Raw genomic sequence first — 142,107 nt, 5'->3', positions numbered from 1 at the left:
AGAATCAGAAGCAGGCTCCAGTCTCCAAGTACTGACACAGGGCTCAAACTCACAAACCACAATATTGTGACCTGGGCCAAAGTCGGATGCTGAACTGACTGAGCCACCCAGGCACCACCGCCCCCCCACGGTGTTTGTTTTTGTAATATTTGCTTATTTATTAAAAAAACATTTTAATGTTTATTTTTGAGAGATAGGTCAGGGGAGAGGCAGAGAGATAGGGAGACACAGAATCCAAAGCAGGCTCCAGGCTCTGAGCTGCCAGCACAGAGCCTGACACACAGGGCTCAAACCCATGAACCGTGAGATCATGACCAGGCACCCCAATGTTTATGTTGAGAGAAAGAGTGCACACATGCTGGTGAGGAAAGGGCAGAGAGAGGGAGACAGAGGATCCGAAGCAGGCTCCATGCTTACAGCAGAGCTTCCGGTGTGGGGTTCGAACCCACGAACCATGAGATCATGACCTGAGCCAAAGTCAGACCCTTAAACCGACTGAGCCACCCAGGCGCCTTGAGGCCCCACAGCGTTTTGAACAAATTTGACGGTGAATGAATTTGCCTGTGTCCCCACCTTGGCCCCACCCTTCTTACTGTACAGGGTTGAGTTCTGCCACAGCCCTGGGGTTTTGAGTTTGCAGCCCCTGCTCGTAGGACCCAAAGCTTCCGAATGTGGAAAGGCCTCCTGGCACCAGTCGTCAACTTTACTATCGTCCTTGGTACACAGACGGAGCCTCTTGGCCTTCATGGCTCTTCTCTCTTGAGTGGACATCGTCGCCCACAACACAGGCCCCAACACAGACGTCTGAGCTCTTTGTGGTTGTAGTTTTATGTTCTTCTCTGACTTTGCTCTCCATTGAATTCCCCCACTTCCCTGTTGGCTGTCCGGCTCTGTCTCGGTAGGCCTTCTTCTTCACCCCTTCCCCAGTGTTCTTGGAACCCCCAGCACTCCGGGGCTCTGAGTGAGGCAGCTTCGGTGAGTGTCCAGGGCAGAGGAAAGGACAGTGTCCAGAGCAGAGGCCCTGCTGCCCTTCCTGGCCAGCCCATGGGGCTTGAGGCGCATCATTGGCTGCTTTCTACTCTGGCTTCAGTGTCTCTCTCTGTTTTTGTGTGTTTTGATCGCACTCAGGGTACCAGCTCGCCCAGCCTGATGACACCTGCAGGGTGGAGACAGAGGAGCTTCGGTTGGTTGAAGCTGAACCACCGGAAGGCAGCTTCTCAGGTGAGGCCCGAGAACCGTGGTGAGGCTGGGGTAGAGGGGCACCTTTCCAAGGCTGGTGGAAGCTCTCCACAGCTCCTCAACTTTGACCTCGCTCTTCTCTCACCACCTGTCCTGTACCTTGGCCGCCCCCCACCCCAGTGTCAGAGCAGGAGGCAGGAATCCAGCTGTTCTAACAATCTTTCACTGTGTCACAAACGGCCCCCAAACTCAGTCTCCTAAACAGCAGCAGTGTTGGTGGTTATGATCCTGTGGATTGACTGGGATGGGATGGGCGTCTGTTATGCTCCCTTTGCTGGTTGCTGGGCCGCATACACAGCCACAGTCATCAGGAAGCTTGGCTGGGCTGGAATGTCCCTGGCGGTCTCACTCACACCAGCGGCGGTTAGTGCTGGCTCTTGCCAGGCAGCTCAGCTGAGGCTGTCAACCTGCGTTCTCCATGTTGCCCCTCCAAGTAGTTAGTTTGAGCTTCCTCATGGCATGGCATTTGAGTTCTGGAGCATTCCAGGAGGGGAGGCACCATTGTGCAGGTTCTTTTTAAATTTTTGCTTCTGTCATGCATGCTTAATGTCCTGTAGACCATAGTAGGTCATGTGGCCAAGCCAGTGTGCATGGTTTGTATGTCTGTGCATGTGGGGGAGGGGGTACTCCCCAAGGGCCCAAATCCCAGGAGACTGGCTTCATTTTGGGGGCTGCCATTGTAACACGTTAGTTACCACATAGGGGATTATTTGGCCCTTCCTGGTGAGGGATGCAGGCTCCCTCCAGCTCACAGCTGCATTGCCAGTGTCTGCTCTCGTGCGGTTTGGGATGGCTGCTGTGGCTCCCATATCCACAGCTGCAGGAAGGAGGAAGCCCCTCCACAAACCTTACACTTGTGCATCCATCCCATTGACCATAGCTTGCTCACGTGGCTGCTTCGGCTGCAAGACAGGCCGGGAGTGCCAGCAGGTGGGCAGTCGTGAGCTCAGGGAGTGCCAGAAAAGGGAAGGCACATGGGGACACATGGCAGTCTTCTGAGTGATTTTGTTTCAGCCCGTTGCCCCTGGGTTTGTGGAGGGTATTGACTGATGGTGTGCATGCAAAGCCCTCTCACATCCTCACCCGCTTCCCCCTTGCTCCGGCTTTCCATCCTGTCCACCTTCACAGCCCCCAGCCCACGCCTTTTGTTAGGTTTCCTGCTCACATGGCAGCTTGCTTCTCTGAGCCCTGGGAGGTGGGACTGCTCACACCGTGACCTTGTTTTAGGGGATAGGAGGTGGCAGGAAAGTAAAGAGAGCATGTGCGAGACGCTGATGGAGAGGATCACAAGGGAAATTCTCGTTTGCCCCTTGACGGGTGCTGCTCCGGAGGAGGAAGAGCAGCCGCAGAAGGTTCTGGAACCTCAGGAGAGGGAACCAAGCCCTGTCCCCAGAGCCCAGAGGCAGTCAGTCATCCGGGAGCCAGCCCAGGACAGGGGCACAGCAGGGGAGAGCCCTACTGTGCCTGTAGCTCCAGCTGCCCCACGCCAAGGCCTTGGAAGAAAAAGGCCCCACTCGAAGGATGTGGGTGGGCAGGGCCCTGAGCCTGTCTCCAGCATGAGCCACCCCCAGCAGCGCCATGTGAAGGAGCCCGCTGCATCTGGCCTCGGCGCAGGGTCCCTGGGCGCGAGTTGCTCTGCTGCCGATGAGCCTGGGCTGTCCCGAGGGAAGCCCTACGCGTGCAGCGAGTGTGGGGAGACCTTTGCGTGGATCTCACATTTCATTGACCATCTCCGAAGCCACAGCGGCAGGAAGCTGTACGCGTGCCAGGGCTGCTGGAAGACCTTCCACTTCAGCCTGGCCCTGGCCGAGCATCAGAAGACCCATGAGAAGGAGAAAGGCTACGCGCTGGGGTGGGCCCTGGGACCCCACCCTGCTGCGTGTGGTGCCCACGCTGGCGGGAGGCTCCGTGGGCTCCCGGGGTGTGTGGCAGGTGACATTTTCCCTGTGCAGCCTGAGGCTCAGCGATGAGCTGCTTTGCTGTAGGGTCCCTAGAGGCCAGCCTTGCCTCCCAGGTTTGTGTCCCTAGAGACCGCCTTGCCTGCCCAGGTTTATGTCCCTAGAGGGCAATCTTGCCTGCCAGATTTCCCTAGCAATGTATCTGCTGCTTTGAAACCCTTGCGTGGCTTCCTGCAGTATCTGTGTGGATGTAAGTCTGTCTGTCCTCTAAATGAGCTAACGTGGCTAAAGCACTTAGAACCCAGAAGGGCCCACGGGAAGCCCTTGTCTCCTTGTAAACACACCCATGCAGATGCCCATGTGCAAGCACGAGCTATCTGGTGTGAAAGAATATTCCCCTTTCTTCCGTAGCCATTTTAGCACCACCCACACATTGGAACATTTGTCATTGTGCAAAGTGTAGAGTTGCCTTAAAGTGTGTGATCCTCCGGCTCTTGCTGAAGTCAGCTTTGTCTCTGTTCCCCTTGTTCAAGCTCCCCAGGGCTTCTGCTCAAGCTGTTTGGTCTTTTCGTAAACACCTGATATCAAGTTCACTTCTGAATCCTCAATAGCAAATTGTTTCCTAGTTAAGCACGTGTCTACATGTGTGGAGTGGCTTTACAAAGATCACAAAAATGCGTGGAGCCTGGTAACGCTGTGCTTTCAAACCATGCGTCTCAGCCTACTAGTGAATTGTGAAACCAAATTAGTGGACGGTCGCCAAGCATTGCAAATCAGTAGAATTAAGTAAAAATTCGTCGTGTAGTAAAGGCAAATATTGTTTTGTGAAACTTTTCAGCTATATATCTAAATATGAGACCCGGTTGAATTGTGAAATCAAATTAGTGGACGGTCACCAGCATTGCAAATCAGTAGAATTAAGTAAAAATTCATCATCCGGCTGTAAAGGCAAATACTGTTCTGTGAAAATTTTCAGCTATATATCTAAATATGAGACCCGGTTGAATTGTAAGATGTATTTCTTACTCAGGGTAGAGGGTCATGATCAAAGCAGGTTGAAAACACTAATAAGGGTTGATGAGGTGTGTCTGCCTGGGCAAGTGGAAACTTAATTCTTTGGGCTACATAAGGTGATCTTTTGATTTTTGCATTTGATCTCAGATTAGAGCATTGCTTCTGTTGCCTGAGCATAAACTTAACTGCTTCTTGTAGGTAAACTGGTGCCTCTTTCTGTCATGGTGTTTGAGCAGGCAGTCTGTTGTAATGATGCCCGAATCATAGATGCTTAAACTAATAAAGGATTTATTTCTTCACTCACATGACAGTCTTGTGTTTGTTGCTGTTGCTTGTGTGTGGAAGCGAGGGGGACTGTGCTCTGTGTGGTGATTTGGGGATCCAGGCTCTGTCCCTGTAGTGGCTCTGTTCTCCACTGGCCCCTTGGAGCATGTGGGGAAGGCCATACTTGCTCAGTTGGGAGATGACACACATCACTTCCACTCGTGTGTACTTGGAGAGACATGATCTCATGGCCTCAGTCACGTGAAAGGGTCTGGGACTGTGTATGAGGGGCCTGTCTCTGTTACAGTCACCGAGCTCAGTTACCCTCTTCGCCTGTCTCCCTCTCACCCCCATCCTGAATGGAGTGTGGCTCTGGTAATAATTAAATACATACATACACACACACACACACACACACACATGTATACATATATACATATATATACATATGTATACATAAATACATATATATATACACACACATGCACACATATATGTATATATTTGCTCTCTGAACTCTTGTTCCCAGCCTAACCCATGAGCATGCCTCTCCTGCCACAGAGCGATAACTCCTGGGGGTGCATCTTGCATCAGCTTCAGGGCCACTGATGGGTCCTTCATTATCAGAAAGCCCAGCTCTCTATCCTGTTTGTTTCCTATCTGAGGTTTCCTTTAGTGCACAGCTAGATGTCGATGCCTTTTTTGTTTATATTTTCATATTTCTATTTGGAAATAATTTCAAACTTGTAGAAGAGACACGAAAATAATAAAAGTCGTCCAACCCCTACCTATGTGAACATCTTCCCTTGCTTGCCTGTGATCGTGGGCCCCTGCCCCCCATACACACACCTGGGACACACCTGGGAGTGCCTGAGGTCCACATTCCTACTGTTGGTGGTGATGATTTTGCTCAAAGTGCTGTCCAGTTTCTCCACCTTAGAGTTACTTTTCCCCCTTAATTTGTGGGGAGATGCTTTAAGATAACGCAAATACCCTGCTTCTCACCAAAATGCCACCCTCCCCCCCCCAGCCCCAGGGGCATCCTCCATTGATGATTTTTGCCAGATGGTTGCAAAATACTGGTTATCTGACACCAGCCCTCCTTCTGTGGCATTACCAGCCAGCCCTGGGCATTCTGCTGCATAGCCAACACCCTCCTTTCTCTCCCATTTATTTGTCTTTACTATCAGGATGGACTTAGGGATTCCTGTTTTTTCAGTGTTTTTTCAAGTTTTATTACGTATTGCTGTCCTTGGTAATTTTCGTGCTCAGGTTGTCCCAGATGTGGCCAGGGAGAGTCCCTTCAAGAAGGCTCCTACATCCCTGTAACATGCCTTCATGATTAAAAAATTTTTTTTATTTAAATGTTTATTTTTTTTTGAGAGAGCGAGAGACAGAGTGTGAGCGGGGGAGAGGCAGAGAGATAGGGAGTCCCAGAATGTGAAGTAGGCTCCAGGCTGCGAGCTGTCAGCACAGAGCCCAATGCGGGGCTCAAACTCTTGTACTGAGAGATCATGACCTGATCTGAAGTCGGACTCAACCAGCAGAGCCACCCAGGTGCCCCTCCATCATTGTTTGAACAATTCCTTTTTCTTTAGTATAGTAAGATGTTCCAAGCCCAAATTGTTTCTACCCTGAGATCAGCCATTCCTCTAGTTCCAAAGAACTGGCTCTTTTTAGTGTGGCTTCTTTGAGACCAAATCTGAGTGGCAGGTGTATTCATTGCTAGTAGGGTATTTTCTGCTGAGCTAGGAACCATAGGCACATAAAATAGACACACAGCTACACACAAAAAGGTATGTGTGCCCGTATGCATGCATATACACATACATATACAGCAATACCTCCATTTTCAATCTACTACTCCCCTATATTTTTATGTCAATAGTGCGAATCCTAAAATCAACACATTTGTTAATATGCTAAGACCTGGGACACCTGAGTGGTTCAGTGGGTTGGGTGTCCAAGTTTGGCTCAGGTCATGATTTTGTGGTTCGTGGGTTCAAACCCCATGTCAGGCTCTATGCTGACAGCTTGGAGCCTGCAGCCTGCTTCAGATTCTCTGTCTCCCTCTTTCTGCCCTTCCCCCACTTGCACGCTGTCTCTCTCTGTCTCAAAACTAAATAAGCATTAAAAAAAAAAATTTTTTTTTAACGTTTATTCATTTTTGAGACAGAGAGAGACAGAGCATGAATGGGGGAAGGTCAGAGAGAGAGGGAGACACAGAATCTGAAACAGGCTCCAGGCTCTGAGCTGTCAGCACAGAGCCTGACGCGGGGCTCGAACTCACGGACTGCGAGATCATGACCTGAGCCGAAGTCGGACGCCCAACTGACTGAGCCACTCAGGTGCCCCAAGCATTAAAAAATTTTTAAAAATTTTTTGATGTTTATTTATTTTTGAGACAGAGACAGCATGAGCAGAGGAGGGGTAGAGAGAGAGACACACACAGAATCCGAAGCAGGCTCCAGGCTCTGAGCTGTCAGCACAGAGCCCGACATAGGGCTCAAACTCACGAGCTGTGAGATCATGACCTGAGCCGAAGTCGGACGCCTAACCGACTGAGCCACCCAGGCACCCCAACATTAAAATTTCTTTTAATTTTTTTTTTAAAGTTTATTTATTTTTGGGACAGAGAGAGACAGAGCATGAACGGGGGAGGGGCAGAGAGAGGCAGACACAGAATCGGAAACAGGCTCCAGGCTCCGAGCCATCAGCCCAGAGCCTGACGCGGGGCTCGAACTCACGGACCACGAGATCGTGACCTGGCTGAAGTCGGACGCTTAACCGACTGCGCCACCCAGGTGCCCCATTCAACTTTTGTGTCAATAATTGAGACAGATCAGCAACTATCCAAGTAAGTTGGGCCCTCTAGTCAGGAGCGCACTCACCCCCGAAGTTTTTTCTGACACTCTGGGTGTAACTTCTGCAACTTCTGTCACTGCTGTGGCACTGCTAGGGAGGGAGCCTTTTCGTTCCTGGAGGTAGGGCAGAAGTGACACTGTGTGAGCACCTCCTATGGTTCCTACTGCTGTGCTGTATTTCCTTTTGTATCCTTGTGGGGGCAGGTGAGCAGGAGCTGAGCGCGATGGCAGGAGCTCGCATGACTCAGTTTGTCAGTGACCTGGCATTTTCAGAGGGCTGCTGAAGAGCGTGTGGTTGGGGTCCATTTTTACTGAACTGCGTTGGAATAGAGGAGCCTTAACATGTTTCCAAATGTAATGAATGTTCTCTTAAGAATTATATTCCTAGAGAGTCTGAACTATGCGCAATTGGCATGACGTATTTTCTACACTGGATTCAGGGGTAGGAACCTGGTTTCCTTGAGAACAAGAAGCTACCTACCCAAGGATAGAAGCACAGGGAAAGGAGGATATGTGTAATAATGGGAGGGGGACAAAATAGCTGCCCAGGGACCGAAGCTGAGCTGTCCTGTCCAGGATAGCCACTGGCCAGCTACGTGTGGCAAATGAGCATGTGAAAGGAGGCCACAGCCAAATGAGATGTCCTGCAGATGTAAAAGAAACTGGATTTGGAAGTTATAGTTAGTATACAGAAAGCAAACAAAACATCTCATTAGTGGTTTTTCATACTGATGTGTTGAAATGGTAACATTTGGGATATATAAGGACAGATATTAATTTCACCTGTTGCTTGCTTTTTATTTTTTAAATGTATTTATTTATTTTGAGAGAAAGAGGGCATGCGTGGGGGAGGGACAGAGAGAGAGAGAATCCTAAGCAGGCTCTGTGCTGTCAGCCCAGAGCCCGATGTGGGGCTTGATCCCACCAACTGTGAGACCATGAACTGAGCCGAAACCAGAGTCAGACACTCAACCAACTGAGCCACCCAGGCACCCTTCTTCTTGCTTTTTAAATAGGACTATTACAATATTTAAATTTACCAATGTGGCTTGCATTTTTACTGGAGACTGCTGTTTTTTTTAAGTGGCTTTTAAGTGACTATGACATTCCAAAACAAAAACAAAAAACTTTAAAAGAGAAGAGGCATTCCACAAGCATAGTGAGGACTATTGGAAGACTATTTAAAATACGCTCCCCCAAGGGAGAAATTTCAAGTTAACTGGAAGCTTATATCCCAGCATTGTGATTGGAAAATCAAGCCAACTGATATAACCTTGATGGCTGGTGACCAAATCCAGCCAATGTAACTTAAATATGGGCTCTAATGAGGATGGCAAGTCACCATTCCAAGTGTCATGGTGGTTAGAGAGACTGCTGTTAGTGAATTCAGGACACAGTTTAATACCATGGACCTTCAAGATATATTATACAAAAAACAAAAGCTTTTTAAAAAACACTGGGAAAGGGACTCAATGAAAAACAGTCAAGAGAAGATTAACTTGTACATTTCTCAAGAGAGAGAAACCTTGCAAAACATAAGGTTCCAATGTGGAGGTGCTGTTGTTCAGAAGATGGTGGCTTAACAAAGGTAAAAAAAATCTTCCTTTTTGTGAATCCTCAACATGTGTTTCTAATGCCTGTGAGTCACCTGTAGAGAAATTCATAGTCGCCTTGCACCATTCATAAGCACCCCAAAGAACGTAATGTGCAATAATGATAAATTCTGCGCGTGGTTCCTGCATATGAAAAGCATTTGTCGGGTTTCTCACCACTTTGCAAACCTCTGGTTTGGAATAGTGTGAATCCTTGGACAGAAGCCATCCCCAGATCCACTACATTCCCCCACGCCCCCCCATTTTTCTCTTTTGTAGGTTCTCTGATGTAGCATTAGCGGTCACTCATGACTGAAGGTCCTCAACTCCACACTTGCTACCACTGTTTGGACGGGCTGATATCCGGGGACGGATGACCTAGAGCTCGGTATTCCCACAATCATTTCTGTCATTCCTCTCTAAGGGTGCGGGAAGGCTTGCATATGCGTATATTTGTATTGTTTCCATTAGGAATGGTGGGGTCAAGTCTGGTAAGGGATGAGCTATGACTTAAGGCTTTTCCAGGTCCGAGCAAATGTGAGGCGGGCCTACCCAGTATGAGTTCTCTGGTGCTTGGTGAGGGATGAGCTGTGTGTGAAGGCCTTCCCGCAGTCCCTGCACTCATATGGCTTCTCTCCCGTGTGGATCCGCCGGTGCTGCGTGAGGTGGGTGCTCTGCCTGAACGATTTCCCACAGTCCTGACACTCGTAGGGCTTCTCCCCAGTGTGCGTGCGCTCGTGCTGGCTGAGCGATGAGCTGTGACTGAAGGATTTTCCGCACTCATTGCAGCCGTAGGGCTTTTCCTTGGTGTGGATCCTCTGGTGTTCCACGAGAAGGGAGCTCTGGCTGAAGGCCCTGCCGCACGCGTTACACTCGTACGGCTTCTCGCCCGTGTGCGTCCTCTGGTGCTGGACGAGCGGGGCCAGCTGGCTGAAGGCCCGGCCGCACTCGCGGCACTCGTAGGGCTTCTCGCCCGTGTGGATGCGCTGGTGCTTGGTCAGGGACGAGCTGTGGCCGAAGGCCTTGCCGCAGTCGCCGCACTCGTACGGCCTCTCCCCAGTGTGGACCCTCTGGTGCTGGGTGAGGTGCGTGCTCTGGCGGAAGGCCTTGCCGCACTGGCCGCACTCGTATGGCTTCTCCCCGGTGTGCGTGCGCTCGTGCTGGCTGAGGGACGAGCTGTGGCTGAAGGTCTTCCCGCACTCGTTGCAGCCGTAGGGCCGCTCGCCCGTGTGGATCCTGCGGTGCTCGGTGAGCAGCGTGCTCTGGCTGAAGGCCTTGCCGCAGTCGCCACACTCGTACGGCCGCTCGCCCGTGTGCGTCCTCTGGTGCTGCACGAGCGGCGTGATCTGCGTGAAGGCCTTGCCGCACTCCAGGCACTCGTAGGGCTTCTCGCCCGTGTGGATGCGCTGGTGCTTGGTCAGGGACGAGCTGTGGCCAAAGGCCTTGCCGCAGTCCCCGCAGCGGTACGGCCTCTCCCCGGTGTGGACCCGCACGTGCTGGCTGAGGTGGATGCTCTGGCGGAAGGCCTTGCCGCACTCGCCGCACTCGTACGGCTTCTCCCCGGTGTGTGTGCGCTCGTGCTGGCTGAAGGACGAGCGGAAGCTGAAGGCCTTGCCGCACTCGCTGCACTCGTATGGCTTCTCGCCCGTGTGGGTCCTCTGGTGCTGGACCAGCGGGGCGATCTGGTTGAAGGTCTTCCCACACTGGGGGCACCGGTAAGGTTTCTCGCCGGTGTGGATCCTCTGGTGTTTGGTGAGCGCCGAGCTGTTTCGGAAGCCTTTCCCGCATTCGGGACACTCGTAAGGCCTCTCTCCCGTGTGCGTTCGGTGGTGCTCGAGGAGTGCCGAGCTGTGACCGAAGGCCTTGCCGCATGCCTGACATTCGTAGCGCTTCGCTTTTGCGTGTGTTTTCTGCTCGGCGTGGAGCCCTGGGTCTGGCTTCCCCCTCCCCCCGCGCGTCCCCGGCATGTGGAGGCCTTGCCTTTCTGGAGTCATTGGCTGAGTTGGGAAGCGGGGGATCAGACTGAAGTTTCCCCCAAACCCATCCCCCTGCTGCTGCATGGGTGTCTTCACCACATGGCTCTCCCGACTCTGTCCGTGGCAGCCCTCTGCATCGTCACCCTCTGAGTACCACAGACTATCCCACAGGAACCTTTCTGCCAGGGCACTGGTACGTATTCCTTCAGTGATGTCTTGAGTTGGGGTGGACACTTTGGTTTGGGGTCTGGTTTCCAAATCTGGAAGAAAAAAAACCCCGGAAATGTTCCTTAATTTCTGTTTGGGGGGAAGGGTTTGGGTTGGGTGGGTGGACGGACGGAAGGATAAAACTGATGGTTTTGGGGGCGCCTCAGTCAGTTGTGTCCGACTTCGGCTCAGGTCATGATCTCACGGCTGGTGAGTTTGAGCCTGCGTGGGGCTCTGTGCTGACAGCTCAGAGCCTGGAGCCTGCTTCAGATTCTGTGTCTCTCTCTCTCTCTGCCCCTACCCCGCTCATGCTCTGTCTCTCTCTCTCAAAAAAAAAAAAACAAAACAAAAAAACAAAAAACCCACATTAAAAAAAAACTGATGGTTTTGAAAGGCTCAAGGCACAAGTGACTTTAACCATTTAAAAATACAGTTTTGCAAATCAGGGAAGGAATGCAAGCAGGAGAGGAAGCTCTGAGAGTGGTCAGGGATGGGGTAGCTGGCGCAGGGGCCTGAGTGGGGCTTGCAAGGGGAACACAGAGAACGAGACAGGGAGGCAATGCGAGGCAGACAGAGGGTATCCAGGGAAGCTGTGGACAGACGCCCCAGGCTGGAAGGAGCAGAGCGACGGCCAGGCCCCAGTGAAAGCAGCCTCCATGGCACCAGGTGGCAACGGAGGAAGAGCCGTCTCACAGGTGAAGGACCACCCGGCCCAGCTCTCCCTCTGCCCCAGCTCTCCCACTGACAAGGTCCGCTTTCTGCTTGGCGGTCTCTGGCTGCTGTTCCACCTGCCCCTGATGTGAAGAAACGCATCAGCTCCCCCAGACTGGAGGCCGCTGAGAGGCGCATCGCCGGAGGATGGATAAATGACCTGAGCTGTCTGGGAGGACTTGGATCTGGTCTGCTGGGTCCATCTCACCATCTGAGAGTTCCCGGAGGGCAGGGCTTCTATCCACCTGGGTCACCCCTGCACCCACGCCTTCAGCTGAGGCCAGCAGACATGGGGGACGAACAAACAAACGTACCCCGCCCCGCTCCTTCCTGGCAGGACTTCCTGCCCCGGTACCCAGCCCCTTCTGCACAGCCGAGCCCTTGCGCATGCCGCCCCCACCCCAACACCGGACTGGCCCTAAGGTGTGATATGGGCACTGTGCCCATTTAGGTTATGCTCTAGTGAGGTGTTAAGGGGGAAAAAAAAAAAAAGAGGGGTCAAGCCAGGTGTGGCTGGCAAAATAGCAGCTCCCAAAGATGTCTGTGTTCTAATTCCTGGAACCGGTGAGGAATAGAGGCTGCTAACCCTTGCACATTAGCTAGTCCTCTGAGATTACCCCGGGTGGTCCCAAGGCAACCACAAGGGTTCTGGAATGTGCGAGAGAGGCAGGAGGGCCAGGGCCAGAGGGATGTAAGACCTGAGGGCCGTGCTCAGTTGGGAGACGGACGGGCAAGGAATGCGAGCACCTCTGGAAGCTGGAAAGTGAAAGGAGCTGGGTTCTCTGCAGGCCCCACGGGAGGAGCGCTGCCCTGCTCACACATGGAATGTAGCACAGAGATGCCCACTTCGGACTTCTGACCTCTGGACTGTAAGATAATGTGCGTTGCTTTAAGCCATGAGGTTTGTGGCAATTTGTTAGAGGAGCCATAGGAAGCTAATATTCTAGGTAAGGGCTGGTTACCCCTTTTGCTGGGGAGACTCTGTCCTGACCCCCTCCCACATGCCGGCCATTCTTTCTGGGCCCTGGCGATGGGCCGTTGCTTAAACAGGGTCAGGGCCTGACACCAGGGGAGACTGCCTGCCAGTGGGCAGGATGGCCTCACTGCCCAAAGAGTCGGTATTGGTCTCAGGAGCTGGATAAGGTGTATGAAGAGCAGAGCCCCACAGGCACATGGAAAAGCCCAGACTGGATCCACGGGCCCACAGATACATGAGTCATAAATGCTTCTGTGGTTTAAACTGCTGAGGCCGCCGAGTTTGTTACGCATTAAGAGTAGACTGCTGCCCACCCTGGTGCCTTTGCACTTGCTGTTCCTGCTGCCCAGAACCCTGTCCTCCCAGCTTGTTTCATGGCTGCACTGTTCTCATGACTCAGACTTTAGCCACATGTTGCCTCATCTATGCTCAGGTCCTCCCCACAACCCTGGTCTCTGCCTCATGACCTGCTTCACTCCCTCAGCACTCATCATGTGCCGTGAGCATCTTGTGCAGTTATTGCTTTACGTATCGTGTGCCCCTTCCCTCACCAAGAACGTAAATTCAGTGAAGATGAGGGCTTGGTCTCAGCCACAGCAGAACAGGTGCTTGGTGCACATTTCCTAAAAGACTGAGTAGTGGGGCGCCTGGGTGGTTCAGTCAGTTAAGCGTCCGACTTTGGCTCAGGTCATGATCTAGTAGTCCGTGAGTTCAGGCCCTGTGTCGGGCTCTGTGAGGACTGCTCAGAGCCTGGAGCGTGCTTTGGAGTCTGTGTCTCCCTCTCTCTCTGCCCCCTTCCCCACTCACACTCTGTCTGTTTCTCTCTCAAAAATAAACATAAAAAAAATTTAAAACAACAACTGAACAGTCAATTTGCTCTGAAGAATGTGAGAGCAGACATGGAGAGTGCCCGGGGTGTGACTGGGGCCCTCCCAGCCCTGCAAGGCTCTCCCCTCACTGTGCACACGCCTCTGGAAACCCCATCGTCTACCGCTCATGGTTCCTCCTGCTCCAGCAGGGAGACAACATCCGGCTTCGGGAGCCAGCATCTGGCCCAAGGGGAGACGCGCAGAGTACACATTTGTGTTCCTCGCCCCTTCCCGCCCCTCCATCTGCTCCACCTTCAGTCTTCCTAGACTCAATCGGATGCAGGTCCCAGAGGCCACAGTTGTAGCCCCCTTAGGACCCCCACCCCTGGCTGTGGGAGGATGTGTGACCCAGCCCGGGCCAATCAGGCTCTGCTGCTTCTCCTGCCCGCCCTGGCAACAGTGACCAGTGTGGAGGGGACCTGGCCACCACACCAAGACAACCCAGGGGCCTTCCATGGGTGCCCAGGACACAGGCCCGGTCTTTTCCGCTGGTCTCAGACATGGAAGAGGCACCTGGGCAGCTCTCCTCTTACCATCAGAGGCCCACCTGCAAATGGAGGCAGAGTGAGGTAGAGGGAGGAGGTGGGGAGGGAGGGGGCTCCTGACAGCACCACAGGAAGACTCAGGTAGGTCTACCTTGGCACCCACTCTTCCCCTCTTACCTCATGATTTTCTGCTTCTAGCATTTTCAGTGGGATCTGCAACATGCAACCAAACATTGGGTCTCTAAAGCCCAAAACTCATTCTAGGTGTCTGCTTTTATGGCCTAGACCTATCCCAACTTTTGACCCAGAAGAACTAGAATCTGTGCTGGGGGCAGACCAGCGGGGGCTCGAGTGTAGCCTTACCCACGGAGACCAGGAGCCTGAAGGTCTCCAGCATCACATCGCGGTACAGTGTCCTCTGGGCGGGCTCCAGCTGCCCCCACTCCTCCTGGGTGAAGTCCACAACCACGTCCTCAAAGGTCACTTGCTCCTGAAACATCACACGCAAATGTCCTCACCCAGGCCAAGCCCGGTGATAGCTGCTAACGTGAGCAGCTGGTGAACAGGGACATGAGCCAGGCTGATTTTTCTCAGGTCTGAGGATTTGGGCCAGGTTTTCCCGTGGGACTGGGGGGTTCTGCTGGAGGAAAGGGGGTCTGAGGAGAGAAGAGGACATAACCCAGTCATGCAGACACAGGATCCCCGAGATGCCATAATGGTGGTGACTGAGGGAGGGGTATGAAGGAGCCCTGGGGGGGGGGGGGCTGAAAGCCTCCCATGCATCAACCAGAATGTCCACTAGTGTCCATACCTGTAGTCACCAAGCTGCACACTCCTGTAAATCTACACTGTGCATTAACCATAGCTGAATACAAAGTGGAGCTGGGGAGACAGAAAACGGCCAATGCGGTGATGGGAACAAGCAAATGAACCGGATGTGGGGTCTCCAGTGACAGGACCCTTGGAGATTGTTTCCTACTCTTTAATTTTGGACCTTTGAACACTGGGGTAAAAACACGATCCTCAAGGAGAAAGGCTGATGGGTTCTGGGGGTGTGGGGCGGTTCTCGGGGCATTTCCCATCATGATCACACCTGCACGGGTTTTCTGGAATTCCCACACAAGGCCAGTTTCTTCCACGACTGGATGGAGAATTGATGATTTTCTTGAAGGGACGTGAGGGTCAGGGGCAGACATCCTCCACAAAGGTAGCTTTCATCTCACCAAATCACGTGCTATGGATGGCCGGGGAGCAGAGGAAAAGCCCAGGGTCTTTGCGTGTCACTGCCCCATGTGAGGGGGGTGAGGGACACAGGCTGCCCAAATACTGGATCCTGGCCCACCTGGCAGCATCTGTCTCTGCTAAAGCTTCTCTTCCCAAAGGAAGGGAGCTGTGAGGCATGAACTAGGCAACTGGGGTGGGGGGTGGCACTGTCAAAACCCGGCCCTGCACCCAGACGATAGGGCTTCAAACTCTAACCCCAGGTACATCCTTTAATGTTTACTTATTTTTGAGACAGAGCGCGAGAGACAGAGTGTGAGCGGGGGAGGGGCAGAGAGAGAGGGAGACACAGAATCCGAAGCAGGCTCCAGGCTCCGAGCTGTTAGCACAGAGCCTGACACAGGGCTTGAAACCACGAACCGCGAGATCATGACCTGAGGCAAAGTTGGACACTCAATCGACTGAGCTACCCAGGCGCCCCTCAGGTATATCTTTTAAAGTGCTCAGTGCCTTCCTCCCCTCATCCGTAAGTTGTTGAGGACTTCCTGAGAGGGCTGTTGGAAGGAGTGAAGGAATTGACGTGATGCATTTACCCCAGGCCTGGCACACAGTGTATGAGCCACCATTCAGATAGGCATGCCGGAAGACTTGGAAGTTTTAACTTTCTTTTGCCAATTTCCCTATTTCCCCCACATTTTCCAGACTCAGTAGGTCTCAGTGGTTATCTGCAGAGACTTACTGAATACAGGGTCACTGTTCTGGGCACCACAGATGCCATGGAAACGAGACACGCGCCTGGCCTCGTGGTGCCTGTGTGCTAGCTGCAGGGTCAGGGAGCTGGCCAAAACTCAAATCCCAGGAGGGGTCAGTGCTCCAGTGAAAATGGGAGGGGCGCTTCTGGGGCAGCCGTGCAGACGTCTGCAAGGGCCACGAAGGCAGCAAGACATGTGCTGAGCACTGGAGACCCCACTGGGGGCAGGGGGTCTGAGGCCGGGCTCAGCCACTCCCAGCAGCGGGGCCTCAGGGTTGTGACTTGTGTCCATGCCTGTTTCCTCACTGCCACCTCATGGGGCTGATGTGGGGGTAGAATAGGGTGAAATGTGTCCAGCGCTGACCACAGGGTTTGGCACCTTTACTGTTCCACCTGTTCACTGAGTGCCTACTGTGCGCTGGGCCTTTGCGTGTGACAAAAATGGTCAGAACTGCTTCCCAAGGCCCTAGGCCCCATACAGGTGGCCTAGGAGACTCTGTTCGCCGTCTTCCCATTACCTATGTGTGCCTGCCCTTCATGGAAATGCTTGGTGTGGTTCCACCTCTAGGCCTTTGCTCACGCTGTTCCCCTGCCTGGAACATGATTCCTGTGGGCCTTGACCTCACTGCCCCTTCCCCTGCAGGTCTCTGTTTGGGGGCCACTTCACAGGGAGGCCCTCTGGGCTATGCTGGTTAATGCCTGGTGCCCAGCCCATCTTCTTCTGGACCTCATTTCTCTGCACATCACTTGGCACATTTATGTTCCTCACAGGGACTGTGACCCCATGGGGATGGTGAAGATTTGCTCCTCTTGTCTGTTCTTGCACCTGCAATTTCTAGAACAGGGCCTGGGAGGCACCTAGTCCATGGCAGGTGCTAAATAACTGTCGCCTAAGGGACTGGATGGAGATAGTGAGTTGAGAAAGTGCCAGACACATCAGTGGGATGGATGCTGTCTGCCAGAGTAGAACGGGGCAGTTGAGGGACTCAGGGAGATCCCCTCTGAGGCAGTGAGGTGTGAGAACCTCAAGAGAATGACTCTGGACAAAGCACATTCCTGGCAGGGGGCAGAGTAAGGGCGAAGGCCCTGAGAGCAGAATGAGTCTGGCGGGACCCGAGGCTAGGGCCTGGGAAGCCTGAGTGTGAGGGTGGTGGTGTACTCACCGGGGCCCCGGCAGTGAGGAGCCCAGCAGTCATTCCCTCCTCCTCTGGCCTCTTCCAGGAACAGCCAGCTCCTCTGCAGGTGGTTCTGGGGGGAGAAGGGAGGCAAGAGACGGGGCAAGTGCCTGTGGTGGCCAGAAACCCCACACCCTGGCATCTGTGTGTGGGAAGGAGGGGCTGTGGCTGTGGGAGCCTGGAGCCCTGCACCTGGGCCAAACCCAACAGTAGTGAAACCTCAGCTCGGCATTTTCCCGGCACCTACTGTGTGCCCAGGGCTATTCCAGGTGTTGTTGACAGATGACCTCGAATTTTCCTACTCCACTTCACAAATAGGAAAAGTGAGGGCCACGGTGGGCAAGGAGCACACCCCCAGTTGCCCAATAGGGTGATGACTATTCCTGTTACCATGACAGAAAGCTAGACAGTTATGGGGTCTTTGGGTATTGTGTACCTCAGTTTTCCTCTCCCATAAAATGGGAGTGGTGACCTAACAGGAATTCCTAATTCCTATAGGAATTAATGTGTGGAAAGGGCTGAACATGGAGCCTGGCAGGCAGCAGGATGCACAAGTGAACACAAGAAGTATACACCACTGGTGCTGGAAAGAAAGCCTCTTGCTTCAGTGAGCATCTACTTTGCTCGACATGCAGGCCCTGTTGATGGTGGTTCATAAACTCCTCTCTGGCTCAGTGCCCCAAATGAAACTCAGGCCAAAGGCAGTATGCATTTCCCTGGTCTCTCTGAACCTTTCCTTCATGACTCGGATTCTGTCTCATCCCACTTGTGCCCTGTGGTCTTCACAGCAGTTTCCAAGATGGCAGTTATCTTGTTCAGTGATGTGTTGATGGGGTTCTTATCATCTCCCTGACGCCCTGACTCCCCTGGAGACTCTGGGGGCCGAGACAATGTTGCGGGCTCTTGGATATAGGCTAGGACCTCGCCCTTAGAGCATCTAAACATGTGCTCGCTGAATTAATGAAGGAGACTGGATGGTCCCTACCTTGAAGTCAGTGCTCAATAAGACTTTAATATAAGGAGTCTGTTTTCTGGGTCCCAGGCGGCTGGGATTAAAGTCTTATGCTTTTGGTCTCCCTCGTCATCATCATCCTGAGAAGCCCCTCAGCAAGGTGAAGCTCCAGAGGTGACAGTGGGGCCTCGGCCTTCCCCACCCTCCGAACCCCGAACATCCCACCCAAGCAAGGGAGGGATGCAGGCCAGGTTGGCTCCAGTCTCTGAAGGGTCGGGCCCGCTAGGATCTCTGATTGTTACCCCGAAGCCGGAGGGTCCCACCTCTTTTGCCAAAGCCAGGTCCCCACCCTGGCCCCAACTCCTCCTCTCGGACCCGGAGACACCCCCACCCCCACCCCCAAACCGGGCCCCGCCCACTCGGTCCCGCCCCCACCGCCCCCGAAGCGACCCGCCCCGGGTCCAAAGCAGGAAAAGGGACTCTACGCAGACGCACGCGGTAAGACCCCTGGATGCCCTCCCGTCTCGGCCTCCTCCGTTCCAGCGACCCCAGTCCCACTTACCAGCCGGACCGCGAGACAAAGGCCGCAGCCGCTACCAGCAGGGTCTGCGCCTGCGCAGGCGGACGCCCAACTACATCTCCCAGAGGGCGGCGCGCGCACTTCCGGTCGTTTCCTTGCTCGGCCGGCCTCCTCCCTGGGCCTTGGCTGCTGAGCTCGGAGTCCGAGTTCGGCCGCGCGGACCCCGCCGGCCTTAGTCTCGCCTCCCTGACCCAAAGCTCTCCTACGCCGTATTCCCTTGTCTGATGGCCGGACAAATGCCACGGCCGCCGTTGGCCGGGACTGCGCCTGCGCAGGCGGGCGCTGAACTACAACTCCCGGAGGGCCACGGGCAGGTTCCGTGCGCTTCTGCCCCACCCGTCGTCGCGCGGGACCGGACCCGAGTTCTAGTTTCGACGCCCGTACTTATGGCGCCCTCACGAGTGTCCACTCCGTGCGGGCTGTGTCGTGAGCCCCGCGAACGTCGCCCCCGCACTCTTAACAGCGGGGACTGGCCCGGGACTAGTTTAGACAGAGTGGTCAGGGGGGTCGGGGATGCTGAGCAAAGGCTGCGGGAAGAGCCTGGGGAGCAGTCTCCGGACCGGGGGCACAGCCGCGCTAAGGCCGCGGCGGAGAGGCCAGTGAGGAGGCATTGTGAGCGTCCAGGTGAGTCCCCTCGGAGTAGCGACACACTGCTTTCATATTGGAAATTGTGCCGTAAACTTTATTGTTGTAAAACCAACCAGCCAGTGAGGAGGCATTGTGAGCGTCCAGGTGAGTCCCCTCGGAGTAGCGACACACTGCTTTCATATTGGAAATTGTGCCGTAAACTTTATTGTTGTAAAACCAACCGGTGTTTCCAAAAATCAAACAAAATGCAAGACAACAATGATACACACACACAAAACGGAAACATTCACTAAGATGCCAAACACAGGAGCCGTTTACATTTTGCCACACCGACTCAGCTTTGCAGTACTTAGTACAGGGTTCTAGGAAACATCACGTGGTGGACATGTTTTTAAATTGCTTCACGTCATTGTCAAATGTGTGCATTTGAACAGCAGCATAATATTCAAAGCCCATGTGCCCTCGCTGACCGAATTTGTCATTTGCTGAACATTGACCAAGGCCTGCCAGGCGCTGAGCCCCGGGTACAGCAGCGCACAGTGGACTAGGTGCCAGTGGACAAGATGTGCACACTCGCCATTCCCCACTCAAGCCAGACTTACTTTCACTGATGAACATTGACTGTCCCTGGAGCAGTGAGTGGAAAGAATCTAACCAAGGCTGAGCCATGTGCACTTGCCCTTTTAAGAAAGACTGATTTATTCAAGTCAGGGTTTGCATGCTGAATTTGAAGCGAAGAACAAGTTTTAAGGGCATTTTTTTCTTTGAAAGAACTCTGACTCTGAAAACAGCAGAGAAGACAGTAAGAATTCTCATGTTAGGGAAGAACCTAGCTGGGTACATTTTTTACACACAAAGACACTTGAAAAGATTAGGCTGATTCTCAACATGAATGAAAGACCTTAAATTTCATAAGCCCTAAAACTGGTTGTTACAAAAAAAAATATAATGGATGGCTCAAAATCAGAATGCATTGATGTAAACAAGGCAAAGACAAGCTTATTGGCTTTTCTTTAAAGTGTCTTGTACATTCAAAGACTATAAAAGGCCCACATTTGTGATTGTCATACTGAAAGCCCACCTGCTCTTCTCTCTACTACAGTTTGAAGGCTTTAAAATATACATAAGATGTCAATTATCAGTTCCCTCACCTGCAAACCCAAATTCAAAGAGATACTTATTTTTTTTTCTTTTTTCTTCCACAAAATATGTACTCTACTCCCCCCCTCCCCCCCCCCCCCCCCGCCTTCCTTTTACTGGCTCAAAAGGTATGTATGTGTACACACTCCCATTATGAAATCTTTTTCTCAAAAAGGTCTGGGCAGAGTCCTGGTGATGAGCTGTTGATGCTGCCACACAGACTTGCCTGCTCACGGGGACATACCCCAGCCCTAATACCGAGCCGCGTTGCGCTACATACCTCCCTTGGGACTTGACCCTGTTACCTTCCTCTAGCCTTCTAATCCTTGTTTTTTTCCAACCAACTTTCACAAACTCAAATGCCTGATGGGCTGGGCTCTGTTTGAAGGGATGGATGCTGATGGTCTCAGCCAAGTGGTGCCACGTGGACAGGTAAGCCGAGTGTCGCAGGTCTGAACTTCTCAAAAGAAGCCAAAAATTTGGATCTCTGTGTGAAATCTCTTGATTCACAGGGTATTCAAAGAGTTTTAAAACACTGTCCATTAAACAGGATGATCTGAAGGCTAGCTCTGTGATGCTCTCACCACTCCAGACCGTGTTGGTAACCAGTGGCTGGGTACCACTCAGGCCAGTCTCGACTTCCTCTAACCTCAGGGTCGCCTTCACCTGGCTGTGACAGGACCCTACCAGAAGCAGGTGCATTAGAAATCAGTGTGGCTTTCAAGGAATTCTATAATCATTATGGATAGCACAACTTCATTACACTCTAATTTTGTTAAATTGTTTGACATATACATTTAAATATATTACAGCATTTATCCTTGTGGATATATTTCATCCTTTAAACAAAAAATCATTTTGGGAGCCTCAGAACCTAGCAGTGCCCAGGCCTCTTCTCCTCCCAGAGGTCCTGGCTTCAGTGGGAAGGAGGGTGGTCTGTTTTCCTCTGGTTCCCTGGAGCGTGAGATGATGAGGATTTGCGCTGCATCACAGCACCCAGTGCCTGGCCCAGCAGATGCTCTGTGACAAGAGCTGGAGGACAGACGAGCCTGGGAAGTGTCCTAGTGGGCAGGTGTTGGGGTCTTGCAGGGGACGCTGGCAGAGGAAGGCACAGGGTGAGCCAAGCATGCAAGGAGTGAGGAGAAAGAGAAGAGAGGGGCTGGTGCTCTATCTCACTACAGCTTGAGCAGCATCTTGGGACTAGGCAGGCCGGGCAATTAACTCAGTTTGGCGGCTTTGGTGAATCGGGATTCGGAGGAGCGACTCTCCAGGCCCAGGGCCCTGGGCCACATCCTTGCCCCTGTCAGCCAAGGCAGAGGGTGTTGAGGGGAGCCTTCCATGGTGCTGCCAGCTCCCCTCCTCAGAGGTCCAGGTAAGGCTTCCTTGGCTGATTACTGCAGCCCTGCGGTGGGGTCTTGGCAGCGGCTGCAGCTCACATACTCATTTGGTTACCATTCACCCATTCTCACTCACGAAGGGCTGCTCTGGGCCAGGTGCTGGTAAAATGCTGCAGTGAAGACTTTTCTAAGCAGAGGAGGCATCCCTCGAGGAGGTGAGGAGGCCCAGCATACGAGTCATTGTGGAGACAAGCAGGAACTGAGTGGGCACAGGAGGCCAGCCTCCACCACCCCAGTGCCAAGAGCTACTGACGTGGGAAGAGATTCGAGGGAACTGGTCTGCTGGGCTTTATGTCATCTCAGCGTGTCTGTTTCAGAAGGATCTTGCTGGCTGTGGGTATTGGATGGGATGGAGGGGAGTGGACTGGAGGCAGAGTTCGCCTAGACACAGCTGCAGTCATCCAAAGATGGAGAAAAGACGATAGAAGAGAGGGAGGCGGGCACAGTTCAGTGCAGAGGAGAAACTGGAACAGGGCAAGCTTGGGGCCTTGGAGGGTGGAGAGACGGCATAGGGGAGGCTGTTGGTTTTCTTTCGCACTAGGGTTCTTTGGACAAGCTCAGGTGGAGGACTGAGGGACACCAGGCAGATGTCACTGGAGGGCAGTTGGTCCGTGGGATGCCGAGGCAGACATCTTCGGAGAATTCACGCAAGGATGGCTGGGGGCGGGGGGGGGGGGGCATGGCAGTTAGGGATCTGACTGATGCCTTGCTGGCAGCAGCCCCCACTCTCTCCTGCAATCCTGCTCCATCCCAGGGAGCTATGAACATGCCTCTGACTTAGGGGGATCGGAATGGAAACTGCATTGGAATAAACTCCTGGTCACCAACCAGTGGGGACACTGGATAATCCTGTCCATCGTGTGTGCTGTACCTGAACACTCAGGCTGACTGTGGGGTCAAGACCCTCTCCCCCACCTTGCCACCTGAGCTTCGAAGAAGAAACTCCGCCTCAGCAGGATGAGAAAGAAGGTGCTTGGGAAGGGAGCTGAAGCTCACAAGAAATTAAGGCATGGAGTAGAGCCGGAAGCCCTCAGTGAGGATAAGCCAGGATGCTGTAGCGAGGCAAGAACAAGGTCCGGAGGCCCAGCTAGAGAGAGCTCCAAGAAGGCAAGTGCAGCAAATAGCGCGAAGGCAGCAGAGGGACCTGCATGGCCCGGGAAGGTGCCAGGGGACACAGGCTACGGATGGGTGCAGGAAGGAGGCAGCTTGGTCGAGAAGCAGCAGTGGGCTGGGCGGGGCAGGTCCAGAAGAGTTTTCCAGTTGAAAGGCGACTTATGGATGATTTAAAGGAGAAGGTCTCTGCTTATGTGGGGTCAGAGTCAATCCAACACTATCCAAGTTCAAAAAAAAAAAAAAAAAGACACTTGTAAGGCTTTTGTTGGCATGGGGGCAAGTGGTGCCCAGCGATGAAGGGGTAGGGATGGATGTCAAGCTGAATCCAGATGCACTTGGGCCATCCCCAGCAGTGGTGGGGTGAACTGAGGCACCTGGGTGATCCAACACCTGCTCTGGGGAGATCCAGGGTGACCATAATGCCAGATTTTTATGTGACATCTATGGTTTGAAAAATGTTTGCATTTATCTTTAAAAAAAACAAAAACAAAGGTCATTCTGTGAGTCAAACGGAAACGTGTGCAGGTCAGTTTTGGTCAGTCCTAAAAATCCTGCCTAAAATCTTCCAGAAAGCAGGCAGATTAGTAGGTGTCAAGGGCTGAGAGAGGGGAGGTGGGAAGTGACTGCTAGTGGGTACGGGGAACCCATTTTGGGAGTGATGAAAATGTACCAGAATACATGGGTTGCACGACCCTATGCATGTACTTAATGCCATCGAATTGTGCATTATGAGTAGTTAAAATGGCACGTTTTAAGTTGTGTGTACTTTATCATAAAAAAAGAGTGAAAAAGGAAAAGGTGGGCTGGGACAAAAAAAAAGAAGAAGAAGAAGAAGAAGAGGAAAGGGAAAGACCACATAGAAGAGCCCTGCGTTTGTGCCAGGCTCCCAGGGTCTGTGAGGGCAGGAGGTGGCCTTCCCGGGAGTGCAGGAGGGCCGGCAGGTGAAGGGCGCCCCCCGGAAAAGCTCCTGGAACTGGCGCTGGCGAAGCTCCTCTTCTGTCGCCTGCGGAACACAGACGGCGGACTGCCCAGCTGAGCGCGGCGCTGGGGGTCGCTGTCGCCCAAGGAACGCGGCAGGCGTGGCGACACCCAGACAAGCGGCGGGTCCCGGGTCGCCTGCAGGATGAGTCCGCCAGGGGTCGCTGTCGCCCGGGGAACGCGGTGGCGGGGGTGGCTGGTCCCAGGTTGTTCAGCTAGACGAGCCCTTCGGTGGTCGCTGTCATTCGGTTAGGTAAGCGGTAGGCGCGGCGACACCCAGGAGATAAGGTGGGTGTCCTGTCGTCCCACAGGACGAGCCCCCCGGGGGGGGGTCACTGTCACCTGGGGTAAGCGGCAGGCGCGGCAACACCCAGAGACGCGGCGGGTCCCGGGTGACCTGTAGGACGAGTCCACCGGAGGTCGCTGTTACCCGAGGGATGCGGCGGCGGGGGTGGCAGGTCCTGGGTCGCTCCGCTGGACTAGTTCGCAGAGGGTCGTTGTCACCCGGGGTAAGCGGCAGGCGCGGCGACACCTGGGAGACGCGGTGGGTCGCGGGTCGCCCCACAGGACGAGCCCTTCGTAGGTCGCTGTCACCCGGGTTAAGCGGCAGGTGCGGGGACGCCCGGGGGATGCGGTGGGTCCCGGGTCGTCCCGCAGGACGAACACCCGGGGGCCACTATCACCTGGGGAACGGGGCAGGCGCGGCGACACCCAGAGACGCAGCGGGTCCTGGGTTGCCTGCTGGACGCGTCCGCCAGGGGTCGCTGTCACCCGGGGGACGCGGCGGGGGGGATGGCGGGTCCCAGGTCCCTCCGCTGGACGAGTTCGCAGAGGGTCGCTGTCATCCGGGGTAAGCGGTAGGCGCGGCGACACCCGGGAGACGCGGTGGGTCCCAGGCCACCCCGCAGGACGAACACCCGGGGTCGCTGTCACCCGGGGAACGGGGCAGGCGCGGCGACACCCAGACACGCGGTGGTTCCTGGGTTGCCTGCAGGACGAGTCCGCCAGGGGTCGCTGTCACCCGGGGGACGCGGCGGCGGGGATGGCCGGTCCCAGGTCACTCCGCTGGACGAGTTCGCAGAGGTTCGTTGTCACCCGGGGTAAGCGGCAGGCGCGGCGACACCCGGGAGACGCGGTAGGTTCCGGGTCGCCCCGCAGGACGAGCCCTTCGTGGGTCGCTGTTACTCGGGGTAAGCGGCAGGCGCGGCGACACCCAGAGACGTGGCGTGTCCCGAGTCGCCTGCAGGACGAGTCCGCCAGGGGTCGCTGTCACCCGGGGAACGCGGCGGCGGGGGTGGCGGGTCCCGGGTCGCTCCGCAGGACTAGCCCTTCGGTGATTGCTGTCACTCGGGGTAAGCGGCAGGCGCGCCCGGTTCTGGGGTCGCCCCGCAGTATGTGTCCGCCGAAGGTCGCTGTTACCTGGAGAACGGGGCGGCGGCTCCCGGGTCGCCCCGCAGGACGAGTCCGCCGAAGGTCGCTGTCACTCGGGGTAAGAGGCAGGCGCGGCGACACCCAGAGACGCGGCGGGTCCGGGTCGCCCCGCAGGACGAGTCCGCGAGGGTCGCTGTCATCCGGGGGACACGGCGGCAGAGAAGCGGGTCCCGGGTCGCCCCGCAGGATGAGCCCACCGAGGGTCGCTGTCACCGGGGAGGGGGGGGACGCGGTGGGTCCCGGGTCGCCCCGCGGGACGAGCCGGCCGGGGGGTCGCTGTCACCCGGGACGCACGTCCGCTCACTGCGTGGCGTGCAGCTTCTGGTGGTCGAGGAGGTGGACCATCCAGGGGAAGGCCTTCCCGCAGACGCCGCACTCGAAGGGCCGCTCGCGACCGGAGGGCTCGCGGCGGCCCGAGGGCTCGCGGCGGCCTGAGGTCTCGCGGCGGCCCGAAGGCTCCCGGCGGCCGGAAGGCTCCCCGCGGGCGGAGGGCTCCCCGAGACCGGAGGGCTCCTCGAGACCGGAGGGCTCCCCGCGGCCGGAGGGCTCCCCGAGACCCGAGGGCTCCCCGCGGCCGGAGGGCTCACCGCGCCGGCCTCCATCCGAGTCCTGGGCCTGCCCTGCCGCTTCCTGGGGGTCGGCCTCTCCTGGCTCCTCGCCCCCGCTCCGGCGGGGCCTCTTGGGCAGCGGCTCCAGCAGGTGGATCTTCCGATGCTCCCCCAGGACAGAGGCGTGCAGGAAGGTTTTGCCGCACTCAGGACACGAGAAGGGCCCCTCTTCCAGGTGGCGCTTTTGGTGCTCCATGAAGTGGGTGACCCAGGTGAAGACCTCCCCGCATTCGGCGCACGCGAAGGGCCGCGTCCCTGGGGGGACTGGCGGCGCCGCTGAGCTCCCGGAGGAGGGGGCAACAGCCGGTCGCCCTGACTCTTCGGGGGAGGCTTTGGTGTCTTTGAGTAAGGGCAGGTGGGTGCTGCTGGCATCACGGTCCCCAAGTCCCTTTTGGGGACTACTGCTCTGAGCACTTGGGAGGGTGAGGTCTGCAACCAGGCTGGGCTGAGGGCGTGGGTGCAGGGGCTTCTCTGGAGCAGGCCCTTGGCCCGCAGTGCCCTGAAGCACAGTGTCCCTGGGGGCAGCCCCTGACTGCCAGGCACTCCCTTCGGCCTGGGGAGTGTCCTGGGCCAGCCTGGGGAGACAGTGCCTGTTTTCGAGGGCTCTGTCCCGGACCTGCCCACAGGGAGGCTCATCCCAGACACTAGGCTTCACAGGCAAGCAGCCCAGGCCTGGGGAGGGTAAGGGAAAAGGGTTGTTAGTGAAGGGACAGAGGCTGGAGGCCACACTGCCTCCCCGCCCCTGCTCCCCAAGGGCTGCAGAGAAGGGCAGGCAGCCAGCTGCTGGTACTCAGTAGAGCCTTCTTGTTCTCCATCTTTCCCTCTCTTAAGATAAAGGGGCACGTGGGGTTGGGGGCAGATCCCACAGCCCCGGGGCCCCCTTGTCCTCACCTGGGCAGGCTGCTGAAGGGACCCCATGCTGCAGCATCCTCAGTCTGTCTGCCTTCATGCTGGGAGGCTGAAGCCCTGGTCAAGGGGTGGAAACGTTTGAGTAGCTGTTGGGGCAGGGGGTGCCAATATCAGTCCCCACTGTTGGTGTGCACAATCTGGAGGAGGTATAGAGTTAATCACCAAAGCTCCCCCCCCCCCCCCAACACTGCCATCAGCAAAGTCTAACCCTTGCCAGGCCCCAGTCCTCAGGATTGCTGTAGGACCCAAACACTCACCGAGTGAGCCCAGGGTGCAGGATGCCTCGGCCCCCGCCCTGGTGTGGGGACTCCGCTGGGGCTGGGCAGGCTGCAGCCACTCGCCCTCCTGGGGGAGCCCCAGCTCCGATGCCTGGAATGGCAAACACAGTCCCATTCAGCAACTGCCCCATGCCACCCACAGCTTGGAGCAGCCACCAGAGAGCCATCCACCCAGTGCCACCACAGCAGAGGGACAGACACCATTGCCTCCTTTCAAAAATCCAGGAATAGCGAAACTAAAGCCACTGCCTCCCCCCCAAAAAAGGTGCCAAAAAAAAAAAAAGCCACCAAACCAATAAATAGTAGTTAGTAACAGTTTATTGTGCATATAGGAATAGTCTGTGAACTGAGAGCTTTCAAATCCAAGATTGATAGGAAGTTTGGAGGCTTATACAGTGAAAGTGAGGAAGGCATTTTAACTTTTTTGGTGACAGTTATTACCTTTGTAATAGGTAATACTGGGGTTTTCCAGTGGCAGGGGTTGACTCAAAGTGATTATTCTTACACTGCGTTTAGGAAGATGACCTAAGTTTCTTTAATAACCGCCAGAGGCATTTGCACAAGGTGGCCCAGATTATAATTCACTTGTTTTGCAGAACACACTAAATTAAGTTTCACTTACTGTGGCTTTAAGTGGCTTTGTCTGCTCAGAAAATGTTCAGATCTGGTTTCCTTTTTTATTTAATTTTAACATCCCAAATGCACATTCCCAGAGGGCTGTTACTAGGACATAATTTGAGACACCCCCCCCCCTTGCAAAATGGAAATACAAGGCTCCTTTGTGATGTGTTTTATGTGTCCAGTTCTGTGTCAATGTGACTAGGCTAAGGGATGACCTGATCGCTGGTAAAACATCATTCCTGGTATCTGTGGGGATGTCTCCAGGGAAGACCAGCATTTATACTAGTAGTCTGAGTAAAGGTCATCCTCACCAATGTGGGTGAACATCACCCAATCCTTTGAGGGCCCAAGTTGAACATGAAGGCAGAAGGGTGCCTTTATGCTCTCTGCTTGAGCTGGGACAGCCACCTTCTGCCCTCAGATATTGGACCCCACCTTGATTATTGGCCTTTGGACTCAGACTGGGACTCCTCTGGTCCTCAGACCTTTGGACTTGAGATGGAATCCCCACCAGAAGATCAGGGACTTCTTGGCCTTCATAATCATGTGAGCCAGTTCCTTATAGTAAATCTCTCTGCACTTGATCTTCGCCAAAAGGCCAAGAAGCAACAGTAAATCTCTCTGTATGTCTATATAAATCCTTCTGGTTTTGTTTCTGTGGAAAACCCTAACTAATACACCCTCACTTGAAAACCATTGACAATTTCATGGCAACAAGGTGGCATTAAGAAGAGTCCTATGTATGGAGTCAGGTCAATATCACTTATGGGGTTCTGAACTGTTCCTCACAGCTGCACTGTCCCTGAGAACAAGCGCGCCCCCCCCCCCCCCCCCCCGCCGAGGGTGGTGAGCAGCAGTGGGGCTCTAGGTCTCATCTGTCACCAAAGCACTCCTGTCACCCATCCCGCCAATGGGTACACAGATCCCACACAAAGTGATATCAGTGCTTGCCACTGAATAGTGAGAATCTGAAACTTTCATCCAGGCTCTGGCTCCACTTGCTGTATGGCCCTGGGAGCTTTTTCTCTCTGGGTCTCAAAGGGGATATCTGCATGACTTGCTCAGAGCTAGGCACCTGGCAAAGGCTTCGCAAACTTCCACTGTAGTGGCTGGGTCATTCAGGCTTTGTGGCTAGAGAAAGAGCACAGTGATATCCCTCAATACAAATGAACAATATTCGAGAAAGTGCATTGGGACCAACAAGAAGTGAGAAGCAGGCAGGAGGTCAAGCCCATGTTGGAAAGGCCTGTCTTTGGTTGGTCTCTGCTTTCTGCTTCTCTCAACCTACCCTCCCAGGGTGCTGGAGTGCAGGTGCAGGGTTCTAAGGCTTCCCAGAGGCCCAGACAGGACTGATAGGTGCTGGAGACTCACGGAGGGAGGGAGCTGAGGACAGGGTGCAGTGGGAGGGAATTAAGGTATAAGATTCTTCACTTTCAGGCTGAGAATATATGGATAATGTGTTTGGCTGATTTATTGATTTTCTGTCTCGTGCTAAATACTAGTTTTGATTATAAAACAACATTTATTGAATTCTATAACAGTCACCAGAGAGGCTACCATCTGCAAGGGAGTAGGCAGGAATTCCTCTCCCTCTTCTTCCTGGTACCCCAACCACCTGAGACCTTCAGCTGCTGCCAGTCCTGCCTCCTCAGTGGCCGAGACCATGACCATGGATGGCGGAGGGGTTAAGTGAGAGAGAAAGCCCAGGATGCGTGTGCGCGCACGCGCTGGTGGGGGCGTGCTAGGGCATATTAGTCCGCCTGGCTTGGAAGCTTAGGTTGCCATGCAGAGATGTCTGCAGATATACAGACCTGGGCCAGGCACAAAAAACGGGATATTTCTGGGCCTTCTCTATATCTCCAAACACAAAAATGTCCCCAAAGTCCTGTTGGCCCTGGGGTCTGGTCATTCCAGGGACAGTGTTGGGCAATGAGTGAGATGTGAGGGCCCACATCTGTCATCTAACCAGCCAAGAAAAAGAAAATAAGAACAATGGGATATGTGAATGCCAACCAGCCTTTTACTGCTGTTGACGGATTATTGTTAATGGCGTTAGTTGAGGAAGCAGAGCTGGGTTTATGTCTAAAAAAGACTTGCCAGGGGTGGGGGTGGGACAAAATAGATGAAGGGGTCAAAAGGTACAAACTTCCAGTTATAAAAAAGGTAATTCCTGGGGCTGTAACATACGGATTGGAGATTATAGTTGATAATATATTGTAGATTTAAAAGTTGCTAAGAGTAAATCTTAAAAGTCCTCATCACAAGAAAAAAAATTGTAACTGTGTGGTGATGGATGTTAACTGGACTTATTGTAGTTGATCATTTTGCAATATATACATATATTGAATCATTATGTTGTACACCTGATACATATTAATTGATGTTACACATCAGTTATATCAATTAAAAATTAAAAAGAAAAAGATGTTATAGATACAGTTGGGGGAAAAAAAAAGTCCTTGAAGCCCAGACCCTAATTGCAGTGCATGGAGATGGAGTGTGAGCATGTGTGTGATTTCCAAGGGGAGAATTCAGGATAGAAAAGGGATTTTCATCAACACATCTGGCTATGTGTCAGGCACTTGTGGCCCATCTGGGGCTGACTTATCCATCATGTGCCAGAAATATAATGCCCAGAGCCCATGAAACTTTTTGGAGAAAGGGGTTTCTCATGATAATGTTTTAATTTCTTTTAAAAGCTGACACATACACAAAATGAACATAGCAACTATTCCAGCCTGGAACATATTCATCTTTATACCAAATGGTCATAAAATACAACTTTTACTATTTTGTGGAAGCTCATGAATATAACTTTGATATGATTTTTATGGGGCAAAAATTCTTAGGACCCACGAAATTCCTAACACAACCCTGGGTTCATTGTCCTCTCTACTTTGGTGTATGCAGTGTGTATTGATTTCCTATGGCTGCTGTAACAAATCATGACAAACTTAGCGGCTGAAAACAACACAGATTTCTCTCACAGCTCTGGAGGCCAGAAATCAGTTTCTCTGGGCTAAAGTTAGAGTTGGCCAAGGCTCATTCCTTCTGAAGGCTCTCCAGGGATGGTCTGTTCCCTGGACTTTTCTCAGCTTCTAGACACATCCACATTCTTTGTTTTATGGCCGTTCCTCCATTTTCACTACCTCTGTGCACAGGCCACTGCCCTGTCTCCTGTTGTTAAACCTCCTTCTGCCTCCCTCTTTTAAGTACACTTGTGATTACATTTAGAATCCACTCAGATAGTCCAGGATAATCTCCTCTGCTCACATTCCATACTTAATCACCTGCAAAGTCCCTTTTGCCACCTATGGTAACATTCCCAGGTCCCAAGGATGAGGACATGGACATTTGGTGGGGCCAAGGGGGTTGGTGGAGTCATTATTCATCCTGCCACACGGTGTGTGTTTGAAGTTTTCCACGATAAAAAGTTTTACAAAAAGATACTTGAAAATATATTTCTAGGGTGCCTGGGTGGCTCAGTCGGTTAAGTGTCTGACTCTTGGTTTCGGCTCAGGTCGTGATCTCCTGGTCGTGAGATTGAGCCCTAAGTAGGGCTCCACGTGCTGAGCATGGAGCCTGCTTGGGATTTACTCTCTCCCTTTCTCTCAGTCTCTCCTCTCCCCTCTCAAATAAAGAAATAAACAAAAAAGATATTTCCTCCTGCAAGCCTAAAACAAGACAACTAATAACTCTTTTTTCCCTCTCAGCCATAGCAGGTCAGAGATAGAAACTCACACAGGTGAGTTCAAGGGCGGGGATGATCTGCCGGTGATGTCTACAAAGGTACACATGTTTCTTTGGTGGGATGGGCTCTTCTGCTGAGGGTGGGTGGATTATTCATCTTTTGTCTCATGTTTTCGTTTAGATGTCTTTCTTTTATTGTTGTTAATTAACTAAAGATGAAAACGGTCTCCAGGCAGAAGAACATAGTGGCCAGAGAAGAAACAAAATACAGACTGGTGGGTCCTTCAAAAAACCAGCCATGCAAATCAAACCTCAAAATGATGCTAGACCCCAGTAGCATGAGTGGGGTGGTCTCTGGGGATACACAAGGGACTGGACTTTGGCTTGATGGGAAATATTCTCATTTTTAATGGTTCTTTCATTTAACTTATCTTAATTTTACTTAATTGTATAAAATTGTTGTGTGTATGTGTGTGTGTGTGTGCGTGTATGTATGTATGCGTGTGTATGCACACGTTCATATGCAGGTGTGAATTTTAACGCATATATAGATTCATGAAACTACTACCACAGTCAGGACCAGAATGGTCCCACCACCTGGGGAAAACTCCCTCGTGCTGGCCCCATATAGTCACATGTTTCATCAACCCAGAACTCCTGCCTGGTGTCCACTGATCTGTTCTCTGTGGCTATCATTTTGTCTTTTCAAGATTGTCATATAAATGGGATTTCATAGTATGTACCTATTGAGATTAACTGTTTTGATAGCATAGTGGCCTTCAGATCCATCCAAGTTGTGTGTGAATCAAGACTTTCTTCCATTATGTTGCTGAGTAGTATTCCATGGTGTGCAGGATAAGTGAGTGTTTATCCAATCACAGGGACATGTAGGTTGTTTCCAGTTTGGGGCTATTACAAACAAATGCTATGAATATTTGTGTACAGGTTTTTGTAGGAACATGAGTTTTTGTTTCATTTGGGTAAACACCCAGTCCCAGGAGGGGGATTGCTGGGTCATATGTCATGTATATACTTAACTTTATAAGAAACAATCAAACCATTTTTCCATTTTCCATTCCTACCAGCAATGAAACAGTTCCAGTTTTTCCACATCCTTGCCAGCACTTGGTGCTGTCCCTCTTTCTACTTTTAACCATTCCAGCAGGTGTGTAATGATGTCTCACCGTGGTTTTAATTTGCATTTCCCTGATGGCTAGTGATCTTCCATCTTCCAAATGTGCTCATTGTGATATTCCCATTTTTAAAAGGTAAGCACATGACTCCTGTCCTTTTTCTCTCTGAGCACGGACATAGAAAACACAAGGAAGCCAAAGATGCTTCCAGGTTGCTTGTGAATGGTGTAGAGGGGCTTGGGAGGGGAAGATGGCAGTATGGATCATGAATGAGGCGGACCACATGACCCTGTATGAAAGGCAGGATGCCTCATGGACACCCAGGCTGACAGCCACCTGCAGGGGATGAAGATCCTGACAGGGGTTTCGCACGGAGGGTTAACATTTCAGAGAGGGGCAGATTAGTGAGAGACAGAGGGGCCTGTGGTCTCGGAAAGGGTGAGGTCACAGAGGTGACAGGAGGTGAGAGCAAGGTGCTGTGAATCTGGTGCCAGGGGGAAGGAAATGTGGTTTGGCTTTTGTTTCTTTTGTGATTTACCTGTTAACAAACCTACATGGTCTTCCCTGCTCCCCCATGCCCCCCCCACCCGGTTTTAATCACTCCGGTCCCTGCTGGAGGCCTGTCCCCATCACTCGGTGAGTGCCAGCCACACCAAGTTTCCCTGGGTCCCTGACACACACTTGATCCCAGGTCCCCTCTCACTTGGGGCCTTTGCAGGAACAGATCTTGCTGCCAGGGACACCCTCTCAGAGTCTTTCCTGGCTCCTCCAAGAATCCACAGGGCTTTCTGGTATAAGACTACTACAGAGAGTAACACAGATGGGACCCAGGCCAGGGCCCCCAGGCACCTATGTGCCGGCACTTGGGAGTGGTAGCACCAGAAATCTTTCGACTGCCCAGCATGTAGTCGTGGGCTACAGCATCTGGCTTGTGTCTGGGAAAGGACTGGATGAGGGCCCAAGTGGAGGGGGATGAAGATGGTGTCTGTGATGTTTGCAGCAAAGCACAGCCCTATTTTACTGTATTTGGCCCGGCATTGAGCCCCAGCAGGTTTTGGGATTTGTGGGACCACTTAGAGGTGTGGAGTTCAGGCTTCTTGGGAGTGTTGGGGACAGCCTTGCACAGAGCTTGGGTGGGATGTCCTTGAGCCTGTCACAGCACTGATGCCCGTGGTGCCCTGGGAATGTAGGAGCATGGAGCCAGGGGCCCTGGGCTCACCTGGCATGGGTCTTTCTGGTTCTTCCCGTCTTCCTCCTCGCTGATGCTCCCGTCCTGGTGGTCGGTGAGAGATACCAGAACTGGGTGGGAGAAAGGGATGGTGAGAGGCTTGTGGGCCCAGAGCCCCCAAATCCCCCAGGTTTCCTGCACCAGGAGGGCAACACATCCCAGGAACATCTCTGAAGACCCCCAGTGAGGCCAAGGTAAGAGCAATAGTGTGTCACTGCCTCCATCCTTCCAACAAGCTTCTAAATGCAGCGCCACCCCACCTCCTGCTCCAGACCTTTCCACGGCTGCCAGGCATGCCATGGTGATCCCAGAGGCAGCCGAGGACAGGTCTTCTCACCCAACACTCCATGCCCATGTGTGGTCCTGAGAGGCCCATGAAGAGGACATATCCTGTAGCACTAACATGAAAAGCCTGGACAGAAGTCTTTATGAGGTGGAATGTGGTCAGGTAGCAAAGACGGTTGAAGCAGAGCCCCCTTGGATCTACCACAAAACACATTGTAGAGGGACAAAAGCCAGGGCAGAATAACAGTTAACAGAAGGGACACCATTTATAGAAGGTTTAGGACTTGGGAAACAGAGCCATACACTGTTATGGATACAAAATAAGAGGAAAAAGTACAAACATGCACATGCAATGAGAGATTCAAGGCTTTGCCTCTGGAGCAACAGGGAGAGTAGGGTTGAGAGGAATGTGAGGGGACATGAGGATCCAGTGAACCCCACAGTGTGTCATTTCTTCAAATCAAGCTGCCTTTCAGGAGGTTAGGCTCTGAGATGGCTTCATGGCAGTTACACAGGTGTTCATTATAATACTTTCCATAGTTTTATAGGCTCAAAATGTGTCACATAAAAAGCAAACTGTAGTTTCGGAAAGCAATTTGGCAGTTCCTCAAAAAGTTATACATAGAGTTACCATAGGACCTAGGACTTCTCCTCCTCAGGTGTGTTCCCAAGGGAGATGAAAATATGTCCACACAAGTATCTGTATGTGAATGCTCATAGCAGGATTGTTCATCATAGCCCCAAAGTGGAAACAACCCAAATGTCCATCAGCTGATAAATGGAGAAACAAACTGTGGTATATCCATACAATGGGGTATTATTCAGCCATAAAAAAAAAAATGAAGTACTGATATATTTTACAACACGGATGAATCTTGAAAACCTTATGCTAAGTGAAAGAAGCCAGACACAAAAGGCCACATATTGTGTGATTTCATTTATATGAAATGTACAGAACAGACAAATCCATAAAGACAAAAAGTAGATTAGATTAGGGCGGAGAAGAGAATGGGGAGTGACTGCTAATGGTCTGAGGTTTACTTTTGGAGGGAGTAAAATGTTTTGGAATTAGATGGTGATAATGGTTGCACAACTCTGTGAATATATGAAAAATCACTGAATTGTGTATTTTTAAGTGGGTGAATTATATGGTATGGAAATTATGTTTCAATAACATTATTATTTTTAAAAAGCAAACAGGAAGGTAACATTACCAAAAAACGGCAGAGTAGGGAGCTCCCAAAGTCAATCCCTCCACAATTAAGCATCCACAATTAAGCAACAATTAAGCTGGCAAAAACTTCCAGACTTAACTTTTTGGGAACTTGAATTTGATTAAAAAAAAAAAAACACAAGGATGAGGGAATGCTTAATGAAGAAAGAAGCTATTGAATTTCAACTAGAAGCTTTTGTGGCATTTTTACTTACCTGCCTACCAACCCCACTCCCCAGCTAAAAGGGGCTGTGGGGATGGCAATCCATATTATTGGTGTGGCTTGCTGAAGCCACAGGGGGCAGGACATATCTTGTTCCCAAAGAATTGCATTTGTGTGTTTTGACCTGTCTGGTGACTCTCTGAAGGATTGGGTCAGGAGGTTGCCTTCCTTATGCCCTCTCAGAACCCTCAGGACTGGAGTGGCCTCCTGAACAGCATTTGCCAAAAGCATTTAAAGGCACATACTAGTCACAACCTGACATACTAGTCACCTGAAACAAGGGATAAGTGGAGCAAGCAGCAGTGAGACCAAAATGCCTAGGAAAGAAGAGTCTGGAGAAAGAAGTACATGTAGGAATAAGGACTTTACTAGAGAGTCTAGCAGGCCATGCATATGCTCAGGGCTAAACACATGGTAGGAAACATGAGAAGATCCCAAGCTTTCATCTCTGGTTGATCTTTAGGCCCCATTAACTGGGAAGTGAAGACTTAAAGATAGTTGTAAATGGAGTGGCTAAGCATTGAAGGAGGACCTCAACTCAGAGCCAACCAACAAAAACCAGGAGAGTTTTGTTTTGTTGGCTCCAGGCATTTAAGGAAATCTCTGTCACATCACTAGCTAACCACTAAATTCGTGAAACAGAAACTTTAGTAAGCACACACAACAAAGAATGTAGTTTTTACAAAATAGTTCAAAAATAGTTTAAAGAAGTTATCAAAATAAACAATTAAATCCACAATAAGCATAAACAGGCCCTGGAGAGGGAAGAGAATCTGATATCCAGAGTTATCACGTTATATTATCAAATACTAAAAATGCCCAGTTTCCAACAACAAATTAAGAAACATACAAAGAACCAAGAAAGTATATCTCATTCACAAGAATAAAAGAAACTAATGGAAACTATCCTTGAGGAAGCCCAGACATTGGACTTAACTAGACAAAGATTTGAAATCAACTGTCTTAAATACCTTCAAAGAGCTAAAGGAATACATAAACAAAGAGCTATCAAAAATCAGGGTAATTGTGTTCTCAACAAATAAAGGATATCAATAAGGAGAAACTATAAAAAGGAACCAAATAGAAATTCTGGAGCAGAGTATAAGAACTAAAATGAAAAATTTGCTAGAGAGGTTCAACAGCAGATTTAAGCTGGCAGAGAAAAGGATCAGTAAACTTGAAGATAGGTCAATTAAAATTGTACAGTCTGAGGAGAAGAAAAATGAACAGGGCCTAAGGGACTTGTGGGAACGCCATAAAACATACCAACAGACATATAGTGGGAATCCCAGAAGGAGAAGATCAAAAGAGAGTGAAAATATTTTTAAAAATAATGGCTGGAAACTTCCTAAAATAGATACAATACATGAATCTACACATTCAAGAAGCTGAACAAACTCCAGTAGGATGAACTCAAAGAGACCCACACTGAGACATGCTATAATCAAACTCTCATGTGGTTCCACATATCAAAATCAAGCTTCGTACTGCACCATATTAATAGATCACATGATCATCTCAATTGACGAGGAGAAAGCATTTGATGTAAGCCAGCACCCTTTCATGATACAGCATCATAATTTTGAGGGACTGAAAGCTTACCCCCAATCAAGAATGAGGCAAGTATGTTTGCTTTTACCACTTCTATTGAACACTGTACTGGAAGTTCTAGCCAAAGCAATTAGGCAACAAAAAGAAAAAAAAAAAAGCATCTAAATTGGAGAGGAAGGGGTGCCTGGCTGGCTCAGTGGGTGGAGTGTGTGACTCTTGATCTGGGGGTTGTGAGTTTGAGCCCTGCGTTCGATGCAGAGACTTCTTAAAAATAAAATCTTAAAAAAAAAATAAATTGGAAAGGAAGAAGAAAAACTATCTGTATTCACAGATGGCATGAGCTAATTAGTGAATTCAGCAAAGTTACAGGACACAATATCAACACATAAAAATTAGTGTGTTTTTATAAACACCAGTGAACAACCCCAAAAGGAAACTAAGGAAATTTCATTTATAATAAGAATCAGTTCCACTTATAGACTCAAAAAGAATAAAATACTAGGAATAAATTTAGCCTGGGAGATACAAGGCTTGTATATTGAAATCCGGAAAACTGCTGAAAGGAATTAAAGAAAAATAACATGATTATTTATTATTATTATTAAACACATTCTGTGTTCATGGATTAGAAAATTTAATATTATTAAGACAGCAAAATTATTTAGTGATCTACAGGTCCAATGTAATCCCTATAAATACCCCAACAGCCTTTTTTCCTTCTTTGCAGAAATAAAAAGCTGGTCCTAAAATTTATATAAAATTGCCAGGGACCCAGAATAGCCAAAACAGCCCTAAAATAGGACAAAGTTGGAAGACACATACCTCTTGATTTCAAAATTTACTACAATTTTCAAAACTTGCTACAAGACAAATTTGGCATAAAGACAGACTTGTAGAATGGAAAGGAATTGAGAGTCCAGAACTAAGAGAGTCCAGAACTAAGAATCTACGGCCAATTGATTTGTCACAAATGTACCAGGACCATTCAGTGGGGAAAAGGAGTCTTTTTAACAGTGGTGCTGGGACTACTGGTAATCCACGTGCAAAAGAATAAAGTTGGACCCTTACTTCATACAATATACCCAACAGTGCCTGGTGGTTGCCAAAGGCCCATCCTTGGATCTTCCTGCTGTTTCTGTTCACCTGCCTTTTCCTCTCCTGGATTGGCTGTGCACCCGCTAGGTGTCTGGTATTTCCCACTGTCCAGGAACCACCTGATGGTGGATGCAGAGCTCTTGCTCTCATAAAGCTCACATAAAGTAGGACAGAGAACTAGGACACATGCAGGGAAAGGATAAACCCTAAAAACATCGCAGAGGGGTAAGAACCCCGAAGAACATGAGTAGCATCTTGCAGGGCAGCCTCTCAGAGGGATGGATGTCTGAGTCAGGCCTTGAAGATGAGCTGGCTACCCCTGGATCCAGTGAGGGTCAAGGCTGCAGACTGTAGGGAGGGAAGGCCCTGGAGGCAGGTGATCAGAGCACCCAGCCAGGACAGGATCTGGGGTCAGAACTGCTGCAGGGTTGGCATAGGAGCTGACAGCTCCCTCTGCTTCTGTGTGAACAGAAGGTAGGATGATGGTTGTGGGGAGTCATTAAACTTTTGATTGCTGAGGCAACCATTTCAAATACATCCATCTGGAATAAACATATTTGCAGCTGTATGACACAGCTTCCAGCAAAAACGGAGATAAGGAATTGGGCAGCCCCCAGTCATGGAGGTCCCTCTTTCGGAAAGCCCTGGGTAGTCCAGATAACTGACAGTTTGGGTGACCTAGTTCTCCTTTCTCACACTCTAATTACCACCCTTCTGCTTTAAATTAGCCAATAAAGAGTATATTTCTAAGACCCTAGACAGCCTCCCTCCAATAAAAGCAGAGCCCCAGGCGTGTGCTCTCTCTCCCAGTGCTCTCCCTCTTGTGCCTGAGAGCATCACTGTCAATAAACAGGCTGCAGTGGGCGCAACACTCCTGGGTACCCAGGTTCCTGGCTGGGCCAGAGGGAGGGACACACTATGGACTAAAATGAGAAGAGACCTGTTCTGTTCAGATATTTTTCCATACACCAGCCATCAGGAACTTTGAATGGAAATATTGGCTCTGTCTTCACCCTGCGGGCCACAGCGACTGGAGAGGACCACTCACAGGAAAGAGAGTCAGGCTCCCACTGGATTTCATCTGGGCTTTAGGCACCCTGTCCACAGCCCTGCCCCAGCCAGCCCCTGGGCACATCTCATCCTCAGTGTGCATCTCTTCCTGTTCCTTCCCACTCACTACCCTCCAGGAGGTTCCCCACCCAAGGAATGAAGCCTAATCTTGAGACAGCAGCATGCAGATGCCACCTGCCCATGTCCCTGACTTCCAGGCATTCACGCAGCAGGTAGAAACGCCTTCTTATGCCCAGCCACCTGCTGCTCCAACTACCTCACTGTCCACAGGACCACAACTTGTGCAAAACATGTACACAATCCCCCTGCTGAAAAATGATACAGAATCTCAAGATGGCAACAGCAGAGTATTAATGCTAGCCTGGGCCTCCTAAGTGTGGCAGGCTGTGTGGGTCCACCAGGGGCCAGATGCAAAAGCTTTTTGGCCTCTTTGTCCCTGGAACAGTGAATTCCAAGGGCTACTTTATCTGCCTTGCACGTCTTCATGATGCCACAGGAACCCAGGAACAAGAGTCCATGATGGCATTCAGTGCCTTCTAACTTGGACTAGGCTCTTGCCTCTGCAAAACGGGACATGCAGCTTTCCTGAGCACGTCAGCCAGCTTCCTGCAGGCAGTGTGGAGACCTGAGACCCCTGTTTTCTGTAGATTTCAAGGCTTTTCTGAACCGAAGGCCTGAAGACACCCTGATCACAGCACCTGTGCCAGGCCCTGAGTTGACCTCCTCCAGATGTTGTGATGGGGTCTGCACTTTTGTTGACATTACTAGGAAAGAGGGAACCCATTTCATGGGCCTGGGAGGCTGGGAGTTCTACAGAGTCACAGGGGCAAGAAAGCATGAGGACAAAACACCTGTGGGGGAGAGGGGAGCCCAGGTAGCATCAGATCCGCCTGTGGACCTTGCAGCTATCGGAGTCCCCTCCATCTGTTGAGCTCCCCCTAACACCCGTTCTGTGACAACTGTGGCCCCAGGTGTCTGTCTCCACAACCAGCCTGTGGACCTCTGAGATGGGTCTGTGTCCCATGGACTGGAAGCAGGGGAGGGACTAGCTACCTCCAGGATCCCTGGACAGGGCCTGAGGTGGGAGGCACGTGGTCCACAGCATCTCGTGTGGGCTGAGGGACCCGGGGTCCTTCTGACGGAGAGCAGACAAATGCAAAGCCACAGGCCAGATGGATACATGGTAAAATGGAGGAATCCTCAATTACCGACTGAGAGAAGTGAGGCAGACAGAGGTGTGCAGCACAATGACATTTATGTAAAAAAAAAAACAAAACAAAATCAAAAACACAGGTGTGTGATACGACAATGTGCACTGGGTAGGACATGTACAGGCAGGGGTTCTGCTCAGATGGTCTGGGGCGCTGCTGGTCGGGAGGGGGAACGGGACAGGAGCGGGTGGGGGGTGGGTGGGAGCAGTGCTGGGTGGATGCGACACTGTGAGTCCGAAAGGAAAAAGCAGCGCGATCCTTGGGCACCGGGCCACAGAGACACTGGCCAGAACCCAAACCCGGCACCTGCTCCTCCCCTGCAGCCACTCGCTCTCAGGGGTGAGGCCCGTCCCCTCACCTTCCTGCTGCGACATCTGTGTGAGGTCCTCCACCAGGCTAGCGGCCTCCCTGCAGGTGCGAGGGCCCTGCGACTGCACCCAGGTCCTCATCTTGCTGGGCAGCGCACCCAGGAACTGCTCCAGCACCAGCAGCTCCAGCATCTGCTCCTTGGAGTGCGCCTCGGGCCGCAGCCACTGGCGGCACAGCATCCAGAGCTGGCCCAGCGCGCGGTGTGGCCCTCCTGCCACGCGGTACTGGAACTGTCGGAAACGCAGGCGCCAGGCCTCAGTATCCCCAGGGCCGGCCAGCTGAGGGGCCCTGTCCTGCTCCCTCAGGGCTGGGGTCTGGGGGCTCCTGGGGGAGGCGAGGGCTCTGGCCAGCGGGAGCATCTCTCCGGCCTCAGGGGGCAAGCGGACTGGATCCCAGGACAGTTCCAGCAGCTCCAGACAAACCCAGGTGGCGGCAGGCAGATGCAGTCAGCAGTCAGGGCCTGCAGAGAGGGGCAGGCGCAAAGTGGCCACATCAGATGGTAGCCATCACCTTGCTCAGGACTCCCCTTGGCTCCCCACCTCCTTGCCCTGACCTCCAGTTCCCAAGGAATTGACCTTAGCCCTCCCCATCTCATTCTGACCTGATCTTACACATGGCCCTCAAAGGCTACATTGTGAAGACAACACACTGGTCACCCCAGGGCCTTTGCACCTACTGTTCCACCCACACTCCTCTCTGATGCTCATCCCAGCTCAGCTGTCACCACACCAGGGTGTCACCAAGCTCTGGTTCAGAATGTCACCCTTGTCTCCTCAAGCTCACTGTGCTGTCTTCACAACCCTTATCTCATCATGAACATATCTCATTTCCCTACTTAGCTTAGTATCCATTTCCATCCTTCATTCATTTAGTCATTCAATACACGGTTTACAGAGCATCTAGGGGAACAGGATTCCTGCCCTGGTGGAGTAGCCAGCACTGCCCAGCAGAACTTCCTATGGGGTTAGAAATGCTCTCCACCTGTACTGTCCAACGTGGTAGCATCAGCTACATAGGGCTCCTGAGCACTTAAAATAAGGAACTGGAGTTTAAATCCCCCTTAAATGGAAACAGCTGGATATGCTATGCAATAGCACAGTAGAGGCCTTCTGCCTTGCCTGTAGCTTTCTGGCCTTTTCTACTTGCCTATGCTGTCTACTTCTGGCCAAGTTAGAGCTGAAGGAGGAGGTAGTAAGGAGGACAAGGGAGGGATAGAGACTTTAAAAGCAGAGGGAAAGTGGAAAGGGCAGGGAGAAAATAGCATTTTGTGCATCTTCCAAGCTTCCTATAGTGAACATATAACTGAAATGTTAGTCATAAAAATAAAAACGAGCAGGTTTTTTTTTCTTTTTTTTCTTTTTTTTAACACTTGTGCTCTGTGCTGATCCGACGATGAAAGTAAAAGCTGGCACGACCTTTCTGGAAAGCACTGTGGCAGCTTGTATATCAAGACGATTCTGGAAGTTCGCATGCTGTGGAATTTATCTGAAATTGGGACAAAGATTTAGGCACCAAGATTCACAACAAAAGTGCCCAAAAGTCAAGCCTGGCGGGATCAACTGCCCTCCCATCACCTGGCAAAGAATTTAGGACTGCAAAATACATGGTAACATTACATGCTCAAGGGAAGCACAGACATGACATATAGATGGCATGAGGTACAGGGGAGAGTGGGATGCAAAATGATGTATGAGGGTCCCAAAAAGGGCCACTGGGAAAGAGGCCCAAGGGTGGCCAGCCATATACTCCGTGTTCTTCCTAGTCTCTGAATCTCCCCCAAATGGTATTGTGATCATGTGGGGGGAGGGGAGGAAAGAACAAAACCACTGAGGAAGGATTTTTAATGACATGGGAAATGCTTATGACAAGTGAAAAGCGGAGGAACATTCCATGTGATTTTTTTCCTTCTGGATCCTCTGGAGAACTTTTCATGTGCACGTGTGTGGGTTTTACAATCAGGAAGAAAGGAGAGGTGTGCCAAGGCAGGGAGGGCAACTCACGAGGGCTGTGCCCTGCCAGTAAGCTTCAAGCCTGCTTTCTGACGCCAGCACCCTGACTGGGAGTTTACAAGCTCTGTCACCCCTGCTGAGACCACAGGCAAAAACACTCTTATGCTGTAGGAACACTTTCCTATGTGTCGTTTGTAGAAAGTAAAAGGGCCCGTTCGCAGCTCCACAAGGTTCAAGCAGCCATTCTGCTCTGGGATCTCAGACCTTACCCTTCTCGCCGGTGAGCAGGGAAGTGCGCCCCGGGCAGATTCCGGGTGGTGAACTGCAGCCCCTCAGCACCCTCCGGGGTCCTGGGATGGAGTCTACGTGGGGAGAAGCTGAGTTTACGGAGGACCCAGAGGGGATCAAGTGGGACCCCTAGCTGAAAGCACCCGAGGCCTATGGGCACGTGTCTGGGGTCCACAGTGGGGGGATGATGTTGTCATGTGGGGGTGTGGACCGCATGGGAAGCCCAGGCTGATGAGGGGTCCTGAGAGATGTAGGGGTCTTAGGCTGACGGGGCGGGGACTTAACGTCTATGTAGCAAGGAGGCTCTGGGGCCTACGTAGGGAGAGCTGTGGTCCTGAGGTCCTGGAGATCCACTCTGGGGGTAACCTGGATTGATGTGGGGAGGGGGTCTCTGAGTGTCACTTGTGGGGCTCCAAGCCACGTGGACAGGCCAGGCTTACCTGGGGTGGGCACTGACATCTGTTGCTGACACTGTGTCAGGTTCGGGGCTGCTGGCTGGTGGGGGGGAGGGAGGGCTTGGGCTGGGCGGAGGGGGGTCCGGAGCGGACGAACGAGGGTGGAGGGGCTTTCTGCCCCGGCTTCTGGGGAGGGGAGATGCCAACCGGGGCCAGGGCTGGGCGGAAGGGCGCGCCGCGGCCCCCTGCCCCCTCCACCTCAGCCCCCCGCGTGGCCTGCGAGGCTCGCCCGTCTCCCTCATCCCGGGGCACCTCGGGGCCCCCCGACGGCTTCCCCGACCCGGCTCGGCCCCGCCGCCTGCCCCGGGCTGTGCCTCCCGCCCGAGCCCGGACTCGTCTCCACCCGCGCTTCCTCTAACGCGATCCCGGCCAGCGCCCGCCGACTCCGGAGCCCTCGGCCCGCGCCGCGGCCCCTTCCCGCGGCCGGCCAGCCCGGCGGGCGCACTGATGGACGAGGGACGGGCGGCGGGAGGGCCGGACGGGCCGCGGCGGACTCACCGCGCGCGGGCTCCGCTCCGGCCAGGGCCGCTCCGTCATGGCGGCGCCTCGGCTTGCGAGCGAGCCCTGCCGCCGCCGCGCGGACTACAACTCCCAGAACCCCGCGCGCCGCGGACGACCGCCATTGGCTCGGAGGGGCGCACAGACTCGTCCCCGAGCGTCACGCGCCACGGGCCCCCTGGCGGGGAAGGAGGGGTAGTAACGCACGGGACTTCGCCGACCAATCGGAAGCCGCCCGGAATAGGTCCTTCGCCCCCACGGTGCCCCAGAGTTACCCTGGAGGGATTCGGTCGCCACGGCAACGGGGCACGCCGCGGCGCAGCTACGTGAGGATGGTGCGGAGTGACTGGTAAGAGGATGGGGAGGGCTGCCCGAGCGCTCTCCTTTTGCTATGCGCTTGCCAAACGAAAGGCAGAAATTCTATTTAAACAACGTGGTTTCTTGTTTGTTTACTATAAGAGTGTCTCACATTTCGTATGTTAAAAATATTTTTAAGTATAAGTCTGTGTTAATATAATATGTCCCAGAATAGGATTGCCAGATTTAGCATATCAATAACACAGGAGGCACAGAATTGCAGATAACAGCGATTTTTAAAAAAGTATTAATGTGTTTCACATTTAGTGTATCTTTTAAAAATTATAAAATATATGTAGATTAGTAGAAGTAATTTTCAGTGTAGCTATGTCCCACAGTAGACTTGCCACATTTAGTAAATAAAAATACAGGATGCCCACCTAAATTTGAATTCCAGGTAAACAATAAGTACTTTTTTAGTGTAACTATTACCTATATTTATTATATTTTTAAAACTTTTTAATATAAATATATTTAGTATAACTTGTTTAATATATGTATATGTCCTAGTAGGGTTGCCAAATTTCTCATATAAAAATATAGGACAACTCCTAGTAAAATCTGAATTTCAGGTGAATTTTTTTTAGTATAAATATGTTCCAATAGTATAGTTGGGATATAAATAATAATAAATACTATGTTAATTACGAATAGTATATCTTATTATTAATTATCCGAATGGTATATTCGGGACATATTTAAACAAATTCTGATACCAAATAGTCTTTTAAATACTAATGATATATTTTAGTATAAGCACATCCCAATAGTATGTTTAGAATATATTAAAAAGTTATTATTTGAAATTCAGGTTGGGAGGAAGATAATGATTCAAGAGGGTTTCACAGCTCTGGGACTGGGCTCAGGGTGGCTATAGCGACTGCTGAGATGGAGTAGCAGGAGGACGTGAGTGGGATTGGGGACCTAACAAAGGAGATGGGGACCCCACTTCCCGAAGCCTAGGACCGAATGCCATTTATCTGTTGGACAGCAGCGCCTACCAGGTGCTATTCTGGGCCCGGACAGGGTGTGAGGGGGACACATCAGTGAGCAAGACTGATGTGGCTTTGGTCTCCAAGAGCCCACAGTTTACATACCAGTAAACAGAGAAAGCAGATGCTTGCTGGAAGTGTAAGTGCCTTAGAGAAAATAAAAGGAGGCACAGAAATATAAAGTCTCAGGAGGGGCAAGAAGGGCTACTTACCTGGGTGGTCAGAGCTGCACCTCTCTCATCTCCCGCTGGCTGCTGGTCCCTGGAGTGTTGAATTCAAGCAGGTGCTTACTGCATGCAGAAGCCACAGATGGAAAAATAAAATCCAAGTGCTGAGGGTTTATTATTTCCTTCTTGTAAATTATACACTCATAGTGACCTGAGTTCCCTGACTCATTTTCTTGGTAGGTGAAATTGGCCTGATCTTTTGGCCTTATTTATGTGTTTATAACTCTGCAAGACACCTCAGGAAATTGCCCTGGAGAGAGCATTCACTTTGTTTCTAGAGTCAGGGTGAAAGACCCTGTCATCATTAGGCAACTTGAATGCTAGATCCACGGGGCGGCAGTCTGGTGCCAGACCAAGGCTTCCAAACAATTTGTAAGCAACAGAAACTTTTGTTCCAAATGACACTGAGGTGAATCTCAATTTAAAAGTAAGTCTGCTGGAAGCCGAACCATTGTGATCTCCATGGGCTAGAAGAGGAGAGATGGGAAGTTGCTTCATAGTTTGGCGATGTGACCCTGAGCAGACTTGCTGCTCCAGTGTTTTTGAATGTGGTCTTGGAAAGTTTGGTCCTTCCCTCCTGGAGAGCAGTGGTCTGCAGATCCCAAGGAAGGTAGACTCATTCTGCTACAGACCGAGGGACTTAGGTCAACAGGTAAGGGGTGCATAAGCTTGAAGCAAGTTAACCCTTAAGACCAGGTGGAGTGCCATTACAAGATGACCGTGTCCCAGGCTCTGTTAAATACAGTGACTGCCCCCTACCGCTAGCCCAGGACTGAGGGTGTCCATGGGATGTGGTGGAACTCGGGTGGGTGGGTCCCCCAGCTCTGTCCTGGCTCATGTACACCCGAGAAGCAGCCTGTGCCCGAGTCCCCGCTCCATGCTTCCTTGTCCTCACCCCTTGCCTCCCTGCCCAGGTCAGTTACTTACCCACCCCTGCCAGCCTTGGCAACAAGACCTGAGTTCCCGTCCTTCCTTCGGACCCTGGCCAGACGTCTCACGTGCTTCCTGGACCCAGCCGGCTGTCCACTTCGGGTGGCACTGGGTGAACATCTTGGCCCAAGATGAGGACCGTGGGAAGCAGGGCGGCTCTCTGGCCAGCTGGGGCTAAGCCAGACCAGCACCTGTGCTGAGCCCCCTCCAACATCACTCTCAGTGGGCACTAGAGAAGACAGAAGCCATCCTCTGGTAGACAGAGTGCCAAACACCCACGGACATAATAGCCCTCCTGAGCAACCTAGGTCTCTGGTACCATGAAAGTCTTGCTAGGCCTAGCGATTGGGGCAGGTTGTGGTCAGCCACACGCACCCGCACCGCGAGGCCCTGGCCACCCCCAGAGAATGCCAGCCCCCGCCCCTCCGCTCATAGTTTACTGCAGCCTGCCGCCCAGGGTGGTTCTGGATAAGGTACCATACAACCTGCCTTCCCAGGTCCTGGCCTGCTAGTCATCTCACACTCACACTACAGGCTCAGGAGCAGGTCAGGTGGGTCAGGTGGTCCTGGTCACCTTGGTGTCTCCCTGTCCCTGCAGGGCTTGCTGGAGCTGGTGGCCCGGGGAAGGTCCAGGGGTGGTCTGGGTCGGGCCCCACATACCCCACACCATGCCAGACCAGGCAACCCCAGGAGTATTGCGAACCTTACAGGGTTTTCTGGGCCGAGGGGCCCAGAGTTGGTCCGGGACAGGTCTGAGTCAAGACCCAGACACCCCAATGCTGCAGGCCTATGTCAGGCCTGACATCTCCCAGACCCTGCAGGGATGCTGGGCCAAGTGGCTGGGGCAGATCCAGGTCAGGCCCCACAACCCAGCACATGCCTGCTCTGGATACCCATGGCATCTCCCAAACCCAGCTGGGCTTGCTGGATCCGAGGGCCCAAGGCAGGTCAGGGTCAGGCACCACAACCCAGCACCAGGCTGGCCATGGCCACCACTGGATCATGCAGGGCTGGGTGGACCCAGAGGCTGGGGACTGGTCCAGGTGAGGTCCCCCACACCAGCACTAGGCCAGGCCTTAGCACCCTGGTGTCTTCTGGGACCCGCAAGACTGGTTGGGCCCAGAAAATGGGGGTGGGTCCAGGTCGGCCCCACAACACAGCACCACACTGGCCCTGGCCCTCCAGTTTCTCCTGGACACGGCAGGGCTTGCTGGAGCTTAAAGCCCAGGGCAGCTCTGGGTCAGGCCCCACATACCCAGAACCATACTGGTTTTGGCCACTGTGGGCATCTTTCAGAACCTGCACGCTGGCTGGGCCTGGAGGATGGATACAGGTTTGGTTCAGGCCCCACAAGCCAGCCCACGCTGGCCCTGGCCCTCCTGGGTTTTCTGGACCCTGCAGGGCTTGTTGGAGCTTACGGACTGAGGTAAGTCCGGGTCAGGCCCCACACACCCAGCCAGCACCACGCTGGCCCGGGCCCTCAGACATCTCCTGGAGCCTTCAGGGCTGGCTGGGTGTGAAAGCGCAGGGCTGGTCTGGGTGAGGACCTAAATGTCCTGCACCTGCAGGCCCTAATCAGGCCTGGAGTCTCCCAGAACCTGCAGGTCTACCAGGCGCCTGAGGCCAGGGGTAGGTCTAGGTCAGGTCCAACAAGCCAGCACCATGCCGGTCCTGGCCCTCCAGTGTCTCCCAAACCTGCATGGCTTGCCTAAGTCCATGGCCCGGGGCAGGTCTGGGGCAGGCCCTACAACCAAGCACCATGCCAGCCCTGACCACCCCCAGTGTCCTCTGGACCCTGCAGGGCTTGCGGGAGCTTATGAACTGAGATAAGTCCAGGTCAGGCCCCACACACCCAGCACCACATCTGCCCTGGGCTGTCTGGGTCTCGAGGCTCGGGGCTGGTCTATCTAAGGTCCCACACCCATATATATAAGGCCCCACCAGCCAGGCCTGGTGTATCCCAGAATGTGCAGGGCTTTGGTGCCCCATGGCCCAGGACAGGTCCAGCTGAGGCTTCGCACACCAGTACCCCACACTGGCCCTGGCCATGCCCAGAGTCTCTGGGCACCTCCCAGACCCTGCAGGGCTTGCTGGGCCCAGTGGCCCAGGGCAGGTCGGGGCAGCTGCAGTTGCTTGGCCCATCCTGAGCACCCCTGCATCTTCTGCTTGCCCTGCAGGCCTCCTGCTTCCACAGCGCAGCAGCCAAGCCCTGGTGTTCCTGAGTTCTCCGTTCGCCTGCACCCCACCTGTACCCTGGAAGGCAAGTTCGTGGAGCAGTCTGGGATGCCACCTTAGGGCATGTGTGGGCTTGCAGGAGCCAGGGCCAGTGGAGAACAGCAGGGTGGTGGGGTAGTGGGGTTCTGCTCAGGGAACAGGAGTCTGAGGGGCCGGGAGCACCCTTTCTGGGAAGCGAGTAGCAGGGACATTGCCCCTGCCTTGAAGGGCACAGGGATGGGATGCGGTACTTAAGCTTTGGAAGGTGACAGAGAATGTGTAGAAGACTCGGGGAGGGGCTGGTGGCAGGAGGCTGCTCGCTCTGCTCGAGCCGGGAAGGCAGGACAGAGACAGGGCTCTTCAGCCAGGATGGGCAAGAGCAGTCACACAGCCGGGGTAGAGGAGGCATGGGAGACCCGCTCAGAGGGATCAGGATCGCAAGCTGGCAGACACCAGGCTGGGTAGGCCCAGTGGGGTTTGGACTCTACTGGGGGTAGTGGGGAAGCTGAGGAAGGGAGTGCAGGGCCAGACAGAGTTCCTGATGCCACAGCTGCCCTATGACTTTTGTCGGTCCCTTCCTCATTTTTTTTTTTTTTAGGTTTGTTTATTTATTTTGAGAGAGAGAGAGAGAGCATGCGGGAGGGGTAGAGAGAGAAGGAGAGAGAGAATCCCAAGCTGGCTCTGCACTGTCAGCACAGAGACTGGTGAGGGATGCGAACTCACAACCATGAGATCATGACCAAGCCAAAATCAAGAGTCAGACACTAACCAACTGAGCCACGCAGGCGCCCCAGTCCTTTCCTCCCTTAAAAAAAATATCAAAAATCATATTTTACTACTGCCTTGCTATCTAGGCAAACATAAATCCAGGTTCCATTCATTATTACCTATTCATTATAACTTTATCGATGTTTTAATTAATTTGTTTATGTTTATTCATTTTGAGAGAGAGAGAGAGAGAGAGAGAGAGAGAGGCAGAGAGAGAGAGAGAGGGAGACACAGAATCTGAAACAGGCTCCAGGCTCTGAATTGTCAGCACAGACCCCAATGCAAGGCTGCAGCCCACGAAACTGAGATCATGACCTGAGCTGAAGTCAGATGCTTAACCAACTGAGCCATCCACGCACCCCTCGATTTTTTCCTTCTGATTTTACAAGTGGGTGAAATTCAAATATTTTCATGGGTCTTGTGAATAAGTTGGCCCTGCCTGGAGTGTCACCTGCTCATCACAGGGTCATTGGCTTGTGACATTTAGGACAGACCCCCAGGGACGGGCCCTGCCCTATCTATGACATCATTCTTCCTTCCTCTAGCTTCTGTGTCCTCTCAGGAAGGTGCATTTAAAGATCACCAATGGGGCAGAGATTGTCTTTGATGCTAATGGAGACAGAGTTACAGGATTTGACATTTTCCAAGGGCATAAAACTGTAAAAGGCCTGTTCTACTCTGTCCACGTAGATGTATGTGACCCACAAACCTCCTCGGGGGGTGGAATGATGGTCCAGTTGATGGAGGGGCTCCGGGTGAGTTGTACACAGATCACCTCAGTCCTGGCGAACTAAAGCCAGTGAGGAACTCAGAGGCCAGTGGTCCAAGTGGCTGTCTGATGTAGAATGTGGGGTGTGGGGTCTAAATTGGGCCAGTTGTAACTCATCTATGTTTTTTGGCCATAACCAGACCCTTCTGTGAGGGGAGAAGAGGCATTTACTTATCATCCAAAATGAAAATATTGGAGCCACCAATGTTGAATTAGAGTTTGCATCAGGGATTTACCCTAGAGTAATTTTTAAAGATTTTAAAATGTTTATTTATTTTGGAGAGAGAGAAAAACATGCAAGCCAGGGAGGGGCAGAAAGAGGGGAACAGAGGATCCTAGATGAGGAGCCTGATGCTGGGCTTGAACTCCCGAACCATGAGACCATGACCCGAGCTGAAGTCAGACACTCAACCAACTGAGCCACCCAGGCGCCCTTACCCTAGAGTATTTTTCTTGTCTGTATTCAGGGACCTGCTTGGCGAAGAAGTGGGGAATTTACTGGGAAGATGGAAAAACACTCCACCTCACACATTCCCATAGAGCATCTGGGAGGCGCGGCGGGACAGGTGTCCTTGTTTTGTTTATTAACAGTCAGTTGCCAGCTTTGGGTAGGTATGTCCAGGTGTCCTCTGTGGCTCATGGAGACACCCTGGCCCCCTGGTGCCAGCATTGGGTGTGTGACTCCTTCCATTGCAACCCCCTTCTTCCATTGATGGCCTTCAGGTTTTCCAATTGAGAGTCAGACGCCCATCCTTGGACCACATTCAGAGGGTTCTCTTGAAGTCCTTTTCAACTGGCCTGACAGGAAAGAACATGGTGCTCCCCTTTGGGGGTTGGGGACCCAACACCCCAACACTTCCCTCAAAGGTATTCTCACCCCCAGCCTCCTTCCCCATGACTCTTGCCCTCAGGTGGGAGGTGGGCTCAGGGAGTCAGACCATCCCTTTGCAAGTCCTGAGCAGATCCACTGGCTGTCCAAGGGAAGGCTGTGGAGGGGGGAGATCAGTACCTGTGTCCTTCATGCCCCAGAGGCTGGAATGGCACCATTGCACACAGTGTTCCCAGGCTCGCCACCATCAGACCCACCTGAAGGTTTATTTCATTTGCTGCGTCTGTGGGTGCCTCTCCAGTCTGACTTCGGTATAACTATGGTGTTTTTCTGCTGAAAGGAGCCTTGCCTTCTTGTGTGGGAAGGACACTGGAATGCTCCCCTGGGATGTTCCCACAGGAACCCAGCCCCCTGCCCTTGGACTGGTCACTGACAGCACCTTCTGCTCATCCTTCCTCTGCTTGCAGCCTGAGTTCCAGGATCCAGCCAGATCCACCAGCAGGGAGATCATCACGATGTACCCTTTAAATACCTCACAAATTTGTCAGTTATACATCAGCAAAGTTAGAAGAAAGAAGAAGAAATGAATGAATCAATACATGGAATATGTGGAATGCTCATGGGATCCTCCCTCCCTGTAGCTGGCCTCCTTACCATCACATGGCAGGCAGGACTCTATGTCTCCCACAGACATGAAGAAATGTCTTCTGTGTCCCAAGGAGCAGTACCCAAGCCAGGCCAGAGTCCACTGCCTGCCCAGGATGGACACCTTCCTGGTCTTTGACGAGCCCCTGGGGTTGATGCTGACCTCAGTGATGCTCACGTTGGCCAGCCTGACCATGTTATTCCCAGTGATGTCCCTGAGGCATCGGGACATGCCTATGATCCGGGCCAACGACAGGGCTCTCAGCTGCATGCTTCTCACCTCCCTAACTCTGCCCCTCTGCCCCTTGCTCTTCCTCAGCCGTCCCACCCCTGCCACCTTCCTTCTCCACCAGACAACCTTTGCTGTCATGTTCACCATGGCCATTTCTCCATCTTGGCCAGACTGTGGTCCTGGCCTTCAGAGTCACCAGGCCTGGCAACAGGGCTTCAGGTATACTGTGCCTCCACCCGGGTTGTCCTCATCACCTGATGATGCGAGTATTTCTCTGTGGGGTCCGGCTGGGCAGCTTCCTACCGTTCCCTGACAGGGACAGCCTCAGAGTCCAGCCACGTTGCCAGGGGGCACTGTGCTGACAGCTCAGAGCCTGGAGCCTGCTTCGGATCTGTGTCTCCCATTCCCTCTGCCCCTCCCCCCCTCTCAAAAATAAATAAACATTAAAAAAAAGAAGATGCTGGACATATGGATAGTCATTGACTATTCTCTTTGTAGGTATTGTTGAAAATCTTCACAAATGAAAAGGTTTGAGGGGCGCCTGGCTGGCTCAGTCAGAAAAGCATGTAATTCTTGATCTTGGGGTCATGTGTTCAAGTCCCACATTAGCTGTAGAGTTTACTTTAAACAAACAAACTTAAAAAAATAAAAATAAAGTTTGAAAAAGGCCCATGATACAATAACAACAACAATATTAAAGGTGGTAACATGTTGGTGAGGAAGTTAAAATCCACATCCACTATTGGTGGATATGTGAAATGGTGCAGCTACTTTGGAAAACAGTCTTGCATTTCTCCAGGAAGTTAAATGTAGAATGACCATATGACCTGCTAAATTCCACTCTTAGATAGATAGACAAGGGAAGTGAAAATGTATGTCCACGTGAAAACTTGTGCACAAATGTTAAGAGCAACGAAAAAGTGGAGACAACTCAAATTTCCTTCAACTGATGAATGGATAAACAAAATGTGCCATATCTATGCAGTGGAATGTTATTTGGCCATAAAAGGAATGAACTACTGAAAGTACAACATGGATGAGCTTTGAAATGTCCAAAATAGGGAAATTCATAGAGACAGATAGTGGTTGCTAGGGCTGGGCTAAAAAGGCTAAAAAGGGCAGTGTTTCTTTTTGGGGTGAAGATATAGTCTAACATCAGTTTTGATGGTTGCACAAATATGTGGATAAACTGAAAACCACTGAATTCTACACTGCAAATGGTGAATTTTATCATTTGTGAATGAAAGCTCAATAAAGTTGTTACCCAAAAACAAAAAAAGAGAATACGTTACAAAATGTGGCCCTTCATTATATCCTGATCTTTAAAAAAAATATCAAATTATTTTAAAAAGTGGAGGGGTGTCTGTGTGGCTCAGTTGCTTAAGCGTCTGACTTCAGCTCCGGTCATGAAGCCTGCTCTGGATTCTGTGTCTCCCTCTCTCTCTCTGCCCCTCTCCCACTCGTGCTCTCTCGCTCTCTCAAAAATAAACACTTTTTTTAAGTGGAGATAATTTTAAGTTGTAATGCTTAATATTCAGTAGACCTTTTTAGAAAGGTAAACCTTTTTTGAAAGTTTTTTTTAGTGTTTATTTTTGAGAGAGTGAGTGAGACAGCGCCGGTGGGTGGGGGGGAGAGGCAGAGAGAGACAAGGAGACGGAGCACCAGAAGCAGGCACTGCGCTGACAGCAGAGAGGCTGATGTGAGGCTGGACTCACCAACCATGACATCATGACTTGAGCCGAAGTCAGAGGCTTAACTGAGCCACCCGGCCGCCCCCCAAATTATTTTTTTTCTAAAAAATTGATAATGGAATTACGGTTATGTTAGAAAATTGTCCTTGATTTTGCAATTACATATTGTAGTTAAAATAGGATACCAAAACACTGGGATTCCTTTTCAAATGACACAATGGCAGAGTGGCTGGGGTTAGTGGGTGGGGACTACCCCTGGGTTGATGGTCACTGAGGCCACATAATGGTTGTCTGCTTTTCTGTATGTCCAAAATTCTCCATAAAGTAGAGGTTTTGAAAATTCCTTAAAGAACCAGCAAGAATTGAATAGAGAACGTGGGTTTGTGAATCGGTCCTGTGCGGAAAATTGGCTGCTATGTGAAAAGTATGTGGAAAACATCTTCCACCAAGCACTAGGCCGGGACTCAGAGCTCCTCGAGATGCCCACATTTGGAGTGCAAGAAATGCTCACCTCAACCTCACACGCACCCGAGGGAGCTGAGGGCAGCTGTACAAAGGAAGGTGACTCAGGGCTATGTCTGCAACTGCCTTCCTAAACCCAGGTTTCGCTCTCAGAATTTTGACAATTCCGGTTGTCGGTATAGGAGAGTTTCTCCACATCTTAGTTCTCCAAACGGAGAACAAAACGACCCACTCAAAGTTTTCTAATGTTGCGCTATTGTCAAGAAAATATAAACGTTGTGAAAATCTCGATTATGACACCAGAGGGATTTAGCGGAGACTACACCTCACATTGGATGGAGGAATGAGAGATGCCTACCTTCACCCGATGAACAGAAACATCGAGACATGGACATAACATTGGAATGCGTGTCTCTGTCTCACACAAAAAGCACATCGAAACACTGATTTTGACTTCGTGCCTACGTAGGTGTGTTCGTGAAGCCTGCACCCTCGACAGCTGGTGCTGAGATCGAGCTGCTGCGGTGCCTCCAGAACTCGCGCCGCCGCAGGGCCTTCTGGGAGGTGTAGTACGAGACCCTGGGTGTCCACCACTGCCACCTGGTGGGCGAAGCTGGAGTACCTACAATTCCCTATAACTTAGAACTCTTCCCGAGGCTTCCCAGACTCTCAGGAGCCGCCGACTGCGCGCTTCTGGAGATCAGGAGCCTGGACAACGGTAGCTTCTGGAAATTATAGTGAGAGAAACCCGTTTCACTGCAGCCGAGGCCTGGCCCGTGAGCCTGGACCACAAGTCCAGGGAGGGCCCGATCCGCAGCCCAGGCCCGGTCGTACACGTCCATTGGGTGGATACTGCACCGCCGCGCCTTCTGGGAAACGTAGTCTGACTCTCTGGGCTCTCGGTTGTACTGACTGCTGGACAGAGCTGGGCTCCGGCCGTAAGACTACAACTCCCAGAATGCACAATCGGCGGCGTTCCGACGCTCCGGAGTCCTCGGCCTCAGCGCGGGGCTTTCTTGTCCTGCTAGTTCCGCTTTGCGCCCTACGCCGTCGTCGGGCGGTGAGGCATCGGTGGGCGCTGGTACCCGGTGTGCCCCAATGTGTGTGGCCGTCCCGGGCGGTCTGGTCAGAGCCCCAGTCCCGGTCTGGCTCCAGGTCTACGGACGGGCCGTCTCGGCGTGTCCGCCTGGACTCCTTCCCGCCACAGGGGCGGCGGTGCCGGCTCGTCCGCTTCGGGGCTCCTGATCTCTGGGTCGTGAGTGCAAGCCTCACCTTAGGCATAGAACTTGCTTAAAATAATAAAATAAAATGTTCTTACAAGTAAAATTTATATTAAAAAAAAAACAAACAAAACCTCACAGCTTGATCACTCATTTGGACAGGACCTTGGACCCCAAAGCCAGATACCGTTGCCCACCTAGAATTTCAGAATAGAGCCACGGATGATGGACAGAGGGCTCTCCCAAGATTCCTGCCTAGGTGAGATGGTGAAAGGATCTTTGCAGTCAGTTTTTATTTATACGTTTCTTCATATCTTCCTTTTCTAGTGGTTTTCATTACCTGTGGTATTTCCATAACTCCATCTGGATTATTTTCCTGTTGTTTGAAGAGCCCCCTTCATCATTTCCTTCAGAGTGACAAAATTCTCTCACTTTGTGTTTGCTTGAAAATGCCTTTGTTTCATTTATTTCATTTTGGAAAGATACTTTAGGCAGAGAATTTTTAGCTTGTCAGGAATTTTTTTCCCCCCTCAGAACTTTAAAGACACCATGCGGTTGTCTGGTTGTCTTCCGGACCCCATGATTTCTGTTGAGAAGTCAACCTCCATCTTATTGTTACGTTGATGACAATGGGTATTTTTTATTTTTATTTTTTTTTGCTAATGATACCTTTAGAATGCACAAATCTTAAATATACAATTGGAGAATTTTGATAAATGTGTGCTTATATGTAATTCTCACCCAAATGGAGCTTGAGGACATTTTCATTACTTCACAGAGTTCCTTTGTTACCTACCTCTTTCCACTTAAGAAAGGCAAACGCTGTTGAGATTTTTTTTCTAACATAGGTTCTTTTTGCCTTTTCTAGAACTTCATATAAAGAGAATCATACGTTATTACTTTTGTGTAAGGCTTATCCTCAGATTTTTGAGATTCATACATGATATATGTATTATTATTTCATTCCTTTTTTACTATTTAGGATATTTTATTTTTTAAGTTTATTTATTTATTTTGAGAGAGAGGAAAGTAAGCAAGCAGGGGAGGGGCAGAGAGAGAGAGAGAATCCCAAGCAGGCTGTGTGCTCTGAGTATGGAGCCTGATGTGGGGCTCGGACCCACAAACTGTGAGATCATGGCCTGAGCCAAAATCAAGAGTTGGACATTTAACTGACTAAGCCACTCAGGCGCCCCACAGGTATTTTGCTTTTTGAACGAATTGTAATTCTCTTGATATCCATTGATATCCATTCTCTTGATAATGAACATTTGGATTGTCTCTAGGGCTATTATGAATAATGCTGCTGTGAACATTCTTGTGTAGTGCTTATAGCAGACCTATGTTTTCATTTCTCTTGGGTTAATCTAGGAGTGGAATTGTTGGGTGATAGATTAGCAAGGTTTGATTTTATTATTTTTTTCTCTTATTGTTAGGTTTGTATTTGTTAACATCCTAAGAAAGCTTTATGCCAAGATTACAAAGATACTTTCCTGTTTTCTTCTGGTACTTTTATACTTTTTGCTTTTACATTAAGACCTATGATCCATCTTGGGATGCCTGGGTGGCTCAGTCGGTTAAGTGTCTGACTTCGGCTCAGGTCATGATCTCACGGTTTGTGGGTTCCAGCCCCGCATCGGGCTCTGTGCTGACAGCTTGGAGCCTGGAGTCTGCTTCCAATTCTGTGTCTCCTTTTCTCTCTGCCCCTCCCCCACTTGTGCTCTGTTTCTCTCTGTCTATCACAAATAAATAAATGTAAAAAAAATATACATAGAAGACCTATGATCCATCTTGAGTTAATTTTTATGTAAGTGTGAGGTAGTAGACAAGGCACTCATTATGGTTATGTAGTTCCAGCACCATTTAAAGAAAAAAATTTCCTTCGTGTTATTGTACTGTAGCCTTTGTTGAAAATCAACTGAATGTGTATGTATGGGTCTCTTTCTCTGCTCTCTTCTCTTCCATTGATCCATTGTTCCTGCTCTGTGCCAGCATCGTACATCTTAATTATCGTACTTCACAGTGAATCTTGAAATGAGGTGGTGACCACCATCCTCTAACTTTATTGTTTGTAATTGTCTTGGCTATTCAGGTCTTTGGCACTTTCATATAAATTTTATTTTAATTATTATTTTTTCTTTTTTCATATAAATTTTAGAATCAGTTTGTCAGTTGGAAATTGTCAAGCTTTTTCATTTCACAACATTTCTACTCGCCTTACATCCATAGATCATTTTGGAAGAATTTATGTCTAACATGTTGAGCCTTCTAATTCTGTGATCATGGTGTATTTATTTGGGTACTTCTCTCAGTAATATTTTGCACTTGTTAAGTATATGGGTCATGCACATCTTTTATTAAATTTATTCCTAGAAACTTAATATTTTTCATGCTGTTGTAAATATATCTAATTTTATTTTCTAAATGTTGCTAGTATATACAAGTATAATTTATACTTTTTTAATGTTTATTTATTTATTTTGAGAGAGAACGGGGGAGGGGCAGACAGGGAGAGAGAAAATCTCAGGCAGGCTCTGTGCTAACAGCACAGATGCAGGGCGTGATCTCACGGTGAGATCATGACCTGAGCGATATTAAGAGTCAGACGCCTAACCAACTGAGCTACCCAGGTGCCGTAGTGTAATTTATTCTTTAATTGACATTCTATCCTGTGTGAAATTGCTAAAATCAGTAAGTTAATTTATCTGTCAGTTTCCTTGGATGTCTTACATAATCATGTCATCTTCAAGTAAAGATTTATTTCTTCCTTTTCAGACTTTATGCTTTTTCTTTTCTATTAAGTTTATTTATTTTGAGAGAGAGTGATTGGGGGGGGGGGGAGAGAGAGAGAATCCCAAGCAGGCTCCGTGCTGTCAGTGCAGAGCCCAGTGTAATTAACATACAGTGAGAAGTGCTGTTCCTAAGAGTACAGTTCAATAAAGTTTTGCAAATGTATATTTGTGTGACCCGTACTCCAGTCCACACATAGAATATTTCCATCTCCCCGTACATTTCCTTATGTCTTTTATCACTTAGGACTCCCCCAGTGTGGCAACCATTCTTTTGGTACCTGTCACCAGATAATCTGGTAGATTATCCGGTACAATATTAAATAAAAGTAATGAGAATGGCCATCCTGCCTTGCTCCTGATATTAGGGGATAGCATTCAGTATTTCACCATTAATTATGATCTGATGCCCTTTATCAAATTGAGAAAGTTCTATTCCTGGTTTACTGAGTTTTTATCATGAATGGGTGTAATCAAATGCTCCACGTACATCTGTTGACATGATTGAATTTTTTCTCTCATCCATTGATTTCTGGTTTCTGTTATTGCCTTCCTTTGTCTTGGTTTAATTTGCATTCCCTTTTTCTGACTTTTTGGGTCAGAAGCTTAGGTTGTTAATTTTAATGCTTTCTTCTTCTTTTTTTTTTTTTAAATTTATTTATTTATTTTGAGAGAGAGAGGGAGAACACAAGTGGGGGAGGGACTGAGAGGGAGAGAGAGAATTCCAAGCAGGCTCTGTGTTGTCAGTGCAGAGCCTGATGTGAGACTCAAACTCACGAACCGTGAGATCATGACCTGAACCAAAATCAAGAGGTGGATGCCTAACCAGCTGAGCCACCCTGGCGCCCCAATGCTTTCTTCCTTTCCAATGTTTGCATTTATAGTTACACATTTCCCTTTAAGACTTATCTTAACTGCATTCTGCACATTTTCACATGTTTCATTTCCATTATTGTTCAGTTCATTGTTATTTTTGTTTTCCAAATGTTTTGATCTGAATGGTAATGAAAATACAACATATGAAACTGATTTCTTCTTTGATTTGTGAAGTACATTGTTTAATTTCCAAGTATGAGGGGATTTCTGTTATTGATGTCTAGATTATTTCCATTGTGGTTCAAGAACATATTCTGCATGAGTTCAGTCCTTTTAAATTTATTGAGAATGTTTTTATGATACAGCGTGTAGTCTGTTTTGGTGAATGCATATTCTGCTACTGTTGGGCGTGGTGTCTGATAAAGTTGCACACACTTTGTTCCTATGGACTGTCGTGTCTGCTTGTTCTTTCAACTGCTCAGAGAAGAGTGTTAAATCTCCAACTGTGACTGTATTTGTTAATATATATGTTAATGTTTCTTAATCAATTTTTTTTCATGTGTTTTAAAGCTGTGTTACTGAGTTTAATGACATGTTAGATTATTGTGTGTTCCTGGTTCCTATTCTACATACCGTCTTATCACTGTGAAATGTCCTTCTTTTCCTCTGGTAATACTTCTTGTTTTGAAATCCACTAGTTGATTTTAATGTAGCCAAGTAGCTTTCTTACACTGCAGTCAATATACAGCTTTATATGGATTTTTCTGTACCTTTACTTTCAGGTTATCTGTTGAAATGTTAAAGTGGGTTTCTTGGAAACAGCATTTAATTTGGTCTTGTTTGTAACCCACTTCAGCAAGCTTATTCTTTTTTTTTTTATTTTTTTTTAACGTTTATTTATTATTGAAAGACAGAGTCAGAGCATGAGCAGGGGAGGGGCAGAGGCAGAGGGAGAGGGAGACACAGAATCTGAAACAGGCTCCAGGCTCTGAGCTGTCAGCACAGAGCCCGACGTGGGGCTCGAACTCACAAACTGTGAGATCATGACCTGAGCTGAAGTTGGACGCTCAACCGACTGAGCCACCCAGGCGCCCCAGCAAGCTTATTCTTTAAGACTGTTCAGTATATTTGTATTTAGTGTATAATTACTGATATGCTTGGGTTTTATATTCTGCTTCATCTGGTCTTTGTTCCTTTGTTTTCCCATTCAGGCTTCTTTTGCCTTAATTTGGTATTATTTGCTATTCCATTTTGTCTCCTTGATTTTTCCTTTTTAGCATTATGTCTTTTTAATCTTAATCTTAAGTCTTATTTGCCTTATGGTTAAAATACACATCTTTAATGTATCATATACTATCTGGAATTAATATTATGCCACTCAGTGTACAGTGTAACAACTCACATTAATATAATCACAATGTTCTCTGTTGTCGTATATTTTGCTTCCACATATTATATAAACCCCACTGAGCATCGTTGTTATTCTTGTTTTATACAGTCAACAGCCTTTTAAAGGAATTTAAAGTAATTTTGTACAATATTTTTTCCCAATTAATTCATTTTTGGGTTGCTTTTAATTCCTTTCTACAGATTCAGGCTTCTACCTCTGATTATTTCTGTTCAGTTTAAAGAACACGCTGTACCCGGAGGGAGCTTTCACATAAAGTCTGTCATCACGTTAAAGTCTTGGCTCCTCCTGGACTGTCCTCTTCTGCCACTCTGGCCTGGATGAGCCTCCCACTTGTGTTTCAGTTCTCTCTGAAAGGCAGGTGCATTTCACCAACTGGTCTTTGGAGAGCAGACCTCTTTACAGGGAAAAATGAATGACATCGGAGAGCATTGATGGTTTGGTTCTTACATCTCCAGGTATGGCACTTAAAACCAGACTGTCTCTGCCTTTCACTCTTTTTGGTAAGCCACTAATACGTGTACGATAAAAAGTTAGATTTTAAAAGTGGGAATTTAGTTTTCATGTATATCTTTCCCCCAGGGACTGCCATTTAGCATGGTTTTACTAGCTATATTTTTAACATTGAAGTATGTAATGACGTGCCGGGAAGTTTGATGTCAGATGTTAAACTCAAGATGTTCTCTACAGATTGTTGCTCTTCAACAGTGAACATCCAGGATGGTACCTTTGATCAGTCTAGATAAACTCTCTGCCGTTACCTCTTCAAATGTTTCCTCTGCTGTGATCTCTCCTGCAACTCCGGCTACACATTAGTCTGTCAGGCGTGTTCTGTTTTGTTTTTATTTTATTTTATTTTATTTTATTTTATTTTATTTTTTAATTTTTTTTTTCAACGTTTATTTATTTTTGGGACAGAGAGAGACAGAGCATGAATGGGGGAGGGGCAGAGAGAGAGGGAGACACAGAATCGGAAACAGGCTCCAGGCTCTGAGCCATCAGCCCAGAGCCCGACGCGGGGCTCGAACTCACGGACCGCGAGATCGTGACCTGGCTGAAGTCGGATGCTTAACCGACTGTGCCACCCAGGCACCCCTATTTTATTTTATTTTATTTTATTTTATTTTATTTTATTTTATTTTATTAAGTTTGAGAGCAAGTGAGAGAGAGCAGGGGAGATGGGCAGAAGGAGAGAGAATCCTTTTTTAAAATGTTTATTTTTGAGAGAGCACCCAAGTGGAGGAGGGGTAGAGAGAGAGAAGACACAGAAATCTGAAGCAGGCTCCAGGCTCTGAGCAGTCAGCACAGAGCCCAACATGGGGCTCAAACTCACAAACCATGAGATCATTACCTGGGCCAAAGTCAGACACTTAACTGACTGAGCCACCCACATGCTAAGAGAGAGAGAGAGTGAGTCAGTCTTAGGTAGGCTCCGTGGTCAGTGTGGAGCCCAAGGTAGGGCTTGATCCCGTGGCCCTGGTGGCATGACCTGAGTCGAAATCAAGAGTCAGATGCTCATCCAGCTGAGCCACCCAGGCGCCCCAGGTGTTCTATTTTTAAATTCTTTTTTCTCCCTTTGTATCATCATAAAATTTCCAATAACCTGCCTTTCAATTCACAGATTCTTTCTTTTCCTGTGTCCAGTTTGTTAAGTCCATTAATGGTTTATTTCAGATGCTATATTTTTATTTAGTTCCAGAATAGAATTTTCATTTGGTTCTTTTTTCAGGTTTTTCATGAAATTCTGTGTTATGTTTATAATAGATTGTTGTTGTTGTTTTCCCCAGTCAGTGTGAGGGAAACTTTATTGAGGCCCCAGGGCCATGGGGCTCAGGCAGGAAGCCACATTGCAGGCAAAGGAAGAGCAGGTGGAGGGGCTTTATTGACCTTCTGGGGGTGCGGGTGGTGGTTGTGGTTGCACGTCTGGCGGGAGCACAACGCTCGCTGTGCTTGTATTTCCGGGAGAGCTGGTAGAGGGAGGGCTGGGTAATGCCATCTCCAGGCCAAGCGCCAAGTGCAGGACTCTTCCTGGATATTGTATCTGAGAGAGTGCAGCCATCCTTCAGCTGCCTCTGAGTACAGACGCTGCTGCTCGGGTGGGATGCCTTCATTGTCTTGGCTTCAACATTCTCATCGGTGTCACTGGGCTTGACCTCAAGGGTGATGGTCTTGATTTTCAGGGTCTCCACAGACATTTGCATCTGTGCATCTGCTGCTCAGCCGCCGAGTTGAAGAGAAAGAACTAAAACCGTTATTTTTAAATCTTTTCCTACTACTTCTAATGTTTGGTATGTCTGCTTCTATTGACTTTTCTATGGACTTTTTTCTTTTCTTTTAAAACTTTTTTTAATGTTTATTTATTTTTGAGACAGAGACAGAGCATGAGTAGGGGACGGGCAGAGAGAGAGAGGGAGACACAGAATCCAAAGCAGGTTCCAGGCTCTGAGCTGTCAACGCAGGGCTTGAACTCACAAACCAGGAGATCATGACCTGAGCTGAAGTGGAATGCTTAACCAACTGAGCCACCCAGGTGCCCCTCTATTGACTTTTTTCTTGATTATGAGTCACATTTTCCTGATTCTTTACATGTATAGTCAATTTTTGTGTCCTAGGTGCTGCAGACAGTGCATTGGAGAGACTATGTATGGATTGTTGCCTTCTAGCAAGAGTATCGGTTTTGTTCTGGTGGGCAGTTAAATTACTTCAAATCATGCTAATCCTGATGAGGTTTGGTTTAAGGATTTATCGACGGAGTGTAACTTTGGCTTTGCTTTAGTACTTGGATGTAGTCCTTATCCTTAGGGCCTGGTGTTCCCTTCTAAGATGTAGCTTTCTCAGGTCTCCCCTGAACGCCTAGGGTGCTTACTGGGTCACGGCTGCAATGCCCACCAACACCGGGTAACTTCTGGAGCCTCTGCTCAGCCCCCAGCAGCTGTTCTGTGGCAGGCGTTAGCCTTCTGTGCATTTGCACTTGAGGTCCAGTCAAGGGCTCCAGGAGAAACCCTTTGCACATTTCTGGACCCCTCTTTGGTCTGTGTGACGTAGCAAAACCCTCCTCACATTCAATTCTATAGCCTTTTCCCCATCGTCAGAAACATAAGGCCCACCCACCTGATGGGAGTCAGGCTGCTGGGGAGCATGATTGAGTACCCTGTCTGACCACCTCACAGACATGTCACAGGCATCCCCAGTGCTCCAGGTGTGTCCCCTCTGCCTGGTGTGCTGACCACTTTTTTTGTTTATCTGCCTGCCTGTGGAGTCCTCTTGTCCTCTGTGTACATTTTGGGCACTAGTCACAGTGTGAACAGGACAGACAAGGTCCCCATCACTGTGGAGACCAAAGCCTCTAGCGTATGGTGTCTGGGGAGGGACAGACAAGAAAGAACAAAAAGAACAAGGTGATGTTGACTAGTGTGAAACAGTGGTGTGAGGCAAATAAAACAGGACAGTGAGCTGGAAGGTGAGGAGCCCATGTGGGCTGGGAGGTTGGGAAGGGTCTCTCAGAGGAAGTGACCTGGGAGTTGAGAGCCGAATGATGAGGAGGGAAGGGTTGCTGACACCTAAGACTTTGGAGACCAAAGGAAGGCCTTCAAGGAGAGAGGAACTGCGTGTTAATGATGGACATGGTCATGCCCAGGGAGAATGAAAGGAACCCAGAATGAGTAGGAACGAGGATAACTGAGGCAGTCTGACCCGCTTCTGGGTGCGTTGGACAGCTTGTGCAAAAGAGGTATTCTCTTGGTGTCGTGAAACTGCTTTGTTTGGAAGATTCATTTGGTATCAATTACAAGCAGAAGGGATGTTAAGTGGGGAGATGGATCAGAATTCCAAGAGGTCCAAGCATTAATGGAGGGTGGCTGTCCCAAACATCTTGTCTTTATGAATGGCTGCCTGTTCCATGGCCTGTCCCCTAATGGCATCCCCTCTGCCTGTTGTGCTACTCACTCTTTTCATTGGTCAGTCTTCCTGGGGGTTCTTTTTGTTCTGTTTATACCTTTTATGGTTTCTCGTCTCAAAGTTTAGTTCGTGTTTTATTTTTATTTAAAAAAGGTTTTTTTAATGTTTATTTTTGAGAGAGAGAGAGGGAGAGAGACAGAATGAGGGTGAGGGAGAGGCAGAGAGAGGAGACACAGAATCTGTATCAGGCTCCAGGCTCTGAGCTGTCAGCACAAAGCCCGATTTGGGGCTTGAACCCACAAACTGCGAGATCATGACCTGAGCCGAAGTCATATGCTTAACTGACTGAGCCACCCAGGTGCCCCATAGTTGGTATTTTAAAGCATCTACCCTTGCTGTGCACATCCTGTTGCTTTTATCTTGACATTCTCACTCTAGCAGTTTTCTTCCAAGCACTCAAATTGTTTTTAATTTTCTTCCAGGGTAGAAAAAGAGACCTAAAAGCCAAGAGTCACCACGAACAGAGGCCTTTTCTAGTAAAGAGTTACCAAGCAGCAGAGTGAACCTGACAAGATCCACAGTGGGTGATTGCTGGCCTTCTACCCGAGCAGACAGTCGGGAGTCTAGGGATGAGCCAGAGAAGCAGAAGATGCATGACGGCAGCTTGGGGTCAGTGGAACATGAACAAGGGCAAGTAGTGACCCAGGATGGGGACTGGGGAAATGCTGAAGTTGTGGAAAAATGCAGCTTCAATTCAGACTTTCTTTCTGCACAGAAATTTCTTGTCAAAGAACATTTCCGTCAGATTGACTCAGTTCAAAGCTTCCAGCATAATTTTGTTTTAAAAAATTGTCAGGAAAATCTTGGTAGTGAAGAAAGCTTATAAAGGCAATCCACGTGGAAAAGCCTTAGGAAATCTGTATAAATTGAGCATGGTAAATATACCAACCAGAGCATATACCTTTCTACACATGAGATTATTAATGTAGGAAATAAACCCTATGGCTTTAAAGAAAGTGGAGATTTTTTTACCCATAGCTCATGCTTCTCTCACTTCATGAGAACTCATACTAAGGAGAAACCCTATGAATATAATGCATGTGGGAAAGCCTTTAAGAAACTTTCATCTCTTTCTTACCATCTGAGAAATCACAATAGAGAGAAAGCCTATGAATGTAATGAATGTGGGAAGTCTTTCTGGAAGAGCCTTCACCTCATTTTGCACCAGAGAACTCACACTGGTGAGAAACCTCATGAATGTAATAAATGTGAAAAGTCTTTTAGCCATAATTCTTACCATAATGTACACCAGAGAATTTATACTGGAGAGAAACCCTATAAATGTGATGAATGTGGAATATCCTTCAGTGGAAGGTCAAATCTTAATGTGCATAAGAGAACACATACTGGAGAAAAACCCTATAAATGTGATGAATGTGGAAAAGCCTTCAGTCACAGCTCTCACCTTAAAGTTCACAAGAGAATCTATACTGGTGAGAAACCACATAAATGTAATGAATGTGGGAAAAACTTTCAGTTTTCATTTATCCTTCACTCAGTGTAAGAGAACACACACTGGAAAGAAACCATATAAATGTCATCAGTGTGTGAGAGCTTTCAGTCAAGGTTCTAACTTTATTGGGCACTAAAGAACTCATGCCAGAGGAAAAACACTACATATTTCATTTTAATATATAAAAATTGTACACATACATTTATTATTTAAAAAAATTTTTTTTAATGTTTATTTATTTTTGAGAGAGAGACAGAGCATGAGAGGGGGATGGGCAGAGAGAGAGGGAGACACAGAATCCGACCAGGCTCTAGGCTCTGAGCTGTCAGCACAGAGCCCGACATGGGGCTTGGACTCACAGACCATGAGATCATTACCTGAGCTGAAATTGGATGCTTAACCAACTGAGCCACCCAGGTGCCCCCCCAAAATTGTACACATACGTTTAAATTTTGTGTCATTCCCAGAGAAGGGCTGAACCTGGGTGGCATTTGATACCTTGGAAAATTTTTCATTAGTGAGATCAAAGCTCTCTTCAATAATACTAATTAATATGATCACCCAGTATGGGAAGGACTGTAGCTCAGAAGTCAAAATAGGTTGATGATATTTGACTGAATGACTGAATAGACTGTTCCAAAGAGTCAGAATGCTATTATTTGCTTCCTTGCTCCCCCAGAGCTACAAGATTGGGCTGCCTCTAATGTGTTTCAGGAAGTCATTATAAACTAATTATGGACAGTGTGTAGAAACATAGATAATTCCTATAATACAGTTCACCCTTGAATGACACAGTTGTGAACTGTGCAGGTCCACTTATAGATGGGTTTTTTTCAACAAATACAGTACAGTATTGTAAATGTATTTCTTCCTTATGATTTTTTTCTCTAGCTTACTTTATTGTAAGAATACAATATATAATACATATGACATATAAAATAAGTGCTAACTGACAGACCGTTTATATTATTGATAGGGTTTCCAGTCAATAGTAGGCTATTAGTATAGTTTTGGGAGTCAAAGTTATATGTGGAATTTCAGCTGTGCAGGGAGTTAGCACAACAATCTCCCACATTGTTCAAGGGTCAGCTGCAGTGAAATGTGCTGAATTCTTGTGACTGTGTTGCCCTATATGTGCATTTGGATAAGGGCTTAGAAGGAAACAGAAATGAACATAGCTGATTAATGCGTCTTGGGATATTGTGTGGCTTCCTTTTATGTTCAAAACTGCCACAATTTTACAATAAGTAAAAAGACAAAGAGGAGGGGCGCCTGGGTGGCTCAGTCGGTTAAGCGTCCGACTTCGGCTCAGGTCATGATCTCGCGGTCCGTGAGTTCGAGCCCCACGTTGGGCTCTGTGCTGACAGCTCAGAGCCTGGAGCCTGTTTCAGATTCTGTGTCTCCCTCTCTCTCTGGCCCTCCCCCGTTCATGCTGTCTCTCTGTCTCAAAAATAAATAAACGTTAAAAAAAAAAAAAAGGACAAAGAGGAGAAAGAAGCTCAAATGTCAGTCTGAATCACACAGAAATGGGTGTACGAAGGTAGCAAAACCAAGAGGAAATGTAAATAAATTTAGCAGTCAACACAAGAAGTTAGAAAAAGAAATTCTTTTTTTTTTTTTTTTAAGTTTATTTATTTATCTTGAGAGAGAGAGTGCACAGGAGCAGTGGAGGGGCAGAGAGAGAGGAAGAGAGAGGAAGAGAGAGTCATCCAAAGCAGGGTCCGCTCAGCATGGAGCCCAACATGGGGCTTGATCCCATAACAGCCACATCATGACCTGAGCCAATACCAAGAGTTGGATGCCTAACTGACTGAGCTACCCAGGTGCCCCAAGAAATTATCTCTAATCAAAGTAGAAGGAAGAATCTAGTAAAGATAAAAGCAGAAAATACATGGTAAAAGGCAACTCTAAGAAAAACAAACTGGATAAATTCCAAACTGATATGATCAAGAAAAATGACACACAGGGACGCCTTGGGGGCTCAGTCGGTTGAGCGTCCGACTTCGACTCAGGTCATGATCTCATGGTTCGTGGGTTCTAGTTCTGTGTCGGGCTCTGTGCTGACAGCTCGGAGCCTGGAGTCTGCTTTGGATTCTGTGTCTCCCTCTCTCTCTGCCCCTCCCCCGCTTGAGCTCTGATTTTCAAAAATAAACAAACATTAAAAAAAAATTTAAACAAAAAAATGACACAGATTTACAACACTGGGAATGAAAACAGAAATACATAAAGAAAATAATATCAAAAAATTGTACATTTTTCTGTTAATATACTTAAAAGATTAGATGAAAAAGACAGTTTTCTAGGAAAATATAATCCTGTCAAGTACAATATTGACTGAAGAACACACTAAACCTAAATAGACTAAACATTTTAGATTAAACTGCAAAAAGATTCTCATTTACCCATACACATAAAATTCTAAGCCTAAACTGTTTATCAGTGAATTATTTCTACCCTTCAAGAGGTAGAAAACTCTTTGATACACAACTGTTCCAGAATATGTAGAAAGCTGAACATTTATCTTTCTTGTGACATCAGTTGTCAAAGCCCAAAGAAAGAACCGTGAAAGGCCAATATCTCTCAGGACTATTAATGCAACAGTTCCAGATCAGATCCTGCCAGTAAAGATAGTAGAGCGAATACACTTGAATTTAGAAACATTCACTCCAGGAATTAGGGTGTTGACTATTAGGAAATACATAACTAGAATACCCCGTTGTAGTCAAGCAATGGAGAAAACTAGTCATCTCAATGATTAATGAGAAGTTGATAAAATTTAATATTTAAAGATTATTTAAGGAAAAAAAAACCTGGTAACAGGAAAAAAATATTTTTATCAAATGATACCAGTTTTATAATTTTTTTTCCAACGTTTATTTATTTTTGGGACAGAGAGAGACAGAGCATGAACGGGGGAGGGGCAGAGAGAGAGGGAGACACAGAATCGGAAACAGGCTCCAAGCCATCAGCCCAGAGCCTGACGCGGGGCTGGAACTCACGGACCGCGAGATCGTGACCTGGCTGAAGTCGGACGCTTAACCGACTGCGCCACCCAGGCGCCCCAAATGATACCAGTTTTAAATAGTGACACTAGCACGGAGGTTGGCAAACTATGGCCCACAGGCCAAATCTCGCCCATGTGTTTTTGTAAATCATTTTATTGGAACATAGCCACACCTGCCAACGTCCATACTGTCTACGGCTGCTTTAACAACTAAGGTGGAACTGAGTAGTTGTGAAAGAGATTGCATAGTCTGAAAAGGCAAAATATTTACTAGAAAAGTCTTTGCCAATCCCAGATCTAGAGCCATCTCCATTCTATTCAGGGAGGACCAAGGCACGTTTGCTCACAAGTCCTCATGTATGAACAGGAAATTGACAAAAGGAGTACAAATGGACAAGAAATACATGAAGAAGTATATGAGTTCATCACTCATCAAAGAGATGCAAATAAAAATGATGGAAATCAATATTTGGGCAGCTGTTAGGAGGTAGGCAGTATCCCAGGCATGCAGTCTACATTACCTCATTTAATACAAAGATCCTGGAGAGGCAAGTTCTATTATTTCCATTTTATAGATGCAGAAAACACAGTCCAGAGAAGCCAATTGGCAGGTAACGATTGGCAACAATCTTAAAAGGCCATGTTGGGAATGGCAAAAATAGCAAACAGTGTTGCCTGCCTGGCTCAGTCAGTAGAGCATGGGACTTTTGACCTGGGGGTTGTGAGTTGAAGCCCTACGTTGTGGGTAAAGTTTACTTAAGAAAAAAAAAAAAAAAAGAAGGGGCGGCTGCATGGCTCAGTCAGTTGAGCGTCCGGCTCTTGATTTCAGCTCAGGTCATGATGTAGAGATCAAGCCCTACATCAGGCTCAGTGCTGACCGTGTGGAGCCTGTTTGGGATTCTCACTCTCCCTCTCTCTCTACCCCTCCCCACTCAGTCACTCTTGCTGTCTCAAAATAAGTAAACATTAAAAAAAAAAAAAAAAAGAGGGGCGCCTGGGTGGCTCAGTCAATTAAGCAGCTTACTTTGGCTCAGGTAATGATCTCATGGTTCATGGGTTCGAGCCCCGTGTGGGGCTCTGTGCTGACAGCTCAGGAGTGTGGAGTCTGCTTCAGATTCTCCTCTGAGAGTGTCTCCTCTTTCTCTGCCCCTCTCCTGCTCACACTCTGTCTCTCCCCAAAATAAATAAGTGTTAAAACATTTAAAAAAAGAAAACTTAAAAAATAGTAGGGAAGGATTCTATTCAGCACTCATGGATGGTTATATAGGTGCACTGTCTTTGTAGGGTAGTTAGGTTGGAAATGTCCAAATGTAAAGTAAAGTACGTTCATGGGTTGATTCCTCAATCTCCCCTTTCCAATTTACCCATGGAAATAACTGCCCAGCTATGAAAATGTGGGTGTAGGTTCTTTGTTACGGCATGGTGTGTACTAGCAAAATATCAAATGTTCCCCAATAGGAGGAAGTTTAATTATGGTGCAAAAATTAAATGGCATATTGTTGTGTGACAAATTAGGTTCATAACAACACGGATGATCCCAACTGTATGACATTGTAAACCTTTCCCATGGGAGCTCTGTGGAAAAATGTCACCCACATGTTAACAGTTTGTTATCTGTGGGTGGTGGGATTTTAAGCAATATTTTCTCTTTGTCTTTTCCTAAAGGAGTTTAATTTGTTTACAATAAATGTGTATAATTGGAATTTAAAAGAAAGTTATTTTCATCCAGGAATAGTGTTAAAATAATGAAATCCAAAATTTTCATTGTTCCATGTTACCGGGTGGGAAATAGAATACAGATCATTCATGTGTGTGTAGCCAGAGATACGGTCATTGCTGTTAGAGTGGGAGATTGACCTGATAATATACAGGAATGAGTATGTGTGTATGTGAGAGATACAGAGAGATTAACATTTTTTTAAATGGGGGCGCCTGGGTAGCTCAGTTGGTTAAGCATGTGACTTTGGCTCAGGTCATGATCTCGTGGTTCATGAGTTTGAGCCCTGTGTTAGGCTCTGTGCTGACAGCTCAGAGCCTGGAGCCTGCTTCACATTCTGTGTCTCCCTCTCTGTGCCCCTCCCCTGCTCACCCTCTGTCTGTCTGTCTGTCTCTTTCAAAAATAAACAGTAAAAAAAAATTTTTTAATGTATCCACAAAGTAACACACCTGCTTCTTAAAAGCTAGCTGTATGGGCCTCAGCAGCCTGGCCAGAATGCAAATGCCCATCTGGCGACCCTGGTGGACCAAGGCTGGCTCTCCACACCATAGACGTAAGCATGGTGAGTTGGTGTGTCCCTCATTTGTGAGAAGTAAAAACGTCTCCATCATTGGATGTTCAGGACATAAAAATAACTGACAAAACCAGGATGCAGCTAATATGAATTCAAAACAACCAAACAATCAAGGAAAAAGTACAGCCTTTATAGAAGCCCCCTAAATCCACAACTTAACCAAGTCTCTGAATAAAATTTCCATTCCAGTAAGATATTGACCCTTGATGCCTATACATGATGTTCATAAATATCTACCTGGATAATCTGGTTCACCACTCAGTCCATCCACGCGTCCTGGGATATCCAACTGCAAACACATCTGACAGCCCAATTATTCTTACCTCCACTGCCATCTGCCTAGGCCACACTGCCATCTTCTCTTTGGAACCAGTGCAGTGGTTTCTCACTGGTCTCCCCATGTCCACTCTTCACTCCTGTGGTCCTTTGTACCCACAAGCAGCCACAATGAACTTTTCAGAGTGCAAACAGGATCACTGTGTTCCTCCTGAGACTTAGGGCCATTTGAAGACTGAAGAGTTCCCAGAACAAGTCATTTCCCAACCTGTATGTCCGTGTCTGCCTGCCTTCCTGTTCCCCTGCCACAACACTGCTTGGGTTCCACTGGTCCTGCTCAGTTTCCTTGCACATACTGATGTACTCCGTGAACCCCATTGGATTCACATTCCATTTGGAACCACGGTCCATTTGAATTCCATTTGGAACCACGGTCAACCTGCCATAACCCTTGGGAGGCTGAGGACCCATCCATCCAGTCTTGGGTTAAGTATCACTTCAGAAAGGCCACTCATGACCAACCAGACCCAGCTGGTCCTTCATCCCACTGTGGAACTTCACACCATATGTCAGAGTTTACAAAGATTTGTTTACCTGTTTTTCTGTCTACAGTAGAATACCTACTGAATCCTAACTCCCATCATGCCAGGCCTCTGTGGAGAATGTTCCAGTGATTTTGCATTTCATCCAGATCATGAACAGCCTGCAGGACCCCTCACCTGTGATTCTCACTCTGTATATTAGAACCACAGAGGTAGCTTAAAAAAAAAAAGTCAATACCAAACTTCTTTTTCCAATTAAGACTAGGAGTATGTGAACAACCTTAGCTCCCAAAGAAACAAACAAACAAACAAAAAGATACTTTTCTATTGTATCCTAGTGAAGAGAGGTGGGAGCGAGGAAGACTTGAAGAATTCCAAAGGGAGGTGAACTCTCTACAGGTGAGCGCACAGCCGTGCCGGGGACGAATACCTGGTCCAGGTGCAGGTGGCATCAAAGTGGTGGCAATTGATGGAGCAAGTGCACAAAGGAAGAGAGCAGCAGAGCCTTTGACAGCAGTGGGCAGGGGGGACAGAGCCCCAAACGTGGCTTGGAAAAACCCCAAGTGTAAGAGTGATTTTCTGAGAATTCCTTTTCTTGAGAATCCCCTAGAATTTTGCTGAGTCCTCAGAACAGTGGAATGCTCTGCTCTTAGGTACAAAATCGGCACATTTTTGGCAAACGCGGATCAAGACACAGAACATTTCCATTACCTCAGAAAGTTCTTTCTTGTCCCTTACCAGACAGTTCTTCCATATAGACCCAAAGCAAGCAGTGATTTCTATCAGCATGGATTGTTTTTGCCAATTCCGGAATTTCCTAAGGCGAGATTATAATCATATATTTTGTGCATTTTTGTGTCTGCTGCTCTCCCTTGGCAAAAAATCTTCGAGACTTCTCTATGTTGTTACATGGATCAGTAATTCTTTTTTGTTGCTGGGTAGTATTTATTCCATTGTATGAACGTAGCACAATTTATCTCTTCTTAGATTGAAGGAAATAGGAGACGTTTCCAATTTTGGGTTACTTTGAATGAAGCTGCTATGAATGTATTTATCACATAGGACATAGGCTTTCGTTTCTCTGGGATAAATTCCTAGAGGTGACATGGCTGGGTTACAGAGTAGATGTATGCTCAGCTTTTTAAGAAATGGTCAGTTCCACAAAGTGATGCGAGTCCCGGCCCTGTGTTATCAGCATTCCAGCTGCTCCACGTCCTCACCACAATCTGGCATTGTCCGTTGTTTTCATTTTGGCTGCTCCGGTGAGTGTGTAGTGACAGCTCATTCTGGTTTGTGGACCAATGGCAGCTAACCCTTTTTCATGTGCTTATTGACTACTTGGCATTATTTATTCAAGCCTCTTGCCTATTTTTTGTTAGGTTGTTTGTCTTTATTATTGAGTTATAGTAGTTGTGTATATGTTCTGGATACAAGTCCTTTGTTAAATGTGTATGTTACGAATATAACCAAAATTTTAGCAAACTGAATCCAGTAATATAATAATAAAATAATGGAAATAAGTCTTGGGGCAGGGCACCTGGGTGGCTTAGTCTGTTAAGCATCTGACTTTGGTCAGGTCATAATCTCACGGTTCCTGAGTTTGAGCCCTGCATTGGGCTCTATGCTGTCAGTGTAGAGCCCTCTTTGGATCCTCTGTCTCCCTTTCTTTCTGCCCCTCCCCTGCACTCTCTCTCTCTCTCAAAAATAAACATTAAAAAAAAAGTCTTGGGACCCCTGGGTGGCTCAGTCAGTTGAGTGTCTGACTTCGGCTCAGGTAATAATCTCATGTTTCATCAGTTTGAGCCCCACATCAGGCTTTAGTTAGCAGAAGTCCTGCTTCGGATTCTCTGTCTCCCTCTCTGCCCCTCCCCTGCGTGCACACATGCTCTCTCTCAAAGATAAGTAAATGAACACTAAAGAAAAAAAAAAAAGAGGGGAGTCTGCGTGTCTAAGTCAGTTAAGCGTCCGACTTCAGGTAATGATCTCATGGTTTGTGAGTTCGGGCTCTGCGTTGGGCTCTGTGCTGACAGCTGAGAGCCTGGAGCCTGCTTCAGATTCTGTGTCTCCCTCTCTCTCTGTCCCTCCCCCACTCATGTTCTGTCTCTGTCTCTCAAAAATGAACAAATGTTAAAAAAAGTAAAATTAAAAAAATTTAAAAAAGAAAAAAGTCATGACCATGTGGGGTTATCTCAAGAATTCAGGGTTGATTTAATCAAAATCAATAAATATACTTCACTATATTAACAAGCTAAAAAGAAAAGTGTATGATTATCTCAATACATGTAGAAAAACTGACAAAATCCAACAATCATTCCTGATTTAAAAAACAGGGGTGCCTGAGTGGCTCAGTCGGTTAAGTGTCTGACTTCAACTCAGGTCATGATCTCGCAGGTTGTGGGTTCGAGCCCTGTGTCGGGCTTTGTGCTGACAGCTCAGAGCTTGGAGCCTGCTTTGGATTCTGTGTCTCCTTCTCTCTCTGCCCCTTCCCCTGTACTCATGCTCTATCTCTCTATGTCTCTGAAAAATGAATAGACCTTAAAAAAAATTAAACTAAAAAATTTTTTTAATGTTTATTTCTGAGACAGAGACAGAGCATGAGTGGGGGAGGGGCAGAGAGAGAGGGAGACACAGAATCCGAAGCAGGCTCCAGGCTCTGAGCTGTCAGCACAGTCCGACGCCGGGCTCGAACCCACAAACCGTGAGATCATGACCTGAGCCCAAGTCGGTCGCTCAACCGACTGAGCCACCCAGGGACCTCTAAAATTAAAAAAATTTTAAAACAAAACACAACTCTCACCAAACTTGGAATAGAAGGCAATATCCTCAACCTGACAAAGGACATCTACATCCACAGGTAATATCATACCTCTTGGTAAAAAACTGAATGCTTTATCCCTAAGATTAGAACAGGGCAAGGATGTCTGTTCTCACCAGTTCTATTCAACATTATAATGGAGGTTCTGGCCAAGGTAATTGGCAAGAAAGAGGAATAAAAGGAATCTAGATTGGAAAATACATTTAAAAAAATCCTTCTTTGTGTCAAAAGACATCATAAACAAAGTAAAAGATAAGTCACAACTTGGAAAGCATATATTCCTAATAAAAGATTAGTGTTAAAATTATGTAAAGAACTTCTACAAACCAGTAAGAAAAAGACAACCCTAGAAAAAAATGCATGGAAGAAGTGGGAACTTATTTCAGGGAGAGAAAACACAAATGCTTGAAACTATGAAAAGATGCTGAACCTCACCAACAAGAGAACAGCAAACATATCACAATGAAATACCATTTCCTACCCATGAATCTGGCAAAAATTTTAAAAAGTGACACTACGAAGCATTGGTGAGTATGTGGAACAAGTGGAACTCTAACCGTTGCCAGTGGGCATATGAAAAGGTGAAATCCTGGGGCACCTGGGTGGCTCAGTGAGTTAAGCATCAGACTTCAGCTCAGGTCACGATCTAATGTTTCATGGATTCAGGCCCCATGTCAGGCACTGTGCTGACAGCTCAGAGCCTGGAGCCTGCTCCGGATTCTGTGTCTCTCTGCCCATCCCCTGCTTGCACCCTCTCTTTCTCTCAAAAATAAACATTAAAAAATTTTTTTAAAAGACAAGGTGAAATCATTTTGGAAACAAGGTGACCTGTCTATCAATGTTGGACATAAATATTCATGCCCTCAGTACCGCTCTGAGGGGTACCCCAGAGAAACCCTGCATGTGTCCATAAGGAGACCTGTATATGAATGTTCGTAGCAACATCATTTATAGTAGCTGGAAGCCTTTTGCTTGCAGTGCTCTTGCCACCACCCCACCCCCCATATCTGCATGGCTGGTTTCCCCCCTGACTTTAGGGCTTTACTTGCAGATTACCTTCTCAGTGGGGCCTTCCCTAAGACTTCAACTTAAAACCCCAACCATTCTCTCCAGCATTCCTTGCCCCCCTTCCCTACTTGGTCCTTAACAGTTATCCCCATCTGATGTGTTATATATTTTACTTATTTTTCTGTTGCACATTCTCCTGTAGAATGTGAGCTCCATGAAGGCAGAGGTTTTGTGATTTTTATCCACGGCTTTATTCCCAGTTCCTTGCATAGTAGGTTCTTTAATGAATATTTAATGAACGAACCTAAGTGTCCATCAAAAGTAGATGGGATAGGGGTACGTGGGTGGCTCAGTTGGTTAACTGTCCAACTTCAGTTCAGGTCATGATATCATGGTTCATGAGTTCGAGCCCCACATCAGGCTCTGTGCTGACAACTCGGAGTCTGGATGGAGCCTGCTTGGGATTCTGCGTCTCCCTCTCTCTCTGCCCCTCCCCCACTCACACTTGGTCTCTCCTCAAAAATAAATATTAAAAAAAAAAGATGGGATAAACAAGTTGTGGTACACTCATTCAAAAGGAAACTAGATAGCAGTGAAAATAAATGAAGTAGAGCCTCACATATCAAAAAGGAAAAATCTTGGCAATGGTAAACAGCAAAAAATTTAAGTTGCAGATAAAATCTTGTATTGATACATTTATATGAATGCAAAAAATGCACAGTAAGTGTTTTGTATTGCTCTGGGATACACATATGTTGTAAAGTTTCAGAAACAATAATCCACATCTCATTCAGGATAATGGCTGTTTCTAGAAGGTGGTTTCTGTCAAAGAGGGGAACACAGGTTTCAGCTGCATGGATAATGTCCTATTTTTTTTTTTTCCAGGTTAGGAGTGCTTTCACTGAAATCCATACAATTTTATTATGTTTTACATGTTTTTCTTTTTATTATTATTTTAATGTTTATTCATTTATTTTAATGTTTATTTTTGAGAGAGAGCATGAACATGGGAGGAGCAGAGAGAAAGGGAGACACAGAATCAGAAGCAGGCTCCAGGCTCCAAGCTGTCAGCACAGAGCCTAACCTGGGGGCTCAAACTCATAAACACTTGAGATCATGACCCCAGCTGAAGCCTGATGCCTAACCGACTGAGCCACCCAGGCGCCCCCTAATGTTTATTTATTTTTGAGAGAAAGAGAGAGAGTCGGGGAAGAGTGGAGAGAGAGGGAGACAGAGTTTGAAGTAGGCTCCAGGCTCCGAGCTGTCAGCACACAGCCTGACGTGGGACTCGAACCCACAAACTGAGATCATGACCTGAGCTGAAGTCAGACGCTCGCTAACTGAGCCACCCAGGCGCCCACCTCTACCTTTAAAATACTATCTGTCACGGGGGCGCCTGGGTGGCTCAGTCAGTTAAGTGTCCAACTTTTGTTCATTTGGGCTCAGGTCAAGATTTTGAGGTTCGTGAGTTCCAGCCCGGCACTGGGCTCTGTGTTGGCAGTGTGGAGCCTGCTTGGGATTCTTTCTCTCTCCCTCTGCCTCTCCTAACTTGCGCATTCTTTCTCAAAATAAATAAATAAACTTAATTTAAAAATACTAAGGGGGGCGCCTGGGTTGCTTAGTTGGTTGAGCATCTAACTTTGGCTTAGGTCATGATCTCATGGTTCATGAGTTTGAGCTCCGCATGGGACTCTGTGCTGACAGCTCAGAGCCTGGAGCCTGCTTTGGATTCTGAGTCTCTCCGCCCGCCCCTCCCCTGCTTGTGCTCTCTTTCTGTCTCTCAAAAATAAATAAACATTAAAGAAAAAAATACTAACGTCCACAACTGGATGCGGATCACCACCACTTTGATCCAAGCTGTCTTTTCATTTTGATTACCGCATTAGTTTCAAGGGCCTGACCCCTCACGGTCTCTCTGACCACTGTGCTGTTCCCCCAACTGAGCAGTCAAAACTAGGGTGGACGAATGCACAGGCCAAGATGAATCAGGAACAAGGAGGAAAAGGTGGGGGAGCCAGGGAAGCTTGGGGGTGAGGGTCACCTCAAACACCGGTGGGAAAGAGGTTCCAACAGGGTCCCCAAGGGCTGTCAATGTGGGGGGGGGGGGTTCCAGGCTCAGCTAGGGCTGGAGGGGGTGGTGGCCCAGGGATCCTCCCCGTGCTGGATGAGGAGCCTTTTGGTCGTCCCCGTCCGTGCTCTTGAGTAGTGGTTTGAGTGACAGTCGCTGAGGCAGAGATTTTGTTAGCCATGTTCCCTGCTGTTCTTCAGCGCGGCTCAGTAAACGCTGACTCCAGGAAACATCCCAACATAGGTCGATGGTAACGCAAGCTGCCATAAAGCTTCTCCGTCCAGGAAGAGATTTGGGAACAATTCCTTATGTTTTAAAGGGCTTTATGCGAGAAGCTCAAAACCAGGTTCTTCATTTGAAAAGGAGTATCAGAACAGCTATGTTGAATGAAAGGACCCCTTGAATGCGTTCAGGCCTGCGTCTGGGACGCGTTAAACGATCAGACTTCGTCAAGTTTGCACTGGTGAGCCGCCATTTCACAGACGGGCAAACTGAGGCTCGCGGGGCCGCGATCTACCCAAGCCTTTCCAAGATGGGCAGCAGCGGCGAGGAGGGTCGTCTAGACCCCGGACAGTACCGTCGGCTCGCCGGCGGCTGTGATACTAGCCGCCGAGGTAAGCCCCAGGCGCCGCGGTGGCCGGACTCGCGGCGGAGTTGCTCGGAGTACGTGCCATGGCGACGCTTCCGGACCAACCGGAAGCCCACTGCCCAGAACTACAACTCCCGGCAGTCCGCGCGACGCGTCCTGGTCGACGCCGGGGGAGCGGCCGCCATTGTCCGCCGCCGAGGTGAGGCGGTCGCCCAGGCGGTGGGGTCGCCGCCGTTGCCGCCGTGGGAGCCAGGAGGTTGGGAGAACAAGCGCGAAGACGCGGCGCCTGCAGTCGGGGCCGGCGCGGATTCCGCGCCTGCCCCTTCGGCGTCGGCTTCGCGCCCCTGTTTCCCTTGGTTCTGCGACCCTCCCGCCTCCCGCCTCTGGGCTCGCGGCCGCGCTGGGCCGGCTGGGCGGGCCCCGGTGAGCCCTGCACGTCGGGCCTGGCGCTGGGTAGCAGCCGTCGGCTCAGCGCGCCTTTGTCTGCCCCGCCGCGCGTGAAGATCCCAAGCGTACCGCCAGGCCGAACCTTGGAGCGGAACAAAAGCCCGAAGCGAAGCGGCGAAGCGACCCCAAGCTTGCTAAGTCGCTTGCCTCGAGCGGCGGGGACCGGCCCGCAGGGGTGGAAGCAGGTAAGGCCGGCCGCGAACCAGGTAAGGCCGGCCGCTCGCGGGTGCGGGCTCCCGAGCATCGCCTCCGCCTCCGGTGGTGCATAAGAGATCGGGCGGGAGGCCAGGCAGCAGGTGATGCGGCGCCTCTGAGGCCGTTAAAGGGAATGATGAACACCTTTCTTTCCCCAGCGGGTGTTTCTCGTCCGCGCGGGTTCAGCTAAGGCGCCGAGGGACGACGGCGACCGTGGGAGGGGGACAATCCCCGATGCTCTTCACCGTGCAGTGACGGCGGACTTGGTTAGGTTGCAAACAGCGGTGCGGAATCGTTTGCCTGCTTTGAGTTTTGGCGCAGATCCCGGTGTTCCTGGGGCCAGCAGGCGTCCTGGTGCTTTATACTCATTCCCAGGAATCCGCAGAGCTCTGACAGTTGGCCCTCGTACCCTCGAGAGGTCTCGGGACTTGCACAAAGACTTGGAACCGACGCACTTTGTGGTCTGGGCTCCACATCAGGAAACGGACAGACTTGGGCCCGGTAGGTCTTGCCGGTTGAGTTCTTGTTTCCCTCCTCCCTTCCTCCCTTTTAGATAAAGGTTGCGTAACAGAAAATCATTTTAGAGTACAGTTCAGTGGTTTTTGTTGTATATTCAGAAAGTTGTGCAATAATAACTACTAACAGAACATTTTCATCACCTCCTATAAGAAACCACCCGCACCATTAAGTGGTCACTCCGCATTTCTCCCTCCCCGCCCAGCTCTTGGCAACCATTGATTTCTTGGGGGGGGGGGGGGGGGAGGGGGTGTGTGCAGGTGGATTTTACAGTAGTTTTTGTCAAATCAACCAAAAAGTAACCTCGAGGTTGTCACTGACTGTCTCTTAACAACCACTGACAAATTCATACCCTCTCATTCTGGAGTGTGGTCTTTTTTTCAGCTTATTCAAGTCACTCTTCATTTATGTCCTGGAATTCTGTTGTTTTTGACACGTAAATTCTGTTTTCTTACAATGCTCCCTACAAGTCTTTTGTTGCTTCCTTGGATGGGCTGTGTTCTTTGTTCCCACTGCCTCTTCTGTGACAAAGGACCAGTTTTGTCTTTTCCACTTTTGTCATTAGGTTGGTATTGCAATTGTCTGTGAATCACCTTAATCCAGTGCTTTTGGCCAGGCACCTGGTGGATTGATCCTGTGGGATGGCAGCTGTCAATCCGTGGGCCTCCTGGGGTAAGTCCCAATTCTGTGTCTTCCGGGCCTCCTCAGTGGTGAACCTGCTGCAGCCAGGGGTCAGAGCTATGGAGGGACTGAGAGTTTTGGGGGATTGGAGGGAGTCTCTCTGTCTTGGTATAGAATTAGAACTGAGTGAGATTAAAAAAAAAAAAGACAACTTGGTTGTTGGTGAAAAAGGGAAATGGTTAGTGTAAAAGACAGTGTTATTTTGTATATCTATAGTCTTAAGATGTGTTAGTGGTTCTAAGAGATTTTCTACTGATTTGTGGGATTGCTTAGAAGACAGACATACATACAGTCAGAATTTCTCTATCGTTGCCATATTTTTTACCTTTAGTGTTGTTTCTCATTTATGTAGCAGTGGCATGTAATTTAAGAACAATGTTAAATAGCGTGGTGTCAGTGATGTGTTATCTTTAAGTGAGGTTTCACGTATTTATCACTAAAGACATCAAGGGAGTATCTTACTACTTAGATTATTATTTTTATTTTATATATTTTTTAATTAATTATTTTTTCATGTTTATTCATTTTTGAGAGAGAGAGAGACACACACACAGTGCCAGCGGGGAAGGGGCAGAGAGAGAGGGAGACACAGAATCCAAAGCAGGCTCCAGGCTCTGAGCTGTCATTTCAGAGCCGGATGCAGGGCTCCCACCCACTAATGGTGAGATCATGACCTGAGTGGTCAGATGCTTAACTGACTGAGCCACCCAGGCGCCCCTCTACTTAGATTATTTTTAAACTTGGGTAACCTTAAACATTTTATCAGATACCTCTTCAGCCATTCAAGTGATTCTATTCTTCTATTATTATTATTATTTTTATTATTAAAAAAATTTTTTTTAATGTTTATTTTTGAGAGAGAGCATGAGCACGGGAGGGGCAGAGAGAGAGGGAGACACAGAATCCTAAGCAGGCTCAGGCTCTGAGCCGTCACTACAGAGCCAAACGCCGTACTTGAACTCAAGAGCAGTGAGATCATGCCCTGAGCCAAAGTTGGACACTCAACCGACTGAGCCACCCAGATGCCGCCAAGTGATTCTATTCTTGATTCTTCTTGGCTATATCATGTCAGATTTTTGGGTAATGACTTACCTGTGTATTTCTAGTATAAATCTAGCTTGTTATGTTGGATTTTGTTACATGCCTTGGGCTCTGTTTATGGAACTTCGTTACACCCATTAGTGAGACAGATCTGCTTTTCTATTTTGTTGCCTTTAGTCGCTGGGTTTGTTGTCACAGTGGCTTTTCTTTACTTGTCCCAACCTGATCTGGTGCAGGTATCCTTACGGACCAGTCCTGGGGAATGGCGGCTGTTGACCCGTGGACCTCCTGGGGTGAGTCAAAAGCCTGTGTCCCCATTGGCCATGTTTGCTGCTGTGTCATGCTTCTTCCAGCAGTGACCTGCCGTGGCCAGGGATTGGAGCTGGGGAGCCAGGTGGGGATTTAGGGCAGGGGGGGGTTCTGGTCCAGGTCTCTCTGTGCAGAGCGGGAACAGGGATGGATCAGAACATTCCATTGGGTGATAGAGTGATGGTGACACCTCCAGGAGAAGGGTGCATGAGAATAAGTGTGTGGCCATTTACAGCTCGGGCCCAGAAAGGATGTGAACTGGTACTACTTCTCAGAGATGGTGCTTCTGAGCAAAGGGGGCCAGTGCAGGACTCATGTTTAGGAACATTACTTCTCTTCTCTGAGCCCCATTTCCTTCATTTATAAAATGAGGAGTCTCTTTCTTTGCCCAATGGACACGGCTAGGAACTAGCTCTCCCTCAGCGCACTCCCTGCCCCCGCCGTCACCCCGACCAGGAAGGACTCGTCGGCATACTTCCGGTGGGGAGAGCTGCCTCCGTGACTTTGTTTTCCTCCCCAGCTCTGTGTCCTCAGGACTCTGCCTGGCCTGTGGAAGAGAGCCCCAAGGAGGAGAGGAGGGTCACTGGGCTCCCGACAGCCCAGGTCCAGGTGAGTCAGGCATCTGCTTTTTCCTGAAGGGCTGTCCTGTACCCTGGGGTGTCCAGGTTGTCCCCCACCATCCTAGTCTTTGTGTTCTTAAGTTTATAGCAGCTAGACTTTGCCTAAAGAAAGAGTCGGCCAGAAGTTGATTGCTTTCAAAGCACCGACAGGGAGAATTCAAACAGTTTTCTGTGGCTTGGAACCACATTATCGACCAACCTGTTCACAGAACTGAGCCCTGGCAGTGCCGTGTGTTGTTTTGGTGGACGAGGGGCAGCCCCTTTGGCCGGCAGCAGCCCCCTTTACTCCTCCCACCTTACCTCATGTATTCAGTGCCATATTGGGTTGATGCTGTCCTGTGAGCTCCGTGCTTGCTGGGCAGAGAACATGGATAAGTCCAAGCCCTGGTCCCGAGGAATTCTCAGTCCCCTTTCCCAAGGTGGTTCAGTCAGCTACTGAGGCCTCATGGCCTGCTGTTGCCACACCTGTGGTTCAGGACATGGGCCTGAGATGCTTAGGGAGGCCCCAAGCCTTGGAGAGGCTGAGCCCAACTAAGGCCTCGAGAAGTGGGAGATAGTCTGCATAAAGTCACTGGGGCACAGAGCAGCTGGAGTCCTTCCGCTGTGGGGAGGGACGCTGCCCGGGAGACATGACACACTTGGACCAAGAGGTTAAGGGGGCTGCAGGGGCCTGGCCTTTTGTGACCCTGCCCGTGTGTGTTGGGTGAGGGTGGGGGCACCGCATGACCGGCATCTGGGTGAAGGATGACCCTAGTTGGAATTGAGGATGCAGAGGCCAGGATGAACCTAACCAGGCCCTGAATGCCTACTGTGGAGCCAGGGCTCCATTCTGGTGGTAATAAAGAGCTTCCTAAGTGCAGTGAGCACTTAGGCCATTGTCTAAAATGTGGCTGGAAGGGTGTCCCTGGCAGGAATGTGGGGGGAACGGGGTCGTGGGAAGCAGGCTGGCATTTCAGGTGTCAGTGTGACCAGGGCCTGGGAGCAAGACCTTAAGAGGTGTAAGGGAGTTGATGCAGGGTAACTTTGAGACTATTAGCATGTGAGGATGGGTCCTGAGAGGAATATGACAGGAGACATGATATGGAAGAGGTGGCAGGAAATAGGATAGCAGAGTTGATGATACTGGAAAGATGTCCACTCCTTTTTCTCCTGCCCAGCCTCTTCATTAGAGACACCCACTTAAGAAAAACCAATTGTTTTAATGACTTTATTAAAATATTCAAATACCATAAAAGCGTATAGTTTTGTGGGTTTTTGTATATTCACAGAATTATGCAACTATTACCAACCAGTATCTATTTCTGGTTCTGCTTCTAGAACATTTTTCATCCCCCAAAGAAATTCTATACCCATTAGCAGTCACTCCCTGTTCCTACCACCTTCGACCGCTGGCAACGACTCATGTACTTTCTTTATGTGTTTGTCTCTCCTGGACATTTCACATAAAGGGAATCATATGATATATGACCTTTTGCGTTTGGTTTCTATCACTTAGCATATTTTTAAGGATCATTTATGTTGCAGTACATATCAGTATTTTATTTATTTATATGATTCAGAGGCAGCCATTTTTAACTTACTGTTTTTGGTTCCTTAGGGTTGTCTCCATATTTCTAAATGAGATTTTCATCCTGATTCATGAAATTTACATTTACTATTGGCTCCCTACTATGAAAAATGAAGAAAAATAGTTTTGTTACCATATGTAGGTTTTATTTGCTAAGTTTAAATAATGGATCAAACAAATGTAAGGTACTGAGGTATAAAATTATTAATAACTTCTCTACGTAACTTAATGCCTCCCCCCCAAATTAAAAATATGTGATGAAATTTCCCATGGTTTCAAAGCTGACTGGTGAAGTGCATCGCAAGTATGCTGTCCTCACGTGGCAGCACGGCTGTCCCGGGGAGCAGAGGGCCTGAACCACGTGGTGCAGAGTGGTGGTTGTCTGGCATCAGAACTCGGGCAGCTTTGATGTTCACGACTGATATGTTATATAGTCATTTTTAGATTCTGTAAAAGAATTGGCAATGAGGCAAGGCTGAAAGATGGGCCCTGAATCAGTCGCTTGGGAACAAAAGTTAGTTGTAATAAAATGCTGTGAAGAAGTCTTAATAACCACTGGGCTGCACCCTGCTGTTAATTTATGTGAGGGTTCCTGAGAATTATTAGGGTTAATGCTGAGAAAATAAAATGGAGAATTAAAATAACAACACCCTCCAGTGTCTGAAGAGTTGTGATTTCTGAGAACATGCTCCTGGCCCCTCCCCACACTCACTTCAAATTTTTCCCTGTGGGAGATTCAAGACTTGAATCCTGTGAGTTTTGTACTAAGCGAGGTCTTCAGGAACACTAACGAGAGCCCCATGTCCCTCCACTGTTCCCTCCAAGTTAAATACTGAAATAAAGCATTCATCTGGTGAAAACATCAAATGCTGTCATCCCTTGTTATCTGAATAGTCCATTTTGGAGAACATGTTGCGTAGCAAAGTTTCAACTAGTGGGAGCCCAGATCCCATTATTTTGAAGAATAGGGAAAATGATGATACCCCATTTAAAAAACTCCAGCCAGCCTCCTCAGATATGGAAACTCTCCAACCTGTCTGTAACAATCCGCCGATGATTTGTGCACGATAAGTGTGCACAGAAATAACAGTAATGCTCTGTACCCATCCCTGGCTGGTCTGAGGATGTGCACGTAGTTGTTTTCCTTCTCTGCAAAAAACTTACCTGAAAATACTAATGAGATTCTGAAGTTGCCAAAGAACCCATCTGAATTTCCCCAGATTTCGTGAATGGGCCAGCTGTCCATGATAGAATGCAGGAGCTGATTTTGCATCTTCCCTCGGCACCCTTACATCTTCTCTCAAACCTTCCCATGATGTAGATGTATGGCCGGGTTCCGTAAAGTGCCGTCGAGAGCCCTGGTAAGCGCTCATACGTATGAACAAAGTGAAATTGCAAGAATGATTACAGGAAATTTAGGTGGGACATTTGCGAGTCACCCTAGCAGATGTTTGTAAAGTGCAACCTCACGTAAGGGTAACCTGGGAATGGAATGGCTTGCTCCTTCCTGTGCTAGCTTCTAGGGTCCCTCTTCTCCACAGTGGTGAGACTGGGTGCCTGACCTCCCATCTGCTCTTGCTGTTTCACTTCTAGTCTTGGTTTTGCATTTTCTTTTTATTTTTCAATTTGTTTTTAATGTTTATTTATTTTTGAGACAATGGGAGAGACAGAGTGCAAGCAGTGGAGGGGCAGACAGGGAGACACAGAATCTGAAGTGGGCTCCAGGCTCTGAGCTGTCCTTCCAGAGCCCGACGTGGGGCTCGAGCTCACGAACCATGAGATCATGAATGACCTGAGCCGAAGTCGGACGCTTAACCGACTGAGCCATTCAGGTGCCCCTGGTTTTGCCTTTTCTGCCTCTTCAAGGCCTCCATGAAGTGTGGACCCCAACATGGGGACATACTCAGCTGGGCATCTTTTTTCCCCTTTGGCAGCGCGTGAGTTCCTTCCCCTTTGATAACATCTACAAATCTGGAAGTACTTCTTTTTACTTATTCAAAGTTTTATTTTGACAAATCCCATAAATACAGAAAATTATGGAAAATAATCAAATATGGTCTCCATTATTCAGAATGAAGTTGTTAATGTTTTGTACTATTTGCTTAGTTTTCCCCAGTCACATTCTCTTCCCATGTTTACCCAGAATAACTGCTTGCGGTGTATACACAGCTAATCAATTGTCTTACTCATATGTAGATAATAAGCTATTTATATAGACATCACATAGATAGTAGTCTAATTCTTTTTAAGTTTTTTTTTCCCTACGTCATCTCTATACCCCAGTGTGGGGCTCAAACTCCCAACCCCGAGATCAAGAGTTGCATGCTTTTCCTACCCGTAGCTTTTCTATACCTTTCTTTGCTTATTCAAGGTCGACTTTGAGATCCATCCATGTGATAAGTTCATTCCTTTTGCCCTCTGTTCATCCCTTTTATGGATGGGCGTAGAAGCCCCCCCCCCCCCCCCATTTTTACTATTCCTTGAAAAGCTGTGTGGACCTTCTTGTAATATCATTTTGTGCATACATCTAAATGTTTATCTAGACATACCCCTCAAAGCAGAAGTATGCTGAGTTTTAGGGTGCACGTTTGCAGTATGACCAGCGCTGCCCCGTGGCTCTTGGAAAGGGCCTCCTCTCGTTCTCACCGCCATGGAAGAGAGCCTGTCTCCCTGCATCTCTGCTGCTGAGTGGCAGTGTCGGGTCTTTTAATTTTTGCATAGCTCAAGACCAAAATGGTAGATTGTATGGTAGATTCAATGGTAGATTCCTTGATTGCTAGCAAGGTTGTGTATCTTTACATATTGTACCTGGTCATCTGGATTGCTTCTCTCTCTGTCTCTCTGCCACTCCTACCTCTGTGTAGACTCTGACCTGTCGATACGTAGGCATTTTATATGCATTCTGGATCCTGGTTCTTTGCCATGTATGAATTGTCTTCTCCCAGTCTGTAGCTTGTCTTAACTTTGTGGTGTTCTTTGTCAGTCCCATGTTTCCCGTATCTGTATTTGTTTATAGCTAGTGTTTTTGTTTCTTGTTTAAAGAATTCACATATTAAAAAAAAAATTCTGTTCCTTTAGGTTGTTTCTGAGGTCTTCTCTTACATGGTGGGCCTCCTGAAGCAATTGCTGTGTGTTCACATTTAATAAATTCTTGTTCTTTCAGAGCCCCTCTTGTGTCATCCTGTTTTATACTGAAATCCCTCCAATCAGAGAATTGGGATTGCAGTTCATTGAAAGTAGGATTGTAGATACTGCCAGTATTCTGTGTACTTTTGGCTTCTGCGTTTGGTCTCCCCGCCTGTGCTGCACATGTTCCTTGCGTATCCAGGGCTCTTGTGGTCTCCTGTGCTTACCAGGGAAGAGCTGTGAGGCTGTGTTTGAGTGTTCTGCTTTCCTGTGGCTGAGCAGGTTTGGTTCCTGATTGGCCTTCCTGTGTGCGTGTCTGTCTGTCTGTCTCCCTCCCAACAAATCTCACTCTAAGCTCCATGGACCTGCTTGGGTCAGGATCCTCGGGTTGGTTGTGTTTCCGGGCATGCAGCTGGCTGTCAGGCCACAGACCTCCTACCCCACGTTGTTGAGGTTTCAACTCTGGGGTTGTTGGTCACCCGAGCAGCTGGAGAACCTCATGCACTCCTGTGTCTGAGCAGGGTCAAGGCAGTGTTACCCGAGTGTAAGTGCAGGGCATTTGGTGGTGGTGCTGCCCACAGGTGGCTGTTTGGGAGATAGCTAGCAAAGCTGTCCCGAGTATGGACTTGCCTTGTCACCTGTTTTCAGCCTGCCTCTCACTCCTGACTTAACAGTCGTTTAAGCTCAGAGCCCCAAGCCTCTCCTGGGAACCTCTTCCACCGTAGCCCTTCTAATGTGTGGGGGCTGGGATTCCCTCTGCTTTGTTTCCTTGGTCTGCTACTCTTTCATCTGTTCCCCATCTTGCAAGAACGTGTGGAACAACACGTGCCAATGGCCTCTTCTTTTCACTGGCTGGGATGTTTCTCTTTCTCAAACTTTATTTAGGAGATATTTAAACCCTAAAGTGGAATCTGGACCTTGTGTTAGTTCCTGTTAGCGTTGTAACAAATTACTACAAACTTAATGTCGTAGAATAATACGAATTTACTGTCTTGTTCTAGAGCTCAGGAGTTTAAAATGGGTTTGTAGGCTCTTGGCAGTCAGCCAGTTCTGTGTTCTCATTGATACCACTTCTTTGACATATTGTTATGTCTTCTCTCTCCCCTTCAGATGTCAATAAATAGCAACATTTTTCAAAGACAAGAAAAAAAAAATGGGTCTGTAAGGCTGTGTTCCTTCTGGAGGCTACAGGGGAGAATCTGCTTCCTTGCTTTTCCCAGCTTCTGGAGGTTACCCTGATTTCTTGGCCTGTGGTCCCCACCCTCCATCTTCAGGATGCCTTGATCCAACATCATGTCTCCTTTTACTCAGACCCTCCTCCTTCCTCCTTGTGATGACATTGAGCCCACCTAGATGATCCAAGATCATCTCCCCAAATCAATATCCTTAATGTAATCACATTTCTGCAGAGCCCCTTTAACATAATGGTTATAAGTTCTGGGATTTAGGATGTTGCCATGTCTTGGTGAGGGGTGTTATTACAAACACCCATGTTCAATAACTTCAACTGTCAGCTCTTAGCTTTGTGCCTTTTTCTCTATCCTGACACAAAAACTGGAATATTTTAAAGCAAATTTCAGATATTCTATCATTTTGCTTATCAACACCTCTGTGTAATTTCTAAGAGATAACATCCTTTTTAGAAAATAATAACTTTATCAATACCTTTTTCACACCCAACAAAATTAACGACAGCAAGTCCCTGTTATTAGTTAATACCCGGCAATGTTCAGTTTTTTCCAATTGTCCCCAAAATATGTTTTACATTTGGTTCAAATCAGGATCCAAATGAGGACCACACACTGTGTGCTTAATATGCTGAAACCAGGTCACTTTCTTGTTGGTTGCCTGATTTTGCCCTCTTGATGACATTGGGTGAGTTCCTCCATCCCTTTGCCTTCCATAAGCTGATAATTGGACTAGAGGGATGAGTAGATTCAGGTCCCATATTTTTGGTGAGAGTACACCATAGGAGGTGCTGGGTCCTTCCTACTCTGTTGCATTAGTGGCTACAGGACGTCTGATTGTCCCATTTTCGGAAGATGAGATGGATTAGTCAGGCTAACTATAGCCGCCCCTCCATTATTCTTCATGTTATACAGACATGTTCAGTGTCTGCCTTCCATGTGTGATGTAGCAGTTCCTGATGATCATTGCCAATGTCGACTACTTGATTAAAGGTTGCAGAATCGCTCCCTGCAGTGTCTGTTAGATGTAGTTCTTTTATTCCTTAGGTGCGTATAGGGATTCCATTGGGGTCTTGGGAGGGGTGGGAGGTTAACTTGTGACTCAGTTCACCAGCTTAACAGCTGCTAGGGGGTGGGTTTGAAGCTTGTTAAGTGTAGCTGAACTGAAGCCATCAAGTAGATGCCACCCTCTGGAGGAGTTAGGTGGCATGAGGGAGCACACCAAGAGCACCCTGGTGAGAAAGCATGGCCTCCCAGCTGCGTGTGATTGGGTGTGATTGCTCTGTGAAAGTACACTGAGCTTGTTATTTCAGCTCACTTGGGCTTTGTGCACTTCACTGTCCGAATGTTACACTTACAATAAAACGTTTATATTACTTGAAAACATAGAAGCATCACCCAGCAAGGAAACTGAGGCCCTAGGCAGATCTGCAGAAGAAAGCCAAAGTATTGGCTTGATGAGTCCAAGGTTAGGGATAGTTGCACTAGGAAGTTTTGCTCTGCAGTTTTAAGTGCTTTTCAGAGTAAGGGAATTACTGCAGCAGAATCAGTTCTGTGTTTTAAGCTAAGCATTATTTGGTGGAGGGGGAGCAGTTGGGATCGACAGAGTAAAAGTTGTTACATTGAAGACCAGCCATGAGGGTGAACCTGATCAGAGATACCGAGCTCAATTTGTGAGCCTTGACCAGCAGGGACAGAAAAGAAGGGCGTGAGAAAGGCTGTATGGGGGAAGCAGTAACATAGCGGGCCATGAAGGCGTGGGGAGAAGTTCACAGGAGGCTCAGTGTGGAAATTCGCTGACGCGGAGGTGGACCAGAAAGCTGGTTTCCAGATGGAGGGGAGGACCTAGAAGCTATCAGGGCCTGTGGGTATTGTAGTATACCACCCCTGATGGACAGCTCACTCCACCACCACCACAAGGGAAAGCACGCTCCCACTCCACCCTGGAAGTACCCAGATAACTGAAGCTCACACTGAGTGCTTAAGAGCACTGTGAGCCGAGCGATGCATTCATTGCAAAAGGTTATAATCATCTTCCCCTCTATGTTTCTAGTGAGCATTCCTGGTTCTATTTTTCCTAAAGACATCAGTTGGAACATTTTAAAACTCAAGGTTGTTTTTTTTTCTTTAAATTTTTAATGTTTATTTTTGAGAGAGACAGTGTGAGCAGGGAAGGGGCAGAGAGAGAAGGAGATAATCTGAAGCAGGCTCCAGGCTCTGAGCTGTCAGCACAGAGCTGGATGCGGTGCCGGAACTCACGGACCGTGAGATCATGACCTGAGCCGAAGTCGGACATTTAACCGACTGAGCCACCCAGATGTCCCAAAACTCAAGGGTTTTTTTGACAGCAACCGTACCTGATTCTCTGGCTTGGGCTGCTCTGCTCAAAGCTATCATACTCTTAGCTCCAGTCCTTGGGACAGAGATGATCTGGGAATGGAAACCTCCATATAGTCCCTAGGAAGACAGTCTGTGAATATTTAATAACACCCTTCCAGGTACTAGATCCACATGTTGAGCAAAGACTCCAACCTGTTTAGCCTGCAGGCAGTGCTTGTAGTCTGTTTCCTCCCTGGTCCTGGACTTGAGTATCTTTATCTCCAGAGAAGGGGGCCACTGGCCTGGTGGGAGTCCTGTCCATACCAGCCAGTATTATTAGAACTGGGTAAGAGCCTTAAGAGAGACCTATTCATTTTTGTTGTGGTTATCATGGGCCTAGATACCTAATTTCCTAAGAGTATCCCAAATAGGGGGCCCTTAGGTGGCTCCCAGTGAGGCCTGACAAATCAGTTATAGTACTGAACATATCCAGGATACTTCTATATCCTTTCTCCTCCCCAGTGCGGTCAGCCTCACTCCATCCCCAGAAAACATTAGAGGATGTGGCTGCAGGCTGAGGAGGAACATCTGTGCTCTTTTAGGAACCAGTGACTTTCAAGGATGTGGCTGTGGACTTCACCCAAGAGGAGTGGGGGCAGTTGGACCCTATTCAGAGGACCCTGTACCGTGACGTGATGCTGGAGACCTATGGGCATCTGCTCTCTGTGGGTAAGGTGGTGCTGCCTGAGTAAATGAAGGTGTTTCCATGCGATACCTTCTGGTTCTCTGTGTTTAAGAGCTCACAGGCTGTAACTATTGGTAATATATGTTAACTAGATTTAGTGTTATGGTAATAACACTAAATGATAATTTCACAATGTATACAAATATTGAAACATGTACACCTGAAACTGATACAATGTTCTGTATCAATTACATCTCAGTTTTAAAAATTAGCAACGCATAACACCACCACTGACCAATAACACTCAATAAATAAAATAAAAAATAAATTAAAAAGAGCTCATGGGGGGTCTCAAAAGGGCTGAGATGATCTTGAGCCCTCCTGAGGTTCAAGAACAAAATTCCTAATACTTATAAAGCATAAAGTATGCTTATTCTGCCCAAATGATAAGTCAGGGAAGAACAGGCAAGGACATTTTCAAGGCTACACAAGTCTGTGCTTTTTCCTCCATGTGTAGGGAATCAGATTGCCAAGCCGGAGGTCATCTCTCTGTTGGAGCAAGGAGAAGAACCATGGTCAGTGGAACAAGCATATCCTCAAAGCACTTGTCCAGGTGAGGGCAGGTGGGAGCAAGGAACTTTCCTCCAAGCCCTCCTTGTTTGAGAAAGGGGCTGAGGCCATGAGGAGTTACCTTCCTCAGAGACATTCACAATTTCCTCCAAGGAGCTGTATCCCATGTATTGACTTTTTTGTAGCTGTTGATTCAGAGCAAAGGTGGCCACCCTATTAACAAGGTAGCAGATTGTATGAGCTGCAGTTTCCCTTCCTCTCCATCCATTCTCCTGATGCCTCTCATATTCTCTGCTGCCCCTTTCTCTGAGATAATTTCTCACTCACTTACCTGCTTTTTAGTGTGTTCATTTCCTTTTGTGACAGACTCATAGCCAGGAGCCACAGACTTTTTTCTTTTAAGGGTTTTATATAGGTAATGTATTCACATGATTCAAAAAATTCAGAGCTACATAGAATGTGTGAGCTGAAAAATCTCACTTATTTTTGCTGCTGTTATCCACATTATTTTACCCCACCTCCCCACAGGGCACGTACACACAGGTAACCACTTTTCTTTTATTATAAATGTTTCAGCTATTTTCTTAGTGGTTTCCCTGGGGATTATAATTAATATTTTAATTTATAGTAATGTACTTTGGTTAATACCATTAATTTTGGTAGCATACAAAAACTTTCCTTCTGTGTATTTCTATCCTCACCCATTTATGCTGTTATTGTCAGAAATTACATCTATACATAGTATGTCCATCAACACAGACTTACAATTATTGCTTTGTTTTTGTCTTTTTTTAAATTTCTTTTTTATTTTTGAGAGAGAGAGCGTGACTGGGGGAGGGGTAGAGAGAGAGGGAGACACAGAATCCAAAGCAGGCTCTAGGCCTCTGGTGTGGGGCCTGAACTCAAGAGCTGTGAGATCATGATCTGAGCTGAAGTCAGACGTTGAACCAACTGAACCACCTAGGTGCCTGTTTTTGGCTTTTAAATCAGATAGGGAAAAAAAATTACAAGCAAAAAATGTGTTTAGACAGCCTTGTCATATTTACCTATATAGTTACATTTATTGGTGTCCTGTATTTTGAGTTACTGCCTGTGTCCTGTCATTTCACCCAAAGGACTCCATTTGTTTTAGGGCAGGTTTGCTGGCAGCAGACTCTCTCAGATGGTTTATCTTGGAGTGATTTCCTTTCCCCCTCATTTTGGAAGGAGAGTTTTGCCACATACAGGATTCTTGGTTGGCAGTATTTTTCTTTCTTAACTCCATGGTTTCCAGACAGGTATGCCCGGTTGGTCATATGAAGATCACTTGGATGTGATGAATACCTTTTCTCTTGCTGCTTTCAGCATCCTCTATCAGGCTTTGGCTTTTGACAGTTTAATTATGATGTGTATTCTAGGTTCCCAGAAATGTTTTAGAACTTTTCAAAGCCCCTAAGAACGTCTTCTCCCTTGGCTTTTTAAAAATCGTTTTGGTTTTGCGTATTGTTTGCTTTAGCTGTTTGCCATCGTCTCAGGCGGTAATGACTTTTTTTTTTTTAATTTTTTTTTTTAATGTTTATTTATTTTTGAGACAGAGAGAGACAGAGCATGAATGGGGGAGGGGCAGAGAGAGAGGGAGACACAGAATTGGAAGCAGGCTCCAGGCTCTGAGCCATCAGTCCAGAGCCTGATGCGGGGCTCGAATTCACAAACCGTGAGATCGTGACCTGAGCTGAAGTCGGACGCTCAACCGACTGAGCCACCCAGGCGCCCTGGTAATGACTTTTTAATATACTGTCTGTAAATGTTTGACAAATACCTGCTTCCTAGAGGCTTCCAGCCCCTGACAACCTTTCAAGGGCCTGGAAACCACCAAATGGGTCAAATAATGACTATTCTTTGGGATTGAGGCTTTGGGGAACCCCCAGCTTCATTCTGTTCCCTCTAGTACCAGAAATATTGGCTGTTATTTTACAAGGCTGCTGCTGAGCCGGGGAGCCAGAGATGGGACTAGGGTAAGTTACAGTGCCCCAAAGCCCACTGTTCTAAAAATTCAGCTGTCTTTCTTGAATAAACTCTTCTCTGGGCTGCCAGAGGACTTTGGTTAATTTATAGAATTCTGAGGAAATTGATTCTGACAGTTTTTGGTTGCTTTTATGGAATGGTGAAATTTCAGAGGCCCTATTTTGCCATTTTTACTGACCTCTTGCCCCAGATAATCAGTTTTAATAATTTCTATAATATGTTTCCAGAGTTTCCTTACACAGCTAAAAGCATATAGATATGGTTATTTTCGCCTTTCTAAAAGTAGATTATAATCTATTCTGTTGTGTGTCTTGCTGTTTTTAATTTAATAATGTACAACAGCCTGTTCTTGAGTTGTGAAGGTGGCTATCTTCCCATCCATTCTAATGAAGTAGGCTTTTTGGAGTCTCATCAGTTGCCCCCATTCATATCTGAAACCTTCCATCAAGGGCTCTGAATTCCAGGAGCTTTAACTCTCCTACTCTTGGTGCTGGCCATTCTGAGTTACTATCCTGAACCACCGTCCTGAGGTTTGGTTCCACCACCTCCATTCTTAAACTTCTACTGTCTTGCAAATCACCTCAACCAACTCTGTGATCCTGCTAGAACCGGGAAGCTCATCTCTTCCTTCTAAATTATGTTTCCTCCTCTTTTTGATGCAAATCGCTGCTACCAGCCTCCTGTGAGTCCTCCAAGCTGGAAATTGAGAAGTCTTACCTTCCTTTTCTTCTTGAAGATGTAATGGTTCTTCTAGCTCCTGAGATTTTCTGCCTCTGAAATGTTAGTTGTGTGTCACTCAGCTTCTACCAACATCACCCTCAGGTCCCTTACCAAATTCCAGCTCAAGTTAATGAATAAATCTGTACTTATTATTAGCTACCTCAGGTGTTTTTTCTTGATCTACCTCCCTGAAATCTTCTATTATGAGCTCTCTGTCAGTAAATCTGCAGTGATTCGAGTAGCCTTTTAAATAACTCTGACTAGATTTCAAGACCATCCATTTTTTTCTGTTATTTTTCTCATTTTGTCACTAGCTCGTGCTGTACAGGAGCAGTATGTCTATATTCAAGTAAAGCCTGAAGGCTGAGCTCATGTCATTTCTCTTGTGCGAAACCTTCCTAGATTGTTTCTGTTGAGTACTAATCTCTGATCTCCTTTCCTAGCCTCCCACCCGCCCAGCAACTGCATCCCCTCAGGCTCAGTGATACACTGTGTGTATTGTTGACAACTGTTTAGTATGTCCTTTCATCACATAGGTTCTAACTCCCAGGTTAGATGATACTTTGTTGTCCTGTCTCTGGTTCTGGATACTCAGACTACAAGTACCAACTATAAAGTAGGACAAGAATTGTTCATTTGCTCAGCTACCATTTCTTAAAGTTTCTACTGGAAGGATTCAAAATCTATATGAAGATTGATCATTCCCTAACTTCTAGGAGCTAAGCTTGAAATTAGTAATAAATGCCACATCTTGAGCAAAGTAGGGCCCCTGTTGTAATGGAGTTGGATAGTAAAAGGAAGGAAATGGTGTATAGTGAAGACAGAAGAAAAACCTAGAGAAAGTGGACAAGAGTCTGTGTCGAATAAGGTATCTGTGGCTTAGACCCTGCGGTAGGGTAAATAATGACACCCCCTTTCTCCCAAAGGATGTCCACATCTTAAACTTGTGAATATGGTACTTCGTATGGCAAAGGGGCTTCTCAGATGTGAATAAATTTTGAGATGGAGGGATTATCTTGTATTATCTGAATGACCATGGTAATTGCAAGGTCCTTGTAAGAGCAAGGCAGGAGTGTCTGAGACACAGAGAGGAGATGTGGTGACAGAAACAGAGGATGAAGTGTTATGCTCTGCAGATGGAGGAAGGAGCTATAAGCCAAAGAATGCAGGCAGCTTCTAAAAGCAGGAGAAGGCCACGCTCTGCCCTAGAGGGAGGCTCCCCTGATTGTAGCCCAGTAAAAGCCATTTTGGACTTCTGACTTCCAAAGCTGTAAAGTAATAAGATTGTGTGATTTTAAGCTGCTGCATGTGTGGTAATTTGTTACAGCAGCAGTAGGAAACTCAGACAGACCCCTTCAGTTGTTGGAGGACTGTTACCTCAGCAGTGATGGTGGATAGCTTTCATATGTTGAACTTGCCAGACATTTCACTGGATTCACAATCTCGCGAAGATATTGGAAACATCCTCTGTGGATAGTATAGAGCCAGTATGTATGAGTGTGTGTGTGTGTGTGTGTGTGTGTGTGTGTGTGTGTGTGTGTTTATATATACATAGATTTTTAAAAATTTTATTTGTAAGTAATCTCTACACCCAACGTGGGGCTTGAATTCACAACCCCAGGATCAAGAGTTGCACGCTCTACTGACTGAGCCAGCCAGGTGCCCGGAGCCGCAATTTAAATACAGATTATATCAGGCTATAACTCCTCTGTCTTCATCATAATGTGTTGCCTTTCGAGTCTGTCTTGTGTGCCATTGCTTTGTAAATCATTCTGTAGTTAGAAGGGTTGTAACTGTAGGAGTGTTCTTAAACTATGGTGATTTGTGGGCTGACGAATTTTGTGTCATTGACTGAATGGAATATGAAACAATGCGACAGCATATTATCATAGATAAGATCCTTGCTTGAAGCTTCTGTTGGTGATACTTTCTCTTAACGCCAGTCCCTCCTTTTTGGGGGGCAGGTGTCAAAATAGGGAAGGAGTCAGGATATTAAAACACAGAAGTGAATTAGGACGCTTTCATCATTTAAACATAAGTTAAAGGCCTGGTTGCTTGTTTATCTTGTAAGCAAGTTATTTCTTATTTTTTCACCTTAATAATATTCACTGGGTCCCTTTGTCAGGGATCCCCCAGGCCACCCTTGGGTTCAGTGATTTCACTAGGATGCACAGGACTCAAAAGTCATTGTACTTTTGTAATGGTGTATGACAGTGAAAGGATACAAAGCAATGCAGAGGGAGAAGGCCCATGAATATAAGTCTGGAGGAAACCAAGTGCAAGCTTTCAGTAGTCCTTTTCCAGTGGAGTTGCAGAGGACACACACGTTTAATTCCTTCAGCAGTGAGTTGTGACAACACATATGACATGTCATCTACTAGGAAAGCTGGCCAGAGCCTAGGAGTCCAGGGTGTTTATTGGACATTTGAATACACAGTGCCTGTGTAACTGACTGCAACCACTGAAGCTCCAGACCCCCAGAAGGGAAGCAGATGTTCACCATAAATGACCATAAATGTCATTTGTACACACTACCTAGAGAGATACTACACAGTGTGCTTCAAGGCCTCAAGCATGCAAAACACTCTTAGACCATTCCAGGACATTGATTCCTTTACCATACACCTTTATCCTGGTCTTTTTTTCTATGGGAAAATGCCCCTAAATGGTTGTTATTGGTATCCAGTATACACTTATGCTGGTTCACATACTTTTTTTTTTCACTATTCTCTCTTCCCTGTTATGATCTTTGTGTTACAAATCTATTTGAAAACAAGGTCACACCTGCCTTTTCAATAATATGGACAATAAATCTCACTTTTCCCACTCTATTCTCGGAAATTTTTTCTCTGTGCTCTCATGGCTTTTTTTTCTGATTATTTCAGAGTGGATGAGAAATCTTGAAAGCAAAGCATTGATCCCAACACAAAGCATTTTTGAGGAAGAACAATCTCATAGCATGAAGCTGGAAAGATACATATGGGATGATCCTTGGTTCTCCAGGTTAGAAGTCTTGGGATGTAAAGACCAGTTGGAAATGTATCACATGAACCAGAGTACAGCTATGAGGCAAATGGTCTTCATGCAAAAGCAAGTACTATCTCAAAGAGGTTCAGAATTCTGTGAACTTGGAGCAGAGTGTAGCCAGAGCTTAAACTTTGTTCCATCTCAGAGAGTTTCTCAAATAGAACATTTCTATAAGCCTGATACAAATGCTGAAAGCTGGCGGTGTAACTCAGCCATAATGTATGCAGATAAGATTACCTGTGGAAATCATGATTATGACAAAACTTTCTACCAGTCCATACAACCTAATCAGCCTGAAAGGATGCAAACTGGAGATAATCTTCTTAAATGTACTGATGCTGTGAAATCTTTCAATCATATACTACATTTTGGTGATCATAAGGGAATGCATACAGGAGAAAAACTCTATGAATATAAGGAATGCCATCAAATCTTTAACCAGAGCCCATCATTTAATGAACACCCACGACTTCATATTGGAGAAAACCAGTATGATTACAAAGAATATGAGAATATCTTTTATTTTTCATCATTTATGGAGCATCAAAAAATTGGTACTGTAGAGAAAGCATATAAATACAATGAATGGGAGAAAGTCTTTGGGTATGACTCATTCCTTACTCAACATACAAGCACATACACCTCAGAGAAACCCTATGAATATAATGAATGTGGAACATCTTTCATCTGGAGCTCTTACCTTATCCAGCATAAGAAAACTCATACTGGAGAGAAACCCTATGAATGTGATAAATGTGGAAAAGTATTTAGGAATCGTTCGGCCCTTACTAAACATGAACGGACTCACACTGGAATAAAGCCCTATGAATGTAATAAATGTGGAAAAGCCTTCAGCTGGAATTCTCATCTTATTGTACATAAGAGAATTCATACAGGAGAGAAACCTTATGTATGTAATGAATGTGGGAAATCTTTCAACTGGAACTCCCATCTTATTGGACATCAGAGAACTCATACCGGAGAGAAACCCTTTGAATGTACTGAATGTGGGAAATCTTTCAGCTGGAGCTCCCATCTTATTGCTCACATGAGAATGCATACTGGAGAGAAGCCCTTTAAATGTGATGAATGTGAAAAAGCTTTCAGGGATTACTCAGCCCTTAGTAAACACGAAAGAACTCACTCTGGAGCAAAACCATATAAATGTACTGAATGTGGAAAATCCTTCAGCTGGAGCTCCCATCTTATTGCCCATCAGAGAACTCACACAGGAGAGAAACCCTATAACTGTCAGGAATGTGGCAAAGCATTCAGAGAACGCTCAGCCCTCACTAAACATGAAATAATTCATTCTGGAATCAAGCCTTATGAATGTAATAAATGTGGGAAGTCCTGCAGCCAGATGGCTCACCTTGTTAGACATCAAAGGACTCATACTGGAGAAAAGCCCTATGAGTGTAATAAATGTGGAAAATCCTTCAGTCAGAGCTGTCACCTTGTTGCTCATCGGAGAATTCACACTGGTGAGAAACCCTATAAATGTAATCAGTGTGAAAGATCTTTTAACTGTAGCTCTCACCTTATTGCACACCGGAGAACTCATACTGGAGAGAAACCATATAGATGTAATGAATGTGGGAAAGCATTTAATGAGAGTTCTTCCCTTATTGTACATCTAAGAAACCATACTGGAGAAAAACCCTACAAATGTAATCATTGTGAGAAAGCTTTCTGTAAGAATTCTTCTCTCATTATTCATCAGAGAATGCATAGTGGAGAGAAACGCTTTATATGCAATGACTGTGGAAAAGCCTTTAGTGGTCACTCAGCCCTACTTCAGCATCAGAGAAATCATAGTGAAGAGAAACTGTGAATTGAATTGATAAGAGATTTTTCTTTTATTGTACATTTGGTAACACACTGAAAAAAACCGTATAAATATAATCAAGAGGGCAAATTGTTTAGTAAGAATTCAGAAAGACTTCTTTTTATTATTTGGTAGAAAATATCTCCTTAGAAGAAACCTATGAATGAAAAGAATAGAACAAAGCTTTCAGCAGTTATGTAGCCTTTATTTAACATCAGAGAATTACAGTGAAGAAACCTCAAATCCCTTCATGGTCCTACTTGATTCCTACCAGGAATCCTACTTGAGGAACATGAATATAGGGAATAAGACTTCTTTCAGTAAGAGATCTCAACTGAGGTCTGAATTTGTGGATCGCAGTGCATTGTTAAAGGGAACCTTATTCTAGGAAAAGTTTTTTAACTGAAAGTACACTGTTTTGCATCAAGCTGGAATAATGGATAGGAAGCTTTATAATAACATCTTGTGCATAATTATGGAAATACAGATTTTGTTGTTACAAAGGGAGAATGTGGGTGCCGTTTAAGGAACACAATATGAAATACTAAATCTGAATTTAAGAAAAAAATTAGTATTGAATGGGATATTTACTGTCGATCAAGATTAACCTTAGAAAACATTAGTAAATGATTTTACTAATGGTGGAAAGATTATTACCTAGAAGTATGAGACTGATGTTGTTAGAACAAAAGTTGACAGTTTATGACCCATTGTGTCAGTGTCCATGGTTTACTCATGATTGCATTGTTGGACAATTCACTTGTAATCTGTTTTAGGCAATCACTGTAAGTTACAATTGTGGACACTGCATCGATATACATAATGTTAAGGAATGAAAAGGACACAAAATTGTATATACGTATCTATTATAACATCTAAAAAATGTATATGGATAAGGACTGGAAGGATCCATGGAGAAATTAACCTTGTTAATTTAAGATTTTTAAAAAAGTTTTATAAACACAGCACCTATGTGCTAGGCTTTGTTTTAAATGCTTTCAAATATTAACTTGTTCAATCTCCTTAACTCTATGAGATAGGTACTATTATTATCCCAGTTTTACAAATGGAGAAACTCGTGCAGAGTGTTGAGAAACCTACCTAAGGACACACAGCTATTAAGGAATGGAACCAAGATTGTTTGGCTCTAGAGTCATGTTTTTAAATACCATGTTATGCTGCCTCTCCAGTGATTTTTTTTCCCCCTAAATTTTTCTTTTGTTCAGTTTTCTATAGTAGATAACTTGATAATAAAAACTGAGAAATTCCTAAACAGTGAGAAATAAAGTTACCTGGCTCTCTGACCTGAATGATTTCTGGTAACATGAGAGCTAAGCTGCCTTTGGAATATGAAGTCTGGATTGGACAGTCAGAATCACTGCCATTTTCTAGGACTTGGGTTCCCTAAGATTTCACCACCCACAATACTGAGCATTACAGCACAACAGTGACTGGAACACAAATCGGAGGTTTGGGCAATGCTAAGGAATGCCTCTTGATGGGGTTAGAATGGCCCTTGTGGGGCAGAGAGCAAGAGACACTACAGCACATGGGAGCATTGTTTCTCAAGGTCTCTCTCAAATTCAGTGTTTATGCTTTCCTTATCTTCTCTTGATGAGAAGATTGCTTGATAGTAGGGGCACTTCAGAAGGGAAGGAAGCTCACCAATTCATCAGAGTGAGGAAGTCTCTCTGAGTGCTCCTAGGGGAAAGGAGGCAGGATGGATAAGCAGATTTAGGTGGCTTCTCTCCTGTTCACAGATATTTCCTCTATTTCCCTAAAGTAGGACTATAATTACGGGCCAGGAATCCTTGGATAGGCTTCAAGGACGTTGGTTAGAAATCCAGGATACAAAAGGTTCATCTAGTTCTTACAGGGTCCATGACTCCCCATTGGTTGAGAAACAGTGACTTACTGGTGTGGGAGGGTGTGTGTTCTGTAGCTGGAACTCACATAGGTATGTAACATCTGATTCCTTACCTTTCAGGGCTTAGTGCATAGTGGTCACCCAATAAATGTTGCAGGAGTAAATTAACTGAATGCATTTCTCATGTGATTTCTGCAAATATCTTTAGAATAGAATTAGCAATGTTATCTCTGTAAGAGAAAGTAATATGTGTCAAGTAATACTGTGAATATATGGGTAGAGTATTCTAATACCCAGTGTAATACACTTTGAGCAAACCGAGATTCTTTGATTTAGCGACTCCAAAGAATCTCATAATTCATATACAATATTACACAAGCATCCTGACAAGTCACTCTATATTACGCAGCTTAATATCTTTTAAAAAAGTTTTTCTAAAAGTGCCTTTTGTGGCCCAGCCCATATCACAAGTCAAGAGAAAGTCCCAGACTTCTGCTTCCTCCTGGAAGGATCCCTACATCTCTATCATCTATCACACAGCCTTATATGCACAGTGTGCCTTGGATGTTCAGGACTCCCACACCCCTTCACCTCCCTTACTCCAGCCCTCTAACCTATGTATGGCTTAGTTCATTGCCCCCTTTTTTTTTTAACCCCATGTTCAACTCCCCAACTCTGGAACCTTCTGCTGGGCCCAACTGGAACTCATTTCATCATGAGCTCTTCCTTGAAACCTTCCTGCTGTGACTGAAGCTTGAGTCTCCCCTATGCACAGTGTCTCTTATGATGGCTTCAAGGGGTGGCTCCTTTCTCCTCCCCTCCACCCCCCACTTTTCTCATTTGCAGCCTCTAGATTGTTCCTCCCTTCTCTCTAAAACTCACCTCTGACTCTTGGGACATGAGACCATCACACTTGCTTCCCTTCATTCCAGTCATCTATTATGAGTCACTCATCCACATATCAAAGAATTCGGCACCTGCCTTACTGCATCTAGAACCATTCCATCATCCATCTGGATGATCTTTCCGTGTCCTGACCTCACAGGACCCCTCTGCTTATGGTTTTGTCAACCACTTGCCACAGTCAGTCACTCCCATGGTCATCCCTAGGACCATTCCATTACTAGTGACTGGAACCCCTCCACCATCTGTTTCCTAAGCTGCTTGGCTATTTAGTATCAAAATTCCAACAATTCCTTGACTTAACCTTCCCTCAGGCTTACTGCCAGCAGATGACTTTGCTTCCCGCTTACCTGAGAACAGAAGGAATCAGTAGAAGCCTTCCATAACATCTACCCATTGTCCACAGTGTGCTGTCCCACAGGGACCTACATACAAACTGGCTGGGTTGACTCCAGAGCCTATCTCGAGGGCATTGCTCTAGCAAGTTTGCCTTATCTCCTGTATCATCACGTTTTGCCTATGTACTAGATTATTCCCACCAATATGTAAACATACTTAAAAAAAAAAAAAAACTCTCGATAACACATTCCCTTCTAGCTCCTGCATAATTTCTCTGCTTCATTATAGAAAGCAAAATTTTTCAAGAGTTGTCTGTTTTGCTGTCTCCACTTCTTTTCCATTCTTGAAACCTCTCCAAACCTACCTCACTGCCAGATGTCCTCCACATTGCTAAACCTAGTAGTCAATTCCGTTTTTTACTTCCTTGAAATACCAGCAGCATTATAGATCATGGATCATTACCTCCTTGAAGCATGTTTTTCACATGGCTTTCAGGACTTTACACCTGATTCTGGCCTTCATTTCAGGCCCTCTTAGCTGTTTCCTCCCCCACTTCCCTTACCTCTTACTGTCAGGGTGCCCCATTTCCTGTTTACATCCCTGAAGTTCTCATCCAGTCTTGAGGCTTCAAACACCACTGTTATGCTGAGGACTTTCCTTTTAGGGCTACAGTTTGATGAGTGTTGAAAAATGTCTACACCCTTGTTACTATCACTACAATCAAAACTCTATTTGCCCTTTCCCAAAAAGTTCCTTTATGTCTCTTTAGTTAATCCCCATCACACCCCACTGCCCCAACCTCTGGGCAACACCTATCTGCTCTGCCACTACATACTAAGATTGTCTTTTAGAGTTTCATATAAATAGAATCACACGGTATTTTATTCATATACTACTTTTACTATGTGGACACTTTTGGGATCAGGTCTTTTCTCCACATAATGTTTTTTTGTCTGTTTTTGAGGTTCATCCATGTTGTAGCTCATATCAGTAGTTTACTTTTTTTTTTTTTTTCTGAGTAGCATTCCATTCTGTGAATGTGCTACCATTACTTATCCTCTTCACCTGCTGATGAGCATAAAGTTGTTTCCATTTGCTGGCTATTGTAAATATAGCTGATACAGACATTCTACCACAGGGCTTTTGTGTGTGTAAGTTTGCATTTATCTTGGGTAAAAACCTAGGAGTGGAGTGGCTGGGTTTGAAGTATATGCATAACTTCCTAAGGCACTCTCTGTGGGCTTTTAGTCTGATGTCTTTAATCTGTTTTACATTCTGGGAAATGTCTTTTTTTGTGATATTATTTATTTTTTTTTTTTTAAAGAAGAAGCACTTCGTGTTCTCTCTCTGCTTTTCAAAAATGAATAAATGTTAAAAAAAATAAAGGGGGGGGGTGCACCTGGGTGGCTCAGTTGGTTAAGCATCCAACTTCAGCTCAGGTCACGATCTCATAGTCTGTGAGTTCAAGCCCCGCGTTGGGCTCTGTGCTGACAGCTCAGAGCCTAGAGCCTGCTTCTGTTTCTGTGTCTCCCTCTCTCTATGCTCCTCCCCCATTCACGCTCTGTCTCCCTCTGCCTTTCAAAAATGAATAAACGTTAAAAGACATTTTTTTTTTTTAAAGAATAAGAACCACAAAGGGGTGCTTGGGTGGCTCAGTTGGTTCAGCATCCGACTTCAGCTCAGGTCATGATCTCATAGTTCGTGAGTTTGAACCCTGTATCAGGCTCTGTGCTGATGGCTCAGAGCCTGGAGCCTGCTTCAGATTCTGTGTCTCCCTCTCTCTCTACCCCTCCCCTGCTCATGCTGTCTCTCTCTGTCTCAAAAATAAATAAAAACATTAAAAAAAATAAGAACCACAAAACATTATTGCACAAGGAGGATACAAGCATAGGAAGCATTACAAGAGATAAAAAGGTCAGCTTTTAGAAGTCTGTGATATGCTTAAATCTGAGACCAACGAATAAAGGCTTACATTTGTTCCAGTGACAAATGGTAACAGAATGATGGTAGTGAGGCTTGTACAAGGATTGGTAAATATAGAAAACAAGGAACAAGTCAGGCCAGTCTATAGGCTTAAGGCTCTTTCTGCCTGGATTTCTGTTAAACCTCCTTGATTACGACTCTTTTAGCCACATAGCATATAGTGGGCTTTGTTTTTCTGAACTTCCACTGTTAGTTTTATACATCCTTGACAGTTATGTACAGGCACAGTTGGTTATACGCATTCACCTTGCTAATCTACCAGGGTGCTCTGCTCACCAGCTCTAGCCCACTTCTTTGGAAAGCAATCAGGTATTCCCAAATTCCTCTTCTCATTCTATGCCTCTAAATTTCCTTTCTGAGCTTTTTAACATTTATTTCCCTCTCATGTATTTTCCTTGTTTACCAGGGAGTAACTGCCTCCCTTCTTTGCATTGATGACTAAAAGAAGAAGAAAAAAGAACTAAGAGGCAATAAATCATCCCAGGGGTGGTCAGATTTGACAAATGTTACAGTTCCTTCTAAGATCAAATTCCTGTGTTTCCAATTTTATCTTGAGTAGCTTTGCATATAAACGGTGTTATGTCTGTAGTAAAAACAAGGTAAATTATGACAGTAACTGTACTGTTATTGTTATTAGCACAAACAAAAATATACAAATTTAGAATTTTATATGTCATAATATAGTAAAGGAATTTTGAATGAGATGTTCTAGGACCAGTGCTAAATACTTTATGGAAATTTATCTTATTTTTATTTTATTTATTTATTTATTTATTTATTTATTAACATTTATTTATTTTTGAGACAGAGAGAGACAGAGCATGAACGGGGAAGGGGCAGAGAGAGAGGGAGACACAGAATCGGAAGCAGGCTCCAGGCTCTGAGCCATCAGCCCAGAGCCTGATGCGGGGCTCGAACTCACGGACCGTGAGATCGTGACCTGAGCCGAAGTCGGACGCTCAACCGACTGAGCCACCCAGGCGCCCCATTATTTTTAATATTTCATCCTTTCCATTTAAAAAGTTTCTCTTTTATGACTCTGGTTATTCAAATGTTAGCACACCTGTGTCTGTTGTCCATATTTCTTAGCCTTTCTTTTATGTTCTCTAATTCCTTTTCCTTTCTTTTTTTCTTTTGTCTGGACATTTTCTCAATTTGCTCTTCCAGTTTGCTAAGTTTATTTTTCAGCTGTCCATTTTGCTATTTATTGCCTCTACTGTGTCTTCATTTCAACTATTGTTTTACATACCTAATATTTATACTTGGTTCTTTTTTATGTGTCATTATTCTCATTTCTTATTGTTAATACCAGGCCTTACTCCTTAAATGCATTTAATAGACTAATTTAAAATTTTGTTCCATCTGTTCTAATATATCTGTTTCTGATGGATTCTGTAATCCAATGTTTGTTTTCTCTTGAAATTGTTATGCTCTGAAAATTGCTTATTACTTGGGCCAGTGAGTATATATCTTTTGGGATCACTGGCTATTTTATCAATTGTTACGCATACATGTGATGGGATCAGATCCTGGTACCTATAAACCCCACTGAGTTCAGGGGTAGAGACAATGGATCCTGGGAGGGGAGGTTGAGGCCTCAGAAAGCTAGTCAATGATTCCTCGTCCCATGAGATAACTCTTTGGAATGTGATTCACCATCCCAGAGCTTTGAGGAGGCAGGATGGAGAAACACTTGCCTGTGGTGATGTGTTCTGTGCCTGTTTCTCTGCTGCTCATAGGCTACTGCCTTGCCTTGATTCCACTCCTCAGGATGTCTGGACCAGAAGTTGGGTTACAGCAGCTGTGGGCACACTGTTCTAAGGCAAAGGAAGAGAAGAAACAAGTGCAAACTCCAGAAGTTCCTTTTGTTTTTTTATTACAGCTGAGCTATACCGTCTCCTGCTCCAGCCAGCCAGCCCAGCATACTAGTTCAAATCAGGTACCAACCCAAGTCTTTCTAGCAGTTTCTGATATTCCCAGATCTTTTGCCTCTTAGGTTATACCTGGGTTTATCTCAGGTAGGTGTCTGTGGTTGAATTGGCTTGTATGAACCAAAACTGGAATCTCTGTTGTGAATCTTCTTTGAGTACATTGTCTCAACATGAGGTCTTGAGACGTCCCATTACAGCTCCCCTTATTCTCTCAACTTCTCCGTAGGAGCAGCACACAGCACAGGCAAGTCCAAGGCCAAGAGGTTCTATTTAAAATGGCAGATCCCTTGGGGCGCCTGGGTGGCTCAGGTCATGATCTCAAGGTTTGTAGGTTCCAGCCTGTGTTGGGCTTTGTGCTAACAGCACAGGGCCTGCTGCTTCGGGTTCTCTGTCTCCTTCTTTCTGCCCATCCCCTCCCCTCTCTCAAAAAGAAGCGCTTAAAAAAATAAATAAAAAATAAAGCAGCAGGGGCGCCTGGGTGGCTCAGTCGGTTAAGCGTGTGACTTTGGCTCAGGTCACGATCTCACAGTTTGTGGGTTCGAGCCCCATGTCGGGCTCTGTGTTGACAGCTCAGAGCCTGGAGCCTGCTTCGGATTCTGTCTCATTCTCTCTCTGCTTCTCCTCCACTTACTCTCTGTCTCTCAAAAATAAATAAATGCAAAAAAAAAAAAAAAAAAAGAAATAAAAAAAAATAAAGCAGCAGATCCCTCATTCTTGATTCCCTTACCCTACTCTATTCTTTTATTCTAAATATTCATTAACACCTATCAACTTCAAGCATACTATGTAACCAAATTATATTTCTTTTCATTGCCTGTATCACTCTAACTAGATACAAGCTCCAATAGGGCATGGTTTTTCACTTGTTCAGTGTTGTATCTCCAGGACCTGGGAAGTGTCTGTCACATAGCAAGTTCTCAACAAATGTCTATTGAACAAAAGGCTAAACTGACATTAGGGTTATTCCCAGTTCAGACTCTAAACACCCTCCCATGTTATGACAATGGAAGGGCCCCATCAGAGTCCAGGGAAGGCAGCCCAGGCCAAAGGGAAGAAGTTGGGGGTATGGATTTGTTAGAGCAGACAGAGGGAATAACAGGTGAGGCTGATCTGGATTTTGAATATTTGGAAAAATAAACCTCTATGCTTAAGGACTTCTTGGGTGCTCTACTTGCCCTGGTTTACTTACTGGATGTTATAATTGTCCAGTGAAAAAACCACCTGGATTGGGAGGCTGTGAGTTTGTTCCTTTGGAACTTGGTGTAAACTGGGTTGGGACTGTCATATGGCTCAATGGATCTTCCAGTGCCTTAACACTGTCAGGGGGTGCAAAGACCCCAAAGAGAGGGCAGGGAGATCTTCCACAATTAATATTATAGGTAAATGCATGTAAACAAGTCTCTTAAGGTCATGATATAAATAGCCCAGTTACTCACAAACATCCCAACCCTCACATCTTCATTTCCAATATGCTGATGCCTGAAAACATTCATGAAAGCCCTGTTTCTGTATTGGAATGATATTGGGGTTTCGGGAACCACCAAGCAGCTTTAACCAGGAAGGAAAGAATGCTCTTGTATTGACAAAGCCTCTTCTGGCTGCTGTGTGGGTAATGGACTAATGGAGATAATGGTACGATAGGAAGAGAAGCCTGGGGGCTACTGGAGGCTTGGACCAACGTGGTGCGGAGGATGTGGAGAGAAGTGATGAAACACTTCAACCTGCAGTTTCAGACAAGGACCGCAAAGCAAGATAAACACACACCAACCACATCCTAGCGAAAGTACTGACAGGCCAAGAGAAGCTTAAAAGCAGCAAAAGGTCACGGCCATGGCAGAGAAGCTTGGATCCGACTTACATTACTGGCAGCAATAACTGGAACTCCCAACCTTAAGGAAAACGCCAAGGCAACCGGGGGACGATGGGAGCAGGGAGAAGCCCTAGCGGCCCTGTCCCCGCAAGAAGAGAACCCGCCCAGACGAACTCCGCCTCTGGGCACGGGCACGGAGGAGCAGCAGTCTTCCTGGCCGAGTAGGCCGAAGACGGAGCCAGGGGTCGCCATAGCTGGAAACCGAGGGAGCCCCAGGGGAGACAACCCCAACTGCACGCACGTTGCCCTCACACCAGGCGCCGGCAGCGGAACCTCCTGGCCAGACCTGCAGCACCCCGTCCCGCCCCGGTCTCCGGCGTACCCTGCCCCTGCCTCCTGGCCGCTCCCGGAACCACTCCGGCCTTTGCCGCCTCCAGACGTTGCCCTCGGTGGTCCCGCCGCCCCGCTCGGCCTCGAGAGGGATTCGGGCGCCCGACCACTGTCAGCCTGGAGGCACGGAGCGCAGCACAGGCGAAGGTTACCTAGCACACTCGGCCGGGTTGCGCGGCCTTCTGGGACTTGTAGTCCACCTGCCCTGGAGGCTCAGACTACAATGCCCGGAAGGCATCGCGCCGCGCTCCGCCCAATGGAAACGCTCGGTGAACCGCCTTCTCCCCTTTCGGGGCCCACCTCCTCGCCCAGCCCGCCTCTTTCTGCTGTTGGCCCCTTGAGCGGCGGCAGTGGTCCTGAAGCTGCGTGAACGTCCTCTGGCTCTCGGCCCGGCTCAAAGTTCCCAAAGCAGGTCCTCCACGTCCCTGGGAGGATACGACGTGGGTCGCTGCACCCGGGCTAACCTGTGGGCAGCTTGCAAATATTGGAACAATCGTTCTGCTAATACGCCCACCGCAGATGGGATGTATGAAGAGGAATCCCATTTTGCAAATATACAAAAATTTTAATGTTGAGGGGAAAATGAAAAGAACCGAATCCTATGGCAATACATTTACACACATTTTCAAGAGACATAAATGCAAATGTGAATAATTAAAAGATACAATCTAAGTGGTTCCTGCTTGAGTAGACTCGGTAATGTAGAAATGTGTTTCCTAAATTAATCAACAAACTTAAGAACATCCAAACTGATTATCCAAAATTATAGCTTTTAAAAATACATAAGCTATCAAGCCATGAAAAAAACTTGGAAGAACCTCAAATACATATTACTAAGTGAAAGAAGCCATTCTGAAAAGGCTTCATATGTGATTCTAGCTATATGACATTCTGGAAAAGGCAAAATTATGGAAACAGTAAAAAGATTGGTGATTGCCAGGGTAGAGGGAGAGATGAATAGGTGGAGTATAAAGGATTTTTAGAGTAGAGCAGTTATGTTGTATAATAATAAAAAGTTGGATACATGTCACGATACATTTGTCAAAACCCATTGAATTATAATACCAGAAGTCAAGTGCACCGCCATGAGGGGCAGCAAAATAGGGACACCTACAGAGCGGGCTCAACCAAGCAGGTGGGGAGCAGAAGGTGAGTATCCATGGGCAAGTCCTTTTATCGAGGGTCAGGATGGAGTACACAGGAATAGGCGGGAGAGGATATCGTTGCTACATTTGAATGTTGAAGGGAAGGGCAGAAGGGAGCTTGTGGCCAGAACTAGCCTTATCACCTAGGTAACCTGGTCACCTGGGTGGGGTGCTCACAGCCTGTTTGCATGGATATGGAGGCAGCAGGAAAATGTAGTTTTAAAATTTACAATACAACAAAATGAGTAAAGGAGGTAAAAAGGTACAAACTTCCAGTTATAAAATAAATAAGTCATGGGGATGTAATGTACAGCATAGTGACTAAAGTTAATAATATTATATTGCATATTTAATGCTATAGTTGCTATGAAAGTAGACCTTAAAAGTTCCAATCTCGGGGCGCCTGGGTGGCTCAATTGGTTAAGCGGCCAACTTTGGCTTAGGTCATGATCTCACAGCTCGAAGGCTCGTGAGTTCAAGCCCTGCGTCGGGCTCTGTGCTAACAGCTCAGAGCCTGGAGCCTGTTTCCGATTCTGTGTCTCCCTCTCTCTGACCCTCCCCCGTTCATGCTCTGTCTCTCTCTGTCTCAAAAATAAATAAACATTAAAAAAATAAAAAGTTCCAATCTCAAAAAAGTTTTGTAACTGTATGGTGATAGAGGTTAGCTAGACTTATTGTGATCATTTTGCAGTGTGTACAAATATCAAGTCATGGTTGTACACCAGAAACTAATATGATGTTTTGTCAATTAGAACTCAAAAAACTACGATACAATCTACTTTGTGGTGTCTCAACATCATTAACAATACTGATTGGGATGGATAACACTTGCCACCCAGGTTGTGACGATGTGAAAGATGACTGGTATTGCCTGACTAGCCACCAAAGGCAAACTTTGATAAAGGTGACAACTAGGAAGAGTCCTATTAGGCATGTGAGGGGGGTGTGGGACCCAGTTCTCAACCAGGGATCCCACTTGGTGGGAGAAAGTCAAGAGAACAGGTTGGGCACTCTAGATTTAAGGGAATCTGTTGGAACGTTTTGGTTATGTTATGAAAGACCTTTATCTCTTAGCCCAATTTTCATAGCTTGACCTGATCTACACATCTGTCAGTATCATTAATCCATAGTGGTATTCTGATGGATTGGTAATTCATCCAGCTGGTCTGGGTGCATGGGATATATGAGTCAATTCAAGAACCAAGTCTGGGAAAAGCCAGGTGTTCACAGCCCTATGGTGTTCCTTAGGTGTTCCCTAAGGTGTTCCCAGGTGTTCCCTTTTCCTAAGGGAAAAGACTGGGCAAAACAGCAGTAACCATTGGGAAGTTGGTATCCTAAAACCAACTCCAAAGAAAACAGTGTCCGTGGGGAGCCTGACAGTTCAAAATCAAGTCTAACGGCAGCAGTGCCCATAGGGAGATTGGAAGTCCAAAAACAAGTTCAAGGAGATACAGCAGATGAACTTATTCAGATGGGTTTGACCAGAGGCAGTTCTGAGATTACAGGACTTCTAGAGAGTGAAAACCAAGTTCTTATATGGATCATCCTGTAGGCATGGCTGGATGAAAGGAAGACAGGAGTGGGAATTCAGGTGTTTTAAGAATTAAGCAAGAAGGTGGCAGTGGTCTGCTTCATGGTTATGTCTAGAGGGTCTTAGCATTGTCATCTCACAAACATTCAGAAAGGATAGTTTGCCTTTGGGGTACAGTGCAAGTGGAACCAATTTCTAAACCTAGGAAGCTTTACAAGCATCAAAAGATCTGGTCTCATTGTAACTGGTAGAGGTGAATCGAAACGTGCTGTCTATATTTTGAGAACTACTGGATGGACGAAGGACAAGTATACGGGACAACCTTCTTCTATGCTATCTACTTTTCAATCCCATTTCCATATTTTGAGATGATTCAGTTAATCTCCTTTATTTTATTTTATTTTTTTAAAGTTTATTTATTTTGAGAGAAAGAACACAAGTGGGGTAGGAGCAGAGAGAGAGAGAGAGAGAGAGAGAGAGAGAGAGAGAATCCCAAGCAGGCTCCACACAGTCAGCACAGAGCCTGATGTGGGGCTCCATCCCACAAACTCTGAGATCATGACCTGAGCTGAAGTCGGACGCTTAACTGAGCCACCCAGGTGCCCCTCAATTAATTTCCTCTAAAAAAACTTTTGGAGGCAGCCCCTGGAGTCTAGTTTTCTGAATGGTACCCATCAGGTGGAGGTGTACTGAATTGCTTTTTTGCAAATGCTCCCCAGAACTAACGCTCAGTACTAACGCTATTTTTGAGCTTTGCATGGATTTCGTTATTTGAATATTGCTATAACGCTGTGAGGTAGGTGCTATTTCTTCCTTCTGTTTTACAGATGAGGAAGCTGAAGTCCAAAGGGGTTAAGTAACCTGATCAACCAAAAATGTGTAGGAAGGCAGAGATTAGGATTAGAAGTCAGGCCATCTGACTACAGAGCCCTACTGCATTCTGTTTGCTTCTTATGTATGTCCCATTGAATTGTAACTGATCTTTTCTGCCTCCTCACTGGCCTGTATACTCCCTGAGGGGAGGGCCCTGGTATTATCCATATCTATACCCACAGATGTGCCTCCTTCTCCCACACCCCATCCTGTTAGTCTCCCCATTGGCTGACTTGGTTCCGTGAAGGAAGGCTGTGTTGGCAACGTTAGCTGACCTCACACTGGTGGCTCCAAGTCAGAACCCAAACATTCTGTAGAGACCAGTTTCTTAGTTTCTCAGAGAAATATAGGGCAGAAACTGCACTATAGCTAAATATTTCCTTTTCTCCATGTGATAAAAGACTAACAGTTTTGGAGTGATGGACAAGGTTCAGAGTTCTTTCACCTTTCTAGTTTTGTTTTTAATGGGATGCCCACCTTTATGTTTGCCTTATGAAGGTGAGTTCAAACCAGTTGAACTAGCAACAGGCTTAATGGGTAGCTTCAACCATTGTTTTTACTTGTTTCAGGGGAAGTAAAAAGGGTTAATCATATTTCACTGCTACGAGTTTTCTTTTCAAGGTTACAATCAGTCACAAACATCCACAAATATCACTAAGCAGGAAAGTGTTTCCTCAAGACTCAGAGGTAAGTAATTGTATTACTCATTTGGTGAAATGAGAACCATAGACTGGGGTCCTCTCATCTGCTGTATGAATGTGTCTTTTCTTGTGTATTTGTTAGGAGCATGGTCCATACAATAATATAATTAGATAAGCATTGCTTGGAAATTAATCCAATATTATTCTGTCTCTGGAAACTTGGAAATTAATCCGATATTATTCTGTCTCTGGAAGCTGTGCTTTCTCTTTAGGGACTGGTTTGCTTCTCTTTTATTTCACTTGGCACACACAGAAACCTTGACCAAATCAGAGTGGTTTGAAGGTGTCTGTATGACTTTAATTGTAATTGGGTATACGTTTGTCGGTAGACCATACGAGTCCAGATACAGATGTTTTGTGAGTGTAAAATATTCTTTATAATCATCTGTCTTCTATGCTTTGCATTTTGAGTCCTCAAGGGAACTTTGTTTATCTCAAAACAGAGAAACTGACCCTGCCAATCTGTGAAATCAGGCAGCAACTCTTTGTGAAGATATGTGGTACTTATAAACAATCTCTATTCTGTACAAGGGAAATGCCATCTGCACAGTATAAAAGCATCTAATTTCTGTAGGAGGAAAAGGTATTGCCGTGGCTTTCTGGCACTGGCTCTCTGGCTTTCTGATGACCGCCCAGACCCCTTCAACTCTGTGCTAAATCTATCAGGTCCTCAACCAGCTCACGTGACTGCAAAAACAGACCAGAAGCCAAATGCATTATGTTCTTAACACCCCATATTCGTGGATGCAAACAGAACACCATGCTTTTCCAAATTAAGCCACATATTTCTATAAGGCATTGTAATAAATGTATTAACGACATTTACCATCTTAGCTTTTAGGTCCCCTTGTCTAATACAAGTTATTTCTTTATTTTCCTAAATCTATCTTGAACTTGTCTCTTCTCTCTGATCCTTTGAACGACTTTGAGCTCTGAAACCTCCTATGCCCACGCAATTACCAGGCAATAATGGTAAGTCAAGGGGTCTTGGAGGGTGGCTGGGATACAGGGACATTCCCAAGGCTGTTGTGGTCTACGGCTCCAGAGGGCGCCCCACGGTGGTCAGCACTAATCTGTACAGCTCTTTGTGCAAATTAGAAAAAGAAGTGCCCTCTGGATGGTTGGGTTAGTCATGATGCCACTAGGAGCAGATTCTAAAATAGCACAGATGTTGAAGCATCAGGAAATACAGTTGATCTTAAAAACATGATTAATACATCCAGCCATCCCAAACACATCATTAATTTTTCTAAAACTCAGCTATGAATATCTCACTTGCCTGTTCACCCCACTACCCAGAGATTGAATTCTGGCCAAGGTATCAGGAGGCCTGCAACTAATCTTTACTTTGAAACTAACTTGTGTTGTGAGCTTGCACTAGAGGTTTGCACAGCTAAGACCTCTGCTGTGCCTGAGCTTCAGGTCCCAGGTGCAGGTTCCGATATGGAGATAGAGGACAGAATTGTTTTAGATCACTGGAAGACTCCAATTTTCTCTGTAACCCTGAGCTCTTGGTTATATGGAAAGAAGCCTAACTCATAATAAGGAAATACTCATTCCAGCTTTCAGCTATCATGTTGAAAGTGAGCAAAATGTTTCATTAAAAAAAAAAAAAAACGGCAAAGGATTTGGGAAATATCTTGTATTTTTTTCTAATTGAAGTATAATTAACATATAATTTCCTACTAGTTTCAAGTGAATATAATCTCATATGTAGGCTAGGAATGAGTGCAACGTCTATAGAGGGCAATTGGCAATTCTTATAAATATAAAAAGAATGTATTCACTTTTTGCCCTAGAGTGATGAAATATACCTGGGATTTATTTTAATCAGGTATGATAAGACATACAGACATGGAAATGATTGTCATGGAGGAAGAGCATTATACTCACACACTCCTAGAAGCAAGAGGTGGGGGAGACAAGAGGGGAGAGCTTGGCCCAGAGTCTTTATTGGTGTTTTCATGGGAAGGAGTGGGTGAGGTAGGTACACAGAGTAGTGGATAGTTGGAATGATTTTGGTGGGCTCTAGGCTATAGGAGTGGTTCCTAGTTGTCCAGTACCTGGTCCTGGGATAATTTAGGTCAGGGGAAACATTGGCTTGGTGTGTGAGAGTTTGATAAAGAAGGTGGCTGAGGGTGTGGGCTCTGGATTGGTTGGTTTATATCAAAGGCACACTTGCAGGGGAGTTGTTTGCAATCTGTAGCAAATAGCCCTGGGAGGGTTGGTCTGTCCAGGATCAAGCCAGTAAATGCCAGAGCATCAATATACAGAAAATATGGGCATCTGTCTGGTTCATTTGGTGGAGTGTGTGACTCTTAGTCTCGGGCTTGTGAGTTCAAGCCCCATGCTGGGTGTAGAAATTACTTAAAAGTAAAATATCTTTAAAGAAAATTAAAAAATATGGAGAACACACAGAGGGTTACTGGAGGGGTTGTGGGAGGGGGATGGGCTAAATGGGTAAGGGGCATTAAGGAATCTACTCCTGAAATCATTGTTGCAGTATATGCTAACTAACTTGGATGTAAATTAAAAAAAAAGAAATAAAATAATTTGGAAGGACAAAAAAATATATATATATATGTATATATATATATATATATATAGCCAATATACCTAGAAGTTTCATTTCTTGGACATTTTATTTAAAAATGTGTTTCTCATTTACCTAGCACACTTACTCTCCTTCTGCTTGGTGACTTTCTCATCTATTTTTTCTGCTCTGCAAAACCCCCATCATATTTACCTCAGCCTCACCCTCAGGGGATGACCTTGTTACCTCCATCACTGGCAAAATACAAGCGGTCAAAACAGAGTATCGCCACCCCACCCACATCCCTGCTCCATCTACCTGCAATTGCACCCTCTTTCTCTGCCTTCCTTCCGGTCCAGCGCAAGGACTAGCCCTGCGGGTGTGCCAACTTCCAGCTCCGCCAACCCTCCGCACTACCGGAAGTTCTCTCCCCATTTCCTGTGGTATTGCAATTAACATATCACTTCCCTTCTCCTGTGAACGTGCTGCTGGTTCTCCCATCTGAGAAAGCAAAACCCAGCTGTGGATCCCTCAGCCCTTCTGGGAGCTGCCCTCATTTCTCCCCCTACAACACCAGAGTTCCTCGAAAGAGTTCCTAAAACTCACAGTCTCCAATTCCTTTCCTCCTGTTCTCTCTTGAACTGTTTCGGTCACTCTGGCATTCCCCCCTCCCCACGTGGCTAGCACCGCTGTGGTCTAGGTCTCCAGTGACCTTCCTGTGGCCAAACCCAGCGGCCAGTTTTTAGTACTCACTATACTGAAACCATCTGTAGCCCATTTTTTTTCTCCCTGCCCCAGAATTTCATTGTGAAAGCCTGAAAGCACACAGAAGGGTAGAGAAAACCATAGAATGAACACCCATATTTCCCACGTTTGAGGTCTGCAATCAAGCATTTTACACCGCTAGACTTTTCACAGTCCAGGTTCTTTTTGTCAGGCTCAGGTGACCTTTCATTGATGGGTGAAACTCAGGGCGTTTTTCAGTTCAGTTGCTGAACTCTTTCTGTGCTAGGGAAGGGACAGACAGTGAGGGAAGGCCAAGTGCAGGACGAAGAGTAAACACCTCAATTTATCAGGTTTTACAAGTGGCTGAATAATGTACTTACTTTGCCAATTGCTCTTTTGTCCAGTTTGTACAAACAATAACTCTCTGGTTATTATTTTTTTTAATCCCAGGTAATGGGAAGGGTGATACACATAACCCTATAAAGACTAACGGGAGTCTAACAACCTATGCAGCACCCCTGAACGCTGATACCTGGAATGCAGGTTTGTGGAATTGCATTCACTTTTTTACGTTTATTTATTTATTGTGTGTGGGGGAGGGGGGAGGTGGGGAGACAGAGAGAGAGGGAGACAGAATCCAGAAGCAGACTCCACGACATGGAGCCTGATGCAGAGCTCCAACTCATGAACAGTGAGACCATGACCTGGGCCGACGTTGGTTGCTTAACCGCCTGAGCCACCCAGGTGCCCCTGGAATTGCATTCGGAATCTTCCTAAGGTATCATCTCAGCACAGTGCTGCACACCCCGGACCATGAGTGCAGCGCCTAAGTCGTGAAACTAAAGCCAGTCTCCTTTCAGCTACAGGGACAGCAGGTGCTGCTGTACTGAGTCAGGGGTCCTGTATCTCTACAGAGTAAAAGAGGGTTTTGACAAAGGACAAGAGCCAGAGAAAGAAAAAGGAGTTAGGGATTACTTTATGTGGCAGTTCAAATTATATATGTTCCCTGTGCAATGTAGCCTCCTTATTTTTAAAAATTAAGGGTGCTGTTTGTTATGGTACTTCTGATTTTGTCTCCCATTCCCCTTTGGAATAACAATATGCTTAACAAATATATTAGCCAATAGACACAAGTAAAATGAAATCTTTTCTTTCCATTTTTAGCACTGATTCCACGTAGACCTGCTCTTGTTCAAGTAATTGTGATTGCGTGTATAGCCTTCAGCATTGCTCTAATATGTGGAATCAGTATTTCCTATGTGATATAGTAGGTATATACTAAGTAACATTTACCATCCTTAAGTAAGACATAATAGATTAACTAGGTTATTATTTAGTAATGATAATGATAATAATGATGATGATAATTCTTATAATCATTAAAGTATTATGGTCATCCTGAATTTCCACATCAGGGTTTTTCAGAATATGGACTGTACTCATGCTGGGTCATAATATAAATGGAAAAAAGTGAAATAGGACAGAATACAATTTAGTAGGATAGAAAATATTAGAAAGCATTACAAGTCTTAACATAAATGCTCGTTTTTTAACTTTTCAGACAAACAGATACACAGTTATGAGGTAAAACATATTTCTTACTGTGGATCATGGTCAAAATGTTTGAAAACCACTGTCTGAGATGATGGCATCCTTCCAAAACATGGTGTTCTAAAGTGAACTTGATACTTTGGAAGGAACCTTAGTGCAAAGCAGAAAAGAGTGATCACTCTCTTTTTCGTTAGATATTTATTATCTAGGAAAACAGTAGCATTTGGGGAAGATACTTCATCTTGTTTGCACAAATAAAGTTTGTGGTCAAACTCTTTTAAGTGATGTGATCATTTTGAAATTAGTATTAGACAAAAATGATCTGCACTGTGACATGATGCTACTCTGACCAGAACTATATATACTGATTCCTTCTCCAGGATTCAGTGCTGGGATTCCATTATATCCCATCAGAAACAGTGTAGGTGCCTGGATGGGTGGGTTGGTTGAACCTCCAAATTCAGATCAGGTCTTGATCTCACAGTTCTCATGAGTTCAAGCCCTGCATCCAGCTCTCTGCTGTCAGCACAGAGCCCACTTTGGATCCTCTGTCCCCCCACACTCTTGCTCCTCCCTGAATCATGCTTTCTCTTTCAAAAATGAATAAACACTAAAAAAAGATTGCAAAGATAATGATTCTTAAAAAAAAAAACAACAGCTTGAGGAAGTAGTAAATTACTTGCTCTATTGGAATTGAGTATGAACACAAAGAACCTGTTGCCATGTGTTGGGTATTTTAAGGTGGCTACTTTAGGACCACTTCACAGTATGTCCAGTGAGGGCAAATAAGACTAAAGGTAAAGTTGAAGACATTTACTAATGAGAGAGTGTAAGCAGCATGTTTAGTTCTGGGACATCTAGTGCGGTGATCTTTCACTCAATTTATGTCATTGCAATTTCAGCTTCTTTTCAGTAGTGTACACAAAGATGTTAGCATACATAGAGTTTTCTATGAGAATTCCCTCAAATGTATCCTCCAGGACTTGCAGTGTCCAATTAAGTTGCTGAGCTAATGTCAACTCTTACAGCTTTTACATTCATGCTACTCATAGACCACAACAAGTTATTTTAGAGCATGAGGCAAAAGGAAAAATACATGTTCCAAAGTTACATGTTTTTTTTTTATTTTTTTAAAAAATATTTTCTTTTTTTTTTTTAACGTTTATTTATTTTTGAGACAGAGAGAGACAGAGCATGAACGGGGGAGGGTCAGAGAGAGGGAGACACAGAATCTGAAACAGGCTCCAGGCTCTGAGCTGTCAGCACAGAGCCTGACGCGGGGCTCGAACTCATGGAGTGCGAGATCATGACCTGAGCCGAAGTCGGCCGCTCAACTGACTGAGCCACCCAGGTGCCCCTTTTTTTAATTTTTTAAAATTTATTTTGAGAGAGAGAGAGAGAGAGAAAGTGTGAGCAGGGGAGGTACGGAGAGGAGAAAGAAGAGAGCAAGAATACCAAGCAGGCTCCACACTGCCAGCCCCAATGCAGGGCTCGAACTCACAAACTGTGAGATCATGACCTGAGCCTAAGTCAGATGCTTAACTGACTGAGCCACCCAGTCGCCCCAGCAAAGTACATGTTTTCATGTAATTTTTAGTGGTGAATTTTTTCCAGAAGAGGTTTTGAAAATACTGTTGGTAAGTTTCATTCATTTAAACTAGGAAGGTAAAATTATAATAAACTCTGTTTCTTGCATAGATAAAATATTTAAACTTAACATAAGGTGAGTTTTGATACACTACTTTTCAAATTGGTAATACATTATCAACTTTAGTGTTTTGGAAAAGAATATCCACTTAAAAACACAAAAAACATGTATATAGGGACTCACATCTTTCTTTTGACTCTGGTTCCCATATGGTTCATCACAGCACTGTTGGATCTTATGTTTATTTAAAATTTTGATATTTGGTTCATCATGGATTTTTTCCCCACTCATTTCAACTTGTTAAAAGATTGAGCTCAAATATTTATCATCACTACTGAGTTTTTTGGCACCCCCTTAAATTTTATAACTGGAATCAAGACATTGGGATGAGACCAGGATTTGGATGATTACTGTTAATCATGTTTAGGATCAGACCAGTTCTTCCTGATTATGTATGTCAAACAGAATTAGGAAGATATGTATATTAGCAAAAAGGAAATCCCTCTATTACTCCTTTTCATATCAAACAGAAGTAGCTGCTTGAACATCCAATTCCAGGGCTGGATCTAGAACGCAGTGAGCAAGGCACTCACCTCGGGTGCAAAATTTAAGGGGTTGCCAAGAAATTCAGTCATCAAGATGAATAATATTTTGATTCAATATTTTATAAAACCTAAATTTATTTCAAAAAATATCCATGATGAACAAAATGCCAACATTTTGTTTTGTTTTTATTTTTTGAAGTTTATTTTTATTTATTTTGAGAGAGAGAGAGAGAGAAGGCTGGGTAGGGGCAGAGATAGAAGGAGAGAGAGAGAATCCCAAGCAGGATCCTAGCTGTTAGTGCAGAGCCTGACACGGGGTTCAAACGCACGAACTGTGAGATCATGACCTGGACTGAAATCAAGAGTTGGACGCTTAACCTACTGAGCCACCCAGGTGCCCCCAAATTACCAACATTTTAAATATAGCCTCAGTAGCAGTGCTAGGCCAAGCCATGTTAGAGAGTGAACAAAAGGAAAAATCCCTAATACCTGTATGGACCTTATTTAAGAATGTTGATATTTTGTTCATTGTGGATTTCTTGGCATTCATTTTTCTTTAGTAAAATATTGCATTATGATATTATTTATCTTGAATATACTATTTATCTTGATTATGGGGTTTTGTACCCCACATGAGTTCCTTCCTCACCTCACCCAGTCCTGGCTGGGAACCACATTTGGCATTGTCAGTTACTCTTTTTCTGCCTATCAGCACCCATTGGAGAGCAATCTGTTTCTGCCTCCCTCCCCCGCCTACTATCATGTACCAGTGACTCCTATTCAGTCAAAAGTCACAGGATTAGATGTGATAATTCACTGGGGCACTTGGGTGGTTCAGTCAGTTAAGCATTTGACTTCGGTTGGGGTCTTGATCTCACGGTAGGTTGTGAGTTTGAGCCCCGCATCGGGCTCTGTGCTGACAGCTCAGAGCCTGGAGCCTGCTTCGGATTCTGTGTCTCCCTCTCTCACTGCCCCTCCCCTGCTTGCACTCTGTCTCTCTCTCAAAAAGAAATAAACATTAAAAAAAAAATTCCTCTACATTATTCTCCAGTCGGCTGGTCCAGGCTGAGGAAAGACAGCAACTTGCCTGGCTTTATAACAATGTCAGGATACCATTACTGGGAGACAAGGACGAGGGTTCTGAGGATGAGAGCCAGGATGAGTCCACCTACCTACTTCCAGAGAACGAGAAGGAGCTGGAAAAGTTCATTCACTCAGGTGAACACCCGACCCACCGGTTTATCTTGTCAGATGCAAAGTCACATGAAAGCTGAGCGGGCAGTGATGGTTTGGTTTTCAAAGGCAAAGTTGGGTGGGATTTAATGGAGTTTGAGGTAATAAAGGTGAATATTCATAGCCACACCTACATAAATGAACTGTTCTCATCAAATTATACAGAGGGGCAAATAGCCACAGACTGCAATTCCCAGGACCAAACACAGAGTTCAGGAGACAAAACTTGCCCCAGACCAAACACTTATCAGTGCGGTGTTATTGCTGAGCCTAGAACACAGCTAGACAGATGTCCTTCTTGCACCGTCTGCCTCCACCTGATGTGCGAATAGGATCCAGGTGCACAGAACAGACCCTTGTGTGCGAGATGCTCACCATGCCTGCAAATCTTTGTGAGGAGAGGGCAGCACATGTGTTCATATGAACCTGCTTTTGTAGGAGTTCAGGGATTCTTGGATACTTGCTTTAAAAAATTCTAGAGCAAAACTATGTAGAGTGCAGTGTCTGATTCAACCACATCTGTCATCCCTTGTATGCATCTCCTCTGTAACGGTCCCAGATGCGACAGTCAGAGACAGGCTGCAAGGCCAGGAGTATGGTGGTCAGTGATGCTCACTGATGCCAATGCTTACCCTTAGGAAATGGTTTTTCAATGTCTTTTCCTTACATTGAAGTATAAATTTTTTTAAGTTTTTATTTAAATTCCAGTTGGTTAACATACAGTGTAATAGTAATTTCAGGTACACAATATACATCAGTGCTTCTATATATCACCCAGTGCTTACCACCAGTGCCCTCCTTAATCCCCATCACCTACATAACCCATCCTCCACCTGCCTCCCCTCTGGTCGCCAGCAGTTTGTTCTCTATAGGTAGGAGTCTGTTTCTTGGATTGCCTCCCCCTCCTTCCCCCCACCTTTGCTCATTTGTTTTTCTTAAATTACACATATGAGTGAAATCATATGGTAGTTGTCTTTGTCTGACTGACTTATTTCACTTAGCAGGATACAGTCTAGTTCCATCCATGTCATTGCAAATGGCAAGATTTCATTAATTTTTATGGCTGAGTAATATTTCTTTGTATCTATATACCACATATTCATTCATCAGCCAACATTCTTTTTTTTTAATTCATTTTTTTATTTAAAAAAAATTTTTTTAACGTTTATTTATCTTTGAGACAGAGAGAGACAGAGCATAAACGGGGAGGGGCAGAGAGAGAGGGAAACACAGAATCTGAAACAGGCTCCAGGCTCTGAGCTGTCAGCACAGAGCCCGACGCGGGGCTTGAACTCACGGACTGTGAGATCATGACCTGAGCTGAAGTCGGACGCTTAACCGACCAAGCCACCCAGGCGCCCCTCTTTTTTTTTTTTTTTTTTTTTTAACTGGGCATTTATAAAGCCTGTATATAGGAAGTAGGAAAATAATTTTATTTTTTGGGGGGGGGATAATTTTAAAATTCAAATTTCACCATCTTTTTCAGACAGATAGCTTTCATTATATCTTGAAAATTCTATTGTTTGTACCTTAATTTTCCCATGTTTTCCCTTACCTCTTTTGTCTCTATTCCTCATTTAATAGTATCTCAATAACATCATGTCTACGTTTTAGTTATTAGATCCAAAAGAAGAAAACATATGGAAAACAGACTGAATAAAGAACAGTCGTTATCAAGGGAAACAAGTCTAGATAATTCTATGCAGAGTGTGAGCCCGGAGAATCTGTGAGAGCAAATGAAAGAGACGCAGGATGTGCTAGCCAGCGTGGAGCCCACGGCTGCAGGGACAACCCATGATGGGGGACCTGAGTATGACTTACTCCTGGAGAGTTCTGTTCAGAGCACTCTAGAGAAGCCAACTGGAAGTATTTAAGAGAAAATAAATCCATATGCACAACAATTCTTGCATAGTTCATTAATAATTATAACTTAATTTGAAAAGAGAAAAATCCAATTTCATATGTACAAAAGAGAAATTCTCAGAATTTTCTTTATCTTTTTTCTCAAAAAAATTTTTTTAATGTTTTTCAGGATTTTCTTTTCTTGCTCCTGAACAGAAGCACAAATCATTTCTTTGGGCACATTCCCAGGCCATGCTAAGGGATCTCTCTCATGATACAAAAGTTTTCCAGGGATATTATCTATCAGTTCCAGCACCTTGTCTCCGTTTTACTCAAAAGGAGACTGAAAATATCAAAATAGACACCACACTGGATTAAAATGCAATCATCCCTGTTTTTAAGGAGCTGGGCCCTGGCAAAGAAAAAGGGTCTGCAGGCAAGTTGCTGTAAAGCACGGCCAGATGTGTGGGCTGCTGCAAAAGCTGGGAGCTGTGGAGAGGTAAGGAAATACAAGGGTCAGGGCTCAATTCACATGGCTCAGTGCTTTGGAAAATGGTCTGATGGTTCCTCAAAAAGTTATACACAGAGTCACTATATGATCCAACAGTTCCACTCCTAGGGTTATATCCAAGAGAATTGAAAACACACACAGAAAAACCTAAACACAAATGTTCACAGCAATGTTATCCATAAGAGCAAGAAGGCGGAAACAACCCAAATGTCTCATCAACTGATAAAAAGATAAATAAAATGGGAATCTATCCATACAATGGAATATTCCTCAGCCAGAAGAAAGATAGAGATATTGATACATCAGGGGTGTCTGGGTGGCTCACTTGGTTAAGTATATGACTCTTGATCTCAGCTCACGTCATAATCTCATGGTTTGTAGATTCGAGCCCTGCATGGAGTTCTGCACTGACAGTATGGAGCCTCCTTGGGATTTCCTCTCCCTCTCTCTCTTCCCTTACCCCACTGGTGTGCCCTCTCTCCCTCTCTCTTAAATAAAAATTAAAAAAGAGGGGCACCTGGGTGGCTAAGTCAGTTGAACATCTGACTTTGGCTCAGGTCATGATCTCACAGTTCAGGAGTTTGAGATCTGTGTTGGGCTCTGTGCTGACAGCTCAGAGCCTGAAGCCTGCTTCGGATGCTGTGTCTCCCTCTCTTTCTGCTCCCCCCCCCACACTCATGCTTTCTCTCCTGTCTCTCAAAAACAAATATATGTTAAAAATTTTTTAAATAAGAAAAAGAAATATTGATATATCTGCAACATAGAAAAACCTTGAAAACATGCTAAATGAAATAAGTTAGACACAGAGGTCACACATTGTATGATTTTGTTTATACAAAATGCCCAGAATAATCACAGAGGCAGATCTACAGAGGCAGAAAGTGGATAAGTGTACAGGAACTGGCTGAGGGGAGAAAAGGAAATGACTGCTGATGGCTGTGGGGTTTCCATTTGGGGCAATGAAAATGTGAAAATGTTTAAAAATTAGCTAGTTGTGGGGCACCTGGGTGGCTCAGTTGGTTAAGCATCCAACGTAAACATCTGTGTCTCCTTCTCTCCCTCCCCCACCCCTGGTCGAGCTCTGCCTCGCTGTCTCTCTGCCTTTTTCAAAAATAAACAAACATTAAAAATACATTTTGCTCTTTGGAAAATATTTGTTGAGTGGCCACCATGTGCTGGCAGCTTATTCATATGATAGACAATGTGGCCAAGCAAGTTTAAATATTTCTCAATAAATATTATGACTTCTGGATTACCTGTAGTGTACAATGTATCTGAAGGAGTAGGTACCAAGTCTAAGAAACTCTCTGCCAGTGCCATCTGGTTATGCCCTATAATTTTTAAATTTTCTTTATTATCTAATTTATTTTTAAATTTATATCCAAGTTAGTTAGCATATAGTGCAACAGTGATTTCAGGAGTAGATTCCTTAATACCCCTTAGCCCATCCCCCATCCCACAACCTCTCCAGTAACCCTCTGTTTGTTCTCCATATTTAAGAGTCTCTTATGTTTTGTCCCCCTCCCTGTTTTTATATTATTTTTGCTTCCCTTCCCTTATGTTCATCTGTTTTGTATCTTAAAGTCATCATATGAGTGAAGTCATATGATATTTGTCTTTCTCTGACTAGTTTTGCTTAGCATAATACCCTCCACTTCCATCCATGTAGTTGCAAATGGCAAGATTTCATTCTTTTTGATTGCCGAGTAATACTTCATTGTGAGTGTGTCTATATATATATATATATATATACACACACACACACACACACACACACACACACACACCACATCTTCTTTATCCATTCATCCATCAGTGGACATTGGGCTCTTTCCATACTTTGGCTATTGTTTATAGTGCTGCTATAAACATTGGGGTGCATATGCCCCTTCAAAACAGCACACCTATATCCCTTGGATAAATATCTAGTAGTACAACTGCTGGGTCGTAGGGTAGTTCTATTTTTAATTTTTTGAGGAACCCCACACTGTTTTCCAGAATGGCTGCACCCGTTTGCATTCCCACCAGCAGTACAAAAGAGATCCTCTTTCTCTGCATCCTCACCAACATCTGTTGTGCCTGAGTTGTTAATGTTAGTCATTCTGACAGTTGTGAGGTGGTATCTCATTGTGGTTTTTGATTTGTATTTCCCTGATGATGAGTGATGTTGAACATTTTTCATATGTCAGTTTGCTGTCTGGATGTCTTCTTTGGAAAAGTGTCTATTCATATGTTTTGCCCATTTCTTCACTGGATTATTTGTTTTTAGGGTGTTGAGTTTGATAAGTTCTTTATAGGTTTTGGATACTAACCCTTTATCTGATATGTCATGTGCAAATATCTTCTTCCATTCTGTTGGTTGCCTTTTAGTTTTGTTGATTGTTTCCTTCGCTGTGCAGGAGCTTTTTATTTTGATGAGGTCCCAATAGTTAATTTTTGCTTTTGTTTCCCTTGCCTCTGGAGATGTGTTGAGTAAAAAGTTGCTGCGGCCAATGTCAAAGAGGTTTTTTCCTGATTTCTCCTGAAGGATTTTGATGGCTTCCTGTCTTACATTTAGGTTTTTATCCATTTTGGGTTTATTGTTAGATATTCTTTCCTGTTTTGTCAAAGATTAGTTGGCCATATGTTTGTGTGTCCATTTCTAGGTTCTCTATTCTGTTCCATTGATCTGAGTGTCTGTTTTTGTGCCAGTACAATACTGTCTTGATAATTACAGGTTTGTAATACAGCTTGAAGTCTGCCCTGCAATTTTTTTTTTTGCGTTATTAAGCAACAGGTGTTTATTCTCTCTCAGTGCTAGAAGTCAGAAGTCTGAGATTAAGGGTCTCAATAGGGCTGGTGTCTCCTCAGACCTCTTTCCTTGCCCCATAGTGGCCGTCCTATCTCTCCTGGGAAAGACAAACTCTCCTGGTAGCGAGGTGGTCCTGGAGGAGGCAGGTACCAGAAGGTGGGGAGGCCAGGGTCCAGTATACCTCTGTGCCTCTGGAATCCATTGAGGGTTGTGGCCAGGCCCTCTGGGCACTGTCAGCCAACCTGGTACATATTCCAGTGTTGGTTCTGTGAGCAGTGCACCCCATCCCGAATATAGACGCCAGCATGAGAGGCTGGACTGCTTTTCATTATATCGAGTAAACAAGGGAAGAACATGAGTCTTCATGGGCAAATGTCTCTTAGCAGAAACTGCTGTGCTATGGTGAGTTCTATGATGGACCCCCCAAGATTCTTGCCCTTGGTGTTCACAGCTGTATCATTTCCTCCCTTGAGTGTGTCTCTGCGAATATGAAAATGTGACATGTAGCATTCCCATGACTAGGCGGAGGTGATAGGATAGTTGCTCTTTTATTGCTACATTACAGAAGACTCTGACTTAGCAAATTGGAGAGACACATCCCCAAGTCGTTAGGGACTGGCTCAATGCAGGGAAAAACTTGTGCTAATCAACACAGTATGAAGGCTTGAGGCCTTCTTGGATCTTTTCCGGGCATATACATCTCCCCTGGTGTGTGTGTGTGTGTGTGTGTGTGTGTGTGTGTGTACGCGCGTGCGTGTGTGCGTGTGTGTTTTCCGCAATTCTGCAGTACACATGTCTTAATTTTGCTAAAGGTCTCACACCCGCTTCTTCTCAGGGCATAAATGTTTTGTTGTATTCCTCTGCCTAATCTATCCCCGGCACCTGCTGGACTGCTGTCTTCCTGCAGCTATCCTGAGTTTGGAATCTGCCAATATCCTTACTAGCCTCCTACCTGGTTTCCAAACTATTGCCACCATTCCCATCAGCGCAGAGGCAGGAGATGCAGAAACTGGTCCTATCCTCAGCCTTCAGACAAGTTAGAACATTGCAATCAAGCCCCACTGTTTTCCATCCTTCCTGGGTTTCTACAGACCTTCAACTGATTTGTAAGTACTCATAAAGTATTTTGGTCAGCATGTTTTTGTTTATTCAAGTGTTTTTAAACGTAGCAAGGGCCTGTAGTTCCATAATCTGCCATTTACTGATGTCACTCTGATTTAAGGTTAAACTTGCAAAATTGGTTTTCTTTTTTTTTTAATTTTTTAATTTTTAATTTTTAAGAGAGAGAGAGAGACAGAGCATGAGCAGGGGAGGAGCAGAGAGAGAGGGAGACACAGAATCTAAAGCAGGCTCCAGGTCTGAGCTGTCAGCGCAGAGCCCGATGCAGGGCTTGAACCCATGAACTGTGGGATCATGACCTGAGCTGAAGTCGGATGCTTAACCTACTGAGCCACCCAGGCACCCCTCAAAATTGTTTTTCTTATTGGCATAGTGGGCCTTTTGGAATTCTTGTCATCTATACAGAAGTTTTGCATTCTTTTGAGATGATTTTTGTCTCACTAATTTGTGGGACTTACTTATTAACTGAATTTATTAATTATGTAGCTGCTCTTTTTAAAATTTTAAAAATTTATTTATTTTAACAAATTTTAATGTGTATTTATTTTCAAGAGAGGGACAGAGAGCAAGCAGGGGAAGGGCAGAGAGAGAGGTAGACACAGAATCTGAAGCAGGCCCCAAGCTCTGAGCTGTCAGCATAGGGCCTGACGCGGGGCTCAAACTCATGAACTGTGAGATTGTGACCTGAGCCAAAGTTGGATGCTTAACCGACTGAGCCACCCAGGAGCCCCTTTAAATTTTTAAAAAATCTTTATTTATTTTTGAGAGAGAGAGTGAGACAGAGTGCAATCAGGGAAGGGACACAGAGAGGGAAGTACAGAATCCAAAGCAGGCTCCAGGCTCTGAACTGTCAGCACAGAGCCCAAAGTGGGCCTCGAACCCGTGAACCGTGAGATCATGACCTGCCCTGAAGTCGGATGGTTATCCTACTGAGACACCCAAGTGCTCCTGGACTTTTAGTTTATAACTGCCTTCCCAATTTACCTCTTTTCTTATTTTTAAAAAATGTATTTATCCTTTGTTCTCCATAATTGCCCGTGGCTTTGCTGCAGCTTCTTTGTCCTGGATTGCAATTCTCTTTTATTCCCCAATAAAGCTTTTGCTGGAAAAATAACTGACAGTTGTTATTTTTAAGGTTAACAATTTGAAAATTACTTTTGATTTCTTAATTTTGAAAGTTAGAAATGTAAAATAGTCAAATATATTTAAACATAAAACATGTAACTGGATTGTCTAAATAGCATTTTAAAACAATATGTTTACATGGATGCTATAAAAAGCAATCATTTCTAAAAAACTTCCCTACTTTCAACAAACTCAATGGCAATGCTATTTTTACATGAAAGAGCTATTTCTTCTCAGAGAGTCTTATGCCCAGGTAAACTAGGATTTTCTGGTCTTTTTAAAGTCTTTTAATTAGATGTAGTAATATTCTTCATAGGCTCGATGTTTTCATAGTGAAATTGTCTCAATTGAATGGTACTCTAATACTTGGGAATGTGGAAACATTTTTTTATGTTTTATTTTTATTTTTGAGAGAGGAAGAGAGAGAGCGCAAGCAGGGGAGTGGCAGAGAGCCAGGGAGACAAAGGATCCAAGGCAGGTTCTGTGTTGAGGGCAGAGATCCTGATTCAGGGCTCAAACCCATGAACACAGGAACACACAAGCAGTGAGATCCGGACCTTAGCTGAAGTCAGCTGCTTAACCTACTGAGCCACCTTGACGCCCTTAGGGAATGTGCAATCTTTTAATGGTAAAACAAGATGATCAGCTCTAGAAACATTCCAATTCAAAAATCTCCAAATTATCCATGGACCACCAACGACATCACTACTGAAGCTACTCAGAGATCTTTACTCTTTTCACCATCCAAAGTATTTCTCCAGAGACATTTCTGCCACCATCTTTGAATCACTACATAATCATAATTAATAACCTTCCTTAAAATTTGTTTTAATTGGGGCACTGGGTGGCCCAGTTGGTTAAGTATCCGACTCTCTGTTTTGGCCCAGGTCATGATCTCACAGTTCATAGGTTTTTGGAGCCCTGTATCAGGCTCCGTGCTGATGGTTCAGAGATAGTCTGGAATTCTCTCCCTCCCTCTCTGTCTGCCCCTCTCCTGCTCTCTCTCTCTCTCAATAGTAAATAAACTTAGAAAAATAAAATCTGTTTTAATTGTGGTATAATGATGTATAACATTATATTAGTTTCAGGTGTACAACATAAAGATTGCATGTTTGTATACATTGTGAAATGATTACAATAACTCTAGTTAATTAATGTCCATCATCTCACAGTTACAAAAATTAATAGCTTTCTATAATTTGTATTTTACAACTGTTTTTCTGAGATAATATCAATTCCTCATGCAGTATAGAACGATAATCACAGGGAAAATGATAATACTTCCCAGAAATGAGATGAGATCATGGATTTAAGATCCTCTTATATTTCGGGATTCAGAGCACCCTTTGCATGCATGCTCCACCTGTGAACACTGCAGACATTGTCCTATATCAAAATAAGTATTTCTTTCATTGTTCTCTTTTTGAGATCAATGTCAGATCTTAAAGGAAGTGAATATAAGGGCATTGAATAGGAAATGTGAATGGATAAAAGTGTTGCCCACCAAACTGGACACCATACATCATTCTACAGATCCATTTTTGTACTCCTGCTTCAGGCTGGCACAACATCCTCCTCCATCTTTCTTGTCATGCCCCTATCTGGAGCATTCCTCTTGTCTCTAATCGAACATACAGTTCAGTTTCTTTTCTTTTTTTCTTTCAAAAAACAAATCTTTATTTGAGAGAGAGAGAGAGAGAGAGAGAGAGAGAGAGAGAGAGAGAGAGAGAGAGAATGGAGGAGGAACAGAGACAGAGGGAGACACAGAATCCAAAGCAGGCTCCAGGGTCTGAGCTGCCATCACAGAGCCTGACGTGCTGCTCCAACCCATGAACCGTGAGATCATGACCTGAGCTGAAGTCAGGTGCTTAACTAACTGAGCCACCCAGGCGTCCCACATATATTTCAGTTTCTAAAACTGGCTCTAATTCTTCAGAGCTCATACATTTGAATTACAGTACGGTAATTTTTATTAGTTTCCTCTACCATTGGACACATTTTGTGACTAACTCTGAAATAATATGTGCATCTGGATCTGTAGCTTTTGGGAACATCTGGAAGAATATGTTTAGCTTCTGAGAGCATGCTGAGTTTCAGGGACTCTAAAATGACAGGTCTCTAAATAAATGATCAGTTGCTGCCAGACTATCCAGAAATCTGAGTACCGCCTCTTTAAGAAGGAGCTAAGACCCTCCTCCGCCCCGGGACCTGGAGTCTCCGTTTCCCAGCGCCCCTCGCGGCGGAGCTGGGCCTTTTCGATTGGAGGTGAGGTGCGAGCGCCCTTACGCGCAGTCTGAGGCTCTGTGAGAACTACATTGTCCAGAAAGTTCTGCGACGGAACCGGGCGGGGCGGGGGGAGGGGGGGTGGAGAGCGTTGCCCAGCCAATTAAGACCCAGAAAATTGCCGTTTGGTAGGAGGCACAAAACGTCGGGGAGAGACTTCCGGCGTCTTTCTAGTAATTTGGCTACGCTGGAGTGTTGTCATCCGGGTCGAGGGTTAGGAGCGTTGGGGTTGGGACCAAGAAAACTGACCGAGAAGGCGCGAGGGGAGGAGCCGACCTCGGCGCCCAGCCAGGGGTCTGTGGCTCGACGACGCCGCCAGGCTGCCCGGCGCCGGGGCCGAGTGTCCCCTCCGCCCACAGAGTATCCCCTTCGCCCAGGTGAACGCGCGGCCCCCGGCCCTCCCCGCCCTCCCCGCCCTCTCCCCACGCAGACCCTCGAGGCCCAAGCGCGGGGCACCTGCTCGCGTCCCTGCGGCCCAGGTCCTGGTGCCCTGGCAGGGGAGGAGCTCGAGGGCGGGGGCCCCGTGTCTGAGCACCGACGTGACCGGGTGCGGGACGCATGGTGAGCGGCGATATTGAGATCTGTGCCTCAGGTTGAGCAGCCAGCACGAAGTCACCTGTCTCCTTTTCAGGACCGGGCAGGGGTACAGGGAGACCTGAGTCCATCGAACCCCACCATGGACTCATTCATCCAAGGCCAGTTTTTTTCCACATTTCCCATGGCTTCAGAAGCAGCTCTGGAACTCCAGGGACTGGAGGGTGTCTCAGTCCCTCACCCTGAACCACATGTCCTGTGGATTGTGGTGTCTTGGGACTCCAGTGCTCTTCACTCGGTCTTTGGGCCTAGGGACCCCAAAATAGGGTCCTAAGCCCATGCCAGGGGTTATATGGAGGTGTGCCTGTTCCAGCAGTCAGTGTAAACACATGTGGAAGTTTATTCCCGGATTTGATACCAGGATGTGCAAATTCTTAGAGGTAATACTGAGCTCAGAATAGTCAGGAAACCACAAGACCTTCTTTCAGGTGGGAACAAAGAGCAGGGGGATAGGAGTCAGGACTGCAGTGGCTGCCTGAAAACTTGGGTGTCTACTCTGGAGGTAGTGCGAAGTTTGCATCAGAAGAGGGAGGCGATCTTAACCAGGATCTTCACAGGCTGCAACTGGATGCAGTATTAGGAGGCAAAGGCTGGGCTTGAGAAGGAGGAAGGACGATCAGGGTGGAGGCTACTGCCAAAGTCCAGGTGAATGTCAGTGGCCCAGTCATAGCTGAGATATGGTTGGATTCTGGATCTGTGTTTTTAAAGGGGCAACTAGATTTTCTGATGTGAATGCTGAAGGTGTGAAACAGAGTTCAGAGATGGGTTTTGGTCTTGAAGTAGGGAAGGGGGGTGCCTGGGTGGCTCTGTTGGTGAAGCATCCTTCTCTTGATTTCAGCTCAGGTCATGATCTCATGGCTCATGAGATTGATCCAGGAGTCAGGCTCTTTGCTGACAGCGCGGAGCCTGCTTGGGATTCTCTCTCTCTTTCTCCCTCTCTCTCTCTCTCTGCCCCTCCCCTATGCACATGTGCTCTCTCTTTCTCTTTCTCACAATAAATAAGTAAATAAACTTAAAAAAGTAGGGATGGAAGTTCTATCATCTGCCATGAGGAACTTGGTTGTAGGAGCAGTATTCACTGGGGATGTCATGAACTGTGTTTTAACCCTGTTAAGTGTCTGAAATGTTTTGGAGACCACTAAGGGGAGGCCTTTAAGTGGGCAGCTGAATACGTAGGTCTGAAATATGGGGAGTGATTCAGGATGAAAGCATCCAAAATGTGGTGGCTGCTCTGTGGAACCCAGTGAATGAATGTTGGTGGGGTGATCAACATTTAGGAGGGGTGATCTTCAAGCTATGATGTAAAGCTCTAAAGGGAGCTGAAGGGATGGGTGGAGGCAGAGGCCTGGGTCTCTGGCCTGGATACCTACCTGGCTGGTGTTACCAAGCTTTGCAAACACAGATGAGGGAGGCAAGTGGTTATCAGTGGGGGTAGAGGGATGGGAAAGTGGGGAGGGGCCAGCCCCAGCGACAGTGTTGTCTGGCAGGTGGCCAAGGCTTCCAAGAGAAGTGTGGGCATGAGCTGGATAGAGAGGCCGAGAATGAGGCAAGGTCTCAGGTCAGAGCAGGTGCCTATTCACCACTCTCTACACACCAGAATTTTGTAGGAACTTTTATGGGGCTTATGGTATTTCATTCATTCAGGAGCACATGTGGTCATCGGTAAGAGTCACTAGAACTGGAGTGGGCCACCAATGGGCTGAGCTTTGAATGAGGAGTAGGCAGTGACTATTGAGAGGACAACAGGGGTAGCCCAGAAGTGGAAGCGGGCCACGGGTATCTGAGAGCCATCCGTGGTTCTGTGTGGTTGAGTCTGAGGCAAGGGATGGAACCAGGAAGGGAGATCTTTGTAGACTTTGGTGCTGTGACCACTAAGGAAGCCATAGGATGTCTGAGATGATACTGGATCCTGTTTGGATAGGTCAAGCATAGTCTGGATGCCATCTGCCAAGTTTAGCATAGGCCTAAAATTAAGACCTATTATGGATACCCTTAAAATACGGTGAAAATGGGATGGCTAAGATGGCCTGAGTGCAAGTTCCCATCCCCACTCTGCTCCTGTGGGTCAGCTCTCCAAACCAAACACCCGCTTTTTATCAAGAAGACTAGAGCAGTTCCAGTGTATCTCTCTGCAGCAGGTCTCAGTTTCCTACCAATCCATGGACTTAATGTGACAAGCCAGTCACCTCTTCCCATGGGAACTAAGGTACACTACTTCTTGATACTACAAAGCTTACATCTCAGAGCCCCTGGTGACTCATTCTGTTCTTCATTTTCTGGAGTACCACCTCCGTGTGGCCCTGTGTGGTGTAGCATTGTCTCACTCCTATGCTGTGAGTATGTGTGCTTAATAAATTGCTGTTGCTCTCATCTGGGCAGTGTCAGATTTCACGTTTGGCCATCTCCATAACTGTAGGGTGGGAAATCCACCCTCACCAGTGGGATGAAGAGATGCTGAATAAAACACAAATAATGTGTGGAGAGTTCAGGGACATGCCTGGCCACATGGAGTGGGCCAATGAGGTGTTGGAGGCCGTGGGCATGTGGCTGTGGGTTCCAGAGATGTAGGGGATGTGCCCTATAAAGAATGATGTGTCCTTGGAGAGAGAGTATACCTGATGGTCCCAGGACCTGGTGTTGAGACCTTGGCCATAACAGGATAATACGAGCAGCTGGATCCCTGTATGCCAGGCCTACAACTTAGATACACATTTGTCCACCTGCCTCTTGTTGCTAATGTCTGGACTCCATGATTAATGGGCCCATGAAGACACAGTGGTACCAGTGGTGCCAGGGCATAGTTTCTCCTCTGAGTTGGGGAGCTTGGAAGGAGGGTGGGCATGCTGTAGATGTGTAGGGGAAGGGATTGTGTCTCCTTAGAAGTGGACTGTCTGTGGTTCATTTGTCACCATCGCAGCAGGGCACTGTGATCTTCAAGGACTTGACTGTGTACTTTTCCTGGGAGGAATGGGGTCTCCTTGATGAGGCTCAGATGTGCCTGTACCACAATGTGATGCTGGAGAACTTGGCACTTATGACCTCCCTGGGTAAGGCTCTTAAACCTACCCCTGTGCCCTAAGATACTTTTTGCCCTTCCTCTTTCCCAAGGGACAGCTGTATTCTCACACCAGGATCATGGGCATTGCTTCCTTCCTCAGTTTCCTGGGTAGGTGCTGTGGTTGGTTGGGCAAAGGTATGTGCACTGCCCTCTTCTGTCCTTTAGCAGCCCTAGCACCTGCTTCCCTGCAGACTCCCAGGGAAGGATGCAGGGTCAGGAGGGTCAGGATGCAGTCATCCTAATGAATCCTACGTTGCTTACTTTCTCACAGGCCAGGTGATTTTGTGCAGATCCAAGGCACATGTGTGCCTAGGTGTCCTTCCTTCCTCTAGCCGACATTTCTTCATGCTTGCCTGTGCCAGGTGTTGTTATTACTGACAGTCACTACTTATGGATCAGAATCTATTCTTTCAAGACCCTCCTCTGAAGCTCTCTTTGTTAGTTTTCTTTCCTGCGGTATATCACGTGCTGAGTTGTTCTGGGCCCATCTTTGGTGCCCTTCTGTCTTTCCCTGAATCCTTGTATCACCCAGGTCCTGTGTAGTTGCTTATTTTGGGGGTGAGGTGGAGAGCTCCTGTGGTTCACAGGATGGAAATGAATTGCCTTCATGCTGCTGTAAAAAACCAACATGGCTGGGTCGTTAAACATACATTTATTCCTCACACTTCTGGAGGCTGGGAAGTCCATCACCAGCGTGGTCTAGTTCTGCTGAGGACCTTGTTCCTGGTTAATAGCTGCTGCCTTCTCTTTGTGTCCTAACATAGTAAAAGGCATTAGGGAGCTCTCTGGGGTCTCATTTATAAGGGCACTAATTTCATTCATGAGGGCTCTACCTTCATCCTCTCACGGAGTCCCCACCTCCTAATAGCATCACATTGAGGGTTAGAATTTCAGCATGCATTTTGGGGGGACACAGACTTTCAGTCCATAGCATTCCACCCCTGGCTCCTAAAATTCATGTCTTTCTCACATGCAAAATGCATTCATCCCATTCCAGCAGCCCCCAAATCTTAACTGGTTCTAGCATCAACTTTGAATTCTAAAGCCTTATCTAAATATCATCTGTATCAGGTGTGGGTGAAACTTGAGGTATGATTTGTCCTGCAACAAATTTCTTTCCAGCTGTGAACCTATATAACCAAACAAGTTACGTGCTTATGAACTATGGTGGTGGAACAGAGGTAGAGTAGATATTCCTGTTCCAAAAGGAAGAAATGAGAGAAGTGATAGATAGCAAGTAAGTTCAAAACACACAGGCAAATATCATTAAACCTTAAGCCTGAAGAATACTTTATGGTTCCATGGTGTGCCATCCGGGTCCACGGAGCAGCAGTCCCACCTCCAAGGCTCTCATAGGCAGCAGTCCTGCCTCTGGTGCTCTCCTGGATTGGGATTTCATGACTGTAGCTCTTCTCAAACTGGAACTGTAAGCTGGTGACTCTATTGCTTTGGGTCCTGGCCCTACTATTCTGAATATTGGCCCCCTCTCTCTGGCGAGCACACTGCAGCTCTCTGCCAGAGCCCCTTCCTGAGGCCCCGGTAGGCACATCTGGCCCGCCTGAACCAGGGAAGTGGACCCTCTCCCCCCCACCCCCAATGAAATCACTGTACCCCACTGGCCCATACTCTGGTCTGTTGGTGGGAATGGCAGCCCTGAGGGTCTGATGACCCTGAGGTGCTGGGCAGGAGGGTGTCATTCTTCCCTTGTCTTGAAGAATAGCACCTGGCTTCTATGGAGGTGGCTGATAACGTCTGGTTCATATGCATTCTGATACCCTTATCAGTCACTTTCCCACGTCCTTAGTGTTTTCTTAAGAAAACTGCTTTTTCATTTTTTTCAACATGGATAGGCTGAGAATTTTCCACATCTTTAAGTTCTGGTTCCTTAAAAAAAATTTTTTTTAATGTTTATTTACTTTTGAGAGAGAGAGACAGAGTATGAGTCGGTAAGGGGCAGAGAGAGGGAGACACAGAATCTGAAGCAGGCTCCAGGCTCTGAGCTGCCATCACAGAGCCCAACGTGTGGCTGGAACTCATGAACCGTGAGATCCTGACCTGAACTGAAGTCAGACGCTTTACCAACTGAGCCACCCAGGCTCCCCAAGTTCTGGCTCCTTTTTGCTTAACCGTCCCATCTTCAAATCAGTTCTAATTACATTTTATTATAAGCATTCAAGAAGAACCAAGCAACTCCTTCAATACTTTGCTTAGAAATTTTCCCAGCTAAATATCCAGTTTAATTGCTTTTACACTTTACTTCTACAAAATACTAGAACATGAACAAAATTCATCCTTTTATATCCATTGTCCAATAACATGTTCCTTATTTCCTCCACCATTCTGGTGAAGTCCATCCATATTTCTACCAACATTCTGTTCATGATTACTTAAGTATCATCTAAGATGATGGAAACTTTCTGTACAACTCTCCTCTTCCTAAAGTCTCATGAGAATTGCTGTTAGCACTCCCTTCGTGACAGTATTGGCCTTTGCTGGTACACACCACAAAGCTCTTCCAGCCTACCCACTACTTCCCAGAGTCAAAGCTGCTTCCACTTTCTTAGGTATTTGTTGCAGCAGGCCCCCACTTCTCGTACCAGTTTCTGTTTTGGCCCACTTCAACTGCTATAACAAACTAACATAGGCTGGGTGTTTAGAACAGAAATATGTATTTCACAAGTCTGATGTCTGGGCAGCCCTCAGTGGAGGTACTGGCAGATTCAGTGGTAAGGGCCTCTTCCTGGTTCATAAATGGCCATCTTGTACCCATGCCCTCACATGGCAGAAAGAGCATGAGAGGGCTCTCTAGAGTCACTTCTACAAAGGCACTAATCCCGTTCATGAGGACTTCACCCTCATGATCTAATCACCTGCCACAGGCCACACACACCTCCTAATACCATCACCTTGAGGGTTAAGATTTCACCGTGAGAATTTTGCAGACACACAAACATTGAGTCCATAGCATGAATCCAGCCCCAGCAAGATGAGCTCAATGGGAACCTGGCCCTGGGGGAGGCACAGTGTCAGGGCTGTGTTCAAATCATATCAGAAACTTATTGTTTGATATTGTGGTGTAACGACAGTGGTGACTAAACCTTATTAGTGCCTTTCCCATTCTTGACACTGCCAACTGTCATGTCTGCTGTTTATTGCTTCTACTCTTACTTCCAGAGCAGGGTTATTCCCCCACATTGGTGGACTCCATCTCACCTGTTATTGCTCTGCCTGGAGCGCTCTAACACTGGCGTCTACATGTTGGGTCATGATGTGTGCACATAGACAGTCATCACATACCAGCTGCTCTGTTGCAGTCACATTTTCCTGCCTGAACACATTCTTCTACCTAACACACCCACGGCAGCAGAAGACAAGATATGCTGAATGTTGTTTGTAGAGGGACAAGTAGTAGACCATGCTGCTCCTTCCTGTATTGCACCCCATGGTTGTGTCTTTTACCTTGTGTGGCCTCCCCCATCCCATGATCTTTACAGGTCCGGTTCTGATAAGCTACCCATTCACAATCTGTACCCAGATCTCTGGTCCTCAGAATAGTCCCACTGATTCATTCCTGGGTTGGTCAGATAACTTTTCTACATGTTTCCCCTTCTCACCAGAGTCAACATGCAGTTCATCAATGTTTCTTTCCTTCAGGTTGTCTGTGTGGAGTGGAGGATAAGGCCATATGTTTTGAGCAGTGCATTTCTGCGAGAGTATTGTCACAGGACGGGACTTCCAAAGCAGGTATGTCTCCCCAGAAGATTTGTGGACCCATCTTGAGAGACATTTTGCATTTGATCAAGCACCAGGACACTCATCATAAGCAGAAACTGTACATATGTGGGGCATTTGGAAAATAATTTCATGTCACTGCAAACCTTCATCAGCACCATTAGCAGCACATTGGAGAGAAACACTTCAGAAGCAATATGGGCGGAGCCTTGCTTTTAGAGAACTGCAAATTCGATGTCAGTGAAGCCCTTTACCTGCAAAGAAATGAGGAAGGACTTCTTGGCCAGCTCAACGTTCTCTGGCAACAGGTCACTCACACTGGGGAGAAGTCAAACAGTGTAACTGAGTGTGTGGTGGCCTTCCACAATGTAAACTGTCATTGTAACCAGGGAGACTGCATGAGAACTTTGAGCCCCAAACACACGTTTATTCAGCACCAGCAAGTCCTCACGAGGGAAAGATGTTATAGCTGCAGTGAATGTGGGAAATCCTTTAGCAAAAGCTGTAGCCTCCATGACCATTTGAAAGTTCACACTAGAGAAAAGCCTTGTAAGTGTGGGGAGTGTGGGAAATCCTTTAGGCAAAGCTCTGGCCTCATTCAACACCAGAGAGTTCACACCAGGCTAAGACCTCATGAATGTGATGAATGCAGAAAATTATTTAGCAAGAAGTACAATTTCATCATGATCAGAAAGTTCACACTGGTAAAAAGCCATATGATTGTGGTGAATGTGGGAAATTCTTTAGCTACAAGTCTGACCTCATTACTCACCAGAGAATTCATACTGGAACAAGGCCTTATGAGAGCAGTGAAGGTGGGAAAGCCTTTAGCCACAGCTCCAGTCTCATTAAATACCAGAGAATTCACACTGGAGAAAGGCCTTATGAGGGTGGGGAATGTGGGAAATCCTTTAGCCAGAGTTCTCACCTTATTAAACACCAGAGAGTTCATGCTGGAGAAGGATCTTATGAGTGCAGTGAATGTGGGAAATTCTTTATCTCTAGTTACCGATTCTTTCAACATCAGAGAATTCACACTTGTTTAAGACCTCACAAATGTGATGAATGTGGAAAATTATTTACCAACTTGTCCAACTTCATTAAACATTAGAGAGTTCACACTGGACACAGGCCATTTGAGTGTAGTGAATGTGGGAAATTCTTTAGCTGCAAATCCTATCTCATTACACACTGGAGAATTCACACTGGAGTGAGGCCTTTTCATTCTGGGGAATGTGGGAAATCACTTAGCCATGGCTCTGTGCTCCTTCTACACTGGAGAGTTCACATGAGGGAAAGGCCTTAATGAGTGCAGTGAATGTGGGAAATCCTTTAGCCACAGCTCTAGCCTCATTAGACACCAGAGAAGTCACACTGGAGAAAGGTCTTGTGAATGTAATGAGTGTCAGAAATCCTTTAGCAACAGCTCTAGCCTCATTAAGCACCAAAGAGTTCATACTGGGGAAAGGCCTTATGAATGCAGTACATGTGGGAAATCCTTTAGCCAGAGTTCTAACCTCATTAATCATCAGAGAGTTCACACTAGAGAAAGACCTTATGGATGTAGTGAACATGGAAAATCATTTACTTTCAACTGTCATCTCCTAAAACACCAGAATATCCACAAGGAATAAAGCCCTTTACATAATACAGGTAAGTCTGTTATAGACTGCATTGTGTCCCCTCAAAATTCGTATGTTCAAGTCCTAATCCCTAATGTAAGTATTTCAGATGTGACTTTTTTACTAAGATAATTAAGGATAAATGAGGTCATAAAGATGGGGTCCTAATCCAATGTGACTGGCGTCCTTTTAAGAAGAGGAGATACTGGAAGGTGTGGCCCTCGTGTACTTTTGTGTGCTCTGTCTTTCTCTCTCTCCATTAACAAAAGACAGACCATCTAATAAAGATGGTTGTCTGTAAGTCAGGAAGAGTGGCCTCATCACAAATCAATCCTGATGGCACCTTGGTCTTGGAGTTCTAACTTCTAAAGCGTGAGAAAATAAATTTCTGCTTTTTAAGCCAAGTAGCCTGGTATTTTGTTAGGGCAGACTGAGAGGGGACAAAGATACAAATTTCTTTGTACCACAGCATATTCTGTTTTCACTGGACTTGATAGGTAGCCATGAATAATGCCAAGAACATATAAAAACATAGTAAAATAATTAGGAAGTCACAGATTTTAAGAATTACTTTGCTCTTTTAACAGGTTTATTGAAGTACAGTCAGTTCTTGTTATTCATGATAGTTATGTTCTAGAAAGTTACTGGGAGCACTGAATTAGTGAATACAGAGCCATTGTTCCTGGGGAAATAAGGTTCCTAAGGGCCTCTGGTCACATTTTCATCAGTCAGTCAATACATAACATTGTTTTACATGTGTTTCTGTTTAACATATTTTTTAAAATTTTATTTTAGACAGAGACAGTGCGAGTGGGGGAGGAGCAGAGAGAGAGGGAAAGAGAATCCCAAGCAGTCTCTGCACTGCCAGTGCAGAACCCAGTGCAGGGCTCAAACTCACAAAACTGTGAGATCTTGACTTGAGCCAAAACCAAGAGTCAGACGCTCAACTGACTGAGCCACCCAGGCCCCCCCTACATGTGTTTCTGTTTAAATGCAACTCATTTACTGTATATTGTTGATTGAATAACATTGAATTCATGGCCAACAGCACTGTAACTCATGCCTAACCAATATTTACCTAACATGTATTTTCTTTAAGGCACATTCCTTGTGCTTAGGAATATTAGACAGCACTTAGGTACTAGGCTTGGAGGCCATTTGGAACCACAAAATCATAAAAACTGCAAGTATGTCAATAAGGAGATCATGAGAAGAACACTTGTTTTCAGTGTGAATGAGAAGGCATCCTGTGGCCTTGTAGATCTCATGCACATCAGGTGACTCAAATTTTTTGTAGCTCTGCATGTGTCTGGGTAAATATAAAAGTGTGAGTATTGATTTTATAGCTTCAAATTTTAGCAAGTAGGCAAATTTATAAATAACAAAATCCATGAAAAATGAGTATTGACTATATAGTTGTCTTGTCATAAATTGTTGTATATTTAAAGCATACGATTTGTGTTTTGGTATTCTTAAACTTTTGAGACTAAAAGTTCCTTCTTGCCCTTCAAAATCCATCCTTAATTTATAAAGTTACTGAATCAAGGACATATTTTACCTTTTATAATGGATATTTTCAAATATATACAAAAAGGAAAGGACTGTGTTATGAAGTTCCATAAACTTTTCCCCAGTTTTCCATCATTTATCATTTCATCATCATTCTTGTTTCTGCTATTATGATGCACATTGCTATGCTGTTTTACTTCTAATCTTGACATCTTATCTGTCTTTATAATTTTTTTAAATGTTTTTATTTATTTTGAGACAGAGTACATGCAAACATGGGATGGACAGAGAGAGAGGCAGTGAGAAAATCCCAAACAGGCTCTGCGCAGGCTTAGTGCAGAGCCTGATGTGGGGCTTGAACTCACAAATTGAAGAGATCATGACCTGAGCTGAAATCAAGAGTCAGAGGCTTAACCAACTGAGCCACCCAGGCACCCTGACATCTCTCTTAATGCATAATCTGCAGAACACGTTTTCAAGTTTAAAGGCCTCAACAACTTGTTCAAAAAATATTTAAAGTACAATAAAATGTTTTCAATGCCCAATTTTTTCTATTATCTAAAATATGTGCTCCTTTTTTTTAATGTTTATTTATTTTGAGAGAGAGAGAGAGTGAGCGAGCATGAGTGGGGTAGGGGCAGAGAGAGGGAGAGAGAATCCCAAGCAGGCTGTGCAGAGCCCGATGTGGGGCTCAGTCTCATGAACTGTGAGATCATGACCAGAACCGAAATCAAGAGTCAGATACTTAACCAGCTGAGCTACCCAGGTACTCCTGTGCTTGCTTTTTAAGGCAGGTTGGTTGCAATCGGGTTCCAAAATGTATCTATGACTTAAGTAGTTCTGTCTCATAATTCTCTTTTAACTTATAGCTAATGGTTTTTTTTAACCTTTTTTTATTCTTATTTATTCTTGAAGTTCCTGAATC

General features: G+C 46.5%; 5 protein-coding genes across 22 annotated transcripts in view; 3 read left to right on the top strand and 2 right to left on the bottom strand.

Moving 5' to 3' along the window:
* The window catches only part of ZSCAN18 (zinc finger and SCAN domain containing 18), a 13,838-nt gene extending 9,384 nt beyond the window's left edge, over positions 1-4,454 (top strand). For all 5 annotated transcript variants that reach the window (XM_015087514.3, XM_027037574.2, XM_053211256.1 and 2 more), the window contains 2 exons: positions 1,129-1,221; positions 2,467-4,454. In XM_015087514.3, the coding sequence (XP_014943000.1) occupies positions 1,129-1,221; positions 2,467-3,209 (836 nt within the window). In that variant the 3' untranslated portion in view covers positions 3,210-4,454. The remainder of the gene's footprint in view (positions 1-1,128; positions 1,222-2,466) is intronic.
* Positions 4,455-8,660: 4,206 nt separating this feature from the next.
* LOC106989029 (zinc finger protein 135) lies at positions 8,661-19,011 on the bottom strand. 2 transcript variants are annotated; one of them, XM_015087509.3, is made up of 4 exons: positions 18,757-19,011; positions 17,231-17,315; positions 14,459-14,585; positions 8,661-11,107 (listed from the first exon to the last, which is right to left on the bottom strand). In XM_015087509.3, exons 2-4 carry the CDS (start codon positions 17,261-17,263, stop codon positions 9,420-9,422), a joined length of 1,848 nt encoding a protein of 615 aa, XP_014942995.3. In that variant the 5' UTR covers positions 17,264-17,315; positions 18,757-19,011; the 3' UTR covers positions 8,661-9,419. The 2 variants fall into 2 exon arrangements, with proteins under 2 accessions (XP_014942995.3, XP_053067220.1); XM_053211245.1 differs by lacking the exon at positions 18,757-19,011 and adding an exon at positions 18,690-18,738.
* Positions 19,012-20,595: 1,584 nt separating this feature from the next.
* Positions 20,596-44,090, bottom strand: ZSCAN1 (zinc finger and SCAN domain containing 1). The gene is made up of 6 exons (XM_053210119.1): positions 43,584-44,090; positions 43,125-43,217; positions 40,896-41,366; positions 33,880-33,959; positions 26,989-27,307; positions 20,596-26,809 (listed from the first exon to the last, which is right to left on the bottom strand). The coding sequence occupies exons 3-6, from the start codon at positions 41,263-41,265 to the stop codon at positions 25,722-25,724; spliced, it is 1,857 nt and encodes a 618-aa protein (XP_053066094.1). The 5' UTR covers positions 41,266-41,366; positions 43,125-43,217; positions 43,584-44,090; the 3' UTR covers positions 20,596-25,721.
* Positions 44,091-78,574: 34,484 nt separating this feature from the next.
* ZNF606 (zinc finger protein 606) lies at positions 78,575-115,189 on the top strand. Of its 13 annotated transcripts, none has more exons than XR_008293848.1 (9): positions 79,102-79,588; positions 80,169-80,275; positions 81,562-81,618; positions 82,155-82,243; positions 91,056-91,182; positions 91,656-91,751; positions 97,318-98,943; positions 106,150-106,318; positions 112,681-112,754. XR_008293848.1 is itself a non-coding variant. In XM_053211226.1 (9 exons), exons 2-9 carry the CDS (start codon positions 80,245-80,247, stop codon positions 112,777-112,779), a joined length of 2,325 nt encoding a protein of 774 aa, XP_053067201.1. In that variant the 5' UTR covers positions 79,102-79,588; positions 80,169-80,244; the 3' UTR covers positions 112,780-115,189. The 13 variants fall into 13 exon arrangements, 12 of the variants coding, with proteins under 12 accessions (XP_053067200.1, XP_053067201.1, XP_053067205.1 ...); XM_053211226.1 differs by having other exon boundaries at positions 106,119-106,318; positions 112,681-115,189; XM_053211230.1 differs by lacking the exon at positions 112,681-112,754 and adding an exon at positions 107,952-110,682 and having other exon boundaries at positions 106,262-106,318.
* On the top strand, positions 113,610-141,431 carry LOC106989035 (zinc finger protein 256). The gene is given in 7 exon segments (XM_053211264.1): positions 113,610-113,732; positions 116,470-116,562; positions 137,974-138,292; positions 138,294-138,346; positions 138,349-138,735; positions 138,738-139,354; positions 139,356-141,431. Coding segments are annotated over 5 exon segments (1,431 nt in total). The 5' UTR covers positions 113,610-113,732; positions 116,470-116,562; positions 137,974-138,248; the 3' UTR covers positions 139,686-141,431.
* The last annotated feature ends 676 nt before the right edge of the window (positions 141,432-142,107 follow it).

Source organism: Acinonyx jubatus, chromosome E2, assembly GCF_027475565.1.
Source record: "Acinonyx jubatus isolate Ajub_Pintada_27869175 chromosome E2, VMU_Ajub_asm_v1.0, whole genome shotgun sequence".
Lineage (NCBI taxonomy): Eukaryota > Metazoa > Chordata > Mammalia > Carnivora > Felidae > Acinonyx > Acinonyx jubatus.
The sequence above is the reverse complement of the archived record's forward strand: the minus strand, read 5'-3'. Positions and strand labels throughout refer to the sequence as shown.

Coding starts and splice junctions, on each gene's coding strand:
- LOC106989029 (XM_015087509.3), bottom strand. CDS start 17,263: ATGACTGCTGGGCTCCTCACTGCCGGGGCCCCG. Junction 14,586..17,230: donor TCCTCACTGCCGGGGCCCCG/GTGAGTACACCA, acceptor GTGATGTTTCAG/GAGCAAGTGACCTTTGAGGA. Junction 11,108..14,458: donor CAGGCTCCTGGTCTCCGTGG/GTAAGGCTACAC, acceptor TTTTTCTTCCAG/ATTTGGAAACCAGACCCCAA.
- ZSCAN1 (XM_053210119.1), bottom strand. CDS start 41,265: ATGCTCCCGCTGGCCAGAGCCCTCGCCTCCCCCAGGAGCCCCCAGACC. Junction 33,960..40,895: donor ACAGATGTCGCAGCAGGAAG/GTGAGGGGACGG, acceptor TCTCCCACCCAG/TTCTGGTATCTCTCACCGAC. Junction 27,308..33,879: donor ACCAGAAAGACCCATGCCAG/GTGAGCCCAGGG, acceptor TTGCCATTCCAG/GCATCGGAGCTGGGGCTCCC.
- ZNF606 (XM_053211225.1), top strand. CDS start 80,245: ATGGCAGCTGTCAATCCGTGGGCCTCCTGGG. Junction 80,276..81,561: donor CAATCCGTGGGCCTCCTGGG/GTAAGTCCCAAT, acceptor GATCTGGTGCAG/GTATCCTTACGGACCAGTCC. Junction 91,183..91,655: donor TGGGCATCTGCTCTCTGTGG/GTAAGGTGGTGC, acceptor CTCCATGTGTAG/GGAATCAGATTGCCAAGCCG.